Source organism: Beta vulgaris, chromosome 9 (genome assembly GCF_026745355.1).
Source record: "Beta vulgaris subsp. vulgaris cultivar EL10 chromosome 9, EL10.2, whole genome shotgun sequence".
Classification (NCBI taxonomy): Eukaryota; Viridiplantae; Streptophyta; class Magnoliopsida; order Caryophyllales; family Amaranthaceae; genus Beta; species Beta vulgaris.
The window spans coordinates 2,877,524-3,019,539 of NC_079210.1; the positions used below are offsets into that span (position 1 = coordinate 2,877,524).

Below are 142,016 nucleotides of genomic sequence, written 5' to 3' on the forward strand. Positions count from 1 at the left end.
TTTTCTAATTTGAGGTGTCTAACTAAAATTATCTACACCATTTATTTATGGTAACATTTTTGTCTAAAGTGGGGACCCACAGTTACATAGCAACAATTCTTTCTCTAAAAAGTATTTCACTCTTATTAAAATACGCCCTCCGTATTTTTTAGTTTGCATGTTTAACTGTGCGTCTTTGCCAATGTATTTTTTTGACCTTGAATTTCATTTATTACATATAATAATAATTATAATGATTGAAAATTAATAAATTACTCGTCGAGACGAATTAAACAAAAACGCATATGACTATATTTTCTCTTAAACATTGAGAATAATTTAGAAGATTCTCTCTGACTGCGAATAATGTCAAGATTATAGGTGAGCAAACTAAAAAAAGACATGGAGAGAATATTTGGCAACATATAATATACTAAAGCAAAAATGAAAGAGGACACTTGTCACATCCTACTTAAATTTTTTTCCGCCTAAATCATATATAAAGCATCAATCCCCCTAACGGACGCCTCGGGGCGCTAGATAAGAAATATATTTTTCTACTTAATTACTCGTATTTATATAAAATAATAGAATGATATATAATTCCAATACAAAACATTTAATGTTTCTCAATAGAAAAGGAAAAAACATTTAATTCCAATGCAAAACATTTAAATGTATTACATTGGAATTATACATTATTATATTATTTTATATAAATATGAGTAATTAGGTAGAACAATATATTTCTTATCTAGCGCCCCCGGGGGGTCCGTTAGCTTTTGCCATAAAACATTATGAGAAATAATGTTAAGAAACATACTATCTTCTTAATGAATTTTTTTAGATAATATCATAATTTTTTTACAAATATACTATCTCTATTGTATGAGGGGATACACTAAAAAGAAAAATTAAGCACAAAATACCAACAAACTAACTTTTTTTTTTGAGGGGGAAAGAAAGTAGTGCAGTCCATCAAAACATACGGAGCCACTTCACGAGGACAATGGTTCTCCCAACATTGTTCAACTCCAAAAGGCACTACTCTAGCAAGATGATGGGCTACAGCATTCCCATCTCTCTTAACATGAAGAAATTTAACTGATTCAAACGCATTACATAAAGAAAGAACATCTCCTAGAATATTATCCAAATCTGCAAAATAGAGGGTCTCATTTGACAGTCTATTAGTCACCACCTGAGAATCAGACTCAATAATAACATCCACTAGACCATGAGCCTTAGCCATCCTAGCCGCCATGTAAATAGCTTTGCACTCCGCGATAGCCGCAGGCCAGCAGGCCCTGGTGCGACGCACAGCCGAAAAACATACTTTCCCTTGAAAATCACGAGCTACTAGGCCCAATCCAATCCATCCTTCTTCCCCAAGACAAGCATCTGTGTTGAGCTTAATCGTGCCCCTAGGAGACGCACACCATTTCGCCGAACTCACACAACTTCCCCTTTTCGGACCTCCATAGATTCGAGTAGTATAAGAATTGAACTCATCACATTGCCTACCCACACGCTGGACTATGACAGGCACCGGTTGCCTTTGGCCTTCAAATACCATCTTATTTCGTTCGGTCCAAACATTCCACGCAAAAAAGCTTCCTCTTTGCACCATTTTAGCATCTAGCTCACTCCATCGCACCACCATCTCACACATCGTCTCACCCTCCACACCATCGACCATAGCCTGACATCCTAATTCCCCCCACACCGATCTCCAGCGAGCACATGTGAACAAAGAGTGATGAATCGTTTCCGCTCCATTCAGACACCATGGGCACTCGTCTTGGTCAACGAGATGGCAGGCCCTAAGTACAGCACGTACCGGCAGTGAATTGGTACAAACTCTCCAAAGAAAGTGGCGAACTTTTGGGGATACCTCTAAGCTCCATAAAATACCCCATGCCTTATGAACATCATCCAAATTACCACCCTTCCCAAGCATATAGGCCGTTTTCACCGAATAGGTCCCATCTTTAGAGTAGGCCCATGTTAATTCATCCTGCAAGCATCTTGAACTCAACGGGATTGCTAGAATGCATTTTTGATCACGTTCCTCAAAAAGATTTTCAATCACATCCATTTTCCACTCTTTTCGGTCATCATCTATTAAATCTCCCACCAACTCCACTCCTTCAACTCTATTGCTCAAAACAAACCGGCCATCCTCATCACTAAGCCACGGATCAGACCACAGATTTATCGATTTCCCATCTCCCACCTTCCAGATCAAACCTTCCTTCACCAAGCTTTTCGCACTCCATATACTACTCCAGGAATAGCTATTTGAGTATCCTAACCTTGCTTGAAATATATCTCCGTGGGGATAATATTTTGCACTCATTATACGGCTCAAAAGGGAGGATTTATAATGTAATAGTCGCCAAACTTGCCTGCCAAGTAAAGCATCATTGAACACCCCAAGATCTTTAAATCTCATGCCCCCCATACACTTCGGTTTGCACATCTTTTCCCAACTTAACCAATGCATCTTCCTTGCCACACCTTTGCCACCCCACCAAAACCGCGCCATAGCTGAATGAATCTCTTTTATAATTGCCGTTGGGATCTTATGAACCCCCATCAGATAGGTAGGGAGAGCCTGTATCACAGCCTTGATCAGAACTTCCTTTCCAGCCCTTGACAACAATTTTTCCTTCCAACCCCGCAATTTCTTCCACATTCTATCTAAGAGTTCCCGAAACACCATTTTCTTTGACCTCCCAGTGATCGTAGGAATGCCAAGATATTTCTGGTGCTTGTCAACTTGCCTCATTAGGAGAGTAGATATTATCACTTCCTTTTGCCCACAGCTTACACCTTTACTAAAAGAAACCTCCGACTTTTCATAGTTAATTTTCTGCCCGGATGCTGCTTCATATTTGTTGAGAATATCAACTATTATCAAGCATTCCTGACGGGTGGCTCTTGTAAAGAGAAGACTGTCATTTGCAAATAGAAGGTGTGAAATTTCCGGTCCGTTTCGGCTAGCTTTTGCACCATGAAGTTCTTTTGCATTCACTTTTTGCTGAATCATCTGAGAAAAGGTATCAACAACCAATATAAATAGAAAGGGAGAAAGAGGATCACCCTGTCGTAGCCCTCTGGAAGGAGATACAGAACCACATACTCTTCTATTGATCAGAAAAGAGTAAGTGACAGATGAAATGCAGCTCATCACCAGATTAACCCAACGTCCATCAAATCCCATAGTCAACAAAAGTTTTCGTAGGAAGCCCCATTCAACCCTATCATAAGCTTTACTCATGTCAAGCTTCACTGCCATCAAGCCTTTCCTGCTGTTATTTCTCTTTTTCATAGAGTGAAAAATTTCCAGAGCAATAAGGGAATTGTCTGAAATCATTCTCCCTGGTACAAAGGCACTCTGGTTCTCCGATACGATAGCAGGGAGAAAAGTTTTAAGCCGCATAACTATAGCCTTCGAAGCTATTTTGTACAAAACATTACAGAGACTAATAGGCCTAAACTCAGATACAACAGTAGGAGATTTTACTTTTGGGATGAGAGCAATATTAGTACAGTTTACATTCCCAGGACAAGCAAAGTTATGTAAAATATTACTCACAAATAAAAATACCTCATCACCAATAATGTGCCAAAACCTCTGATAAAATATTGCATGCATACCGTCCGGCCCCGGGGCTTTGCAGGGATGCATCTGGCTCAATGCAGAATAAATCTCCTCTTTTGTGTAAGGCTTTAACAAAAAATCATTAAATTCCTGCGTCACTGAAGGGCTCACAAACTTCAAAACTTCCTGCATACTATCATCAGAAGGGTGTAATGACGTAAAAATAGTTCGAAAGTACCGAACCACTTCCTCCTCAATATCATCAGCCTCCGTTTGCCACACACCCTCACTACTACGGATCCCCTGAATGTAGTTTCTCTGCTTTCGCTGAGATGCTTTGTGATGGAAATAGGAAGTGTTCCTATCTCCATCTTTCACTTCCGCTACCCTGGATCGTAAGTACCAATAAGCTTCATTTTTTGCATGTAAATTATCGAGCTCAAGTTCAATCTCCGCACATTTCTCACAAGAAGCAGCACTGATAGGCTCCTGCTGGGCCTCATGGAGGCGTTTCTCCATTTTCTCTATCTTTTTCTTCAAGTCTCCAAACCCCACCTTGCTCCACCCTTGAAGACTCCTCGCTACCGCCCTCAACCGATCCTGAATCACCGCCCAATCCGTTGCGTTCCATGCCCCTCGCACCACCTCTTCGCACCCTTCATCAAGAAGCCAACACGTTTCAAACTTGAAACCTCTCCCACTCGGTTGTCTAGGCCCCTCCCTCATTGCACTCTTCATAAAGATGGCTGCATGGTCCGAGCTATATCGGACCAGATGTTCCACATAAGCTCCAGGGTAAAAATTACGCCACTCCTCATTAACTACCACCCGATCAAGCCGTTCTCTGATGCGTGTCTCTGGACTATTGCCCCTCTCCCATGTATACCATTGCCCAGTAAATCGCAACTCCCCCAACCTGCACTCATCCAGCACTTGCCGGAAACCATCCATACTCCTCCTCTCCCTATTCGCTCCTCCTTCCTTCTCATTGTAACTCAAATTCTCATTGAAATCTCCACCGAACATAATGGGTCCCTCATATTCGTCGCAAAGTGATCTTATCAAATTCCAAGTCTTATGCTTATTTTCCTCTTCTGGCCACCCATAAACACCCACAAATCGCCACTGTAAACCCCCATTATCCACAACATCAGCACACATATGATTTTGGGAGAATGAAACGAGAGTTAGAGAAACTTTTTCATCCTTCCAGAACAAACACAAACCTCCTGACCTTCCAATACTCGAAATACCAACTGAACTAGAAAAACCAAGACGATCTTTTATTTTTTCCACAATTTCTTTAGTAACCTTTGTTTCCGATACAAAAAATATATCGGGGGTATGTGAAGAACAAAGTCTCCTCATTTGACGAACTGTCCAAGGGTTACCCATTCCCTGATAGTTCCAGCACAACACATTCATTGGACCGGGCGGGGTTGGTGGTCTCCAACCTCCGCCTCGACAATGTTAACATCACTGCCACTGTATATAGGATCATTAAGTTTCACCTTCTTAGCACCCAAGTCACACTGTTCCTCAACCCCATCAATAAGCATAACATCCAAAATTTTCCTTTTTTCTCCCACCCCATTATCATGAATTAAAATATTTGGTGGGTCCCCGTGTACCTTAATCTCATGTTTTTGCACTTTTTGTTTAACCTTCACTTTTTAAAATTTGGTGGCAGTACCACCATTTCCAGCAACAAATAAAGTAGGAGGAAGAATATTATCACCTGGTACGTTGGGTACCCGCATGCAGGGGGTCTCAGCTTGACCTCCCTCACCACCTGCATGAACGCCCCGAGCCTTCACCACGTCCCCAGCTTGACAGGTCCTCCGTTCCTCTTCCATACCACTAGCGTCGGGAGAAAGGCGCTGCTCCTGCAACCCGTGGCTACCATTTTCAAAAGTAATACTCCTAGCCCCCTTCAAAAATTCTTTTGCTTCATCTTCAAGCTTCTGTCGCCCTTTCCTTGGCGAGGCTCTAATCCATGATCCCCATTGTTTCTCACCATCTTTGTCTTCCACTATATTTGATAAACAATCCCTTTCGATATGACCGATTACACCACACATGTAACAAAATGTAGGTAGTCGTTCATACTTCAACTCCACCAACACCGACCCCCCGCTTTTCACCGCTATTCTTTGGACTCGTTTAAAGGGTTTAGTAACATCAAGAAGAATCCTCAGTCGCGCCGACTTATCCCAGCCAATGTCATCCATGTCGACTTCTAACACTTGTCCAATACTCCCTCCTATCATGCGAATGTGGCTCTCGGATCGACTGCGCATAGGAAGGTTGTACAGTCGAACCCAAATCGGACATTGCTTCAACACAATCTCCGAAGGCTGAATATCATCTTCTATTTCTTGTAACATAACCAGATTTTGATCAAAGGTCCATGGCCTCCCTGCCATGACCTTGTCTTTGTCCCTCTTAGATGCGAATCTAACCACAAACAAGCCGTTTTCGATTGAGCGAAATAGGGCTGCTTTGGATATGGCCCAGATTTGGTTAAGAGTTTTCTTCATTGCGTCGAAATTGTAGGTTCGAATCGTGAGAACTTTCCCTACCAATGTCAACTCGAAATCGTCGGTTTCAGAATTAGGGTTATCAAGAAACTCAACAACGGTATCCTCCTCTGCAGTTATTTTGAGGCTCGAAACCCTAGAAACTATGTCATCCGCCATAATCAACTACGTCAATCCCAAGAAGGATCAGCAATCTCGAACAATCGAGCAACGAAAATGGAGTCCCAATACTGACACTCAAACCCTAGTCTTGGCTAGAGAGAGACTTGATTATAACACTATTTATCTCAAAGGCACCAACAAACTAACTAATTTATTAAAAAATAAAGAAAACCCAACAACACACAACATAGAACTTCAACAAATATTTAATTATTTTTTTTAAAAAATGTATATGCTCCACGGCTGCAATGCATTTTTTTCTTCTATTGTTACACTACCTACCATTAATGATCATTTAAGGTTATTAGATGTGATTATTATACGATTAACGTAACTTTGAATGATCCTTCCAAAAAAAAAATCTAACTTTGAATAATCTTATTAGACGAAAATCTCTCACATGTCATCCAACTTAGTTATACAAGTTAATGCTGATAATAGGGGATATATGGGAATCTCTAATTTCAAGCACAAACGGGCACTGAGGTTCAAACTTATAACCTAAGTGAGTTCACCACCAGTCCACCACCAGTCCACCACCTCCACCACCTCCACCTCCACCAAGCAACATTGATTTATGTAACTTTCTATATACGCTTTTACATGCATCGCATGTATATAATTATGGCTAGTAGAAACATAATCAAACATAAACCGTATGCGGAAGTGCCCAACTATTTTCATGCCAAAATCTAGTTACACGCGCAAGATTTACAAATCTCTATTATACTCCTAACCTTTTGGTATCAACCCTCTTTACTCAAAATACCCCTAATAACCAAACAAAATCATTAATTGCATTCTCTCTTTTTTTTAAGAAAAAAGGATCCCTATAAATACAAAGTAATTACATCTTACATCTGCATCAGTAAAAATATAAAGTAAAACAATATTACTTAAACGACAATTAAATTAAAAACTTTCACGAAATCACCTGCACACGATATCTTGCACGCGATGCGTGCAACAAATACTAGTTTTGTGGAAAGCAGACGCCACTCAAAAGAATTAGTACAGGTCTTTCGATATATTTGACTTGATACGCAAAGTTCATTTCCCTCCAATATTACCCGCCAAAAACGAGGAAACAATATCTATAATTTGATACCTCTTTCTCAAAACCCCCAAATAATAATAGCAACATCCTAAATCATAAATCACAAATCACAAATTTCTCAAATTAAGCAACCAACAATGGCCGACGCCGGCGGTGGCGCCGCTCCAACGGGATGCTTCAAGTGCGGTCGACCTGGTCATTGGTCTCGCGACTGTCCTACTTCAAACACTAACCCTAACCCTAACCCTAATTTCAATTCCAGTTCTAACAATTTGTCAACAAAGATCGGAAATGGTGGTAGCAACACCAATAGTAGCTACCAATTGAAACCCAATGTTTCGGGTCCGAAGCCGAAAAAGGCTCCAAAAACTCGGCCTAAGCTTACCTCTGAGTTGTTGCTTTCCGATGAAGGTCTTGGTTACATTCTCCGGTACTTTCCTCGTAATTTCAAGTACAGAGGACGTGGCTCTGAGGTAAAATACTATATCTGTCTGAGTTTTTATATTGCTTGAATTTCGGCGTCTTTGTTTTTCTTCATTGTTTATTTTGTAAGGGGGATGATATTCGGCGAAATTGCATTGTTTGTGCATCAATGATGTTGGAATGATGCGTGTTAATGAGTCTAGCTAGCTCGTGAACTACATGAACCGATGCGATTTGTTAATTGCAATACTAGCTATTATCTCTATTAACCTATTGTTTGGAAGTTAAAGAGAATGTATGATGTGAATTATCTAGAACTCAATTTATGAGGATGTTTGAAATTGCTCGAGTGATTCTTCGCACTCTGAATTCCCAAAAAAGCCCATACTCAGAATAATTTTGGATGGAAATAAGGCCACTGAAAATTAAAGAACTTGGTTTTTGATTATCATTTCTATTAAATGATGATTTAACATGACTATTGTCCATTTCTCTATCCTTTGATCATTGTTCTGGAGTTTTCTTCTACAGGTCAATGATCTGAGAAATCTACTTCTTATGTATGCTGGATGGCATGAACAATTTCTTCCATACTATCCATTTGATCAGTTCATACACAAGGTAGAGGAAGCAGGATCTACAAGACGCGTGAAGGTAGATCTGCTAGCATTCTCAAAAGCTTGTTATTGCCTCTTTATCTATATCGATTTTTCTTTTGTAAAGTTTTTATCTTAGATTTTGAGTTTTTCCAAGTTGAATTCTTATACCTGGTTAGAAGTTACAGTATAGTGAAATATATTCTATTCTCTTTGGTGTTCGTTATTACCGAGCTAACTGCCTTCATCTGCTAGTGATGTTGAGTGATGACTGTATGTATTTCAATGATATGATCGCAACTTCTCTATTGATGATATATTTCAATGGTTAGGACCATTACTTCCGATTAACAAATAGTATATTCAATTTTTCTGCTTTCCACAATGCACACAGGGAGCCTGCATAGGTGATGACACCCTGTTGCCTGTCTTATGTCTCCGTGTTGTAGTCACTTAAATTCTTTCCCTTTTGGCTATAATTGTTTTTTTTATTTTACTTTGTGAACATAAATCGATGTTATCGTTTTGTTAATGGCAATAATTCGGGATACCAGTGTGAATTGCATTTTCTTATCCGTTTTCTGATACTGATCTCCTGGATATGATGTTCCTAGACTTGCGTTGCTGAGTTGAAAGATAGAGTTGCTAATGGAGGGGATCCCACAAAGCTGAAAGAGTCAGTTATTGAGGATGAGATCCCGCATGATAAAGAAGGTAGTCTATTCTTCTATAGACACACCTAGATGAATATACTTGTCCTATATGTTAACTTGTCTCTGTTTTGATGATGACGATTATGGTAAATCTTTTTTCTTAATGCTTAGGAAGAAGAAATATGAAAACTTTAGTGATTAGAATAAAGCTATATGTTGAAGAAAACAATCAAGGGTCTTGATGAGGTTATTGTACGCCAAGAAGTATAGCATTATGTTCTTTCTTTTTTTCTTTCTTTTTCTGCTGTTTTCATATCTTGCCATCTAGTTGCTTTACAAATGCTCTTGATTGGATATTTGACATGATATAATGCTGTATCCCAGTCACTGCTTTTTTATTTTTTATGAGAAGGGAATCTTTCTGACATATCAGATTTGCTTTAGTTATATTGAAATTTGAAGTGTGAATATTATTTGTCAGTCCATCTTATTGGCATATCTTTCTGTATCCCAATCTATATTTGTCCTATTTACCTAACTTTGAATTGGATTGAACTCCTAAAATGAGCCTTTGTATTTTAGCCACAAAAAGTGGTGACCTAGTGATTTAGAAATTCTGAATAATGGATAAACCTTTATATAGTAGACATTGACCTTAGAGCCGGAAGTAGGTTGGGCTGAGCCCTGGGCTGGCCCAACCCAACTCAGAGCCTTCTCGCCAGGCCAGGCCATGCCATGTCTGTGCTGCACTTTGTAATCTCAAATATCCGGAAGAATTGTCTGCTTCTTTAACTGGGACAAAATTAAATTGTTCTCCTTGAGATGTCGCATTCACATGTCTTTTGACATCTCCACAACGAAACGTAACATGGTTGGTGAAATGAAATCATCTACTCAGTGCTATTTCTTATTGAATTGGCAGAGAATAGTTCATTTAATTGTTTACAATACCTATCAAATGAAATGGCTGATAGAGTAGAATACTCTAATGTTGGATGCTCTATCTGTCGCATTCCGAAAGCTTCTCATGCAGTGTGATAAAGAAACACAAGCTTTCAGTTCAAATTCCAAACAGGCAAATAGGAGCCACTGACATGCAAATAGAGCGCGGAGATACACTTAGCTTGAATTGAAACATGAAACTAACGGTTTCCTTTCTTTCTAATTTTTGTTTCTGGTTACCACCAACCAGTACAAATGTTTGTAAAGGTGGTGGGAGGGGATAGTGTAGTAGCCATGATTTTGTCATTTTAGGTAGTTCTGTCCATTCAAAATGGTGTAAAAACTTACTGCATTAGCTAGACTTATTGGCCTCCAAATTATTATGTGAGCTCTTCATGCTAGGATACTATTGCCACTTATAGATCTACTTGGCTCTCATGAAACCAGAGTTGGAAGCTATGATCCTTGCATGATGTTTGTATGTGTTGATAATAGCTAGACAGCTTTCCAGCTTTTTGTCTATCAACACATTAACAGTGTGTTTGGATAGCAATGGTGGAGGGAGGGGAAGTGAGAACTTGGCTTGTATTTCTTCCTCCAAATCTTCCAACTCTGGAAGAACTTAGTTTATAATAAAGGAAGGAAATCGGACTTCCCACATTTTCCTTCCCCTTTCTTCTTCCAACTAATATTTAAACAAAAGGAAGTGAATCCTTCTCTTCAAATTTCTCTCATGCAAACACAGTATAAAGGGTTCTAGCCTAACCTAGATAGTCAGGCGACTGAGTTTCCTCCTGATATGTGACTATTTATGTGAGATATTTGGGAATATGAAGGAGCTTGTGTTACTGAATAGAAGACCCCTTTGCCATGATGTTACACTTTAATTACTTACTTGATTATGCACTGCAACTCTGCAAGAAATGTCAATTCAAAAGCAGTTATTTACAGCAAAAAGAAATTCTGGGCTATACGTTTGTCTCAGCTGAGGCTTGAACATTGAGTTGCCTCAAAAGAAAACCCATTTACTGCTGAAATAATACTTTTAGGATTACATTTTCCTCTAAAGTTTTCTATTGGAAGCAACTAGAGTCTAAAATGCAGCTATATACATGTATGAAGTTGAATTTTCAACTCAGGGAGTCAGGGTCTTCTCTTGGTGGTGATATTTTCATTACATTTGCACTTTTGTTTGAAATTTATATTTGCTAGATAGATTTCAGACATAGTTGTTTTTATTCAATTATGTCAGATGTCATACATGTGGAGGAGCCTACACATAACCAGGAGGATCTGCTTTTCAATGTGAATGATGCTGATGACATGCATGGAGATATGCTCAATGAAATATATGAACAGACTGTTGGAGTAAGTTCCATGCTTTTGCTAGTGTCCCCATTTTGCTTTGTTTTGTTTATAAAGCGTCGAAATTAGCTTTCTTTAGGGTGGAAAACTGTCCAAATGATGGAAAACATTTTTGTTTCTGAACTACACATTTTCTGTTTCCTATTCCGTTCCTTCCTCCTTTTCATCTCCCAACCATCCCTTTCCCTTCCTTCAATATCATCATTCTCTCGCTTAACTTTTCTTGTGAGTGATCAAACAATGGAAGACTAATTAACAATTGTTTTTTTTCCTTGGAAACTGCAGTCATGAACAATTTTTTTTCAATGAAAATGTTTCCATTCCTACCAAGCAAGAGTCTAAATGTTGTCTTAAAAGCATAATTTATGAGGTACCTTACATAGAAAAATATATTACTCAAAACGAGTTATTTGCAAGCTCCATGTGCATAGAAGCTGGAAAAGGAATAGCGTTACATCAAGAAAGGTTCTGTTAATTGGCATGATAAAATTGTCAAAATTATATCTCATAGAAGCAGTAGTATAGGATAATCACTGAGCTCAATAAAGTTAGGCGAGGGCTACTTGCATGAACCATTTTTCTTAATTATATTTACCTAAGCTTGTTTCTTACTATTGCTTGCTGTTTTGCAGCAGGAAACATCCATCTCTAGGCAATCTCACATCATAGGTGCCGATGCGCCACCAAATGACACATCAATGAAACATTCAGATCAACCATTAGGTGTTGGTGAAAGCTCCAATTCTGTTCATATTACAGAAGAACAGAGATCACTAATCGAAGCCAAGAGACTGAAGGCACTTGAAAGAGCTGCAGCCCCAAGTGTCAAGACAGTGAAACATTCAGATCAATCACTAGGTGTTGAAAGTGGAAGCTCCAATCCTACTCAGATTACAGAAGAACAGAAATCACTTATGGAAGCCAAGAGACTGAGGGCACTTGAGAGAGCTGCAGCTCGCAGTCGACTGCTGCCAGCTTCTTGATCTTGTTTTGGGCTACCTTCACAGCTCCTCGTTTTTTCCCCCCTAAGTGAACATCTCTGAGGACATGCGCTTGTGTTCGTCATGGTTTTTTTTATCATCAGCTGCAAAAAGCTAGGAATTATTGCTCCGGGATACGAGCATATAAGCTGTGTGTACTCTGATATGTTTTTGTAAATTTCCTATCTTGCTTCAGTGCTGATAAAATATGAAGTTTAATATACAGGTTTGTAATGTATGAAGGATCACTTCAGTTAGCAGGGTGTCTGATACTCTGATTGATATTAAGAAAAGAAGTTGAATGTTACTATAACAACTATTTGGCTTTTTTAATATGAAACTCGAGAAATTTTCGATTGAATTTTTTGCCTGTTGCAAAGCAAGCTCTATTTTCTGCTTGTTTTTCTTTAAAGTTGGAGCCCACACAAGTACACAACCCATGAAGTTTTTTCTCTCATTGAAAAGCATGCCAACAGCTAATAGAGTTAACAAAAAGATGGGAGTACACTTGAGTCATAAAGTTCAATTAGTCTTTCAAGAGTGAGCTCAAACAAGTGGTAGAATAAATCACAACTTGCTTGTGAGATGTTAATAGTATCAATCTGTTCACATTCTACTAGAGCTCATCAAAAGTTAGGTTAAATGTTGCATGAACTAGCCATAAATTCATATATTATTACCATATCTTCCAAGTCCCACCTATGTGGAAAAATCACTGTGCAATGGTAGTGATAGTTATAGAAAGAGACCTTAATGCCCTATAAGCTAATAAATAAATTATTCAAAGCTTTTTCTTTAATATAAATGCTACAACCATTTGAAGAAACTTCATCCATTCTATGTTATTTAACTTCTAAAGCTAATAATTTTCATTCAATGCACTACTTGTAAGTTTGGAAGACCAGTGCAATACTATCTAAATATCTACCAGTTTATAATACCAATGCAATAACTAAAGGAGCATTTATTAAACTAAACTTGGCTTATGTGTGCTTATTAATACTTATCTTCATAGCTTATTAAACTTTATCTAAGCTTTTATGTTTGTTTCGAATTAAGTCTGCTTAAGACTGTCACAAACGTTGAAGATACACAATAAAGGTATTGCCAAGATCTTCTTTCAACAAAGATAAATTCAATAGAACAGTACCCCAACACATATTTCTCAACTTGCGAGCATAATTGACTATATACTACCTCCAGTCTTTATTAGTTTATCCGTATTTCTTTTTGGGAATGTCCTTTATTAGTTTACCCATTTCTTTTGTTTCTACTTTTAGAATGAGACCACTAACTTTCTATCACACATACATTCAACTCTAATACTACCTCTATTTTTATTTAGTTGCAACAATTTCTACTTTTAGGTGTTTTTTATTAGTTGCAACATTTCCCTTTTTAGGAAAGTTTTTAAGATAATTTGACTATATTACCCTTACTTCACCTACTCTTTTGAACCTGATCAGTACTAATAGAAGGGAGGTAATGTAATTTGACTATATTATCCAACTTTATAAATAAATGTGACACGTTGGCTTGTGTGCACAAATAGTTATGGTAATGTATTTTGCTGCATTGTTGCACCCCTGCGTACGAGATTTCTTTTTTTTAATTAAAAAAATTAAAATTAACCATGGTTAAGTTATGCATAATTTTAGATGCTATATTTAGTCTTTTTTTTTGCTGTATATAACACTTATGAATATATTTCTTCTAAAACTTTATGCAAAAGAAACGGATAAACTACTTCCTCCGTTTCTTTTTACTCGCTACACTTTTCATTATGGGAAGTTTCATATTACTTGCTACACTTCTTTTTTGGGCAATAAACTCTCTCTATCTCTCTCCTCCCACATGGGTTCATTTTCTTTTTACTCTCTACCTCTCTCTTCTCCAAAAATTGCCTAGGAGTCCGTGAAATAAGAAGTGTATCGAGTAAAAAGAAACGGAGGAAGTAATAAATACCAGATGTATTACTATATAAAAACACAAGTAGCATAAAGAAAAATCTAAAAGTACTATAATACTAGTCACACACACCCCTAGGCTCTAGTGCACCCCTCATAGTTCCATTAATAATATTTTTTTTTTAGGTATTGTTTCTTCTTTAGCTTGCAAGTTGCAAAATGGTTGGGGAAGAAGGGAGGAAAAAAGCAAATTGAAAAAGCATGAAAAAACAGTACAAAATCAAAAAGAAAATAATACTACTATATGAACCCAAAAAAACAAAAAAAAAAAAGTGAAGTCCACAATAATTGGCATCAAATGCCTTATTGGGATTCTCACTGTTTACTGAATTCCAAGATCTGCAATTACATTATACTACTACTATATACATTTACCAATACATTACATACAACCAACAAAACCTGAAAAAAATTTGATTTTTTTATAAACAAAAAAAAAAAAAAAACATCTTCTTCTTCTCTTTCTCTCACACCAACGCATACATTCACTCTCTCTCTTCTCCCACCCACCTTTTCGTCTCCCCATTGGAGGATACCTTCTTTCTTTTCTCTCATCTCTTTTTTTTTTCAACACTCATTTCACAATTTTAAGAAAAAGTTAGTGAGAGAAAGTTAGAGAGAGAAACTTAAAGTTTGCAATTACTTGGTGCTGCTTTCTGTTTCTTTTGTGGGTATTTTTTCCCACGCCAATTAAGATTTAGGGCTCCTCTCTAAAAAAAAAAGAGAAGATACACAGATGTTTTTTACTTATCTTTTCTTGCATTTTCTACAGGTATTTTGTTGTATTTCTTAGGGTTTTTGTTGTTGTTGTATTACTTAGTAGTATGATTGAGATATTTTTGGGTTTTTTCTGTTTTTTTTTTTTGGTGTTTGTTTTGTTTTTTCAACTTTTAGTTTGAGTTGTTTCTGGGTTTTTCTGGGAATTTGAAGTTTTCTGGGTCTTCATTTTTTTAAATTTCTTTCCTTTTTTCGTTTTTTTGGGTTATTTGCAGCTAATTTAACTGTTTGATTTATTTTTTTAATGTATATGTAGCAATTTAGAGTTGTATTTGGTATGTAATTGGATGATGTTAATCTATTGTTTGTGCTCTTTTCTGGGATACTAACTATGTGGTGGCTATTGGAGCTTTGAGCTGAATTTCATTTGCACTTTTTGAGATATTTTATATTCCAGACTTTAATTTGCTTTTTATGATGTGTTGCTGTTTCTTTAGGTGTACACTTCACGCAATGTGACAATTTAAAGTACAGTTCTTTTGTGTGCTGAATTTATTTGTAAATTTTGAGGGTGAAGGAAGGTTAGGATGGCAGCCGAGTCGAATACGAGCTTTCACCAGGAAGACACACTAGGGGCTGGTTTGCATAGGCATGCTATATCGTTTCAGTCGGGGGCTGTGAATAGCACGTCGGAGATGATTCCGATTGGTAATTACTATGGGATGAATAGTAGTAATGGGAATTTAATGTTTTGTGACAATTCGAGCATCATTAGTACCAGCAGTCCCTGCACAACTCCTGCTGGCAGCTCATCTGGTTCTCTTCTTTTGGATTCGGTGCCTGGGTTGAAGCACGATGCTGGTCTCGCTGTTGAGTGGACTGAGGACGAACAGTACAAATTGGAGGAAGGCCTTGTCAAGTTAGTACTCTGCTGTTGACACCTTTTTTGTTTGTTGAATCAACACTATGGCATTAGAACTATATCTTTGTGGATTACGATTCCAACTTGAATTGATATGATATTAGTATTCCCAAGATTTAGAAATGTGTGGTAGTGGTAAACTGTGAGAAATAATTCCTTTTTTGCTTCTGGAAAAATGAACAGTTTCTGTTGTCCTGCAACCATAATCTTTTGCTCTAAAAGTTATTAAAAAGAAAATCATTTCTGAAGACTTTTACATAATTTCTGTTCATCATATGTGAGGCTTGTGAACTTCTATCTGAATTATTTGGTACTTCTCACATGGTCTTTCACTCTTTTTGAGAGCCTCAATGTTTTCTTGACCAGTTGTTTGGTGTGTTAGTAGAGTTAGTTTTGTTAGACGAGAACTTGAATTTAAGGGGTCATTTGGTCTTTAACACTTTGTTTGCACGAGGAAATGCAGAGAAAGGGTACGAAAGAAAAGGGAGGGGAACAAGTTCCCTTGTTTGGATAAGGGTTTGGGGGAAAGAGGGAATGATCCATTTTCCCTCCCTCTTTAATAAACATCATCCCTCCCAAATTGGAGAGATTTGGAGGGGAAATGGAGCTCCATCTTCCCCCTCCCTCCCCTTCCTTTCCCTCCTATATTGCTATCCAAATAAAGTGTAGGAGAAGGGAATCTCTGTAGCTCATTCCCCTTGTATGTGTTTCACTATAAATTCTCCTCTGCTATTTATGATGCAAATGCTCAGCAAATTAGCCGTTCCCCATTCGCCAGCCCACCCCGACTTATGAAACCCCAACACCCCCACCTCCACAACGTCTGTATCCCAGCGTCACAAACTTGCCACCATGACCAGATTGGCACTGCCACTGCCACCACCCATCCTAACCCTTTATGAGCATCCTTGTGAACCTTATACAAACATCATACCCGACTACGTTAGAAAAATAAAACACCATCACCGCTGTCTCGTGCCTTAGACAACCACTCAGAATTGTCTCTTTGACACCTTAGCTGCAACACAAGCACCCAACTGCTAAGAACGGATATTTGGGGTGAGGGTACTTTAGGTACTATCTTTATAAATTATGGGTAGCTTCAGAAATTAGTTAGGTAAGAATTCTATAAATAGAGGTAGTAGGGACAGTGCAGGTGATGTTGGAATTAGTGAGAGTTTATGGGTTTTATATTGGGAGGGAACAAGCCTCTCGAAAGCTTGTATTGTCCTTTATTTTTGTTGTTTATAAATAATCAAACTTCATCTTCTTCCCTGAATTTCCACATTTCACTGCTATATTCTGTCCAAGCTAAGTAGATTGTAGCTCCAACTTATTTGAACCTCCTCTAGTTAGCAATTAGTAGACTAAAATTGTAGCACATGGGAGTTAGGAGAGAGGAGGTGGGAGAGAAATGGAGAATAAATCAATAATACCCAACTCACTAGGCTCAGATTCAGATAGAGATGACATCAATCAAGATCTTTTTTGTGTATTGGACAGCACGTGCTTGAACTCAAGTGTCGAGACTCAAATTGAAGCATTGGATTTTCTACTTGAGACCAGATCCAAAGGCATTTACAAGAGGGAGTTACGTATTATGGATTGGGACATCAGGTAGACATTGGAATGAGGTGAACAGTGTTGTGAGGGATTGAAGCATTGACATGACGGTCATGATAATGGGAAAGATTTGAGTGGAAGGAGTAGGTGGTGGGGTGGTGGTGCGATGAAGGTTGGGTTCTGAAAATGATCCAATTTCCATTTTGTGAGAAACCGTACAGTTTGAAAGGAAATAAAATGTCGTCCTATTTGTACCAAATAAAATAATTCATATTCCTTTTTTGAATCTATTTCTCTCAATTCCATTACCTTATTATTGTTCATTTAAAGTACTCCCCTCAGTTCCACTCTTCTATCCCACATGTAATTGAGCATAGATCATGGTTCAGTCTAGAAAAACTAAATGGCAGGAATCAAGACAATGTTAAGTCATCTATTGAGTCAAAGGAAATAAACGTCAGCGTTTCTTTAGGTGACACGATATATGATTTCTGATTTCAATGGTTTTGGTAGTTACTGAGCTTGTGATTGGTAACCTTGTATTCTTTCATTTCTCATTAATGGTTGCTCGTTGAAGTTCTAATGTTAATTGTACCTTTTATATGTAAACCTCAGGTATAAGGAAGAGCCTAGTATTATGCGGTACATTAAGATTGCTGCTCTTTTGCGAGACAAAACTGTACGTGATGTTGCTCTTAGATGTCGGTGGATGACGGTGAGCTGTTGCTTCTTTATTATAATCCATTGTATCCCCATCCTCCCATCTTTCTTAGTTTTCGTGGTAGATGAAATCTGCAATCTTTATCTATTTTGAGCATAGATGATTGTCTTACAAAAATTCCAATTTAAGTATGATTCAGGTTGTCACATTTAAATCCGAGCTTAGAATTGCAGGATTTGTAAACGATATTCATTCTTTTATGGCCTTTTCCTGGAATACATTTGTTCTATCTGAAAGTGGATCATAAGGGAAGTATTGTGGAAAAAAATTTAGAACTAACATTGTCTATTATTCATATTATTGATAGTAGGTCAAGTGCACAAATTTTTGCTCCTGAATATATTAAAAACTGATTGAAGTTTCAAAAGTAGGAATATATAGATGACTCTTGGGTGAAGATTTTCGTGAAATATGTAGTATATACTTGATACATTTGTCGGAGGCTTCTCAAGGGACACCCAAGAAGATCTACCTTGCTCTCTTTTCTGCTAGACAGCCATGTCTCCTGCCTTTTGCATTCCACTGATTTGCCCAGTTTTTGTACTCCTAATAAGTATGAGCATTTGACCATTATCGTAGGTTGTTATACACTAGCTGTCACCAGATCTTCACACTAGTATTTTTCAAAGCATTTTTCTACTGAAATAGCTGCAATAAAATATCAGGAGATGCCTTTTAGGAGCCTGCAGAAGAAGCTAATCTAAATAAAAAAGCTGAGTAGTGGACGAAAGGCAATGCTCCACCTTTATATCTCCTCTATTTAGTCTAGCATATTAAGTTTTCTGGTCCCCTAGTTTGCTTTAACAAGTTTTTTTTATGGCCTTTTCCCATAATAACTCTTATTGTAAGCGTCGATGCGAAACATTATAGGGCCTGGTGAGATGCAGAAAATCATATCAGAGCTATCCCTTTTGCCAAATGAGAAGAATTGTTTTTTGTGTAAGAGATCCACATTCTAAGAAAATCCACTGTTCTAAGGTGGATGGGGATATATAAACCCCATATTATTGTTTTTGATGTTAAGATAACATTTACTACTTATTTGAAAGAATGAGATTTTAGTATTGCCTTATATTCATTTTTGTGGAGGACAATTGTTTCATTAAATATGCCATAGTCGAATTAGATGTAACCTTTGAGTATAATACTAATTCCGGCCATTTTTCCTGTATCAAACCTCGGCGGTAAGTGTTTATCTTAAACTGATGATGCTGATTTAGGTGGAAAAATGGGTTTCCTATCTTCTTTCTCTTTCTGATCTCCCCAAAATTGTATGAATTGGAAGGCTAGTGTCAAGGTGGGCGGCTGGGCGCCATTAGAGTTGTGTTGAGTCTGTTGACCTTAGTCTGACACTCTGACTTAAACATTTTTGTTTTCACTAGGGCTTTTCATCTTCTTTCATAAATTGGAGCAGCTCATGCTTCTTCTTTCTTGAGGTCCTTAACTCTGGCCTGCCATATATAATTGCTGTATACTATGTGTCTTGTATACGAATTGATAGATCAAAACCAATCAATTATGGTTTTGTAATCCAGTTTACTCGTTGAGATATACTCCTTCGTCCCTCAATAAACTTCCCATTTTGTTTTTACGTTTGCCAATGCACATTTTGTATCATTAATATCTTTAATTACATATTAGTAAAAATTATAGAAGTTTTGTTTTCTATGAGTGGTTGTGGGTCATGGGTTTGAGCCATGGAGTGAAGTCGAACATAAACTTAAAGTGCGATTCCTGTCCTGCTTTCTATCAAATCAAAAACAAGCTTTTGAAATTTTTTTCCTATTATGAGAATGTTTTGAAATCACAATCAGTCATTGCTAAAAAGTTGCATATGGGCCTCAGTACTTGGAACAAAGTTTTAGTTGTTGATCTCAGTTGCCATATATATGTCCACTTGCAACATGTTCAATGATTACTGATCGTGGCAGTCTCCTTTTGATGGTGAACTTTTAGGATAATGCGAAACTAACCTTAGGTTTGCAGTCCGGCTTGTTCAGGGAGGACTGGAGTATTTTAGTTACCTCAACCCTGATTGGAAGCTTACATTTTTGAGGTGTAGATGGTACAATTCTAGATTTGTTTAGCTGAATCATTTTATGTAATAAAAGGGAAAATGATGGTTGACACTGGGTTACGCCAGTTCAACTTTTGTACAAGAAGTTGAAACTTTGATCAAATCCTTCAGGTTGATGCAAATGCAGGATATGAAAAGGAGGCTTTTCCTGGAAACTGTGGAGGGATTGAGTTGAGAGATGTAGGCCAGAGAATATGGTCCATAGTACAGAGTCTCTTTTGACAGATTTTTTAGAGCTTCCATCACATTCACAATTAAGGACTTCTTTTTTTTGGCAATGCAATTTGACATCAAAATCTTGATGCTTGGGAAGTCAAAGATTAAGGCTGAACCCTCCACTCCTTTTAGGCCTTATGCTTTGTAGTTGAAGCTGCCAATGCATTATCCTAATAATTGAAGCATCTAATTGAAATTGAATTACATTTCTTTTCTTTTGGTCACATGCTAGCATATTCTGATGTGTGATGGAGGTACAAGGGTTCAAGTTAGAATTTTAGAGAGATACATTTGCTTGTATGGGTTTCAAGTGAGTAGCGCTAGTATAGGTACATGAAATTGAATTCGACTGATGTTTTGGGACGGAGATTAAGAAATAGAAATGGCGAATTTGATTGATAAAAATTGAAATTACAGAGATAAAATGACAACACAAGCATTCAAGAGGCTTGTTCTCTCCCAAACTAAGCTAAAGTAATTATTGATAATATTCAGATTTCCCTTCTCTCTGATTTCCTCTCTTTATAGAGAATCGGACTCTCTCCCTCCCTCCTCTAACTATTTCTGTTCCTTTTTCACAAGCTGCTGCTAACTGAATTACATTGCACTTTTCTACACTGCCCCTCCCCATTAGGCTAGTTCATTGGTAAGGTAAGGATGACATACCTTTACTAGTAGACCTTTTATAGTAGATTAGTAGTTGTAACATCAATTCATCCCACACCGACCTCATCATCAATGAATAAATTAAAGGATTGATGACAAGTTTTTCCGTGGGGCATCCTATAGTCAATGTATATTTCCTAATGGAGGGGAATCTATTAAGTTAGTTATATGAGCACAATACACATTTTATATGACAATGTCATTCTTTCTTCTGATTTTGTGACTAAGAAACTTAGAAATTGAATTTGACAACTTGTGTTCAGCAATTCATTTATAGGGACTTTGAAGCCTTTGTTGAAATAGATGCTTTCGTCGAGGATATAAACAACGCTTGTTAAGTGCTATGATAATTTTAAAATTTATAATATAGTAAATGAAGCCTTGTGCAATTGAAATAGCACGTCTTAGTCACCTAATTACTCAATCTGCATCTATTAAGTTTCTTCTAGGTTCTGAATAAGATATTAGTATGTTGTATAATAGTTTGGCGTTCCCTTTTTGAGGAGGGTTTCTTAAGTGTGTCATTTTTTGCTGTGCGTGCATGTATGTTTAGGCACTTGGCAAATGGGAGTGCGTGCATTTAGAAATTATGAGTGTGGGTGCAGTTTTAAGTACACACGTGTAATCGTGTATATGTATGCACGTGCATATGTATGTGTGTCACAAAAAATTACTATACATAGGTGCTATCTCTTTTGTTTTATTTTATTTTATTTTTTTCAGAAAAAGAAATTTCTTACTCCCAATATCTAAAAAGATAACTAAAGTTTGACTTCTTGAACTAGACGTTGGCCATCATTTATTAGATAGTATAAATTGTACTTGAGGAATTGATAACAGTGTCAGGCTTGTTCGGAAGATAGTTTGATACAACATCTAAACTTTATCTTCTGTTTGCAGTAAATTATGGTCAACATTCAAGCTAAATTTCAGCTTTAGTGCACTCCTCCTCCATTACTACTACCACAACTAATATTATGATGATTATTAAAACGGTAACATATCTATTAATAGATTTATGCTCAGTTGTGCTGGTATCTGTTATATTTTTGTCCACTTCACCTTTGATACTATTCTTTATGTGGGTTTTGTGAAAACTAGCTCTTTGTTACTTCTTCCGTCAATAAAAGCTTGCCCCCACTTTCATTTTTAGTTTGTCCCTGAAAGATGCCCCATTTCCCATCTAGGTGACATGGTCCCGACCATCTCTCTCTACTTTTTCTCCTACCCTACATACTAAAATACATAACTTTCTACCATTCAGCACAATTTTTAAAAAAGTAACAAAAGGAAATGGGGAAATCTTTAAGGGAAGGAGGGAGTAATTTACTATTTAGGTACAGCGGCATATATTTGAATCTCTCAGGACCCTATGTGTGGCAGGTGCTATACTAGGAAGTAAGAATTGATTGTTGTTGATAACAAGCCAGTTGAGCAGAGCTCTACTGCTTTTTCATTCATGAGTCTGATAGAGCTAGGTTCTGGACATGAGCAGTTAAGATGATCCTTTTTGGTTGGTAAAGAGGGCTTTGGGAATGCACTTTCAGCACTTGTGAACTACTGATAACTGTTTGGTCTACTATGTCATTGTTGCCGCCCACTTGGTTGAGGCAATATTGGTTTCAACTTAGAATAAAGAAAGACTATGCTCTTCACTAACGTTATCATTATACGTTTTCTAGATATGCATTTTGTTTTTACAGTTAAAATATGTTGATTATTGAACTTCCACAGAGAAAACGGAGAAAACAAGAGGAATCACACTTGGGAAGGAAGGGAAATTATAGAAAGGTATGGTTGTGGAAGTATGAATGATACTGCATATATTCTCTCTCTCTTTTCTGAATAAATCTCGTATTTATAGTATAATTGTAACATCTATGGGCTAATGTCTTAACATGGCACTTTTATGGGTTCTTTTTCTTTCCAAGTTGCAATTAATGTTCTATTATCAAAGTGTTTTCTAAACTGTCAGCAGCCTTGCATTTTTTTTCCTTTTCTTTTTCCAAGTTTTCTTATGTAAGAATTCTTGTATCTTAAATGTCATGTAATGTCTTTGTTGGTGCAAAAGTGCTGTCCTTTATTTTTTTGTCTGCTGTCCTTCTGAGCCCTGAGGCCCCTCCCCCTCTTGGCGATTATTGAAGCTTGTGAAACCTTATAAATTGACTTTAGGTTTTCATATATTTTTCAACATCTTTCTATCTTTGAAACCAAAAACTGATTGATTCAGTGTCTACTTGTTGTGTAATATTTGTTTCTATGACAATCTCTTTTATCTTTGCTGGTAATTTTCCCTCTAGATTGGAATTAGATTAAAAGGGAGAGTAGTTAGCTAATTATCTTTACTACTCTCACTCTCTCTCCCTTGGGTTGGCCTCCCTCATGCTCAACAAACTCTCTTATATATATTTTTTCTGATTAACTGACATGTGATTGGTGGTTTCTGTTTTCCGAAACTATTTTATACTATTCCCTTCCCTATTTCCCGCAAAACATTTCGGACAGTGTATTAGTCTTGTCCTTAGCATCTAAATATCGTTGATAATTAGTGTACCCTTAAAGATATTCTTTCACCTATCTAATCACATCATCTTCTTTCTCACTCTTCATCTTCGACCTTTGCCTTCTTTCCTCTTATATCTCCCTTCTGTCTCTAATAACAGTTCTTTCTATTGCTAGTGGAATCGCAATGCAGGATAACTATCATTCTTGTTTAATTATTATAATTTTAATTCAATTTGATTTTAATATTGTATTCCCATTTGATTCCACTTGAACTCTGATTTCATCCTAAAGCATTGAAACTGTGAATGAAAAACCTAGTGTCACCACTGGCTTTCCGCAGAGGAGGTTCTTTAGGGGCACTACATAACCTACTGTTAAAATTTAAGACCAAATAGAAAATAGAGTTGGTGCACCTTGTCGAAAAAAAAAAACTCTTTTCTGAATAAATATTACATCTCCAGCTCCCCTCCCCATGGGCCGGTGAGGAAGACGGGATAATCAGTGAAATGGAAGAAGATCGAGCCTCATTTAGCTGAGCCATCTGCATGTCTTGATGTTGTTGCTTGATTTAAGGCCAAGTATGCAGAAAATATAATGTCTGTCTACCTCTACTAATCTTTTAGGAGACAGAATATTTAATATTGGAGAAAATACGCTTCGTAATTTTTTGTAAATTCTCCTATGTTTATGTAATGCTAATAATAGTTTGAAACTAATGTTTATGATTTATTATTCACTGAAATACAATATATTTATCGTAAATTTGCAGGATAAATACGTGGAATCATCGTCAAAATGTAATTTACCATCGGCTTCAATACCTAACATGAACATGGCTCCATATTCTCATCAGCCGAACCAAATGGATCATAATCAGCGTGTAAAATGTCAAGGTGCATCTTTCAACTGTTATTATATTTGGTTTTTCTCATTTATTGTCTAATATGTTAAAAGAAAACTTGTCGTTGTCGATGAATGCTCACCTTTATTTCACCTTCCTTATCTTTTCTTTCATTTACACTACTTTTATTTCTCTTTCTGTTTCCTCCCTCTAATGTCTAGTAGGTTAAAAGAAAGCTTGTCCGTGTCCATTTGTGTTCGACTATATATGTACATATGTTTTTCCCACCAACCTTGTCATTATATAGGTTGATGTCTTATTTGTTGTCAACATGAGGCCTTTGATGCTTTTTAAGATGGTAGCTTTGATTTGTCAGCAGAGTGCATATCACTTGCTGTAATGTAGTTATGTACTTATGTCCACATCATATTCATAGCTTTTATATTACTGTGAGATAGAAATCTAGCTCATTCAGCTTCTTGGAAACTGCTGTACGTCTGAAGGAATCATCTGAAAAGGCTTTTACCTGTTTTCTGTTGCAAAGATGATAATAAATAATAGTTTATATGAATTAAAGTTGAGAACCCCAAATCATTTTGGGTCTAATAAGGCTTTTCTGTTGTTGTTAATGAATTGAAGCTGAGAACAAAAGAAATATTATTCTTATCTGGAAGCCAGTTTGAGCTGATTGTTGAACCCCTTAGTTTTTGGAGCTGCAGCATGTTACATGAAAATTGATTTGACACCCACTTTTAATTAATTGCTGTCCAATTTTCAGTTTGCTTTTGAATTTGAATAGTCTTGGCAATTGATTGAGAGTATGTACTGATTTTAGTCCTTGGCAATTTGCTCTCATTAATAAATTGATGTGACAACTGACAAGTGAATGCAATTGGCAATTTGCTCTCATTAATAAATTGATGTGACAAGTGAATGCAATTGGCAATTTGCTCTCATTAATTCTCTTGTTTGCATTTTTCATTGTTAACAGTGTTGACCAGCAAAGCTAAGCATCTATTGGAGCAGAATGTTCAAGCCTTAAATCAAATTGACAGTAATATGTCATTGCTGAAGGTAAGCTTATCCTTCCTGGAATGAGAAATGTGGGAGATTTTTCGTCTGTGAACTCAACATGTACAAATGAAAGAAATTTCTTCTTTCTATATGAAAATACTAGGTTTGTCTCGTATGGCTGTGAAGCTTTCCTTAATTTCATGTCCCAATATAGCTTTTAAGTTTCTAAGACTATCTGAAAAGTTGAGTAATTTCCCCCTTCCCTTGGCAACCCGGTAGGCAGAGGACCATGGGACCCTTCTTCAAGGCACTAGAATAATGGTACAGACAAACATTTTGGAGAGTTCATTATTGAATCTTACAATGTCAACTGAAATTGTCATGATTTAGTACCGTTCCCCAGATAATGACACTCTAAAAAATTGTTAGTTGCAAATTATGTAATGTTAATCGCTGCATCCCAGAATTAGTTGTATGACTTGTATCTACTAATTTTTTTTAAAAAATTGCACTTCGCTTGTATGGTTCACTCTCCACCTGTCTTTTCTCGTTACCTGCTCTCTTACTTTATCCCGCCACTTTCTTACTTGACCTCTATTTTTTCTCTCTATCCAGTTCAAAATTTTTATTTCACATTAAAGGACTATCTTTATTTCTGTGCCAATAGCTGTCACTCAACCTTTTTTGTGGTGGAGAGAGTATGAATTTTCAAATCCTACAAAATTTGAGTCCCTCTAATTTATATAACCAGTCATTACAAGTAACGGCACAATTGCCTGGTGGGATCACGACATTACATTCACTTATTCAAGTCCTATTTTATCTTTACTCAGCCAAAGCTCAATCATTCTGGATGCCTCTTTTAACCGTCAATGATATTGTATTTTCTGTACTCGTCATCTAGTATTGGTTGCTGCTCTGTATGATGCTCATCACGGTTGTGGGGGTGTGTTTGCTGTTACCCTTCCACTTCGCACGGACACTCATGTGGGTTGGGGGTGTGAGTTGTTATTCTTTGAATCTGAACAGCATACAAACAATATGGTTCTGCACTAAGGTTGAGCTCCTTCATGAGACCAAAATCCCCAGTAACTATATTTTTATGGTTGCTCAACGGTTCTGTGGTTCTGCCCCTTCTGATAATGTTGGTACCTCTTTTTTTAACAAATATATGTGTTCAGTTGCAGGATAACATTGATCTCTTTTGTCGTACAAGAGATAACATTAGTAATATCCATGCCCTCCTGAATGAGTATGTATTATTTACCTTTTTCTCAATTTATGAGAGCTAAAACTTGCCATGTTTTCTGCTGATGTGTTGTAATGGTGTATCCTTGAATAACTGCAGCATGAAAGAGCTTTCAGGAAAAATCGGCCAGATGCAAGAGCTTCCAATATCAATTGATCAGAATCTTGCGAGTAGTATTTTGCCACGTACAACTTCGGTAGCTTCTCATGTCTTTAAAGACTTTAAATTTTGGTATTGCATTTGATACAAATAATTGCATATATAAACCAAGTTCTTCAGGAGAAAGCTATGAAATATTTGCCAAAGTTGGTTGAGATGGATAAAGTCAAGTCAGCAATAGAGATTCACCAATTCTTTTCTCCTCATCCAGTGCGCCAGTCCCTCTTCACTTTTTCTCTCCAGGATTACTACCCTTTATCTCCCCCTTTCGCCGTTTTCTGGTGCCCTTCCCTCCATCTTTCACCACACTCACTGCTCTCATATTACTTCTTAATTTTCACTGCAACTTTCTTCATCATTATATTGAGTTTTCATGTGAGAAAAGTCTGGTTACCGCCTCAGCTTTTGTTGGTCAGTTTGTAATTTTGAAATTAATTAACCTTTTGATTCAATTATCCCTATGTGTTATGTGTGGAAGGGAAAAACTGGTATCTTTCACTTGTAGCAAGATGCTTTATGGATTTCCTACAGTCAATTCGCTTGCCTTCTCACATTGAACTCATTCAATCTTATTTTTCCTCCTCTTGCAACTTGTAAGGGTAAGTTTTGTGTTCATGATCTGAATGCAAACTGACATACTTGTTTATCATTGACGTTTCAGTAGATAATGATGTTTGGCATGCATAACGGATTGCAACCCAAGCTGGAGTCAAGATGTTGATAGAGGAATTTCAGGAGTGTATGGGTGAATATTCTGAACTGCGAGTACAGAAGCTTCTGTTGTAAATTTAGTTAGGACCACTTATGTTGTGTACGATTCAGTTGCATATATTGGGTCTATGTGTAGAGAACACAATTTTGGAACCAGCCAGTTAACATCAAGAGAAATTGGATTTGGAGAATGACATAATAAAACGCAGAGGTTACGGACTGCTATAAGAGCATGTACCTCAGAGCATCTAGCCATCCATTCCCGTCTCTTGATATGGAGCTAAACTATGTATAGGGTGATGTCACTGAAAAGTATGAAGTAAAGAATATAACATGCTAGGGTTCCCATTTACACTTATAACCCTGTTCTTACCCCCAGATAGGCCAGTGTGTTGCTAGTTGTTAGGTCTCAAACAAGGGTGTTTCTGTACCTTTCGTTCGAGTATTTCAGACTCAGCAGCTTTTGTTTTACAAAAAAAAAAAAATATTATTGTTGTGTATTAATTTATGGTGAGTAGAACTAATTGCTTCATCTTTGTATTGCTGGCCTAAACAAGGCATTGTTGTAGAAGTTAATACTGATCTTTGGGTACATTGTAATCTAATTTCTCCACTGAATTGGTTGGAAAGATATCTACTATCAGCTTTTGGTATTAACTGCATGGAATTGGTTTTAGCTCAGACGTGATGATGCTCTTAGCTGCACAGAACATAACTTTCTGAGAGTTGTAGACTTTCCACAAAATTTTGTAGTGTGCTATAAACTGGGGACTTTTATTGTAGATGCTAAAATAAAGCCTGAAACAATTTGTGGATCAACTTGTTCTCAAAACAATGGTCTGTTTTCTCTATCCCTCAACAACTTTCTCTGCCATGCTCCAAAAATATTGTCATAAATTATGACCAAATTTACATTGTCATTCCACTGATGATATGAAAAAAAGAGTGTAATTTTTTTCTCTCTTCCTAATTTTTATGAAAACCTCACAACGTTTATAGTAGAAAATGAAAATATTCGGATGTGTATAAATATACAATAAAATGATATTCATCTGTGGATCTTAAAACTAAAAGGTTATGACTAATGATATAATTTTTTATGTACTTTTTCATGTATTGCAATTTAATTTTCTGAATGAAAAAACAAAAAAAAATTCTGAAAAGTTGTTGCATATGTATTACAGTTCTATTGAGTCAAATTATTCATCACTTTTTTCCTCATCAGTTCACACCGTGAATAAAAACCAATTGGTCATGGTATAGGCCAATTTTGTGATGCATCTGATTTCAATTCGAATCCTATTCAAGTTTGGTTCACTTCGGCGAAAACAATTTTGCTTGTATTGTTTTCGGGTATTTGAATTTTTAGATTAGGTCATTGGATTTCCAGCGACTTAAGAAATATTGCTTTTTCAAAGAAAAATTCAAAAATTCTTAAATGACCTGATATTTTCAGATATTCGATCATGGAAGCGGGTTTTTTAGATATTGATCTCCAAAATTATTTGATTGAATTTTCTTGCTTTAGATATTTTAAGATATCTGAAAATGAAAAATTTCGATCTATATCTGATACAAAATTTTCGGATATTCGTGAACAAAAAAAAAAGGATCAGATATCCAATTTACTTGATCAGATCGATCGAATCAACCATATCGATGCATACCCCTTAATAAGACTGTAATATTTGTGAACTTAAGTGATAAAAAAGCGCCACAAAATAATTCGACTATAAAAAATCTGAACCCAAATCAAATTTTAAAAAATTAAGTCTAAATAAAAGTGGATCAAATATAAATTTCATAAACTTTAATCAGATCCAACCAATTCTCATTTCTATCCATATTGAAAAGACAAAAGAGTACTACCTCCATTTTTTATTATATACAATGATTTGGCATAAAATTGAGAGGAAAAATATCTAATCGTTGCAAATAATAGAAAATGGAAGTAGTATATTTCTTGAGAAGATAGGCCTTGGATCTACAAACTTCAAGTGCAGCATACAGTAAAATTTTACAAAAGAGAGACTTAGGGGCTTATCCATTTTCTTTATCTTCTCTCTCTTCGTCCTTGAGTTGAAACCATGGCTACCACCTCCCCAAACTTGCATTCTCTCTCATCTTCTTTCTCTCTCACAAACCATTCCTCTAATGTCTCTGCAACTTCTTTCACTTTCCAAATTCCAAAGAAAACACCACAAATTTCCTGTTTTTCCTCCAAAAAGACAGTTTTTGTACACCCAACTGAGCTTCATGGCATGAGCTATGGTTTCTCAAATGTGGGTACCATTGCTTCTGCTCATACCCAAAACAGTTTCAATTTTCATGGTATGTATCTGCTTTACAAGCTGGAATTTCTATGATTCTTTCTTTTGTTTAAGTGCTTTCTTTTTATGTACATTAGAAATAGTATGAGCCTTATTTGATGTATGATTGTTTTTTTTTGTGTCGTTTAATTGATGGGTTGGTATTGTTGTGACAGAAACAATTAGCGAAACAAAGAATTAATGAAACATTGACACGAGGATTTAACGTGGTTCACTAACAAGATGTTAGCTAGGCCTACACACAGCAGGGAAAACTGATTTTATTTGGTTTAGGAGAGATAACATATTACAGAATTGTGAAAAAACACCAGAGGCTGAGAATAATAATAATAATGAGGGTTTATATATACCCTTGTTTGGTTAATCCTAGCGCCAGATAATTCAAGGCATATTTCAACGGGTAGAAACTGATTAATTTTGCATCTTGTTGTTACTAAATTGAATTGTTGTGAGTGGCAAGTAAGAAGTTTTTAGGATTTTATTAGCTTGACAAATTCAGAGAGTGAATTTGTAGGAGAGGTGATGAATTGTTGTACTTGAGTTGGGAATCTTTACCAACGTGGCTAGAGATTCACTGACTAATTGCTTCAAAATGAAGGCTCCGTTTGGTTGTATAGAGAACATTTTTCGATCTATGGCAACATTTTCCAAGGGAAATACGGTTGTAAATTAGCATTGGTTAGTTTGAGATAAGGAGAATTGGGAATGAAGGAGAGATGGGGAGAGGATGGATAGGAGAAGAGAAAGAGGGAGGTAAGGAATATGGGGTATATCTTCCTTTAGAAAGAAAATTGGTTCTATCCTTGGGAGAACTATTTCCACTTCTACAGACTGAACAAGGAAGATTAGGAGAACTACTTTCCAAGAAAAAAAAAGTTTTTCTCCGAACCAAATACTCTTGAAAACGGATTATAGTCCCACATTCTAGAGCCAAAATGGGCAGTGCGTATAAGCGATTATTGGAATACTTGAAGAAAGTTATCGTTGTTTATGGGATGCATTATTATAGATGCTCGAGGAAGTCTTTTGCATACTTGATGATGCATCCGATTCAAGGCTGCCCATCGTTCCGTTCTCTTTTCTTTAGTACCTCAAAAGAAAGAATATAATAGAATGTGAAGCTTTTGATTTTTTAAAATCGAAGTATAACATTCTTGGGGATGATGGGCTGCATCATTGTGATTCAAAAGATCTGCCTTAGTTGTGTAATTATCTGATGGAGTAAATCTTTTTAGCCTTGGAATTGTTTTTCTACAATATTGGCATTTTAAATTCCATAACCTGTTTGAAGCTTCTGTTCCGGCCTTGTACCATTCCCAGGTATTCACTTAATTAAAGTGTAAGATATACTTGTTTTTTTCATGGCTGACTGTGTGGATTGTGGAACCTGAAGAAGGGACTGGAGAAGGTAGGTATGAGTTTAAATATTTGCTCTTTGATATATGTATATAAGTTGGATGTGTTTTGGAAAATGATTTGTCATAGAAGTATCCTAGATAAATTAAGTGTGGCTCCTGCTGCAAAATTTTGGAGCTAGTGTGAGAAGTGAGAACAGATGAGATTGCCTGTTACTAGGCAAGTGACTCATGCATGAAGTTCAGTAGGGAGATTGGCAATTCCCATTGTCCCTGCATAATGGTACTCTTAAGTTATTTCTACTTATCTGCTGAAAGATTGGTGGTATGGCAGCTTTGAAGAAATTTAGGACAAGTTTATCCTGTGCATTAGGTTCCTTTTACTCATGTTTTCTTTCCATTTTCTGGCTTTGGCAATATGTTGCAAATGAAGTTTAGTATTAGTGAAACCAACGGCGCCTTCTCCCTTGAAATTTTAGATTTTGTAGCATGGCGTTTGGAGATCAAATTAGATTTGCATTATTGTATAGTTGGAGACCTAGAAGAGGATAAACAAGCATACCTCACAACCATGATTGTAGGAACTTTTGCTCTTCTATACTATTTGGTCTTAAAAATCAGTTTTGCACGCTTACAATCTTTCTTAAGCCTATAATTCTTTAGGAATTGTACCATTTAGTGGAGAGTATTAGGAATTCAGTAAATATATAGCTTATGGTTAAAATGCAATTTTTTGCGCTTCTAAATAGTCAAAGTATGCCACATACTAGTGATTCTCTTTTCCTATAGCATTGTGCCATGTGTAAATGACTGTGCAATGCTTTCCTGCACTATTATTCGGTGCTAGAAACTTATAATCTATTTATTATTTCTTGTCCAAGATACTTCTTTTTTCTTCAGGAGGTTAAAGGGACACCTGTGTAAAATTTGAATACTTTATATTGTCTTTAAATTTTATGCCCTTTTCTTGACAGTTTTGATATTTCTACAGCTCTTAGTTTGTTACACTCAACTTTGACCTTCTTGGAACTGTTACCTTATAGTGATTTTAAAAAATAGGGTTTGTTTGTGTGCTAGCTGCTAAACAACTCCTAGGTGCTCAGGGTGTGTATGAGTATTATGCATTTAAGTCAGCCATCAGGTTGTTTTACTGATGCATCAAAGTTTCTAAGATCAACCATCTTTTATTTTTGTTTGTGTTTGTGTTTGTAAGATGAGGCTCAGTAGGGTACTCCTGCTAGTATGCATTAGTCCTGAGGACTCATAATGTACTTCCTTAACAATCAAGGAACTACTAATGTATCCTGAATTTAAAGGTGTCAATAGTGGCTTTACCATATTTATATCTCTTTTCACTCCCTTTATTAACGGAACTGAGTTGTGTGGTCCCATCTACTGATCATATCTGTCTTATCTGAATTTTCATACGTAAGCTTATTTCTCCATGATATGAAAGAATTGAAGCTTCAAGAGATATCAATTAGTGTGCGTTCTCTTCACCTTAGAAAAGTAAGTTTCAGGGTTGCTTGGGGGCTAACACAAGGTGAAATTAGGGTTGACAGGTTCAGTCAGGTCTAATAAATTCAGTTTAGACAAGTTCAGGTGAAGAGAACACACCCTTAGTCTGTTTGAATAGTGCTTCTAGGATGCCAGATATGTAAAGTAGAGACTTTGATTCTGGCATTTACTGAATCAAGTACATTATTGTGAATCGATTTAACAAAATAGTACATGCAGATGCAGTTTCTTCCATGAAGAGGCCTGGCTTGGGTAGGGATCTCATGGTTGCTCAGGCTACTGAAGCAGTTGCAACAACCACAGAGGCGCCTGCTGCTTCTCAATCCAAATCCACTAAAAAGCGTGAAAAAATCAAGTACCCTCGGAGAGTACTTGATGTATATCAGATCCTTCAGGTCCCCATCATAACTGAGGCTGCAATTAAGAGTATCGGTGATGAGAACACCCTCCTCTTCACTGTTGATGTTCGTGCTGATAAAAAGATGATTAGGGATGCCATCAGTAACTTTTTTGGTGTTAAAGTTCGAAAAGTAAATACTTTGATCAGGTGAATACTGGAAAACACTTTTTTGGATATCAAGAATTTTGTTTTTTTGGTTTTTCTCGCAAATGATTACAAACAGGCCTTTGATTATTGATTTTATGTTGTGTTTGCAGGCCTGATGGAACAAAGAAAGCATATATTATGTTGAGCAAAGAGTACAATGCTTCAGATCTTGCGAAGAAGATAGGAATTTTTCCTAACAGTAACTGAGTTGAATGATTTTAGATGTATAGCTGTGGCCTTCTTTCTCCTTTCTTGACGAATACAGCTATTTTTGAAGCCTCATTTCGAGGTAGGAGTTAGCTGCTGTAAGATGAATGTTTGTTTCTATAGTGCATCTCTCAAGTGCGTAACTCATTCCTGTTGTGCAGTGTTCACACACTTAAGTTGGTGCATTTCGATTTACACATCTGTATTTTATGTATGCGGTTGTGGTGTTAAGCTTCAAGCTGGTTCAAAATGGTCTTAGTTTGGGCTAATGGTTGCGTAGAAAGAGTTTGCAGCAAGTGTTTAGAGTTGAAGCAAGAAGCAACAGTTTCTTTCCTATCAGTTTGTTTTTGATCAAAATTTTTATATGTAACTACCTTCCAAATGAATTTAGTTCCAGCTCTACTTCATGAATTATCAGCACCATGGTAAACATCGCGAATTTATGTTTTGCTACATTTTCTTGTATATTTTTGATACAGAAAAGAAAACTAGGATAAGGCTCCTAATATGGGGCCAGCTTAAAACATCCTTGCGGATGATATATGGCTCAATATCACTTTTCTGAATTGATAATGTATGGTAATGCAAGTTTGTAAAGGTATGATTTATTTTAAGGGCTGATAATGACATGTGATTTCTTTTACAAATTAAACTAAGCATCTACTAAATGGGTTGTTAGAGTATGTTTAATATAGTCCTAGTTTTTTCCTCCTAAAGATCTTTTTATTTGACACTTGTTAATGGTTCACACATGTTTATACCTCATAATCTTTCAATATAGAATCAACAATTGAGTTCTTCGCATTTCTAAAGGATTATACCTATTAGTTAGTTTCTTTTAAGTACTAATACTCTCGGAATTTCTAATCATACTATTAATACTCTTTTATGCATGTTTACTCTTCGAATGTGTGTCTCGAAAAGTATTATCTCTTGATCTATGACTTACTATTAGCAAATTTAATTAAAGAATTAATCAGATAGCAAATGTTAACAATATGAACCTAATCAATTAGAGATTTTCAATAATTAATGAACACGTTACAAGGTTCATAGGATAATGTATAGATTTTCAAATCCATTGAACAAAGATATAAAAAATTTAGATATAAGAAGGAAACTTTCTGCATTTTTTTTGTTGTTTAAATTCATGTTATTCTGAAATTAATTTTGATATTTTTTTCTAAAATTCTACTCAAAGTTAAACTTAAAATATATTAAACTTTAATCAAGCTATCTGAATCATGATATAAGATAAATTAACATGATTACTAAATTAACTCTCTATTTTCCTTAAACTTTTTTTCCTACTTTATTTCTTATTTTCGCCGATTTAACTCTATTTTTTCCCAACTAAACTTCATCTTCCATGAAATGAATTAAACTTTACTTTAACTTAATTCAATTCAACTCAACTCCATTAAATTCAATTCTCCAGTGACGAATACATATAAAATACAAAGAAAGAAAGGAGAATTTAAACCGATGATCTATCATTTACAACACCTCAATTTTAACCATTAGGCCAAGACTTTAACGCCATACCAATTTTTTCTCAATTTCGAGTTGGTTAAAAGTCAAAACCAAGAGGCAAGAGCTACCATTTTCTTTTCCAATGGGAAGAAGAGAGACAAATACTATGTCTAAAATTCTAAACCTTTGGTCCTCTCTAATTTAAAATCCCATTCAAAAACCCCTAACAAGTACTATAACCAACACTTCCTCCACTCTCTTTCTCTCTCATTCTCTCTTTCCGCCGCCACCACAAAAATGACCTCCGCCATGAACTTCACCGTCAAACCTCATTCCCCTTTTCTCTCCACCACAATCCGCCATTCTCAACACTCCTCTTTCTCTCTCCTCTCTTTCCCCCGCTCTTCTCCTTCCTCCATCCGCATGTCTCTCCGCGACGACGGTCCTTCCATCGCCGTCGTCGGCGTCACCGGCGCCGTTGGTCAAGAATTCCTCTCCGTACTCTCCGACCGCGACTTTCCTTACCGTTCTATCAAGCTTCTCGCAAGCAAACGCTCCGCCGGAAAACAGATGTCGTTCGAAGGAAAAAATTACGTCGTTGAAGAACTCGACGCTAATAGCTTTGATGGCGTCGACATTGCGCTTTTTAGCGCCGGTGGATCGATTAGTAAACAGTTTGGACCTTTGGCTGTTGAAAAAGGAACTATTGTTGTTGATAATAGTTCTGCTTTTAGAATGGTGGAGGATGTTCCTCTTGTTATTCCTGAGGTTAATCCTGAGGCTATGGCGCATATTAAGGTTTCTAATCGAAAAGGAGCTTTGATTGCTAATCCTAATTGTTCTACTATTATTTGCTTGATGGCTGCTACTCCTCTTCATCGTCGTGCTAAGGTTTGTTGTTCTTTTTCATTGTTGAAGTTTTTGTGTTTTTCGTTTGTGTTGAAAGTCGATTTTATGGTAGAGATAGTTGTGATTATGACTTCCGATGTGTAAATGTTAAGCTCAAGAAATTTAGATTGAAGTTGAAGTTGAAGTTGAAGTTATGATATAATGCTGTTGAATCATTATTATTAGAACTTAGAAGGAAGAAAATGAGACTGCTCTTTTTTTGTCTTTCTCCTTAAGTTGAAAATCGATTTTATGGTATAGACGCTTATGATTATGACCTTCAAATGTGCAAATGATAAGCTTAAAGAATTTATATTGAAGTTGAAAAGGATATAATGCTGTTGAATCATTTTTTGTTGAGTTATTTCAGCTGAATGTAGGGTGAATTGATGAATAATGATATTGTAGTGCTTTAACTTAAATAATGAGGCAGAGTTGCTTCTGTTATGTATAAGGGAGGTAAATTTTATTAGACAGTGCATGTGGTAAATTTTACAGGTTACGCGTATGGTTGTCAGCACATATCAGGCAGCTAGTGGTGCTGGTGCTGCTGCGATGGAAGAACTTGAGTTGCAAACGCGTGAGGTTTATCAAAATCCTTTTATATTTTGATTTCTCATTTGTGCTTTGTAGGGTTTCTAGTAGAAATGGAAGCATTGTTGCTTTTGATTGATGTATTGATCTATATTGCATTGGTTGATGTGAAGGTTTTGGAAGGCAAGCCTCCAACTTGTAACATTTTTAATCAGCAGGTATTTTTAAGTCTTAAATATTTTGCATGATGATGCTTTTTCAACCCTTTTCAACATTTAATTTGTCTCCTAATATTTTTTTCGTGCAGTATGCTTTTAATTTGTTCTCCCACAATGCACCAATAGTTTCAAATGGATACAATGAAGAGGAAATGAAATTAGTAAAGGAAACCAGGAAAATTTGGGTAAGCAATTGAATTTGTTTCCATTGCTAAGCTATCATACATTGTTCAGGGTTTTTAGTTGTGGCTTTGGTTTATCACTTTATTGCTTGTTAGTTTACATGGATGTTTTTGAGTAGTTGGCAATAACTTTTCCTCATTTCTCTTGTAGAATGATATTAATGTCAGAGTTACCGCTACATGTATAAGGGTTCCTGTTATGCGTGCACATGCTGAGAGTGTAAACCTTCAATTTGAGAATCCCCTTGATGAGGTACCTGCTTCAACTTTTCGATAATCTGATGTACATATTTCTTTTGCTGTCAGTTTCATATGTTTTATAAGAAGTTTCCATGAGATTATGAAACGCAAAAGCAGCAAAGATCATTGTTGCTCGTAAATAATCTTGTAGTAAAGACAAGGTTATTTCAGAGCTGATTCATTGATGTAACAACTTTTGCAAGGAAAACTTGTCTGAGCAAATAGGTCTAATCTACAATTAGGCCCTACCATTTACATTACTCTTTTCCATATATTGAGGATTCAAAGTGCTCTTTGCACCAAAAGAAAGCAAATTGGTGACGTTGTGGCTCATAGTTAATGGCTATGATTGCTATACTAGCACCATGTTTTATTTACATTGGTTGATTTTCAGGCGAGTCATTACCTGCAGTAATGAATGAACCAATTTATTAATCACTTGGAAATTGGAATAGGTTGATCCTTTATTTTTTTGGCTGTCTAAGATCAGCTTGCCATTGTGACTCTGAGGTAGCAAAGATGCGCTTGTTGAGATGGATATGCGGGAACACATTAAAAGATGGAATTCGGAACAAAGACATGCGAAAGAGGGTTAAAATTGTAGAAGATAAGATAAGAAAGAACTGATTAAAATGTTTTGGGCTACATAAAACATGACTAGATATGACGCACTGGTTATCCCCTCGAAGAAAAAAAGATATGACGCACTGGTTAGGGCAGCGGAAAGTTGACAATTGGAGATTTTGTAAGTCAGAAAGGCTAAAGATGACTTGGATAGAGGGTGTTAAAATGATAGAGGAAAATTAGGTTTGCAGGAGCTTATAATGTTTGAAGAGATTGGTGGCAATGATCGATGTGCGCGAGTACTAGAGATAAAATCTTGACTTGTGGTGTTGACCTCATTTGTTGGGAATTTGGGATCAAGGCTCTGACATTGTTATTGTTATAGAAAATGGATCCCATAAGAGAATATGCATAACTATCTGTCTAGATAAGTTCCCTTGGCCGTTAAGGTGCAGTTTACTTCCTGTCTTTCTCTAACCAAGTTACTGTGCAAAATAGCTTATGCTCAGTGGCTATATCCTCTCTTAAGTTTTTAGTTGATTTTCCTCCATTTTATATTGTGTTGATTATGCCCTATAGATTAGGTTAACTTGAAATACCATATTAGATGATCACATGGTGGGTTGTTCTCACTACCTCCAAGGCTTAGCTAATGTATTATGTATCACTTGCTTTCTGTATATGATGCACAATTTAATACATAGTTTTAGTTAATCAAGTTTTTTTTTTCATATATGTAATGCAAATATTTCATGTTTTGGACATCGACAAGCTACCATCCCGAATGTGTTAAATTGTGCATCATTTGCCTTCTCTATACCTCCTCTTTGCATATCATTACAACACCACCTCATCCCTTTTAAAAGACCTCCTAAACTCAATTATATTCTCATTATTTTTTCATCATTACCCCTCTTGAGGTTATCCCCAGTCCGAATATTCCCTAAGAGAGTACCACTCCGTGCAAATTCTTTGTGATAGGACACTGCAAGAGAGATCTTGGAGAATGCTCCTGGTGTGGTGGTAATAGATGATCGTGCATCAAATATCTTTCCGACCCCCTTGCAAGTATCCAACAAGGACGATGTTGCTGTTGGCAGGATAAGGCGTGATGTCTCTCAAGATGGAGATACTGGGTATGAGCCTCTCATGCCATTCTACCCTCCACTTTCTTCTATTTGTCAGTTTTAGAATAGTAACGACTCAAATTGGTTATCTTTGCAGGTTGGATATTTTTGTTTGTGGTGATCAAATACGCAAGGGAGCAGCACTTAATGCCGTCCAGATTGCCGAGATGCTGCTATAGATTTGTTTCTGATGGCTGATCTTGTATTTTTGGTGCTGGGGTGTACGTGGTGTATAACAGCAGCTTATATTCCCCCCCCTCTTTTTTCTGGAAAGAGTTTTGTGATTTAGCAATCTGTATCATGCTGATCTGTACAATCGAGTGGTAATTTTGTTTTTCGAGGTGAAATAAGGTGTCTGTATTCATTTTTGTTTTGCAGTGTATCTGGGGGACTGGTAACATCACACATGAAATTGCCATGGGTTCATGTTGAAATCTGTTGCCTGTGAAGTGCCCTCCCCCTCCTTTCGTAACACGCATATACTGATATACTAAAGAAAGTTGCAAAGTTTTAGAGGTATGGCAAAAGTTTTACTGACTCCCTCAGTTTTGTTGTCCTATGCTCATCATTTGGTACTTAATAATAGCAAAATATATGGCGCACGCAGTATTACTAAGTATTATACTCTCACTTGAAGTTCATCAATGTCACCGAGGTTCAAATTGAATAATATCCATGACTGATATACTCTCAAACCACAAACGTGACATATTTGACCCAAAATTTCTATCAATTCATGTTCATCAAAATGAACTTACAAATAAAATAGTGTTGGTATGTGACAAGCTTACAACTACAATTTATGTGGCATACTGATAAACCTTTAATTGATTAATGGTCAGTCTATAATTATAAAGTACTGTTGATGAAAGAGTCATTTTTCATTAACTAATAATCCCTCTTAAATGAAAAGCAAGTTGAAGTAAGCTAATAGGTTTATCAATGTGGGTTGTTCGCGGGCATCAGTTTCAATTTTGGCATGAGCTTGGTATGTGCCTGACACGACACGATTTTTCCTTGTCATGTTTCAGGCTCAGCATCGCCCTACCCGTGCTCAGCTCTTCATATACCTATCGTAAATTAAAAATACTAACTACTTTGTGAAAGAAATTTGAGCCCTTAAGGAATTGTTTCTGACATTTAAACTTGTAGCTATCTAATCTCCTTATTCATTTCCTAGAAAAAGAAAATTGAAAGTTGTGGTTGCCAAAAAAATCTAAGCGAACTTAATCTTACGTTTGAGGAAGCTCAGAGTTTTGATTTGGATGAGGTTGTTTAGAGCAATTGATGCTATTAAACAAAGATATTACTACATTAGTTCGTTAATTGGAGTTTATCATTATACTTCCTCCATTTTGTTTTAAATGCAATAAAGGAATATCTTATGTCTCAATAAAAAAATACCCCTTTGTTGTATTTAAGGCTCCGTTTGGTATGGCGTAAAACGTTTTCCCGGAAAACTGTTTTCCTCTATTTTCAGTTTTACATTGTTTGGTTGGCAAAAGAGTGTAAAACCATTTTCCCTTGGGGTAAAATTACTCTCCCAATGATGGAAAACCATTTTCCTTTCAAAATGAAGGGAAAACTATTTTCCTTATCTCTCTTGTACACTTCTCTCACTACCTCCTTACTTTCCCTTTCATTTTTCTTTCATTTCATCATTTTTCTTACATCGAACCAAACAACGGAAAACTAATTTTGGAATTATGTTTTCCATTGTAAATTGTTTTCCATGAAAATCATTTTACACTGAAAATATTTTACGCCCTACCAAACGGAGCCTAAAACGAAACGGAAGAACTATATACGATTTGTATGGAAAATTAAAAAAGGTAGTACACTGTACATGTGTGTGACTATAGAAACCTTCCCTCCCTGAAGCTACAAACTTATTCTTTTCTGGTGCGCCATTCTTTTGTCATGAATATTCTGTATTTACACGTGCTAAAAAACTGGGACAAAGAAAAACAACCAAAATGAATAAACTCCATGCACAAGCAAGGAATAGATTATCATGAGGGTATACTATTTTCCCTACATTCTACTGTTTACGATCGTTTCTCATGGTATAAATACCTCCATTTGCATCTTCCTACATAGCTGCAACTCGATTTCTCGTCCCTTTCACCAAAAAAATTTGATTTACAGTTTAAGAAAAGCCCCCAACAGTGAGGGAATAGTACATTGTAGTAGGAAAGAAAGTAACACCATGGGAGCAGAACTATCAACTGCAATTCAAGATAAGATAATAGAGCTTGAGAAACAAGTTACGTCCATGAAGATCGAGGTGTCGTCTACAAATGCCAGTTTAGATGCGTCGAAAAAGGAGGCAGAAGAGCTCAAAGAACAGCTATTGAGTTGCGAAAAGGCCCAACAAGACATGGAAATGAAACTGCAGAAGGTATGTGATCAACTCTGTTCTACTGAGTCTGAATTAGAATCTAATAAGCTTGAGTTAGAAATTTCTAAGAAAGAATTCAACAAGCTTCAAGATCAACTTTCCATATATAACAATCATAGTCAGAATATTGAAATGGAACTACGTAGAGTACAAGATCAACTTTTTGCAACTACTTGTGAGTTGCAATGTGCAACTGATCAATTAGAGGCTTCGAAGAAGAGGGTAATGGAGCTTGAGGAAGAGATTTGCAGTTGTAAGAAGGAAACTAAAGAAGTGGAAACGAAATATCAAAATGTGCAGATTCAGATTTCGGAATATGAATCCGAGTTAGTATCTACTAAGAACGAATTGAATTCCTCGAATGAGAAGGTAAAAGAGCTAGAGATTCAGCTTGTGTCTTGTAAGAATGAAAACGAAGATATGGTAATCGAAATCAGAAGGATACAAGATGCAATTTCTAGTATGAAACTTGAGTTAGAATTAGCTAGAAATCAACTAGAATCCTCCAATAAAATGGTAATAGAACTTGAGGAACAAGTTTTCAATGGTAAAAGAGATGGTAAAGTTGTGGAAGAAGAGTTACAAAAGGTACAAGATCAACTTTCTGTAACCAATAATGAATTACATTCAACCAAGATGTTGTTGGAGTCTTCTGAAAAAGATGCACAAGACTTGAAGCGTCAATATAATATTTGCAAGACAAAAGTTGAGCATATGGAAGTAGAGATAAAAGATGTATCTGATCATCTTGGTTTGAAGAATAATCCCAAGGTGAAGTCCACTGATAAAAAATCAGAAGTTTCTATATTACAAAATGAGATTGGTCTTGGTCATGTGTTGGAGTTTAAAGATCAATTCGACATTTCGAGTTGGGTTCTTCCGGACACTCGTGAAATTCATAATAATAAGCACAATGATGGACCAATGTTCATATCAATTGACCATGAAGATGAGTAATTTACTCAATGAGATTTATCATGTACTTTTTAGTTTTATGACTTCGTTTTTAATAAATAACTTTGATGCAGTGTTAAGAAGATAGACATGTCAGTAGCATAGATCTTATAGCATCTTCATCAATGAAAATTATCGCTTAATTACTATTCTATATTATAAGTATCTATATTTATATATTCTTCTAAATAAATTTAGTATAGATCATGATTGTAAGCATCAATGATTAGATCCACTACCTCAATAGAGCAAACCCCCATCGTTCGTTATTAATTACTAGTTTCACTTTCACTTTCAATTTACGTTAGACAATGCAAACTCTTAATCATTAATATCGTCAACTATTAACCAACAAACAACATAAACGACAACATACGATAGTAGATGATAATGAGCATGAGAAGCTCGCGAGCAGCTCGGGTTCAGCTCGGTCAAAGCTCAGCTCGAGCTCGGGCTCGGCTAGGAACTTCAAAACGAGCCGAGCCGAGCTAGGCAAAGCTCGACTCGTAAAGCTCGTGAACAGCTCGATTAATTATTTTATACTAAAAAAAATATTTTATATTTAAAAATTATTTGTATATATTAAAAATTATCTATATATATTAAAAATTATATTAAGTCAAGCCTGAACCTAATCGAGTTCATGAGCCGAGCCTAAACGAGATCACGAGTCGAGCCTAAATGAGCTCACGAGCCGAGCTCGAGCCGCAAATTCTAATCACGAGCACGAACCGAGCTTGGCTCCCCCAAGTTCGAGGAGCTCATAAAAAGTTTAACGAGCTCGAGCCGACTGCCGAGCCCAGTTATATTCGGGCTCGGCTCGGCTCGCTCGATAAGCACCCCTAGTCTAGACAACGATCATGTTTTGGCTTTAGCATAAGGAGTTCTTTGTTTACTAGGTATCCATGACCTTAACAGCATATGGGGCACTCTCATCAAGAGTGGTTGTATAATCGACAACATGTTTATATTGAACCATATATGTAATTGAAAATGTTGTCAAAAGTTGTTCAATTCATAGTAGTTGTGAATTAGGCACAACTGAACCTTATTATTTATAATATTGAGAATATGGGTGGCTAAGTGCCAACCCTTCTAGTCTTACAGCTAAAAGCAAGGATGGATATAAAACTCTATGTATCCCGACTTTTCAACCGTATCAAACGACCACAGATCACTACTGCGGTACCAAGATATGGAAGATCGGAAAACTACTCATATTCCTACCATCCCACCATCATCACCTCATGTTGTCATCTTCCCTTTACCAATCCAAGGTCCAGTCAACTGCATGCTCAAACTAGCTGATCTTATTCTTAAGTTAAGCGATGCTACCATATCTGTCACCTTCCTCACCACCGAGTTCATCCACAGCCGCCTTCTTCTCCACTCAACTGCGGCGGCCCGGCTTTCGGACACCTCTCCTCACTTCCGTTTCGAGACCGTGCCCGATGGGCTCGGACACAACGAGAACCCCCGGGGAACCTATCAGCTTGTTGACTTGACCATGACCCTAGAGGGTCAGGCTCAAGCCAAAGGTAGCCAGCTAAGAGAAGTGCTGGCTTATGGCTCGGTTGAACCAGAACTTAAGAAAGTAGTGACATGTATTATAGCTGATGGATTTTTTGGGTGTATGGTGGATGTTGCTAAAGAGTTGAAGGTGCCGCTTGTTTATTTTGAAACTATTAGTCCTTGTGGACTTTGGACTTATCTTTGTGTTCCTAACATGATTCGAGCTAGTGACCTCCCTTTCCAAGGTTAGTCTTCCATCTAATATTATTTCCTACTGTGCTAGCTATCAATGATATATATTTAGCAATTTCTAATATTGATAGTAGCGAGTGATAGCCTAGTGGTGTTTAATTAGTGCCAGATTATGTACCAAATATAATGTATATTATTGCTCTATGTGGAACATTGGGGTTTGGCCATCGATCAACTTAAATGAGGTTTCCACCCAAAACCCAATTTCTCGCTTTTGTTCTCCTTTATGAGATACTCTATGTGAATGTGTAAACTGTTAATTAATGGGGTTTGTCCATAATTTTTGAGTTTAATGTGAATCTCATCGAACTCTGGTTGTATATATATGATTAATTGTTAACCATGATACTATGATTGAGCTAAGAGGAGGAAGAGTTGGGTATACAAGATCATACAGGTTAATATTTGTAGATTCATTGCTGACTGCTGAGCACTTTGGGTCCTAATTAATGAGTAAACATATCTCCCATCTAGGATTTTGAAATCTAAATCAAGGTAGTAATATTATATGGGCATGATTGCACTTTGCAGTTTGCATGCTCTGGCTGATGTCAATTTTTAATCTAACAAAAACAAGCAGCTAGTAATTTAGTGAGACTTGTTTCTCCTATATCAACAACATAAATTAGAAGTGTTTTTTTTTCACTTTCAAGTACTAAAACGTTTTCAAGTCACATGTAGGAGAGGAGGACTTAGATGCAGCAGTAACCAGTGTGCCAGGGATGGAAACCTACTTGAGGCGCCGGGATCTCCCGAGCTTCTGTCGTGCTTTCAACCCGAACAGCCCTCGCATCCAGCTTGTACTCAAGGAAGCACAAACTTTTTCAAGAGCTCAAGGACACATATTGAACACCTTTGATAAGCTTGAAGGTGAATTCTTTACTCACATGCAAGCTTTATGTCCTAATTTGTACAACATTGGACCTCTCCACTTGAACCTCGAATGTAGGATAAAACAAGAATCCGCCAAGTCATTTTCAAACAGTTTATGGCAAGAAGATAGAAGCTGCTTGGTGTGGCTTGATGCTCAACCCCAAAAATCAGTCCTCTTCGTGAGCATTGGAAGTCTTGCGGTCATGACAAAGGATCAGCTCATGGAGATTTGGTGTGGTTTGATAAATAGTAAGACGAGGTTTCTGTGGGTTAGAAGGCCAGACTCGATAATCAAGTCGAACAATGAGGAGGCTGATCAAAGCCAGTATTCGGAGGTTCCCTCTGAAGTTATAGAAGGCACAAAAGATAGAGGTTGTATTGTTAGATGGGCACCACAAGAAGAGGTCTTAGCGCATAAAGCAATTGGCGGGTTTTTGACTCATAGTGGTTGGAACTCGACTTTAGAGAGTATAGTTGCAGGTGTTCCAATGATTTGTTGGCCATTCTTCGTCGATCAACAAGTGAATAGCAGGGTTGTAAGTGAGGTTTGGAAGATTGGATTAGACATGAAAGACAATTGTAATAGAGTTGTGATTGAAAAGATGATCAAAGATCTTATGGGAACTCGAAAAGACGAGTTCTTAGCAAGGGCTGATGAAATGGCTAAGTTAGCCGCTCAAGCTGTGGCGGAAGATGGATCTTCCTATAACAGTTTGAATCGTTTAATCGACGATATTATGTTCATGAGATTTCCTATACAAGATAACGTTCTCTTGGACTAAATAACAGAACTGCATTAACAAATAGTAGGAAGTAATCTAGCTAGAAGTTGCCTTCAACTTTGCTCATAATCTAAACAATTTTATATGCTTAGTATTTCAATCTTTCTTTGAGTGTTTATGTACGTCGTCCTCTAAAGTTAACACAAGTTCTTATATGAGATGGGTGTATAGTGATTTACGCTACAATAGAGGTAAAATTTTGTCCGAAATAGTTAAATACCAAGACTATATTCACCAGTATATATACTTGACCTCATTATCGAGATAGTTAATCTGCTTTGTATGTTGCTCAAAATCCAGTGTTTTAAGCGTACTAAATACGTAGAGACTAACCGTCATGTTGATAGTACTTAAAAATTTTAAAATTTAATATTGGAATTGAAAAAAATAATTATTTTTCATTTAGTAGATATTAAAAAAATACAAATTCCTAATCTACTTAAGATACATGATTACAGCATGAATACAATATGTTAGTAGGATTGGAATGAGAAACCAAACATGAAACGGAGCCATTGTAATAAGGAGAATTTATCATCATAAATTCCAAGTTTGAGTGATCTTCCTATATTAATCCCAAATTTGATTTATGTAACTAATCCCAAATTTAGTGATACTCTTTTCCATGGCTGCAAACACATGGGGAGATGATGGCCTTTGAAGACATTTAGTGGTTGAACGAAAAATATAAAAAACAATAAGCAGTATAAGGCTTTTAAAGTCAATGGAGAGGGTCTCACCAATCACCACAGAGTCAATTTAAGTAATCTCAACCGCATATAAACCAAAATCGGGTTCCAAAAAGTACTGAAACACTCCAAAAATAACCAGATTTGAAGGCTATAATACACGCTTTTATACATAGCGGGAGCCTATACAATACAAGTATACAACAGACCTTGTGGAATATATTCTAAAGTCATAAGAGAACATATCCATGACTAAGGGGGCGTTTGGTTAGGGGGTTACAGGAAAGGGAAAGGGAAATAAGTTGATTCAATTCCCTAAAATCTTGTTTGGATTGGAGTTTTGTTTCTCATTTCCGCTTCATTACCCCAACTTTCTCTATTTTGATTACCCACTACCCCCTCCACTTAGAAATGGGGAATGAAAAATCCTTGACCATCACCTTTGACCACCCAACCCTATCAACAACCACCTCCACCACCCCACTTCTATGACGCCAACCCACCTCTGTCAACCCAACTCTACCCCCACCTACACCACCGCAGCCCCCGCAACCACTGGCACGACAACCACCAAACCACCTCCAATACCCATAAAACCACCAATATAACCCAAACTCGCCTAGAGCCCATATACCCCATAAACCAAACCACCCAAATTCGCCCAGAGGCCACCCCAAGTGCTCGGAAACCACCTAGCCCCTCCCCAATAACCACCCGCAACCCATAGAAATCCACCCAAAAACCCCCGAAACCAACCCCTTCCCACTAGAAACGCACCCTAGCCTGCCGATGTCCCACCCCAGCCATTCGATAACCCACCCTAGACCCACGGAAAATAACCCACGACTACACCATAGATCTGTTTCGTTGCCGGAGACATAGAGGGAGGTGACACAGAGAGTAGCCCGCGAGAAAAGGAATGAGTGCCGAAAAAGAAGTCACCGGAGAAGAGAGTTGGTTGCCAAAAGAACAAGAGAGGGGAGGGTTTTTTTTCAAACCCTTTCTCTTGTTTTTACTACCAAACATGTATTTTAATTGAGGGGTTTTTGATTCATTTCCCCTCCTAACCTATACTTGATTCATTTCCCTTTCCCCTCTTCTAACCAAATGCCCCCTAAATTTGGACATACAGTGACCTTTGTTTCTATTACGAATATCAAGAGAAATATATAAAACACATTGTATAAGACACTTTAAGTCAATGTGGATAGTTTCAACAACCTTAGTGTCAAGCCAAGGTAGCCCAAAGACCGTTTAGAATATCCTTGATTAAAAAAACACCTAGATCGAAAAGCTCCCAAAATATATTTTTATGGCTCACATGCTTTTGCCTAATCTCATGGCCAGGAAAGCAAATCTCATGGGATACATCTTGGGATCATAGGACACCATTTGAAAGGATGTCCTTGACTAAGAATGACTAAGAATGGGCCAATGGTGGCCTTTGAAGCCATTTCGTGGTTGAATGGAATATGTTAAAAAAACTTATAGGACTTTTTTTAAGTTACGTAAATCATCTAGATTACCAATTAGTAGATCCTGAACCAAGGTGTAGGATGAGCATCCTACACCAGCTCCAAAACGCAAGGCTAGAAGAATGAAACGCACCATTCAACATGCAAAAAAGTAATTGATTTGACAGCTAATGTACATTCTCATTACATCCAGTGTACATGTCGAAAATTCAAAAAGTAATTGATTTGACAGTTACTATTCACCATTTAATAACTGATTTGATGTCAACCATCATCATTTTCCCCCATATACTGTTCACCACTTCTCTCTTTTCCACACTCAACCTCCTTGTACATTCTTGGCTTCGTGGTTGTTAATTCACAAAATAAAAATGTACAATGACAACCCCTCAGCTGAAAGTAACCCAATTCCTGAAGCTGATGTCAAGTGAGTAATTTGCAATCTTTGTACACTGGGTGTGTTGATGTTTGTTCACTAATGAAATTCAATATGTACAATTACAGTCTCATACCGAAATTCACCACTTCTCTCTTTTCCACACTCAACCTCCTTGTACATTCTTGGCTTCGTGGTTGTTCATTAATAAAATCAAAATGTACAATGACAACCCCCAGCTGAAAGTAACCCAATTCCTGAAACTGATGTCAAGTGAGTAATTTGCAATCTTTGTACACTGGGTGTGTTGATGTTTGTTCACTAATGAAATTCAATATGTACAATTACAGTCCCATTACTGAAATATGTCAAGTGAGTAATTTCCAATCTTTGTACACTGGTGTATTTGATGTTTGTTCACTAATGAAATTCAATATGTACAGCTACAGTCTCATACCAAAATTCAATAAAATCACAATGTACACTGATGGTAATTGCTTTGATCACTGAAAATCCCCAAATGTACACTCGTATATTATTGTACACCAAACCATATGCATTTGTACATTAAAAAAATTATTTCACGTGATGAGAGAGAAAAAGCTGACCCACTTTCAAAAATACTGCCAAAAGCCAGCCACATGGGCAAGGTGTAGGATGCTCATCCTACACCTCGGTGTAGGATCTAATTTGCGCTAGATTACCACATAGCCATCCCAAGTAATCACATAAGCCCTCCGAAGGGTCCGACAAATAAACATTGTCAACTACGAAAGAGTCTTGTAACACCCCAGAATAGCAAAGTTTGAAGGCTTTTGGACATTGCAGAAGGTTGGGATAGATACATCAAGAAATGTATCTTAAGTTTAGAAGAGATCATTGGAAATCATATACTTTCTCTTGTTTCGTTTTAAATGTAATAAAGGGGTATTATTTGTTAGATATAAAATATTTCTTTGTTGTATTTAAAACGAAACGGAGGAAGTATGTGTTTTAAGATGGACATATCTTAAGCATTTCGGGACCTTTGGAATATCCCAGATAAAATATACCTGGTTAATTAGAAAAAGTCCTGAATTCCTCTAAAAGTCAATACACAATGTTTAGATATTTTTGGGTCCGAATACACTAGTGGAGAGAAACACAAGGGTTGCGGTCAAAACATGCTGCGTTTTTGGCCAGCAACCCTTGTTGTAGCAGTCCTTCACTAAAAGTGAAGAGCTGCAGTTCTAAAACAAAGCCCTTCTTTGTACAAAGAGTTGCGGTTTTGACCATAATCGCAGTTCTTTTTGTATTTTTTTACTCCTAAATATATCAAGAAATTTACAACATAAACTAGTAATATTGAAAAGCCGAAAACATCACAGTCGACTTTGGAATAAACGCAAATAATATATCGAGAAATTACTTACAGTTGAAAAACGCAAAAAAATCCTAGATTAACAGTCACTAACGCTTAACAAAAAAACATGATAAATCCTAAAATTTCGACCAAACCCTAGATCTGGATGTTGTGTGATGGTGTTCGTTGTTGGTGTGTGCGACGAGAGATTTCGGATATGGATGCAGCGACGACAAAGAAGATTCCGGCAACGTTGGATTGAGAGAACGAAATGACGAGGGGTGTAGTGGCCGTTAGAGGAAGATTGCCTTTGATTTTGGCACGGTCGAAGAAGATCCCGGCGACGTTGTTGGTTTCGTCGACTTTGGAAGAGGTGTGATTGTAGACAGAGATCGGGAAACCTTTTTTGGCGATGTTTAAGGCGAGGTTTTGGCCCATTACTACAAGAAGTGGGGAGAGAGAAAAGATTTGCATTCACCATTGTTGTTGAGGAGAGAGAAACTGTAACACCTTGAAATTTTGCTCCTAAGTTTTTCCGCGTTATTTTTCGTTTCCTTAACTGTTATTTTGCCATTAAAATTAGAATATGTTATCCTTAAAACTTTTATAACGTATAAATATGTATCTTTTTGTTAACTTTATAGTACATTATTTTTTTAAAATTATTTGATTAGAAATTATATATTTTATAGTAGCTAAACTACGTGGTTAAGCTCCGTTTTATATTTTAGCAACTAGCGTTTTGGACCATTTATGTCCCGAGAAAGGTTCGACTTTCTATGTACCCAAGTCTGCTGGTGAAAAATGCTTAGTAATGAAGGGTTATTTTCATAATAGTTGAAGAGTTTATAACCCTCTTGTAATCCCCCCACTTTAATTCCCTTATTTTGATTTTTGTAACCCCCCTCTCATCATCTCTTCTTATCCTTCTTTGGAGATGTTATAACAACATAATTTATTGTCCATAACCCCGTATCAGCCGGCCAAAGTGAAGAGAAAAGAGGAAAAAGAAACTGTTTGGAGCCTCCTATCTTCTCTCTTTTTTGCATTTTCGGCTATTTCAGCACACTCCTTTTGTTAGCATCGTATCTCTTTCGTTTCTTATCGGAATTGGGCGTGTGAGTAGTCGAAATTTATCTACTCGAAAAGATCTTGCTCGTTGTGTGATTTATTTTTGAAGAAAGTGAAAACATGACTGCATTTTTCGTTTCAAACAGACTAGTCCACCGGTTTTTCATGGAGTTTTCAGGAGCGCGTTATTCTCTTCTTTCTCTGTCATTCTAATATTGCTTTCCACCTAAAATCAAGGTAACTAATGGTTTTCCTAGATCGATTAGTATTCGTATAGGGATTATGCTAGTTTTAATAGTTAGGTTAGGTTGTTTTATTGATAGTCTTCATGCTCTTGTTTGAGTTATGTTCATGATTAGTTTAGTTAGGTTAGGAATTTTTTTAATGTATTGTATGAACTAGTATCATGTTAGAGTTTTGGTGGTTATTTAATTTCTTGTTATATGATGGTTCTAGTTATTGTCTTTTGTTTAGCTACTATATATGATCAGGGATTGGTGGTTGTTGGTTTTATGGCTTTTTTTCTGCTTTATTTGACCCTTAATACTGCTATATTCTTGGTTGTTTTGCGGGTTGAGTTTTTGGATTGTTATGGTGCTGAACTGTGTGTAGTTTTAGTACTGTTTGGACTGCCTTTTGCTGCCATAATTAGACTATATTGAGGGCTGTTTGGGCTGTTCAATTGTTGCTCGTGGATGGCTAGGGGAACAGTATTTTGATATTATTTTGTTGTTGTTGTGCATAGGTGAGGTTGTAGCATTAATTTTAAGTAAACTTATGAGCTTTGCTTTACAGTTTCTAGTGTATTAATTACTAGCATGATAAGGTTAAGTGTTTTATTAGTTTGGTCTTTCTCATGTTGATTATGGCTTGTTGTAGTTTTGTGGGGAAAAGGTGGCTTGGATTTATTTTATCTATGATCATTCATAGTATTTTCAAGTGTTTGAAACATTGCACCTATTTTCAGTTTGTGATGAGATTAAATTATATTTTTGGAGTTATTATAATGATTACTATTATCAATATTATTAATTATTATTATTTTGAGAAGAATATTAATTTTAATTGAAATTCTTGGATTGCGATTCTAGGTTTCTGTTGATTTGGTGTAAGGCCTTATTAAGGGCATCCGTGTGATTTGATAATTGAGCAATATTTTATTGTATTTTTTTGTTTGAGAGCAAGATTATCCGGAGGGACATAATCCCAAGGTGAAGAACATGCAAACCATATAGGACGTAATCCTAGGTATACCTTGGTTTTATTGTCGTCCGAGAGGTCGGTGGGGACGTAATCCTAGGAGTATGACCATTCTTAGACACAGGCAGTAGGGAACGTAATCCATAGGCTGTCCTGGAGGTTGCAATCTGACATTACCATAGGAATTGGGTTGTCGACTAGGGTTCAGTTCTCTCTCAAACTATTATCTATATATATTTTTTCGACTTATTGATTTATTTGGTCTCTTGTTTTGTTCCTTAATTCATATATATATATATATATATATATATTTATACATTTTGTTATTTCTTTGTCAACCGTGTTATATTATGCTTTTCTTAAGTGATTTATCTTTTTTTATCCGTGTTTGTTCTTGAATGGTTGTTTTCATAACTTATCTATTAAGTCTCTTATAACTCTTATATGGATCCTAATTGGGTATGGCAGAGCTGTTAGTTACTCCCCACTAATTGTGGATGTTGTTGTTATATTATGCAGGTAAAGATGAAAAGTAGCCCTTTTTGGTTGTGGGTTGTGAGATAAAGATTTATTAGGCTTAAGACATCTTTTTATTTCTTATTTTTGTTAGTTTCGATTTATGAGATTGTTTTGCCTCCTTTTGGATTTTTGTTCTAAACAAATTTGGGATTTGAATTTCAAGTTTGATTAGTATATTATGAACGATAGAGTGACATATTGTAACACCCCGATAATCTCCCTTTTGCTCACAGAATTCTAGATAAATGCACCTTGTGCCCACAAAGAAGATCCATATGCACGGTGCATCCCTCGTTCATCCATATGTCCAAGCCTCATATGCCAAAGCTTGGTCATATCCTCCTAAAATGAACCTCAGATGATGGAACAGCAGTGGAACCTGGCACAGTAGAACCTTGTAGAAGATAAGGTACCATTTTTAATACCTTTAAAAACCACCTTCGAACCCTTGCAGACATTCATAACTCCACCTTCACCTTGGAAACTAAACCCTTATTGTCGAGAAGACTTTAAGATATCAGATTCTTTGTCATCAGTGGAACATACATGTCTAACTTCGTTCAAGGTGTAGAATGTACCATCATGAGTCATCAACCTGATAGAGCCTATTTCAACTACTTTGCAAGCAACATTGTTGACCGACATAGAACTATTACCCCCGTTTATTTACCCATAAGTTGAAAACCACTCCCTGAATGGACTAATATGATATGCTGCCCCATAATCAAAAGCCCACACATCCCTATAATGTGACTACTGGTTGTTAGCAATTAGGACCATATCTTCCTCAGAGTTACCATCAGTTTCTGCCAACGCAACATATGCTTCATTTTTTTCGTGTTGCTTCTTTTTCTTAGGACATTCATGTTTCCAATGCACTTTCTCCTTACAATAATTACAAACACCATTAGTTTATGGACCGTTAGAATTCGAATTTTTATGGTTTAATTTATTTTTACCATATTTTCTGTCCTTTTATACTAGTAACAACTAATCCTGATGCCTGGTTTTATGTACCAGATGTATACCTGGGTATGGGTCGGGCTTGGGATAATGGTAGGTCGGGCCTGAAATTTCTAGATTTTAACCACGGGTCGGGCCGAGCCTGCGGGCTAGGCTCGTACCTCCTGCATGGCTGGCCCGTGTTTATTACTTTTTCTTAGCAGTTTTAGACTAAAAAATAAAGAGAAGAGGCGTTCATCCCACAGGCCATATAGGCGGCTCGTGCAGGGTCGAGCATGGAATAAAATTTCATGACAGTGGCAGGCCCAAAGCCCATGTAGCGAACAATGAGTCGAGTCGTGCATCAAGCGGGCTGGCCTGCGTGTCGGCCCGGCCCATGCCCACCTCTAACTGGATGTCTTATGATGGAACTCTCTAGTATGAAGAGCATATCTTACTTCTTCCAGACACAGACTATCTTTTCCAACAATAAAAGAATCCACAAAATTCTCATATGATAAAGGCAAAGATACTAACAAAATTAACTAACAAATCCGGCTCTAATACGAGTTTGTTGTGACAGATGCAATTAACGAAGCAAAAATAATGAACAATTAATACACAAGGAATTAGTGGTTCACTAACAATGTGTTAGGTACGTCCATAGACAGAGGAAAAACGATTTATTAGGTTTAGGACAGGGTTTATATAATACCCTACTAATTAACCTAACATATAGGCATAAACCCGAAACTAAAACAGACTCGATGTATTAAATAACATATACCAAAAAGTTCGGGAGCGTAAATCCTAAGCGCTAGATATTTAATTTTAGACATAGTTCAACAATAACAAATGAAATTTCAAGCCTAGTAATAAGCACTATTTAGCACTTTCTAAGTGAAAAATGGAATTCCTCCAACAAAATGAAGTTGAGAAAAGGAGTAGAACAAATTCAGCAAACTAAAGTCTAAACTTTACTTTTAATCGCATATTCCTCCCAACAGCAAAAAGTTGATTCCAAAATACATATAGTTGGACCTTTGGACAAAAAATTATTATAGATTTCATACATGCATATAGTTTTGCACAAATTATAGCACTTTTGGGCGGGCATCAAAGTTAAGCAAAGAGGATGGCAATAGTTCCATAGGAGACATGCAACTTAAAAAAGCAAAGCAATAGTGGGACAATCTCTCACTCTCGAGTTTCCTTTTGTAATCATATGTCCACATCAAGTCTTAACAAGTCACACACCCCTCTCTTTTTTTTTTGTCTTGGAAAATTAAAACCACTCACACACACACACATATGTATCTTCATATCATCTTCTTTTTTTAGGTCCATAGATTAGCACCCTTTTCTTACAAAAAAAAATAAATATTTACTACGACCCGTCAACCTAGACGACCAGACCCATCCTTGTCAACTCAGCAATTCCTTCTCTGTGTGTCATTTCGTCATTGATATTCTATGGCCACAGTACGTACGTGACTAGCGCAGCTAACAATAAACATTGTATTGTCCTTCTGCAATTTAGGGCAACTAGAGAAATCATTTTTTAGCCAAACAAATGTATCGATATGAGGTGTTTCATGTTTGGCATGTAAATGGTTGTTGGTTGTTTGCTATTTTACCTGGTTATTCATTTGACCGTCTGTTGGTAAAAACTTAAATGAATCGAGTTTACAATAATTTATTGTTCAACGGACTCTATATGATATTTTAGTTTTCATTTGACATAGTTATTTTTTCGTTTTATATAGTCATTTTTGTATAATATTCAATTTTCTGATATAGTCAGTTTTTGTATCATATTAGATGTAGATGTATACCTGGGCATGGGTCAGGATTTGAAAGTATGTTGATAGCGGTTGGTCATTCTGTGCAAAATAAGTTTAGAAAAAAATAAAGATAAAAACAACAAAATATGCATGCATGTTAGGTAATACTCCCTACGTCCCATAATATAGTGCTCATATTCCTTTTTTGGTGTTCCAAAATATTGGGCCTATTTCTTTTTTTATCAATTTGTTTGGATCAAATCATCCTCACTTACTAGTTACTACACAAACTTTTCAAAATACCCCTACTTTTCTCTCAAAGCATGTGACCCCATTTATTGCTTTACATTAAGGAACATTTTTTATCAAAGGAAAAAGAAAATAAAGACCTAATTTAAAAAAGCACTTCACTAAATACATTCTTTTGGAAATCCTACTACTCATTCTATTTTTCTTAATTCTCGTGAAAAATGAGAAGTGAACATTATATTATGGGACGGATCGGAGTGAGTAATTATTAGCTTTTCATCTAACACTTGAGGGGTAGTCGATTAGCCTAAACTAACACTTAACAACATATGCATGCATGGACTAGCTAGTAGAGTTCATGTTTATCCTTTGTTTGTTGTGTTGGGATTCAAAGAAAAGGGGAGGAGGGATTTAAACCTGTGACCTATCGTTCACAACACTTCAATCTTAAATCACTATGTCAAACCATCCTTGATATAGTTTCCTTTATAGTTAATAAGTGTAGTATGCACTTTGTGAAATAAAAGTCCATCTGATTATTCGTCTTTCTTAGCAGAAAAATTACCTCTTATTATCTGTTGTTTTAACTTCTACACTTCGTATGTTTTTGTCTATCTCAATTCTCAAATCTTAGTAGCCCTTTATTATCATATTAGAATGTTCCTTACATGAGAAATGAGAATCAATCTCAACCACATAATTGAATTAGTTACAACACTTGTTCATTAGAGTTACATCACTTATTCATAAGAGTTATAGCGCGTAAAGTTCATTTTCATTTCTCATGTAAGTATGCATTTTCATATGAATTCACTTCTATATATATATATATATATATATATATAGGGGTAGGATCCGCTGAAAACAGCTCTTAATCTGAAAACTGAAAACAAGGTAACTTTTAAGCCCTTTGGGGTAACTTTTAACACTTTTAGGGTAACTTTTGTCAGTTTTAGGGTAACTTTATTATATTTGTAGTTCTATATATTTCAAGGGTAACTTTATTTATTATAAGAGTAACTATTACCACTTTTAGGGTAACTTTTACCATTTTTAGGACAACTTTTTAGATTTTAAGGGTAACTTATTTTAACTTTGATTATAGTTAAACCTATGAAGGATTCGAACCTACATCGTTGTGTCTTACACAATGTTTTGCCAATTGAGCTAATAGGTTGTATGAATTTCGCCAAATATATGTTAGTGAGAGGGGGTAACAAAGAGCTTTAATACAGCAACTAATAACAATTTTTGGAAACTAATAAAAACAGAGTATGCTACACCATAATGAACAAGATAAAAATAACAGAGAGAACACCAAAAGTAAAAAGTAGACAATACCACATGAAACGAAAGATTAGGAAAATTAAAATTATCAGTTTTACATCAGAGAAAGCAACAACATCCAAGTAATGTAACCATAAGATTTCATAAACACGCAATATAAAGTTACCCTAAAAGTGCATAAAGTTACCCTTGAAATATATATGAAATTACCCTAAAATTGCTAAAAGTTAGCCTAAAAACGGTAAAAATTATCCTAAAAGTGGTAATATTTAGTCTTATAATAAATAAAGTTATCCTTCAAATATATACAACTACCCTTAATATAATAAAGTTACCCCAAAACTGGCAAAAGTTATCCTAAAAGTGTTAAAAGTTACCCTAAAGGGGTTAAAAGTTACCCTTGTTTTCAGTTTTCAGCCTAAAGATAGTTTTCACGAGATCTCATTCCTATATATAATATATATATATATATATATATATATATATATATATATATATATATATATATATAAACTATCCCAATTGAAATAATGTTCAAATAATAATAAGGTGATCACAATAAAGAAGTAAATATACTCTATACACTATAATATAACATGGTTGAAGTGCATTATAAGGAAATTTTCCATTTTCCCATACCCAGAGAATAACATTCTTGTCTTTAATTCCGTGATATCTTAACATCAATCAACATTACACTATATATCCTTCTATTAAATTCTAAAATAACTTACCCATCAGATCACTTATATACCTAAATTATATCAAACATCACTTACTACAAAAAGATACTGAAATCCATCATTACTACTCCTAAATTAAGTCATCACGTGAATTTCCCACAGTAGATCAAGTAATAATAATATAGTCCATGCAAAAGTACGTTACATACATTAAAGAAACTGATAATATGGAAAAGGATTGTTAGAGTTAATAACCATGCTACTATCTTTATTTTCTCTCTCTTCCTCCCTCTCCTTGTTCATAATTGCAACAACAATGGAGTTTTCATCATCATCTTCATCTTCATCTTCTCTCAATACTGGGAAGAGCTGAAGTGTAGGAGACGACGACGACGACGACAACGACAACGACGATGACACCCGTCTTTCACCGGAGTTAACCTGCTTATCCGGTGACTGGTTAAGGTCTTTAGGTATAATAATGGAGGGCGAGGAGAGAGAAAATGGAAGAATAGAAGGAAGAGGAGGAGAAGGGTAACAACAAGAACAAGATGATGAAGAAGGTTGGACCATAATATTATTATTCTGAGACTGCCACGTGCCATTCCTTTGTCCTGCAAATAATAAGTTTTTTCCACTAGAAATATTATTATTATGATTAGTAATATTATTATTGGTAGTATGATTATGTTGGAATTCTGGAGTTTGATGGAATTGAATCCATCCATTATTATTATTATCTGAAGTAGTTGTCTGATGATCTGCTTTTGTTAGCCCTGCTTCTTCTGATATATGTATTGGAGGATCAGATTCCTGCTCCATCATCAAATCCAAACAGTACATGCAAAAAAACCAATTCAATATTATATATTAATATTATAACAAGATATGAAAACTCATACCATGCATACAATAAGTCAATAAATACTGTATATATAGTACGGCCTTGGTGTTGACATGACATAATATATGCATGTTCACTTTCTTGCAACACGCATTATTCACATACTTTATTTTGACCATATTATTTAAAATCTGTTTGAAATATTTTCGTTAGAGGAAATAATAAGCCGGTCAAATAGGAAGAATGTTAGAAAACGAATGGAGTATCATGTAACATAATATTGAATTTGTTATGATGATCGAAGGTGTGCATTGACGTATATATAAGTGAAGCTGAACTGTTCCATTTTCAGGAAACGGAAGAAGTATTTAACTATTATTGTCCTTGGCAATCTTTGGTCATGTCTCATGTGCTTAAAAATAGAGGGTACATTTGTCTTTTCACTAGGTGAAATAAATCCAAAGACTAGAGAGAATAGAGATATCTTGTTTGTGTTTGTGTGGGTGGAATTGAAATGAGAGTTGAAGAATGAATGAAAGAAAAGAAAAGGCATGCAAAGGTCCCCCGACAGAAAGGAAGGAAGGCAGCTTTTGGATTCTTTTCATTTCCCAACAAATTTTACTTTTTCTTTGCATGTGTATCATCACTGATTTCCCCCTTCTTCCATTACACCCCACAAAATTATTACTCCATTTCCCTGTTTTTCTCACACAACCATATATATACTTTTGATTTTATATGCTCCTATAGTACAAGTTAAATTAATGAATAATTACCTAATCATAATGTCGACCTACTATAGTAGTATGCTCCATAATCGAAGCATATTAATTACATGCAATGTACGTACAAGAATTTACTCTTTGTATGTTATTAGCAACCTATTTTACTTTAATTTTTAACCAGTAATACTTGGTCTAGTGATAAGGAGAGCACCTTGGGGATTCAATCCTCACCAGAGGCACTTTGAGGATAGAGATTTCTCTTACACAAGGTCCGAACAACTTTTTCTTACCAAAAAAAATTACTTTAATTTTTAATGATATTCATAGTGAATTTGTCTCACTATATATTATTAAATTTTATTTTTTGTATTTAATATTAAAATATTCATGACTTAGATTAGATAGTGGTAGAACAATTAATAATTATAAATAAAAGAACTTTTTGGTACTAATTTATGAAAAGTTGTTAATAAAATTTATATCTTTGATAAAATATGCTATATATAAAAGATATTTGTTTAATCTTTTGAGGTGACAAGTGACAACACTTATAGATTCAATAATTTAGAGAGAGAAATATTGTAAAAATGTTACATTTATATATGAAGATTTTCTGTCTGTTTTTTATGAGGATTGTCAACTTAAAAGTTAAACGAATAATTTTCTCTACTACATAATTATGCTTAGTGAGTTAAAGTTTGACTATGCAAAAGACAAAGTATATTCTTCCTTTTTTTAGGAAGAAGAAAAAGAGAATATTCATCAAAAGAAAGAAAAAGCAAAGAATTTAAATTAAGATTCAAACCTTGTTTGTAGACGAGGGTGCCCATTTGTTGCTCTTTTGTTCACCTTCAAAGCCTATTTTATTTCCTCCAATAGCACTTCCTGTTTATGTTTTTAAGAAGAATTATTAATAACTTCGATATATAAAAGTCAAAATGTTGCGACTAAAAAAACAAAGGAAGTACGTACCAGAAGAAGGTGGAGGAGGAAGTTGAAGTTGACGACGACGTTTCTGACGTTCCCTAGCCTTATGATTTTGAAACCAGTAGAAAACATTTTTACCTTCAATCTTACCATAGCTACGAAGTTGAGCAGTTATATGCTGAATTTGCTCGGCGGAGGGCGTTCGTGTCCCTCGCCGATACAACTCCTCTAGTGCCCTCAATTGTTCCGGTGTCGGATTCCACCTCGAACTCACCATCACTTGGTTTGTTCCCACCACTTCCTTACCTTCTTCTACTCCAACTATACGTTTCATCAATACATTACATGAGAACATATTAAAATTTTACTACAATAATACTATTAGTACTAGCAAAAAAAAAGTTACAATGGCTCTATTTGGCATTACTAGCTGAAAATAAACTGAAACTAATAAGTTAACTGAAATTGATAAGATAAAGCTGAAACTCGTAAGGTGCTAGAACTGATAAGGTAATTGATTAGTATATTCCTAGTTAAAATCGCATTTGAAATTAGTTGTTACATTACTAGTTCTAAGAATACTTTATGAACGTGACTAAATAAATTAAAGTTAATAGTTTAAATTACACTATCAACGTGACAACATATAAAGATAGTTTAAATTACATTATTATCAACGTGACTGTAAAAAATGTGGACGGAGAGAGTATATATATATATATAGTCCTTACCAAGGTGGTTCTGGTGGCGAGCGGTGGTGTTCAATGAAAGAAGGTGGTTTGTAGGGTTGTGGAAAGCAGTTAAACAAGCTGCAGTGTTAACATTATTATTATTATTGTGATTTTGAGGAGAAAGATAAGGTCTTGGAGCAAGAGGTCGAAGTTTACGACCTCCTTTAAAAGGATCTACCAAGTTGAGCTGATCTTGGTTAGCAAATTCATTATAACCCATCATTTTATTATATCTTGGGAGTAAATGAAAAATAGATGCAAAAATCCAAGTTGAGTTTTAAAAGAGAGAATTAATAAGAGTTACAAAAATGGCAATACATATATGAATAAATGTAGATAAATATAGGAGTATTTAGAATTGAGAAATGGAAAATTGTGCAAGAGTGAAAGAGATGAGTGAGAGGTAAGTAGAAAAAGATGGATCACTTGAATAGTAGAAAGAGAAGGGAGAATGAAGTAGGAAGGTATGTTATGGGAGTTTTTAGTAAAGGGAAATTATATGGTTTAAGAGAATAAAGACAATATATCCTAGTTGACTGCCAATAAAAATTTATTAAAAAAAATAATACTTTCTCCGATTTTTTTTTACATGTTAGACTTTCTATTTTAGGAAGTTTCAAATTAGATATTACACTTTTATTTTGAGTAATAACTTCTTTATATCTCTCTGCTACTACATATGTTCGCATGGGACCCTTTTGATTTCTTTCTCTCTATCTCTCTCCTCTTTAAAAAAATGTCTAATAGTCCGTGATTTGAAAAGTGTAACATGTAAAAAAACGGAAGAAGTAATAATAATTTTTGTAAATTAAAAAAAAAAAAAGAGAAGGCGTGGAATTCTGAAGTTATTGGGAGAAGGGACAGAAAAGGGACGTGACAAGGAGGAGAAGAGGTTGCTTATGATAAGCCTCATGATTCATATAATGGTCACTTAAAAGCCCATTTAAATTCATTGTTTCGTCTCATGTTTGGTACCTTTCATACTTATTCTATATCCCAACTGCCCCCTCTTCTTGTCTATTTTTACCTTTCTCTCTCCACCTCTAAGACACTCTTTTTATTAGGTTACAAAAAATGTCAATTTTTCAAATTTAAGTTTGTATGTGTACGTAGTGCAACGTAACTTTCCTACTTTTTCATTTGATTTTTCATGCATATATATATACTTGTATTTTCCTTAAGTAAGTTCTTAGATGAGGGTGTTGACATCTTCAGGCTAAGTTAAATTTTGGTATAGATTTTCTTGTATAGTTGTGATGAGATACATTTTGCACTGAATATTATATTTTTACTCATATTAATGGTAATTTTCATTTTAACTTAACTAGTTCTTTTAAAGTGTTTATTGTTTGCTCTAGTAACTGGAGCAACACTTCGCCGGCTTTAGTTTGCAGGTTTGGACTAAAATCAGCCACAAAATCGACTAAAGCTTGCGACTTAATGGTCATCGTCCTTACTTTGTACTTGATTTCATACCTATATACATGTACTAACCATTTGGCCATCCTGTCTGACTACTCTGGCTTATTCATCACATATCTAATTATAGAATAATTAGTTTTTATGCAAATACAGGACAACATTCAAATTATGATTGCAACTTAGTGGATAGCCATAACTAAAGCAAGTACGAGTTTTTCTAGAGAAGTATACATTATCTCAACATCAGACAAAGTTTTACTTACATAATATATGGGGGATTGGGTTCCATCTGATCTTCTTGTACTAAGACGGCGCTTTCAGTTGCATGTGTTACAGCTAGGTTGAGTTACAATGTTGCTTTGGTCTTGGGGTTTTGTCAAGAGAGGTGGTGTAATCTTCTAGGTCTTCACATCTCGGAATACTTCTTCATGTTTTCTTGTCTATTTAAAGGATTTTTTCTTTCTTAGCATGTCATCGAACAACTTGCACATGTCTGAAGATTTGGAAATGAACCTGTTTCATGCAGCAACTTGTCCGATCAACTTTTGCACATCTTTGACGCATCTTGGAGATTGTAGGTTGATAATTTCTTTGATATGCTCTGGACTTGCTTTAGTTCCGCGTTGGATTACGACATATCCGAGGACCTTGCCTGATGAGACACTAATAGAGTACTTGGTGGGATTCAACTTCATTTCATAGGACCTGGGGATTTCAAATGCTTCTTCCAAATGCTTGATTAGGGATGGCAATGATGCGAGTCAGGCTCGAGTTTGACTAAACTCGACTCGAACTCGAAAACTCATACCCAAACTCGAGTCGACTCGAAAACTCTCGAGTATCAAATTTTCAAGCTCAAACTCGAACTCGGAACCTAAACTCGAACTCGTTTCAAGCTCGAACTCGAACTCGATTAAAGATCGAACTCGAACTTTGTTCCAGCTGGAATTCAGTTCCAACTTCCAGCTACCTATTATGCATTCTTTGAAGATTTTGTATGAACAAGAAATACCAAATCTTATCCTTTGATATAGTTCTATTTTTTATAGGAAAAATTCTTCCATCTGCCTTTTGGTCATTTTATATACTTTTTCTCATTTTTTTTAAAGAAAAGTAAAAGTATTTTTATGGAAAAAAAGTTAAAATTTCTTAAAAAAATAAAAAGTATATATATATATATATATATATATATATATATATATTATTTGAGTATCTCACGAGCTTCTCGAGTCGAGTATTGAGTTGCTCGACTCGACTCGTTAACCTGTCGAGTCGAGTTTGAGTTCGAGCTCGAGTCAAGCTCATTCGAGTCAAGCTTTGATCGAGTTGATCGAGTTTTGACCGAGTCGAGTAGCTCGCGAGCTGTATCAAGTCATTGCCATCCCTATGCTTGATGTGGTTGTCAGCTTTTTTCAGACTTTGACTATTTGTTGTTGATGTACACCTCCATGATGTCCCCAATCTATTTTTCAAATATTTTATTTACTAACCTTTGGTAAGTTGCACCGGCGTTTTTAAGGCAAAAAAAATCACTTTGTAGCAATGAATCCCTCGATCAGTTATGAATGTCGTCTTTTCTTGATCTTCAAGGCGCATAAGGATTTGGTTGTACCCACTATAGGCCAGCAATAACTCATGACCTAATGTGACATCTGACATGAAATCAATATGAGGCAAGGGGAACGGTCCTTTAGGGAAGTTGTGTTGAGGTCCATGAAATCTATGCATACTCGCCATTTCTCATTCTTCTTAGGCACTACCACCACTACACATTTGCCAACCAGTCTGGATATTTTGCCTCTCTGATCATGCCAGTTTCCAGGAGGTTTTGCACTTCTTCGTTCATTACTTGATTGCATATTGGTGCAAATTTCCTACACTTTTGCTTGACAGACATGTGGTTAGGATTAACATTAAGTTTATGAGTGGTTATCTTTGGGTAAAGACCACGTCTTCATGCGACCAGGCGAAGCACTCGACATTTTTCCGAAGTCAATTAGGTGTTTTTGCAATTGTCCTTGGATATATGCCCCAATTCAAATTGTTTGCTTAGGTTTTATCGAGTCGAGGATGATTTTGTTAATTGAAAGCTTCGGGTTCCACATATTCCTTGATGGTCCGTCATTGTTATAGATGTTATGTTGGAAACTTGCTTGTCGCATATGGCTTAAAGGCTGCCTTGTAACCTTATGTTGCTAACTTCTGATCTCCTTTTTTATTTCTTGCACTCCCCATTTGGTAAGGAACTTGATGGTTTGTTGGTATAGGTATAGATGGCCCCGCCTTCATGTCGTGTATCCAAAGCCTGCCAGAATGACATTATAAGAGGATAAACAATCAATGACTAGAAATTTTACCTGGATATTGACACATTCGGCATATATAGGCAATATGATCTCGCCCATGTGTGTTCTTTGCCTCGTCGCTGAATCTCACGAGGATTGTGGACTTCTTGGTGATGTATCTTTCACTTACGACCCATTTGGTTATTGGTCATAAATAGTTGTAATGGTAAGAAAATTTAGTGTAAATGTGTAAAGAAGTTCTCATGCCAATGACCTTGGGAACGAAACTTTATCATAAAACATGGATTTCCCTTTATAAATTTTCATTACCACCAAAAACCACACTCTCAAGTGGTGATGGATAGTAATGAGTTTTTAGGAAGAAAATGAATATCTTGGGATGAAGTAGCATTACCGTAGGTATTGACAATGGATTTGTAGTATATATTTACACTATGACGCATTACGATTCCTACCATTTATGGCCTCTTACCAAACGGGTCGTTAAGCTCATATCCTTGAGCACATCTAACATGAGGATGTTTCTTGAGCTGCCGTTGTCGATAAATATTTTACTCAAGAGGCAATTCCCAATCGTGAGAGATATCAATAAATTGTCGTGGTGTGGATCTGCCAAGTCAGCGGCATCTGCTTCATCGAAAGATATGGGCAATCAATCTGATTTTGCTTTTCTGCTAGTGGCAATTGGTTTTTCCATTGAACTCTCTTTTGCATGGCGTTTTGCGGCTGAATATGTAAGGCCACATACATCTAACCTCCAAATATAAGATTGATTACCCTAATTAGCTGTGGTGGAGCTGACTGCCTTTTTAATGTTGTTGCCTCGCGCTGGATTGTTGCCTTCACCTTGTTAGTCATGAGATCTTTCACGAACCTTTTCCTTAGAAAGTGCGCTACTTTTTTCTTAACGCGATGCATTCTTATGTTGTGTGCCCGATATCTTCAAAAAAAATTTAAGGAGAAGTGCCATACTCGATTGGAACCTCGCACGGATTAATCTGATTGACCCATCTACACAAGCAAGGCCCTTTGGAGGTTGGGGGAAGGTAAACGAAACCTACCCCTAAAGTGCCTCTAGTAGAGTTTGACCGAGGTTGTGGGATACAACACTTAAACGGAAATAATAATTGTTACGTTTAATAGTTGTTTGGTATCCTAGTGGAATGGAAACAATTGAGAGGTTTATGATTGAAGAAGGAAACGTGGTTTCCACTAGTTTGATAAGGGTAACAAATGAAGGGATTGTAGGAGACGATATGTTTGTTTAACACTCATACCAAACAATTAGAAATGAAAACCCTTTTTTGATACCATTTCCTATATCAAATTTTTCTGTACTAAACACCCTCTTAAAAAGTAACCCAAGACAATGTATCTTTTGGAACACTGATAGTAAATTGTTAATCTATCTCTGAATCGTGTGACTTGAATTGGGCACGTATTTCTCGTTCTTAACAATTAATGTTCAAACGGTTAAAGTTTAGGTGAAAATTTTCGCCTTCAAGCTACTATATAGTATGTAAATAGAGGTGATTTGACTAATAGAATTTTCATTGTTGCTACCTTATGGTCCGTTGTTTAGACTAGTGATGTAATTTTCAAACCTTCGTTACTGGCTTGACAAAAAGTTTGAAACAAATGATGATTCAGTAGTACCGGGGGGGAATCGAATGAGCAAGTGAAAAGTCTCCCAGGGAAATTCAAATTTAAAAGTTTCCGAAATTATTTAGGACTGCTAACTTTCCATAATCACATACCTAAGAGCATTACTGTTGGTTCCTTGTAGTTTGTGGTCATTAATTATTTTATTACTTCCTCACTCTTCCACCTACCCCACCATATTTTCTCTCTCTTCCATTCCTTTTTTGCTCCTCTTTTTCTTGATCCATCGACCATCATGAAAGTTGGACATCAATTTTTTGGCCAAATTTTTTCTCTCTCCTAATAAACTAATATTACTTTTATACTCTCTCTCCTCATAACTTAAGGGTGCTTATCTAGCGCAGGGGCGGTTCTTGGCCCATGCTGTTTAGGCGACGGAATAGGGCCCCAAAAATAGAGGGGCCCCGAAATATATTATATGTATTGAATGTTTGAAAGAAAAATAAAAGGAAAGCATTTGGATCAGTGGTAAAGTAATAAGGGATGGTCGGATGGGGCAAAGGGGCGCGAGTTCAATTCTACTTCGACTCGTGAGCTCGCCGAGCTCGGCTCGAGCTCGTGATTAGAATTTGCGGCTCGAGCTCCGCTCGTGAACTCGTTTAGGCTCAGCTCGTGTGCTCTAGGCTAAGCTAGTGAGCTTGTTTAGGCTCGACTCGTGAGCTCAATTAGACTCAGGTTCGGCTCGTGAGCTCGTTTACCTTTTCTTTTTATCTTTCTTCTATTATATACCTTAGTTAATATCTTAAAGAAAGACTTAATATAATTTTCAATATATATAAACAATATTTCAATATAAAATATTTTTTTAATATAAAATAATAATCGAGCTGTTGACGAGCTTTACGAGACGAGCTTTACGAGCCGAGCTTTGCCTAGCTAGGCTCGGCTCTTACGTCTCGAGTCGAGCCCGAGCTTCAAATAGCCGAGCTTTGACGGAACTTTGATCGAGCCGAGCCCGAACTGCTCGCGAGCTTGTCAGGCTCATTATCAGCCCTACATAACCAACAAGGAAGGCAACGACTAGGAGTACTCCAAGAATCCTCCACAGGAAATAGAAATCCAACCACTCTTAAGCTTGTGGCACTGAAATTGTACACTTTCTGTACTTAAAGAGCATGATCAACTTTGTTTCTAGTTTCTACACTAAACAACCTCTCAAGAGAACAAGAAAACCAATAGTAACGGCCAATACGGTTAAACAGATTCCTACCTTCAGTCATCAAAACACAAATATAAAATGCTAAGAACACGTTCGTTACCATTTTCTGTTTTTAGTTTTCAGTTTTTTTAGGACTAAAAACAAACAAAAAAAAAAAAAAAAAAAAAAAAAAAAAAACTAAAAAAAAGGTAATTTTCACTTTTTAGTTATCAATTTTCATAATTATCATATTTCTATTAACTTTAACTAACTTTTTATCCATTATACGACATATATCATATGGCTTTCAAATGCAGAAAATTAAAAACCTGAAAATCACAGTGATAGCGAACGATCCCTAAGTTGCTAACACTCTTGCTTTCACAAAATTATAGAATGTTAAACACTCTTGCCTACAAAACCGAAACATAATGGGCTACAATGCGATTCGATATCAAAAACTGAAACAAAAATATTGAGGAGTTTACATTCCCAAACTTGAATCAACTAAAACGCAGAATTAGATAGCAAAGAAAATAAAAGCTCTTGGATATATCTTATTTACTATATGATTGCAACGGACAAAATCAAGTTCCAAGGGTAGTTTGTCTAAAGCATTAAGAAAAATAGGTTGCGCGCCCTACTCTAACATGTTATATAATACAAACAAGGTTGTTACGTTCATAAAACTATATTTTCCACCAAGAACACTTGTATGATATTCCATCATGACTTCAATTCCAGAAGAAACAAACAACGGTCTTGCTTAATTTATGCACACAGCATAACTAATTGTTCCAGTATAGCTCCTATCAAATCCTCGCCTGCAGCTGCAAATCGATCAAAGTCAACCAAATTTCAGTATTTTAACAACCCGGATTTCAGTATGAAAATTTCAGAATTTAACAACCCGAATTTTAGAATCTTATTATGTATGTATGATTCGACTCCATCTCGATAGAAAACAGCAACTAAGGTTTTTTTTCTAATCTACTATATCCACTTAAGTTGGATCCACGTTTCAGAATCTATTGGCTTTAGACATGAAAATGAGCAAACCATCACTCGTCATTACCTGAATGAACTCACAACGGATTGACCTTTAGAAACAAACTAGTATCATGGGGAACAACTGGGCACTTGGATGGAATGTGACCCGGTTGAACCACACGTATAGGAACTTGAAAGCGAGGTGAGAGCCACCCTACTGGCTTCAGGTAGCCAGCAGACTTGCTAACCCACCTCCACGCGCGTAAAAAGTCCCCCAAGTCTAATCCAGGTAAACCCAAATCCAATCCAGCAACCAATAGGTTTGGGATTCCTGGCAGAGGTACAAGGTATTATTAGACTTGGACACGCAGATGCCACATGGAGCAGCAGTACAAATAATCGAAGTATAATCGTGCACATATTCAGTAAGATGTCATGCCCAAAAGAAAAAACAATATTCACATAACATGGAAGAAATATACCACCTACCTGCTTATAAATCCTTCCCCTAGCCAAAGAGGCTTACTTCTTAAAAGAAACTGTCACCAAAGCTGCCAAACCGATTTGAATTAGTATTACCACTCTTCTGATTCCCGCTCTGACGGCCTGAACCGAAGTTGCCAAAACCACCAGATCTGTCACTCCTCCCAGAGTCACCAAATCCACCACCAGAGGATCGACCAAAACCAGAGCCACTGGAACCCTCATAACCGCCACCCGATCTAGAAGAAGAGCCACCATAAGAGCCAAAACCACCAGATCCAGAATCCCTGGATCCGCCACGACCAGAGTTCATGTTCCCATAACCACCAGAACGTCCAGAATAGGAATCCCCACCATAACGCCCAGAACTTGAATTTCCATATCCTCCTGAACGACTGAAACCAGAGTTCCCAAATCGACCGCCACCACCCATGCCCATATCCATCTCGGCACCATCAGAAGCAATTGGAGGAAGCTGATAAGAGAACAATGAGTCAATAATTAATTAGATGCACCAGTCTATTGGTTTCGTGTGACAAAATCATTGCAAAAGTTAGGATATACCCTCCAATCATTCTTTAAATTGCTACACTTTCCTTTTTGAACCATTCTTTTTTAATGATTACACTCCTACTTTTTCCTGTTTCACATTATACATTCTCTCTTTTGCTTTTCCACTTCCTCACCTACTTTTTTACATTTTTTTCACCTACTTTTTACATTCTGTTTCTTGCTTTCCCATTTCCTCTTACATACTTTTTCCATATGCCTTGGTTATCCCAAAGAGGGAAGTTTAACAATTAAAGAACTGAGGGAGTATTCAAAATCAGAGAGAACCAACTATTAGACATCTTGGTCCCAATGAAAGTAAAGTGAGTAAATTATTATGAAACAGGGAAGTATATAGGAAGTGCAGGGAATTTAATTTGTTGCACAATAAGGATACAACCATGAAACATATCTAAACAGCATAAGCAGATAACAACGGATAGAAATTAACCTCTTTGAATCTGCATCCAACATCACGCTCAATAACTTTAACAGCCCTTGATTCATCCGTTGTATAAATAACAATTGCAGTTCCTTTTTTTCCAGCACGACCAGTTCGACCGGACCGATGAACAAAGCTCTCGGAAGTTGAAGGGAGTTCATAATGTAAAATCTAGGAAAACAAAGCAGTCATAAAGTTATATTAATCAACAAGTCAAGCAAGCAAAATCAAGTTCTGGTTCTAGTATCACTCAACACATTAAGAGGGAGCAAAGAGGAGGAACTGGAACAGCATGTAGCAGAGAAAACATAATCAAGTTGACTATCAACATCCACATGCATGAGACACTGACACCGAGAATTCAGACACTGATGGCTAGAAAAACTAGATTCAGCCACTAAAAGAATATCTTAGCCCACCACTACGATACCTAACTTAAGGGCTAGCACATACAGAAATAGAAATAAAATTTACTAAACATGTAAATTGAAAAAAAAAAAAACAAGAAACAGAAAATAAACAGAGGAAGTAGGCAAGTGAACAAGGAGCAAGGACACCAAGAGCAACCACTATTTCTATCATGTGCAAAATAAATGCATGCAACCAGGAATATATATAACCATAATCATCAACTACAATTTTCTTCACTTGACATGTTTCACATGCCCAAAGAGCAACACAAATCAGCACTACAAAAACTTTCAATGTTAAGATGTAGAGAAGTAACTACCAGATCAACATTTGGTACGTCCAGACCACGAGCAGCCACATCAGTAGCGACCAAAATGTTGATTTCCCCGTCTCTAAACCGTTTAAGTGTTCTTTCCCTTTGACCTTGAGCAATATCCCCATGCAAGGGCTCACATTTGTAGTTTTTCCTTGCCAATGCAGAAGATAGGTTATCAGCATCACGTTTTGTCTGAGTGAAAACAATGCATTTCCCTCCATGTGCATATTCCTGAGAGGAACACAGAACACAGAACATAGATTGACACAAAGATCAGTAAGGACAGAGTATACAGATACAAACAACTCTGGCAAGATATTCCAGAAATATACCGTGAAAAGAGGTCCAATAACACCTGCTTTTGCACGACGATCCACTACAACTGAACATAAAGAGATTCCTTCTGCCAGCTTCTGATCTGAGTCCCCAACCTACAAGCGAAATGCACTCTTTACGTTATTTCATTCTCCATTACATCAGCAAATTTAACCCCTAGTCCTCTTTTTATCTTTTACCCACCTAGTTGGGATGAAAGGTGAAAAAAACATTTGAAAAAGTAATAGATTTAAAGATATGGCCTATAATCCAAGAAAATCATCTATTAGGGGAAAAAAAAGCCAGTTCTATTTAGCAAAGCATAATCAATTAACTAAATTACTACTTTCAATCTTACAAGATCAATCATCAAAGGATCCTTCAAGTATTTTTTAGTAAGCTTCATGATCCAATTCGGCATGGTGGCAGAGAACATCATAGTTTGGCGATTTTTTGGCAGCTTCTCTAATATAACCTCCACATCTTCCTCAAATCCAACATTAAGCATTTGATCAGCTTCATCCAGAACAACAAACTGAACACGAGACAGATCCAAAGCTCCTCTCTTTATCAGATCAATTACCCGGCCAGGTGTCCCAGCAACCACATCAACACCACGGCTAAGCGCACTCATTTGACGAGCAATTGGTGTACCCCCATATACGCACAAAGTGTCTAGCTTTGAAGACTCATAAAATTCCTTCTCAACCTGTCGAGCAAGTTCTCTTGTCGGAGCCAAAACCAAAGCCAAAGGATCCCTCCCTACCCTGCAAGTGTATCATAAGATCAGATTTGGCAGCGATCTAAATGAACTCAAGTATAGCAACTAATCAGTAGTACAGAAACAAAATCTACATTAATGAAAAACTTTAGAGTTCCATCCACAGGATAAACTAAGAGTGTATATTCCCTGGATCTAAAGTAGAAAAGTATGAATACCCGTTCTTCTCATTCTGGCGTGTAATCTTATCCATGATTGGTATCCCAAAAGCAAGTGTCTTCCCTGTCCCAGTTCTGGCACGACCAATCATGTCACGACCCTGAAATGCAGGTTCAAGAACAGCTTTCTGCACCAAATAAAACAATTCAGTATTTGTTCTTTGCTTCGGAACCTACTTTAAACTAACCAATAATTATCTAACATGGTACTACTAGTCTCATTTTTCACCCTTAACAAAGGGAACCACTGCAAAACAGTTTAACGAAAGAGCACAACTTAAAAAAAACAAGGGTAGTGCATAAGATAGAATAAAAAGCTCCCCTTGTCTACTCGCTACCTGGATCCTAAAAACAGTTAAATACACCAACCCTACTAATAACAGTTTCTCAAACCACTTTGTTGAGTAAAAAAAATCCCGGACTGTGACTTTATCATTATAAGAGGGCAACAATCACTTCGCATGTTGTTGATCGCATGACAATTTCAGAAGAGCAATAAGCTAGAATGCTAGATAGGACATAGGACCACACATGGTGTCGGTATTTCAGGCAAAAAAAAAACTACCATTAGCTAATAAACAACACAAGATACAAATACACAATACCCCACAATTTTTCTGCTCATATAACACTTCAGTTCACTCATTGCACATCATCTTACAGAAGCAGAACCGAACCTGGAGCGTTTTTCACACACTTCATCTGCTATAGTTAAGTTAAATACTGAACCTAGAGCAATTAAACTAAGATTATAATCCACCCAACAAAATTCCTTGATCTCTTCGCCAAATATAACCCAAAAGTTCAACAATTCATTTTATATTGAAAGCAAAGCTATAACATACAAAATAAACCCTATATGTACAACTTTCATAAGCATATAAAAAACAGAAAGCAGCAATAAATTGAAAACAAAAAAAAAATTGACCTGAATCGGGAATAGCTTAGTGATTCCTTTCTTAGACAAACAAGAAACAATGTCGTCATGAATATTAAGCTTCGAAATATCAAGACCTTCATCTCCTCTAGTTTTATCGTCATCCGAGTAATCAGCAACAGCAAAACCAGCAGCTTGCGACGCAAAAGAAGCTCGGAAACTTAATCGCGACTGTATATTCTTCGCACTTTCGAAGCACGATTTGGATTTAACGACTGATTCATTGTTACTTCCCAGAAATCCGCCATTTATGACCGTTGTTGAAGATGATGATAGTGGTTGGGTGGAGTGGAAGAAGGAAGTGAAAGCGGCGAGTGCGCGCCTTGATGATGGTGTTAATGAAGGTGATAATTGTCTTCTGAGTAGAAGAGCAGTCGCCATTTTTGTGGATGAGATTGAGAGGAGAAAACCCTAAAAATTGGGGGAAATTAGGGTTTTAGGAAATGGGGGAAAGAAGAAAGGAGTGGTGTGGGTGTTTTGGGGGCTGAGTTAAAACTTAAAACCCTTGATGAGGGTTTAAAGGACTCCCGCATGTGAAGATATTTTCTCTCTCTTCTTTCTTTTTTCTCTTATTTTTTTAAGTTTGACTCATTGTCTCATTTGAGTGATTAGGTCTTAAACCTAAAACTTGGGACTTGCCCAATTGAGATGTGATATGATTGCATCGTGATGTCTTAAGAACACGATTTAATAGGTCGTTGTATCGAGTAGTTGGATCATAATCTCTTACCATCATCTTAGCATCTACGTCGAGAATTCAAGTATATGTGAGAAGTTAGAATATTATGTAAGAACTTGGATGGTAGTGAGATTTTGATTATTTTTTATTTAAATGATAAGTAAATTCGGTCAAAAAATATAAATATAGTTAATATTTGATGATATATTTAAACGAGTTTTATTGTTAAGGTGGAGGTTTCAAGTGGCGGAGTTTCGTTAACTATATAAAATAGATATTGAAGATTGTATAACATATATGCATACACGTGCTTTTGTTGATTGAATGATTTTTTTATATAATGTATTTTTCTATGTTATGTCCATGTATTTGTTGAAAATATACATTTTACCCTTATTTTATAAAAGTCATCATAGTATTCCTATGATTTTCGAAGTAAGTCAATTCCCAACTGTTATATATCTTAGATAATAGTAAATTTTATGAGACAAAATCTTAGTTCTCAAGCAAAAGACTCACATGCCCCAACCAGAAAATTGAGAACAAAATTAACTCTAAAAATCTTCATTTAGAAAACTATGATCTTTACGTCGACAATTCACATACTTCATGGCGATATTTCCAAGTTGGATCCTTCGATCTTTCTTCTCTAATGAAAAGTTTGACTGAAATGAAGGAAATATTGAGTTGCATAATCCTTGATTGTGGTAAGAGAGAGTGAGTATATAGAATGTGATTGTGAGATAATATTAATAAAAATAATTCTCTATCTTAATATGGTATCAAGATCAAGTTGAGATATTGGGTTGAAGTTTATAATACTAGTCTTACATGCACGCAATGCGTGCGATAACGTATGATAACAAATGAAGTAGTAAATAAAATTAATTGGGTAGAAAAAATGTCTTTATATTTTATTTTCTCAAAAAACTGATGTTCAGTTTAAATGTCTACTTTCCCCCCCTTTTCAAATGAAAGAGTTAGTTATCTCTTTTTTTTTTCTTTTTTTCCTTTTTTTCTATTTTTTGGTGTCCCCCATGTGTTGCCTTATATAATAGAGATTAGGGGGCGTTTGGTTTGGGGTTTTCAGGAAAGGGTAAGAGAATCAACTAGCTCAATTCATGGACTTGTTGTTTGTTAAGACATATCAATCATTCCCTTTACCCTCTCCTTTCCCCCAAACTCCTCTACTTTCATTCCCCACCCACCCCCAAGGTTTCACTTACCTTTTCTTTCTTCTACCCCTTGGTGGCTTTGACCAATCATTGACCATTACCCCAACCACCAACCCAGCCATACAACCACCACATCCACCACTGAACCCACCACCCCAACAACTGAACCACCAGTCTAAGCCCCCTAACCACCTTGACCACCACTGAAACCACCATGACCGCCACTAAACCACCATGACCGCCACCTAAACCACCATTACTGCCAATAAAACCACCACGTTAATCACCACCGCAACTCCACAAGCACCCTAACCATCACCTAAAGCCACCGCACGCACCCTAGTTACCCCCCTCCCGTCAAAAACCCTCATAACCCAATCGAAAAAAAAAAACCACCCCCGTAAATATCCACCACGCACTAAGGATGGGGAAAGCTTCAGGGAAGGCAGAATGGTGGAGGAATGGTAAAATTCGACCATGAAAACTTCAGATTTGAAGATTTTATGGTCGAATTCGACCATTTAAACCTCGAATTTCACTTTTTGAAGGTGGTGAGATAACAGAGAAGAAATAGTGAGAAAGGGGTGACGACATAGGGGCTGGGGACGGACCATTCGCGGGGATGGGGAAGCAACGATAGTGTTGGAGTGATGTGGCGGTGACGGTGCCGGCGGAGGTGACGGTGCCGGCGTGAGGAAGGGTAGCGGCAGCCGGCAAAGCTTCAGGGAAGGCAGAAATGGTGGAGGAATGGTGAGAGGAGGAAGAAAGGTGGAAGAAATATTATAGCAACCAAACAACCTTTTTAATCAAAGGGTTTTTGTTTCCTTTCCCCTTGTACCCCTTTCTTGATTCCATTCCCTTTACCCTGTTGAAACCAAACGCCCCCTTATTTCTATCTATTAGTGGGTTTAAGTTTTAAACCCATTGGACGAATTTTTCACTCAAAGTTGAGAATTTTTCCCCTCGAGTATATAGGGTTCGTTATTTTGTTGTATCTGATTGCAATGATGTTCCTTGATTAAGATTGATATTTTCAAATTTAATACACGAGAAAACCTATAATATTTGCGGAGATAAGTTTGGGCCAGCAATTAATTTGGTATATGCGCTGTAAAATGTTAATACCAAATCTATACTAATATATTAAAAGGCGTGCGTAAACGAGGAACGGTGTCACGTGGCGCTCTCCCCAGGGGTTTTAGTTCATGTAATCCATGTAAAATAAAAAAATTAGAAATTGCATAATATAGGTTTTGATCCCTTGACCTCACGTTCATGTACTAAAGTTTTAACCACTAGACCAAGTTTTATTTAGTGTTATCATATCAAAGTAGAATATTAATAAATGAAAATTTTTCTTACCCAGGGCATAGCCCGAGCCCAATAACTAGTTATCTTCTTTAAATATAGAAACTACTAAGGTTATTTGAATCTGCAAATTGCAATTCATAATTCACTTTTCATGTTCAGCGCTTCAGCCAACAAAGTATTAGATGTTCCAAATTTGGAAACCATGTAGAGTTACTACATTTCTTTTGAAGTCACAAATAACTAATTCAGATGTACACTTTATTATTCCTATAATTCATAACCATCGAAATTTAATTTATAATTATCAGTTGGAGAAGTTTTAAAAAAGCAAAGATAATTTTCTAGTGATGGATGATATGCCCATAGAGGTTTGATATGATAAGTTCTTGCAAGTATTTGATTGTTTGAAAAATTACCATATTTTAGGATACGAGCATTACTATACTGACAATTAATCTTATGGGCATGTTCTCCCTAGCTTATTTTCAGTTCAGTTCAGTTCAGTTGTGGACAAAACTTTTACTCTCACATATCACTATTCATTTCAATTCAGTTCAGTTCAGTTCAATTCAGTTTAATTCAATTCGGTTCAGTTCAATTCAGTTCAGTTCAACTGTTTTATATCGAAGAGAACAGACCTAAGAGTAGAGCTGTGAAAAAGAGACATGCCTATTGCCTGCGTTAGGTAAGGTGAAAGATGATGCAGCCTTTGTATAGTATTTCGGTTTCTCCACAAATATTAAGTCATGAGTCAATTAAGAAAACTACAAAGTACTTTGTAATCATCAAGGCTAGTGTATGAATGCCTAAAAACAACTAACGGCCCGTTTGGTAGTCGTTAATAAATTGTGGTAATGGGAATAAATTTTAAGTGTAATTTTATTAGGGAAGCACCCTTAAAATTCCATGGGGAGACATTTTTTCTCCATAAGCAAGCAATCTCACCCATAAACTTTTGTTTTTGTCTCCAAGGGGAAGCAATTTTCATTACCACCTACAAGGTGGTATTGGATGGGAATGAAAATTCAAGAAGGAAAGTGGACATTTTAGGATAAATTAGCATTACCATGGGAATGGACATTGATATTCTTCACAAATTTACCCACAAATTCATTCCCATTACCATCATTTATGACCAACTACCAATCGGGCCGTAAGTGCACATTTAGTTCATTATTTTTGGGTTTTAAAATAGAATCAATTACAATTTTCCTTTTTAAATTTCTTGTTTGGTTAAAACCTTATTAATCCATTATCATTACTTGATGGTAATGGATTTCTCCAATTTGTTACGTTCTCTTGACCTTCAAATAACAAAATCAATTATTTGGTGGTAATGGTACCATTCATTTTCATTCCTTGGCTTCAACCAAACACTCAATAAAGATAATCAATTTTGTTACCAATCTCCTCCTCTATTTGTGTCAATTCTATTTCATATCTTGAACCAAATGATCCCTAAAACAAAACTAGAGATCTAACGAACACCAAAAAACTTGGTATTAAGGGGACTCGGTTATAAAATATTAACGTAAATTTGTGTACCTTAAAACCACCAAACCAAAAATAAAGCATTTGAAAACCATTTAAGTTTTTGATATAGTGAAACTAATTTATTCTAAGAGAATAAAAATTTCAAACAATTGATGAAAAGGAAACTAATAATAAAATTTCTTCACCTTTAAATAATCCAACAAACGAATTGTAATCACTAGTTATAGGCAGACATATAAACAAAATGAATAAAGATAATATTTGGGGTGTGAAACAGGAACGTCAAGAGTTGACGACTTTCAATGGAATAGTAAGACTTACGTCTACTGGAGTTGGCGGTCAAATAGTTTCCGTAAGCCTGCACAAGTAACAAAGATGACTGATCTGGAAGGCTATCGAGGAAACTCACTCCGATGCCTAAGTCTGACAAGGTTGACAAGATAAAATTTAGGTAAGGTAAAAATGGGTAAGAAAGTGAGTACATCGAGTATAGTGTTGGGGTCTACGTATAGTCTATGTAGGTCGGTTCATTGTTGTACGATCTCGTCCGTACACGTGTACAATATATGCGTATCTACGTGCCTATACTACCACGATAGTCGACATCTATTATTGAACATGGGAGCAATCATGTCAATGTGTTGTCATGTTACCCAACATCTAAGGGTGAACATGGTTGTCATCATGCGAAGGGTTTGTACATGTTGTATCAGGACCTAGTACCACTGTGTCGGGACCTTGGCGGTCTGACATGTTTTCTCCTTTATTTCTCATTACGTTTTCCTGCTCATGACGTAAGGTGCCGCTAACAATGGTGATGGTGGCCCCGACCTTGGTTGTCAATAACACTTTGGATCCTTCAATTGCAAGACACCAAGATTGGTTGATGCCGACCATTGGTATGCCGACAAGGCACGCAGACCATCGTGGTGGTCGGTTTGTTGGCAACTCCCTTACAGAGAATGTTGGCACTTAGGGGTCTTTTGATTCACTAATTTCGGGTTCCAAGAAATAGAATCGATTGGCAATATTCTTTCTTCTTATTTAGTTCAATCCCTATATAATCAATCCATTGTTATTACTTAATGGTAATAGATTCAATTTGTTAACTTCACCTCGCCATCAAGTAACAAAATTCATGATTTGGTGGTAATGATTATCGTTCAATTTTTTCCGTTTAAACCAAAAAATTAATAAAGGTAACCATTTTTGTTATCATTCTTCATCTTTATTTATATTTATTCCCTTTCCATTCCATATGTTGAACTAAATAATCCCTTAAAACGTGAGATGATTGAGGTGGGGGAATCGAGAACAATTAATGGGTATTATTGTGAGTTTTTTTTTTTTTTTTTTTTTTTTTTTTCTGTGTGGAAAAGAGTATGTTATTAAGTATTGTATCATAGTAGCATATTTAACTAATAGGTATTATTATACATATCAATCTCGTTTGGCCACATCAAGGCGTGATCAATTTATTAGTAGTACTTGCACTTAATACAATCTTTTAGTGTCTATGCACCATTGTATGTGTGAAACAAGAAGCAATGACATCTACTGCGAAGCAAATATAACATCATACTAGATAGCAAATGTAGGATACCTTATAATTTCTTCTAAGTACTTGTAATAGCTTACAACTCCCGTCGATTACTCAAAGCGATAAATTAGGTGCTTCCCTCGAGAGGAAGGCCTCCTAATTGTATTCCTTTTCTTATATATTGAAAAAAAAAGAAGCAATAATATCACACTCTTATTTAATATCGTCCTTTTTTTTTTGTTATTGTGATATAAATAATGAGAGAATATGACTCATTTTTTACCGTTGTTATCTTTAAATAGGTATTAGTAATTTTTTTTACAAAATATTTCTTAGTATCTGAAAAGAACATTGGAACGGTTCCAACAAAATCTCACACAATTATATCTTTCCATATATACTCTTGACATAATATGCAATAATTTGTGTTCTGGTAGGGACGAATACATGTATGTGTGAAACAGTACTATTTTCGTTCCACTGTTTTGCAACGCTTGCAATTTTACTCTTTCAATGCACTATTGTAATCATTAATATTCACTTTCTCAATAAAACATGCTTTAACCAAATACAAAAATGTTTTAAACTGAAACACATTGCACACAAGACACTTTAACTATGTAATTGCAAAGATCATGAAGATTTGATATTTGAAAACTATATATTAAAATAAATCTAACAAGTAACAAGATTCCATATAATCATTTTTTTCCCGATATGATAGTGATAGGGACGGAAGATCACGGGGGACTAATAGGAGCCTGGACCCCGGCCAACTATTGAATCTTCATAAAAATTAAGATTGAAAATGTAAAATTTTCAAATAAAACAGGTTAATTTCACATTTGACCCCATTAAAAAATACAAATTTTATTTTTATCCCTTGTAAAATAATGATATCAAAATGTATAAGAGTTGGCCTTAAAGAGATACTTTATGTTTTTTTTTTTTATCTTTCTCACTTTCATATGTACATCTCCCAATGCACATATTTGAACTTAAATATCTTTCATTATATATTAGTAAAAATTATAACGATTGAATATTAATAATGTACTAATTGAGACGAATCAAACAAGACCCCACATGACTATATTTTTTCTTATAAATTGAAAAAATTTGAGAAGATTCTCTCTAAATATGAATAGTGTCAAGATTCTAACAGCACCATTACTCATGATTGGAAAAAAAGATCATCCCACTCTCTTTCTAACTTTCTCTCTCTAAAAAATTACATCCCACAATCTTTTCCCACTCATCTCCTTAACCATGAACCATTTTTCAATCATCCCAACTACTTTTTCCTCTCTCTCTTACTTTTTGACCCCACCCAACTACTTTTCCATCTCATCACCCAACTACCATCATACAATATTTTTATTATTTACTTTTTAATGATATGAAATATTAATTACTAATTGAATTTATTATTAATTAATTAAAAAAATAAAATTAAAATTTTAATTATCATTTTAATAATTAAGTTATCTATCTTTTTTATTAATACATAGCATAATGATATTTGTGTTTCATTAAGTAATTAAATACGTAATTAGTTAGCGTTTTTAATGATATGAGACACAATTAACATTTTTAATATAATTTTAAGAACGAAATACATAAAATGCTACATTGTGCGACAATTACAAACTTAATTAAGAAAAAAAGTGCATAAAACTTAACTAAGAACGAAAAACATAAAACTTAATTAAGAAAGAAATACATAAAATGCTCTTAATTAGCATTGCCACCAACTTTATGCCATATATTGGCAATCAAATCACGTTTCAAGGAATGATGCACATGTTGATCTTCAATTGCATCTCTATTGGCCATGTACTGGTTGATATCTACGATTCGATCATGATAATATTCAAATTCGTCCTCATTATTACTTGTGTTGGTAGTGAATTCGGTAGTATCTGCGTAGTGTGCATATGTATCTCGTTCATCTTCCACAATCATGTTGTGCATGATAATGCAAGACAACATGATGTCATTGAGAATTTCCTCATCCCATGCGAGGGATGGTCTACGAATATAGCAAACCGAGATTGCAGCACCCCAAATGCTCTCTCTACATCTTTTCGAGCTCCTTCTTGGTGTTGAGCAAATAACTTGTCCTTGAGATTTGAGGACATGTAACTGATTGAATGAATGTTGCCCAATTCGGATATATACCATCAGTGAGATAATAACCCTTATCATATTGGTTACCATTCACCGTAAACTGCACGGGTGGTGCTCGACCTTCTAAAACATCCCTAAACACAGGAGATCGGTGAAGAACATTTAGGTCATTGCACGAACCTGGTATCCCGAAGAAAGAATGCCATATCCATAAGTCACGATCAGCAACACTTCAAGAACTAAACTAGCAACACCACTCTTCCTTGAAATTGTCCTTTCCATGCAGTGGGCAATTTTTCCATTCCCAATGCATACAATCTATGCTGCCAACCATGCCCGGAAATCCACGTTCTTCACCGAATCTGAGTAGTCTAGCCAAATCGTTTGGAGTAGGCCGTCTCAAGTACTCCCCACCAAATTTCGTGATGACCCCCTTTGTAAATTTCATCAATGCTATTCGAGCTGTACTTTCACTAATTCGCACATACTCGTCAAGCGAATCTGAGATGGTTGACGAAATTTTGATTGATTTTGAGAAGGTTGGCGATAATTTGACGGATTTTGAGAGCTAATTAAACGATTTTGTTGCCTAGGCATTTGGTTTTTTGAGCGATTTTGGGGTTGATTTCTTATATAATTAGGATGATTAGGATCCATAATTATAAGAATTTGAAAAAAAAAAAAGAGCAATGGAAGAAGAGTTAGAACAAATAGAAGAAATTAGTGAAGAGGGAGAAAATTAAGTGTGTCCAAAATATAGCAAAATGGGTCTCTATTAATAGATCTCGAAAAAATAGAGCCGTTGGTATTTTTTTTTTTTTTTTGATTTATATTTTTTAAAATATAACCGTTGTAAAATTTACAACGGTTATATTTTTAAAACCAATAATAAGCTGACAAGTGGCGGGGTGCGTGACAAATGTCACGCTGCAACTGGCGCTGACACGCGTGTCAGCTGCCAGCTGCAGCGTCAGATTCCTAAATTTTTTTTGGCTGAACTCAACGCAAAACGCTGCGTTTTGCGTTGAGTTCAGCCAAAAAAAATTTAGGAATTGATGATCTGGCTGTGGGTCCCAACCCCACGGCTGATCATCAATTCAATCACTCCATGCCATTTTTTTCCCCCACTCACCTTCAATCACTCCTCAATCTTTATTTCACTCATGGTTAAGAGCCATTTTTTTTCAATCACCTCCACAATCTTAAATTCTACTCATGGTTAAGGATGTTCTAAGTGCGAACGATAAAAAAAAAAAACAGAAGGAGTAAGTGTTAGTATGTTACATAAAATTACAGTACATAAATATGGTAAAAAAAATTCACCTTGACAATAGTACTAAGATAAGAGAAGTACTAGAATAGTTAAACTGACTTGTATAGTTTGGTGTTGAATAGTGAAGAAAGTAGGAGTTTGCTAAGAGCCAGGTCAGCAGACGCCGCAAAAAACCCAACAAAAACCTTTCTTCTTCACTTGTGTTGGATTTCAGTTTCAGTTTAAAGCCAAAAAAAACAACATCAAATTATTTCATCAGAAATTCAGAAACAATAAAGAAGAAAATGTCAAATCTGTCGAAAGTAAAGCTGCAAGAAGAACAACTCCGGCGCAAAAAATTGGAGGAAGCCCTCGAAGTCAAATCCCTTCGACGAATTATTAGCGCTTATCTTAAGTATTTCTCTCTCCTTTTATCTTACTATATGTATAAAAAATTTGCATTATCTTAAGTATTAGTGCTTGTCTTCAAATTTGCATTATTACAAGTTTTAATATCATCCAAGTATAATCAATCATGAATCAATCAGTTTTGTTGTTGAAAAGTATATGAATTTAAGAGCTTAGAATAAATTAGGAGTATATGATGTTTTTGAAGCAGGATAAATTGAAGCCACTATTATTGAAAGAATTAATGGACTAGTGGGAAATTGGGAATGTGAGCATTGAATTTTGATGTGGAAACTTACTTCCTCCGTGATAAAATAGATGTTACACTTTGAAAATTGCATTATTCACCTACTACATTTGACTATGTATTTTTTAGTTTTAAATAAAATCAACCGTTGCTATATGATATGTTGTTGGATTCAACTCAATGCACGCTTTTGTAATATTAACTTCTTATACTATCTCCGTTTTCTATTATTTGCAACGATTAGACATTTTTCCTCTCTACTTTATGTCAAATCGTTGCACATAATAAAAAACGGAGGTAGTACTTTTTTTTATTACTAAAATACACAATTAAGGTTATTAATGGTCAAAGTACTACATCGACAAGTGTGAAAATCAAAGTGTAATATATATTTTGCTACGGAGGAAGTAGTATTCATTTAAGTGTCGAATTCGTTGTGTGAAAAAAGGTGGAGAAAGAGCCGAGTACCCAAAGTTGAAATGTTATACGATTGACAGGCTGAGTAGATTTCTTTTTATGGTGGTGTTTGGTTGGACAGAAAACTATCTCCTACGGAAAGTGGTTTTCGATGAGAACCATTTTCCAGATGAAAACTCAATTCTAGATTGATTTTCCTTTGTTTAGCTGGAAGGAAATTAACTTCCGTTTGAAGCCAGTGAGGGAATGTGTGGCTTCCTTTGCCTCACTAGGGAAAGCCATTTTCCACCCTTGAAAAATGAAGTTCAACCCATATTTTCCCTTTCCCCTCTTTGATTCGATCCAAATCAAACAGATGAAAGTGCTGAAAATAGTTTTCCTAGAAAACAATTTCCTCCCAGCCAAACACACGCTTAGAGTTTTATGCTCTTTTGCTATATTTTTCAAGAGGTTTGCTGGGGGAAGGGAATATTTATAGGCTTATCTTTGTTCAGTAAATTGTAGTAATAAGTTTGCTTATATTGTACATTTTCAATGTAGTCCAAGATTTCCCTTCTTTTTAACTTGTGGATTGTATTGGACGATGTTGCATATTACTTCCTCCGTTCTTTAATAAGTGACACAGAGAAAGTGGGGGAATCTGATCGCCTCTACCATTGCACCATTGCGAGGGATAAGACTGCACTCATTTGTCCCTACCACAGGCAGTAGCCTTTTTAGATGTAATGAGTAATGTTGATGTTCATGTGTCATTTTCTGTATAAACATAACGGCAGTGACCACAATTGTGACCATATCGGGGGTTGCTGAGTTTTCTGTCATTGTATAAGGATTACATTAAGTTGGCTGTTTGTTTGAATAAATAGTGGCTCCTTTATCTATGCCTTGCTTTTGCCTATTGTTTTCCTTTTTGTGCTTCCTTCTCCCAGATTTAGCAGATAGTGTCTTCTGATTTGGCTTAATTTCCTGCTAAAACCTTTACACAGCTATCCAGATGCAGCTGAAGATGATGTCAGACGTTATGAGAGTTCTTTTAGAAAGCTTCCACCAGCACACAAGGTAATCTATTTACCTAACTACCAAGCTAACCTTGGCCTAGTGAAAAAGAGAGCACCTTCCAGCCTCAAGGTTTGGGGTTCAATCCCTACTAGGTGCACTTTGAGAGAGGGGATCCTCTTATGTTCTTATCCTCCCCCCCTCCTCCACTCCCAAAGTGTCTAGCCCGCTAACCGGGCTGGGTTGAACCCCGAGAGGTTATGGCATGGTAGGGCCCTTCATCTTACCTACCTAAAAAGAAAATATCTATTTACCAGATGTGATGTGCTTAATTATCAGGTTATGTGTCAAATGTGTGTGATTCTTTGTTTTCAGATTCTTAATATTACTACCTAGTAGCACTTTTAATTATTTATGTTAAATTTTATTCCCCAAAAGAACCTTTATCCATATGCCTTTCTAGGATGAATGACAGTATGGAGTTAGGATAATAATCATATACTCGTATATCCAGGATTGGTGCATCAATCATTCACCTACAACTTTGTTCTTTATTTTATGTCTAATAACGACTAACGAGCAAGAATAACTAAGTCAACTAACCTTTTTACATTCTTGATTAACTAATTTATTCGTATCGTAGTTTGTTGCTGTGATTTCTAATAGAACACAGTTTGTTACTTTGATTTCTTATAGAACATTCTGATAGAATTCTATATTCTGGTTGATTATATGCTTATTGCAGTTGCCTATTAAAGCTAAAATTGGAGAGTGACAATCCTCTGAACTAGATTAGCATGAAAACCTGCCAATGATTTCAGTTAAACACACATTATGAGCAGACACATGCGAGAGAAGGCAGTTAGGCTTAATAATATATGGTTTAACCAATGGTCTAGCTTCTATATAGTGCAAACTAGCAATACAATTCATTACAAGGCTGTCTTCCTTTATACTACCTCTGTATTTTTTTAGTTGCACCATTTGCTTTTTTACAATTGGCGAGACGATTCTTTGAACGTTAATATCTCTTATTGGGTGTAAGTAAAAATTATAAAAATTTGATATTTGGACTCCTTGCATTGAGACGAATCTAACAAGACCCCTCTGAACTATGTTTTTTCTTATATAATAATGCGAGATAGTTTAACAAAGTTGGTTGATGAATAGTGCCGCGAAACCAAATGGTGCAACTAAAAAAATACGGAGGTAGTATTTGAGTAGAATCTTTACTTGGAAAGCTAAAGAGGAGAAATGTTTTGATGGGACAACCATTTGACCCATTACCCTCTGGTCCAGACATCCTATAATCCTTTCCTTCCCCCCCCCCCCCCCCCTTTGTTTTTTTACGCATGCTGTAGAAGAGGTAAGTAGACTTTAAAAGCTACAAGATAGTGTTGTTGGAGGTTAATCATTTTCCTTTCTCGTCACCTTCATAATGTATGCAATCATTGTTTTTGTCAAAAAGTTAAGTATTTGAATTTGAAGAGAGTAATTTATGTAGTTCCTTTTAGTTTTAGATTATGTCTGGCTTTAACCTTGCTAACTTTCTATACTTTTGCAGTCTCTTCTTTCCCACTTGCCATCAAAATACCACAGTTTGAGAAGGTAATGATTCTTATTTTCGCTTCCAGCATCCATGTGTGTCAATTCAAAAAATGACAAATTAGGACATTCGTTCGAACCGGACAAGCAGCCCTGGTTTATGAGGATTCTGCTAATTATGATCTTAGTTCCTTAAGTTTCAGAAGCAAACTTATGTTTGGTTCGTTACCCTAGTTCACCCCATCTCTCTTTTGTCTGAAAAAGAAGAAAGCTTTTGTCACCATATAGTCCATATATTAACCAGCTTTGTTTATGCTGAAAGTCGTCAGCGAGTAAACTGATATTTTGGTCTGAGGAATATTTGCTTTTGCCTTTGATTTGTGTGTCATTAGTTTATTAAGTACTTGATTGCATTGCTTATATCAACCAGCTTTCTTGCAAATCTTCTTCTGGTCTCTTTATATACTTGATAAGCAGTGCATGTCTACAATGTATAAAAATTGACGAATTGTCCATCACAAAGACATATTTAGTTGGTGTTAATGATATGAGCCAAGTTGGAGTATCACTAAGCTTAAGTAAAATCACCTTTAAAAGCTTAATGAGTTAGAATATCCTTGCTTAAAATTCATGAAGATTGACTTGCCTCAAGTGGGCTGGTTCTGTGCGCATAATCTGAAGATAATAGCAACCAAGACGGCTCAAGCTAAGAGTTTTCTCCCTCTTTTTCAATTTCTTTGCACGTGTTTGACATTTTAGGATCTTCAAGCCTAAACTTTTAGTGTTATTCTGACTATTATATGATTGTACAATTAGTTGAAATACTGCAAATTGTACAATTCATTTTGAGATAAATCCCGACAAGAGTGTTTAATGCATCAAGTAGATGTAATTATTAATGATGGTCAGGGTTAACTAATTTTGAGTAACTTTGACTGCCAGAAGTTGAAATATCAATTTATTTTGGTTGGAAGGTGCAACTCCAAAGGAAAAGAAAGGAGCATGTTTTTAATACACTAGAGTACAGTATGGTAAGCTTCAAGCCATTGAGTCTAAGTGGAGCTTGTGTAGCTCGCAAGGTGGCTTGACTCATTTACACCCTTAGTTCTCGCATATGCTGTTGTACATATTGGGGGGGAAGTAAAAGCTCCGGCTTCAAATAGGTACATTATTGGCGTTGCATTAAACACTCTAGCAGTAGCTTGCCATGTCAGGACATGTTATCCTCTGGCCATTTTTTTTCCTCTTGCAATTTTGCTTAATGAAAATCTCGAAGTTTATTGCATTTGCATCAGTCATTACATTCATTTGCATTGTTGCAGGTGTATATCAGTGAATACATTTTTTATCTTAAACATGCTTCAGGTAATGTGCATATTATCTCATTTTGTCCCTTGTTTGATATTGTTTCAGCACTTCCTTTTCTTTTTGGGAGTTGTTGATGTTGTGTTTGTGTACTGTAACTTTCTCATTGCAGGCCTTTGAGCCCCCACTTGATATGAGCATAGATGCAGATCTATGTGAAGATCAGCATCTAGAATGTTGCCCAGATGAGCACCATTCCTGTCAACATGGAGGTTTCTTGGACAGCCATCACAGAGCAACAGGGGAGACTATGGTGAGATCAACAAGTGACCCGGTAGTTTGTAATACAGAAGATGATGACATATCTAGATCAGCCAGAGGAACCACAACTACTGAGGTTCTTCTTGTGCCTAGGTTACTTTGTTAATTATGAGAGATGGTTGTGGTTTTGATTTTCTCATTCCGTTTTTTTGTAAAACTTGTTACCCCTAATAATCTAATATGTTATTAGAAATTTGACTTAATGAACAGGATGAGCAAATACCAGCCCTTAGCTGTAAACTAGAGTGCGGGGAAGCAGGTTGCTGTGAAACCGAACCCATTAATGGTCAGAAAAGCGAAAGACAACTTCAACCAGTTGATTCAAATGGGCATGTAAGTTTACTCAATTACATCTTCCATAAGTTGTTTTGGTTTTTTTGTCTTGTCAGTCTGTTGTTGCTGAAGTCTCTGTTAACCTTGTGTTGCTGCAAAAGGCATTTCATTTTTATCCTTTTTTCCCCTATTGTATGGCCTCTGGTTTTTGTTCTCTTCAATGATCTGCGTAGGGGTTTTATGGTGGCGATGTACACTCCTTTACTATTTCCAACACCACCAGCTTTAGAAGCCGTTATCATTTTCAGCATTGAAATTGTGCACAATATCCTGATTTTAAATTTAAATCATCGCAAACTTTTTAAATCACCCAGCATTCATCAAAAATTAAACAATGTCAAGGGTCTTCTCTTTCACACTGAAATTAATTCCATAACCGTAAGATATATTCCATGATCTCCTTCAATCGGACCTTCTTTCTGGCAACACACTGGAGCATTAATCTACACTCTCTAGTTTGAAAGTCTAATAAGTCAATAGACTGCAACTCTTTATACTATGTTGCTCTTACATTTTGGCTAGCTAAGTAAAGTTTAATAAGTCAATAGACTGCAACTCTTTATACTATGTTGCTCTTACATTTTGGCTAGCTAAGTAGCACAAAGATTGATGGGAACTGCAGTTCCATTCTTTTTCATAGGTGTCAGGAATAGAAGCACTGAACGACATATACAAAAATTTCCTTAAATGTTTCTGGGATGTCAATGAATAGTTGGACAGAAAAGAAAGCCTTATTAGACAAGTGTGGAAGCATAGGTGGTTGGCATAATGTTGTGTCTGCAGGGGTGGTTGTAGCTGCACTCTATCCTTCTTTCTCCATTCCGCTGGTTTTATCCGTTTCCTTCTTTTTATTTTCACATGTGTAACTCTGTCTCCCATTCCAACATATATGGCCATAATGTTTTGTCTGTAATCTGTATATGCTTCTGTATTGTACTTTATTCTTGTTCCTCTCATTCTTCCACTTCAAGAGTTCAACTCATCACACTCAGCTCTTGATTGAAGTGAAGATGTGTTCATAAAGGCTTTCTCAGTGACTGTGTTATGGCAGTTCCCTGCCTCCTCTTTGACTGAAATTTTCAAGGTCTAACATTTTCTTTTCGTGAAGTAGTTTTGGATCAGAGAGGAGAGAGCATATTGTTGGTGAGTCATTATTTCCTTCCTTTTGTGGAAGGACAGAGGACCTTATAGAAACGAGAAAAACACGAGAACACAATATGTTAGAAAATAATATAAATTTAGATTAAAAAAGGTATGATAAAGCCTTCAAGCCTTGTTGAGTGTTTGTCGTGGTTAATTCTTTTGACACATGTTGTCAGCTAAAGTCCGAACTGAGTAAACCCAGATCACTATATTGCATACTGCAGTGATCTATTTGCTGTTAAGCACAAAATTGAAGCTTCTATGGCATATACATTGGGATGACAAAAAGAACACATATTCAAGAAACTTATTGCAATTTCTGTGTCTTTCTACCCAAACTTCTGGAATTTTACGGAACAGCGAATGAGAGGTTGAGTTCTTTGATAGCAACCAGTCTGCTAAAGGCATGCCATAAAGGTGTGAACTTCTGTTGTTGTCCTCTTCCCAGAAAGTAAAAGATGCCACTATGTCAGGATATCTTATCTCTCTCAGGAGTCAGAATATGGAGCTCTTTTTTTCAATTTTCTATCTCTTCACTCAGACAGTGCATGAGTTTTGGTTAAGGGTGAAATACCATTCGAACCCATAGCTAGCTAGTTTTCCCCAAAATGTATTGAGGCACAACAGTTTTGGTGCGGGCTGGGAGAGCATACCAAATTGAGCTAAACTCTTGAGCTCTATACTTGAAGAGTGCACAGTATGTCAAATAACAATATGCAGAAAGGAGATGCTCACTATTTCCCCCCTATTAGCGTAGCACATATATATCAATAATATGCTGATCATCTGTCACTGGGTCTCAATATTTATATTATTCTTTTCTTTTTTTACTTTATAAAGGCACCTTGCTAGCCCTGCTTCTGCAATTGACGGTGTCTCAATCCAAGCTTTGCTTTTAGTTCTCTATTTTCTGCATTTCTGTCTTGCATTAAAATGATGGTGACAATTCTTATACTTCCATTTTTCTGCAGGCATCGTCATCTTCTTGTGATTGGTTGGATCCATCGTTGCAATTAAATGTACCACTAGTTGATGTCGACAAGGTAAATATTTTAGTAAGGCCAAAACCTAGTGGCTTGTCGAGAGATAAGTTGGTTAGTGATTATCTGTTCAAGGTGCGCTAAATCTGAAGCGTTAATTGGTCAAGTATATAACATAAATGGTGGACGACCATGTAGAGTATATAAGTGATTGAGGGAGTGAATGGGGTTAAGTAGCTTGAAGAGCGAGCGTTTCTGTTTCCTCTCTTACTTTAGGAACACTTCTTTTTAGTTCCCGATTTCAGTGCTAACCTAGCTCTTGGTGATAATTTTTTTTTTTTTAATCTCTGAAATATTAGTATGCGAAAATTGCTTCCATCTATAATCTTTCTCCTGTAGGCCAACACGATAGGGCTATGAAAGAAGACTTGTGCAGGTTTTAACCTTTCTTATGTTATGAGGAAGTAACAGAGTTTTAAATGTAAAACTATATCTTCTCTTTTGTCTTTTTAGTTGACTCGTTTTAACATATGACAGTCAACTTTTACTATCTTTTGTGATTTATACTTAATTAAAAAGTAGTAATGTGGGATGTGGTTAGATTCTTCTCATTGTATAGTTTCAAAATATCAACTTTTTGTAATTTTTGCTTATGAATAATCAAAGATCTTAATAAGTGAAGTTACGCATTGGGAAATGTGATAAAAGAAACGAGTCAACTAAAAAGAGGAATTATAAGATTTTATATTTAGTCTCTGTTGCTTATGTATGGGAAGCTCATAGTCAAGGTTTTTAACAGTGGAATTTGATAAAGGACAAGGCTAGTTATTTGGTCAGATATTACATGCTTAATACTTCATCCTGATGAAAGTTTCATTCTACCACTGCAGGCCTTAGGCCGCCGGCATCTTAACAGCAACCCCCATTCCCAACCCTGCCTTATGCTAAAGGCATGGTATGGTGTGTCCTCAATGAAGATGATATTTCTAACTTTCAACCCAAAAATAAATTCTAAGGGAGCTATGTATATCCGAGACTTGTCAGTCTTTAGCCCTAGTTGGTACTCATGTATCTGAGGATTGAGTTTCAACTTTCATATAGGCTTGATGTAGGTTTGTGCTACTGAAACTAGCACTTGATGTATGCAGATGTAGCTGATGCTAAAAGTTGGATGAGGTGGCAAATTCTGTATCACGAGGAGAAGATTTATGTTTGTCAATGACTTAATGGAAATAGTTTTAATGGGTGATAGGAAGCAATTATATTTAATTACTTTTTGGTTGTGCTAGAGGCTTTGGATGAAAAAGGATTTATGTTTGCCCCGATTAAAGTAGTTGCTAAGTCGTTTGTCATATCTGGATTGTAGGATCTTACCATTTTATGATCCAGATAGCAATCAAATGACATTGGGGATTGAATGGAAAATGAAGCTTAGAGGGTGGAAGCTTAGCCTCTTGGTCAAAGTTCGCTCTGCCTACTGACCACTAGGTTGGAGGCTGCCAAGAAGATCCCCTTCTTTTTGTTAGGATTTTCGCGGAATTGACTAATGAGTGTCTGTCTATAGTGGAATTCTGTTGCTGCTGGAGATTGTTTTTTTTTTGTTTGATTGTCTTTTATTTCTGTACTCATACAATAATTTTTTGAATCATATTTCTACAATGCTATTGCAAATCAATTTCCCCCTCCCACTCATTCTTATCACCAATGTCAGGTGATTATATTTTGAATTTTTTGAGTTGTTTCTTATGAACGTCATTTTCAAACTTCAAGGTTCGCTGCATAATAAGGAATATAGTTAGAGATTGGGCATCTGAGGTTTGTTCTCCTTCCTTGTTTCTGCAACTGTGTCTTCTTTGTTTCTTTCGTAAATGCTTCACTTTGTATTCTCACTTGTAATGTGCAACAGGGGCAAGTGGAGCGCGATCAATGCTATCTGCCCATTCTTGAGGAGCTTGAGAGATGCTTTCCCAAACGGAGTACTGAGAGGTAAAATTTTCTTACAGCGGTTATACATTAATTATGTTTTTCGTGTGCCATTATATGTGAAATTGCTGTATTTTGCATGTCCTTCTTGCTTATATATAAGTTTGAGCTTATGGGCATTTTATTCTTTTGTGACCTGCTCACAGTCCTCCTTGCTGCTTGGTTCCTGGTGCTGGGCTTGGGAGGTTGGCTTTGGAGATTTCACGTCTTGGTGTGCAGTTATCCTAAAGTTACCCAAATATATATGATGTGAACTAGTCACTGACATTATTGGATGAAAATGTAACAGGTTTCGTGTGCCAGGGTAATGAATTTTCATACTACATGATGATATGCTCCAGCTTTATCCTCAACAAGTAAGTTTCCATTTTAGTTTCAGTATGCTGATCTGTACTATCTGGAACAGGTTTACATTTTGTTTCACATATTTGATGTGTTTATTTCATTTCAGCACTCAATCTGTTGGTGAATGGACTATACACCCTTGGATTCACAGCAATTGCAATTCTCTTTCAGATAAGGACCAACTTCGTCCTGTTCCTATTCCAGACATTCTTCCTGCTAGGTAGGTGGTTTAGATTATGGATGGCAATTCTTAGAGATACCCTTAACTCTCTTATCCTGCAGCTTGAGGTGACTTAATAATATTTCAAATATTAGTACTTTCTGCATCTTGACTATTTATGTCGACTGTTCTAATGTATTGCCATTGTATCTTATAAAATAGAGTATTGTCTCAGATGTCTTCTACTATGCCAACAATGTGATTCGAAAATTATTAAAAGAAGTCCAGCAATCAAATGATTGAAACCATTACCAAAAAGAACAAGGTACATCAAAGATAAGAAGTTAAGAACTTCCAATCAAACCAATAGAGAGAACTCGCGAGTTAGAAGTTTAAATTCATCAGTATGCCTACTTGCCTAGATCCCAACTTCTGGGAAGGGTTGAAGAAGGCACTCTTCATCTGCAGATTCCTAATAGAACAAGCTACTCTTGTTTGTAAATTAGCTCTACAAGTAACTTTAAAAACAATGTCTTTAAAGACTACACTCTCAGGTTCACTATCATTTCATTTCTTTGAATCTAGATAGTGTATACTGCTTTGCCAAATGAATCAGAAGTGGCTTATTTCACTCTTGCCACCCTGAGGATTTGAGCAAGTTCATAATAATCTAAGAGACACGCTGTTCTTTGCCAACCCAGGAGCCTAAAAATCCTGTGTCAAATTTGAGCTAGATACAGACACTGGAATAATAATTGCTGCAGATTCTCAGATTGTGTATTACACTAAACACAACTGGACAACAATCTATGAGAGGAATGAATGCATTTCACTTTTAATTTCCCAATATTACAACCCATATATAACACTGGTTTTATTTTTATGTTTGGGACCCCTTCCAGCCTGGGCCCTAGGCGGTCGCACTCCCTGGATAATAAAAGTGAATCTATTCGGCTCAATTTTTTGTGAAGTTCCCAACAACCCAAAGGATTTATCTGAAAAAGCAATTTTCCATTGTCAGATTATATAGAACTCTGATCACCAGAATGCTGAGGACCGGACTGCAAATTATGTTTTGCATAACAATTTTCTGTCCAAATAAAGCTTTTGTGAATCTGAATGATATTTGATGGAGGGCCTGACTTGAAAGATAAAAAGATTGAACTCTAAAATACCTAAGTGAAACCCATGACTGCTTTAAGTAGCTGAATTATCTGGTCTGGGACACACAGCAGCTAGAGGTTACTGAATTAGTTGATTTTTTCCACCTCTTTCCTCTTTGCATGTGTGGATACATGGCTATATATTATCATATATCTTTAATAGCCCTTTTGATAGATGGTAATAAATGGTGGTAGTAGTAGTAATGGTTTTCTATTTGTAGTTTTGCATAAAAAGTATGATATTAATGTTATATGGTAATGCTTCTCCACCCGAAACCTATGATTTTCTTCATAAAATTCCATTACCACTTTAGAGTTGGTATCGAGTGGGATTGAGAATCTGTAAAAAAAATTACATGTTCGACGACATATGGTTTCATTATCATTACCGCCATTTAGTAGTACCTACCAAACGAGGCGTAATGGGTTTACACAGCTATGACAGTGTGGATGAGCAAGACCAGGTACCTGTTCAAAATATCCAGAACCAGTTAAAACTGGTTCCTAGAATTTGGGTCATAGCTATGAAGAACCGGACGCTAAACCGATAAGTGCAGATTCCAGCTTACTTGCCAATCTTTTGGTACATTGATTTTTGAAGTGGAAAAAGTTACGCCCTCCGTCCCAATTTAGTTGCTACATATGCTTTTTCACAGTTTACGAGATGCAACTTCAAACACCAATATCTTGAGTTACATATATGAAAAATTTATAAAAATTATATATTTGGAAAATACAAATTGGGAAGAATCAAACAAGATCCAACATGACTATGTTTTTTCTTATGTATATAGAGTAAAAGATAGTCAAAGTTATGACGTGAATAGTGCCTACGGTCAAAATGTAGCAACTAAATTGGACGGAGGGAGTAGTTGTTAATAATTTTTTGTTAGTACTTTTTCCTTATGTCTCCATGATCATTTATATACAAATTTCCACGATTTCACTATTATTAGGGCCGGGTACCCAATTTCATAAGGAATCTACCGGGTACCCGGTTCCAGAATTGGTTCCAATGGGCACTCAATTCCAGAATCAGTTCCAAATTCCAATGGGTACCCAGTGGGTACTGGGTCTGAAAAATTGATAGCCATAACTGGTTTTACAACAAGGTCCGACTTTTTGGGACTGAAACCAGTCGTAATGCTACCGGTTTGAGTCCCCGATACTGCAGGTATTGATCGGTTACACGGCCGGATGGTACCTTCAGTTTTTGAGTCCAAGATCATATAAGGTGGTTAAAGTATATTTATCTAATAAATTTCATTTTGTCTGGTTGAAGCTGAACTTCAGAGTTGAGGGTATCCTGATTTTTGTTGTCCAAACTTATTTGTTGGTTGCAAATGTCTTGTTCTAATATGGTTGCCGAAGGAAGATAACAAATGTATCTCTCTTTTGTATTCCTTTTCCTTTTTTTACGTCAAGCAGCATGAGAAGTCTGCCATGGAAAATATTTTGAAGATTCTCAATATCGTGTTGTTGTGTCATATGTGGTTCACCTTATTTTATGAGATTGTTCCGCTGTTCTACTTTTATACACAAAAAGTTGCCTATGTTGCATCTAGTGAATGCTGCATCCTGGCTAAAATGTTGTGCTTGACTTTTGCGTGAACAGCTCAGGAATAACTGAAGGTTTTTCCATGTGTGGCGGGGATTTTGTGGAAGTGTATAATGATCCAGAGCAAGAAGGTAATAGAATATATTGATGGAGTATGGCTTCTGTGTACTAGCTCTGTTTCAAAATTATTGGCCATATCTGACTTCTTTGGTCAGACCTTGTTATTTTTGACCAATTGACTATTAAATTTTGTAGAATTTAGAAAAAGATAACTTACGAATTTACGCTGTAAATTAAACCTAAAAATAATACATCAACATTATAACTCTGTAGATATTTGATGGACTTGGTTAGTGATCATTGCCTCCAGAGTCAAATGTGGCCTTATTTATTTTTTCTTTGTTTAAAATGGAAAATTTTCTCTTGCTAATAAGATAACATCAATGACAATACTATGTCTATTGTTTCTAGTTATGTGGGAAGAGCTAAGCATTTCAGACTAACTCTTAGAAACATAGGGAAAATAAATTGCTAAATAAATATAGGGAAAGCTGATTTCTTTTTGGTGAGTGGTGACTAATAGCTATGAAGGGTTTCTTCAACTTACCTAGTAGGACATGATAACTGTGTCATGAGGTTCTCTATTCTTGATTTTTCCCCAAATCTCAAACAAAATAAACACCCTCTTGCTTGTACTGAAGCTGCAGTTTTGGGAATACATGTATTATGATTTGGGCACATGCTCAATCAGCGAAGTATGAGCTAGTTACTAAATCTTCATTAGCAAAGTTATGAATATAATCTTCGCATTTTTTATAGAGGGGCCAAATTATTGATCTAAGTTTTATGGAAATATGAGACAGCTTTTCAGAAAGTGTTCCCCAACACCTTGAGGGTTTTTTTGAGGCAGCAGCTTTGGAAATATGTCATGTATAGTACTTGGGAACGAGGTTCTCCACTTTTCCCTATTTGGTTGAGTGAAGCTAAGTAGTTTTCTTAGTATCAGTTTGGGCTTTCGCTAACAAACTTTTTCCCGTTAGCTTCTTTTTTCTTCTTTTGCGAGTTTATATTTGTGGGCAAGGGGGTCTTAAAGTAAGAAATTGTATTAATGAAGCACATGGACTGGGATTGGCCACTTCGAGCAAAAAATCCTCTTTTACTGCAAAACACCATAACCAAAGGCTAGGTGCCCTCAAGCTAAGCTCAGAAGAGCTTTGTAGGCCTAGCCCGAACCTATGTCATAGGGGAGTGCCAATCCAAATGCAAATTTACAATATCTCCAAATCTAGGAAAAATGGTATACTTCTCAACGTAAAAGCACCTTTGTGCCAGCACTAGTCAACATTATTACTCATGCCCTATATAATTCGTCAAAGTTACAACCTGTCAGACCACATCCTATCACTTAAGAAGCTTCCTTAGAAATTATACTCCTTAACTCGACCTAATATTGTTGACTTGATTCACTCAGTTTCGGACTCTACAGTCTGCACTCTTTGTGTCCACAGCTTTATTTCTGCTCTTCTAGACAGAATAGACACGATATGCTATTGCAGCAAGCCTGATGTCCTTTCTGAACCTTGCACCCTCTGTAGAATGATTTTATTATGTATTCATGTTACTTGGATTCGGTTACTTGTGCTGTTGTGCCAGATAAGAGTACATGTCAAAATGCCAAAATTGGCTATCTTATGAATGAATCTCATGTGTTTGATACAAGATGAAGTGGCAAATGTCCTTACCCATGTCAGGGTGTCTAGGATCCAACCCTACTTGAGGTGAAATGAAGAGTCCGAATGGCATACTTATGTGATAATCTATTTGATGGATTTGCTGTTGGATGCCTTGGAGGTGTGATGTACTCAAAAGTTCTATCTTATTGCACTATATAGTCCACATAGACTCAGGTTCGATCTTTTTGCAGTTCTGGTGTGAAGCATTAGATAAAAACTTCTCCAAATCATTCATCTTTAATGCTTAGCTTTCTCTCACAGAAGCATTTAATGTTATGATAAATATCATGTATTAGGATTAGTCTGAATCTGAGTGTACAAAGAATCTAAGCCTATATTGGCAATATCATCTATCATATTGTGTATATTGACTGTTGATTGTTTGCTTTCTTTCAGGAATTTGGGATGCCGTAGTTACATGCTTCTTTATTGATACAGCTCATAACATTGTAGAGTACATCGAAATTATATGGAAAATCCTCAAAGATGGAGGAGTAAGACTCGAGCTGTTTCGTTTTCAATTAAGTGTACTTTTTTTGTTCTTATAAAGTTTTCATAATATCAAGTTAATGCTGATATAGGTATGGATAAATCTTGGACCACTGCTTTATCACTTTGCGGATACATATGGGAATAATGTGAGTTTTGACGTATACCCATGTTTGAATATGTACCGTCGCTCACGCAAATATGCTTATCTAAATGGACAGATAAGTTACCATTTTCTCTTTGGCTTTTACCTCTTGTCCAGGAGATGTCTGTAGAATTGAGTTTAGAAGATGTGAAGAAAGTGGCTTCACATTACGGATTTACGTTAGAGGTCAGTTATAAAAGTCACATTTGCTATACATGCATTTATATCTTGCATTATTTTGACTTTGTTAAAAATGTACAGAGAGAAAGTACCATCGCAACAACATATACTACAAACTCTCAGTCTATGATGCAGGTAAGACTTACAATGTGATGTATTAAACTTTCATTACTTGCTTAACTATTAGGCAACTAATGGTGCAGTCTCTTCACCCGAACCTATCTGAATAGAATATTGGACTTGATTGGACCTCTGAACAGCCTTGCTTTTACCTTATGTTTACACATGATTAAATCTCACCAACCCTAAAACTTATTTTCTAAGGTGAAGAGAACATAACAAGTTTCGACAGATGGGGTAAAGTTTTAACGGTGCCATTCCGTCCCCTTATATAACTATATAACTAGTTTGGCAGATAGACCTTTATCATTATTTTCTCAGCTCCTCCTTGAGGGTATTTTTTGGTGCATTGCATTACTGTGAAGGGCACAAATCCATGGCATTGAACTGATCAGATCTTAAATGTCGGCAGAACCGATATTATGCAGCATTCTGGACCATGACAAAGAAATCTGGAACCAAGTCGACAGAAGAACATGACTCAGTCTAACGCGAATGGTTAGAAATATCTGCACGTAGTCCCTCCGCAAGCAGGTCATTTTTTCCCTCATGGCAGAAGAACTTTTGCTGAATATTTTCTGCTACTTTTTACTAGTGAGAAATGCTTGTCTCAATCGTCTGTGCATCGAGGGATCCACATTGTTGAGCTCTATGGCCCAGAGTTTTAAATCTTATGGGCCCTTCTTTTTTTTATAGGGGAGTCTAATTATTTTGGATAGAGAGTGTATTCTCTTGCAACTTGCTGAATCAAAATGAATTATAGTGTGTGCTAAAGTGTACTAGTTTCTTATTGCAACTTATGTTACCTGCCTACCTCCATAATGGTTGTTTTCATCTGTAATTTGTAGAGTTTTCAATGGATACCTTTAGTTATTAATTCATCCAGTATAATATTAAATGATAATAAAAAAATATACTTTGAAAATACATATTGAGACGAATCTAAAAAGACCACACATGATTATAATTTCTTAGTATGGATGAGAAACATGGTAATAAGCCGACTCGAGTAAGGGTAGTTTGACTATTTTTAGGCTCAACTTGACTCATAACTTAATACAAACTCGAACTCATTGAACCTAGAATTTTATAGGCTTAATTTGATTTGTAATATCCTTTCTATAAAATGTTAACTACCATGGATGATAATAAGCCGAGACGAATCTACTAAAACTCGAATGAAGCTTGTTGATATCGGAAGTTTATGCTCAACTCCACTTCTAACTTAACTCAATTTCGAGTTCTCAAAATGAGCTTGAGGTAGTTGAGCTTGTGCTAAAAACTCCCAATTCATTATATCTATTAAAGAATTTTGTTTTGAACCTTTTGTTGATACTTTGAGTTTCGTTAGGCCCATTCGTGTTGAGATCCTCTAGAGTTTCAAAAATAACTCTACATGGTAGAGTTTGTTAAATATCAGTCGTTGATTAAGAAATCAAAGGCTTGCATTTTCTTTCCCAAACCCCCCTATTTCCCCCCTGATTATCTTGTCCATATCTTTTCCTTTCCCACTAATCATGAGCCCTTGATTTTATAATATATGGTCAGGATTCAACTCTATTTTGTAGAGTTTTCATAAAACTCTAGAGGATCCGGACCCGGCTGATTCTATATCACCTCTGTTTATTTCCCTTTTGAGTATTTATCTACCTTTACTTTAAGTGCTAAAATCATAGGAAGATACATAAACGAGTGCCTTAATTTTCTCGCTCTTTATTCCGTACCTACATGGCTCAATATACAAAACAAAATTACTAGCAAACTGGATAGTTGACTTCAAATTGGATTGAGATTAATTTAATTGTTGGCATTGAGGTGTTATGGTTGCGGGAGGGAGGGGAGATGATATTTTATTATTTCAACTTGGATATCCATGTCATTAATTTTCTGATTCTATGTGCTAGCTAGATATGAGCAGTAGATGAAAATCTAGTGGTGTTAGTGATATATTAACTTGAGGAGAGAGAGTACAGAATACAGAGTTTATGGCGACGAATATGTAATTAACCTAAACGAAATAGGCCAAATAGGGCCAATAATAGAAAAAGAGAATACCGAGACGGCGAGAGCCTCATGTTGGGTTGTGCCAAATTACAAATTTCAAGGCATTCAACACATGAATGTTTACATAAGTTAATGCACAACTTTGAATATCTTCAATTATTTATTAGTAAACATAAATAAAGGTCGTTGATACTTTATATATATACATTGAGACAAACTAAATAGGAGTAATATTTAACCTCATACTCCCTATGTCTCATTATATAGTGCTTATTTCTTTCTTTGTACGAGAATTAAGGAGAATGGAGAGAGTAGAAGGATTCTCAAATTTTTTTTTTTAATGAAGTTATTTTTGTGTTGGAACTACTTCTCTATTTTCTTTTGCCTTAAGAAATCAAAAAGCAATAACTTTTTCTTTGAATTGTGCAAAACAATAATAATTTGAAAGAAAGATAGGAATATTTTAGAAAGTTTATGTAAAAATTAAGGATAATTTAGTCAAACCAAAATGATAAAAAGTGTAAGCGCTATAGTCTATATTATGAAACGTAGGGAGTACGATTATAATCAAAGTTTATTGTCCCTATCCGAGCCTATTAGTTTTTTGTGGCTTAATTATAACTTGATTGCATCCAACATTTTAGTTACTTTTTTCTATATTTGAGTTTGACTTTCTTATATTCTTTTATTTGGTAGGATAGTTGATTTACCAATAGTCTAATGAACAATTACGTAAATTTATAGGGAACACCATACCTCCTCCCTTCTCTTATACAATAGAGATTCGAGTATTGGACACACTCATTCCAGCCAGCTGTGCCTGTGAGGTGCATGCTAGTACTATTACACTATAATAATTTATTTCGCAAACATCAAAAATTTGGTGTTCATGAAAATATACAGTACCTTTGTTTTTTTAGATTAACATTTGATTATTTCAATTTATTTTCTGTGGAAAGACAAATGTTACATTTAAAAAGACAGAAGAAGTATTTTATATTACATCATACATCTTTTTCGCTACTTACCTCTCTCTCCTTTCAATCCACTAGTCCGTAATGGTTAATTAATTAGAGCATGTTTGTTGATAATTTGTAATACTTCCTCTGTTTTTTTTAGATGTTACACTTTCCTTAAATTGCATGTTTCTAAATAGATGTTACACTTTTTTTTATTTCCTAAATTGGAAAGTTTTATGCTGTAAAATTACTCACTTACCCTTACTTATAAAGATTAATCAAAATTAAACTAACCTAATTTAACCTTATTATAACTAATCCAAATTTAATTAAACCTCCCCCCCTTCTCTTCCACCACCCTTCCCACACCACCTCAGCTGCCCCATCCCTTCCCCCACCTCGCAACCTCCTTACCCACCACCATAGAAGCCCGGCGAATTCCGACCACCACCCCACCACCCACCCGAAAATCCCACCCAGCCACCCAAAACCCCACCCCACCCACCTGAAAACAAGACCCCCACCCACGAAAACCTTCCCCACCTACCGAAATCACCACCCCCACCTACCGAAAACCACGCAGTAGGTGCTTCTTGCTCGCCTCGCAAGCCTGCAAGCAATTCATCCGTTTTAGTTAGTATCTATTTTCTCCGCGCAAAACTCTATGCGCTACAAATCTGTAGGATTGAGGGTTTGTAATACTTCGGTAGGATTGCAGAACCCTGAACAGAAGCATTAGGTTTCTCCATGGATTCCTTAAGGTGCGGTTTTCTCTGCGCAAACCCTCAATTTTCTTCGCGCAAAACTCTCAATTTTCTTCGCGCAGAACCACGGCCTCCATTTTCGGCGGTAGAGGTGGGGTTTTCGAGGATGGGGTGGAATTTTGCGGCGGTAGAGGTGGGGTTTCGCGAGGCTGGGGTGGGTTTTCGGGTGGGTGGGTGGGGATTTCGGCGATGGGGTGGGGTTTTCGGGTGGGTGGGTAGGGATTTCGGCGGGTGGGGTGGGCTTTTCGGTGGCTGAGTGGGGTTTTCGGGTGGGTGGGGTGGGGTTTTGGGTGGCTGGGTGGGTGGTGGGGTGGTGGTGGGGAACTCAAGTTGGGATCCTCTTTTCTCTCTCCTCCCTTCCCTTAAACCCCATGTTAATTATCTCTTAATTACTCCTCCAATTTTTGCCTAGGGAACCACAATTTTTGAAAGTGTAACATCTAGAAAAAAACGGAGGAAGTAGTTAAATTGATCAACTATGAATAAGGATCAATTTGATAAGTAAAAGAAGTGACCCCCTTAGATATACTGAACTTCTATTCATTGTCCTAAAAATACTTAAAATCGTCTTAAAAAAATTGAAATTACATCTCTAACCTTTTTTTTTTATATAAATAAATCACCTTTCGAATTAACCCTTTAATTCAAGTTATCACAAAACTTGAGATTATTTATAGATAAATCATATTTCATATTAATATGAGAAGACATCACAAATATGGACATATAAGGTTCACGCATTTTTTTCGAATTTACTTTCCTACTAATTCTTTTATATAGCTTTTATATTATATTATTTCCGTTTCTTTCTAATCTACACACTTTTTTTTTTGTCTTTCTTTTTAATCATTACACTGTTGCTTTTTCTATTTTTGGTAATATGTCACATCTACTTTCTCCTCTTTAAACCTTGACAACTTGGGGTAATAAAGAAAATCCCAACTTGCCAAGGGTGAGAATCGATTCCAAGACCTCCTAAAACCGGGAAGAAAGCTCTAACCGCTTGACTATCCCTCACTCTCAATAGACGTAGTATATGACATACAAATTTACACCATAAGATGTATCGTAAAAAATACTTTCATAAACATAAATCATAATGTTGTTTCTTATAATTTTATATTAATATGTACATAATCATAAAGAGCAAGGGAGGCAGTAATGCATTAATATTGTTACTGATTAACTTTACTCTTGAGGGTTCACTCTGCATGTATTGTGGTTGAATCTGCAGGTCTTCTCTGCTGTTTATGTGATATCCATTTATGCATGGAAACCACATTTATTGCAGTAATTTTGGTGGGAAGCTGGTGAATTAATTAAATTATTATGATGTTCAGAAATTCAAACATGTCATTTGTAATAAAGAGGGATGGTTCCATCTCATCTATGAGAGTTCAATACAGTAGGCACGATTTGCTTGGATTCATTTATTACATTATTGTTTATTCATGTCACTTTTTTACGTGATTTATTGCATGTCTGTTTTGTTGAGTCAAGAGTCAAGGAGAAATCAGTTTTTACCTTCTCCTGTTACTAGGACTTGGGATATATTTGTCTTTGCTCTTTATTCAGACTCTCATACACGTTTTTGCTGAAATCATCGACCGCAACAGTTGTCAAAATTTTTATATGATACAATTATCTTCATTTTTCATCATTCAAAACTTCTATTAAAAACATATTTACATTGTTCCTTTTAAGCCAATATCCAAAAATATAAATATATAAATATATATATATATATATATATATATATAATTATATATATATATATATATATATATATATATATATATATATATATATATTGCTCTTTATAAATTGAGATTAAAAAGTTCACATAAGTTCTGCAAATACAAATTTTATCATACAACTCGGTATAGGGTGTACTGTGAACCTGGTATACTCAAGGCTTTTTTTTTTTTTTTTTTTTGCTAATTGTTCATTTAAAATCATCCAAATGAGCAAAATGTACTAAAAAAGAGTTCCAAATGAGTAAAAATTAATCTTGAATGTACTATACATATAGTATTAGTACACCTGGATTTATGATGAATGAACTCCTTTCACTGTACGAATTAAATACTTCCTCCGTTTCAAAATATATGCTACATTGTTGACTGAAACGCTTGTCGAGGCACTACTTTGACTACTAATATCTTTAATTATGTATTAGAGTAAAGTATAAAATTTTGATTTTCTGAAAATATACATTAAGACAAATCCAACAACATATTACATTATAACATTTGATTTTACCTAATAGTAAATAATGCATGGTCAAACCTCATTCATGAATAGTGGAAAAGTCAACAATGTAGCATCTATTTTGAAACGGAGGAAGTATCAATAATGACTATGATTCATGAGATGTTCTTTGTCCTCATAGTTTTGTTTTAGAGAGGATCTTCTCAATATATAAAGAGAAAAGTGGGGTATTACTTGATTCGTCTAAACTAGCACTTTATTAATATTCAATCGTTGTAATTTTTACTAATACTCCCTCCGTCCCATAATATAGTGCTTGTTTCTTTTTTACACGGTCTCCAAGACATAACTTTGACCTTTAATATCTTTAATTTCGTATTAATAAAAAATATAAAAAGTTGATATTATGAAACTACACATTGAGACGAATCTAACAAGATCCCACATGAATATGTTTTTTATATATACAAATGAGAATATTCGGTCAAAGATTTTAAAGTTTGACCCACCAAAAATAAAGTAGGCACTATATTATAGGACGGAGGAGTATATAATAAAAAATATTTAAGTTATAAGACGTGCATTAATATAGGAGGTACCCACAGGAAAAGCATAATAATAGAAAACAAAGGAAGTATCTTTTTGTATAAGTAAGATTTTGTCTTAGATATCACTCACTTAAGGTTTGATTAATCAGTACTACATAATTGTCCCATTTAATTAACCCATATGTCAAAACACAATTTTGGCTATTAATATTTCAATATTTCTATTTACTATCTATTAAAATATACAAAACATTTTATTTTAAAATCATGCACTGACATAAATCTTATAACATACTACTACAACATTATACTAACATTTAATTCTATTTATTAGTATCAAAAATATGGTTAATTAAGTGATGTGAGTGAATAGTGCATGTGAAAGTTAAATAGCTAAAAAGGAGATATTTATCATACACTCGGGTGTACTAACATGGTACACTCAAAACTTAGTACTTTTTTTTTTTTACACGAAAGCTTATTATTATTTTTTGAAACCTTCAAATGAGCATAAATACATAAATGTAAAACTTTAATTGAGCAAAAAATAGTCTTAGGTTTACAACGCACTTGGTACACCCGAGTATATATGAATGCACTCACCTACAAGAATAGAGGATGGGGGAGTTCGTAGAATGGTGATCTTTTCAAATATATTCGTCTTGATTTTCAAGATAAAAATGTGTATTGTGAAAATTTGAGTACCCATAGCAAATGATACCGAACTACCAATCAAAAATAATCAACAAAAATACAAAATGAATATATAGTTATAGGAAATCAAGATCGAGCACAAAACTAAAGCCATGCATTTCATTGAAACAATAAACTGATCATAGTGCTACAACAAATCTCTCATAAGTTACTCATAGCAAACTTCCAATGTCTAACAAATCAACAAAACAAACACATAATCACTCATTAAAACTATGAAAATTTAAACCTGACATATTTTTTAGATACTAGTAATAAAGTATAGCATTTGATTTGATTAATAAACTAGCTAGCTAGCAATTAATTAAGGTTTAGAATAAGTAGTTGCAGGCTTGAGCTTCTTCTCATTAGCAAGTTTGAAGAGCTTGGCTTGCGCCGCGGCGATCCTATCGGAGGTAAGGGACGCAAGGAAGGCATCCTTAACTTGCTTGGTGGACAAAGAGAATTCCTTGGTGGCCATAGAGTTAAGGAAAGAGGCAGTGCCTTCCCGGTAAAGGGAACCATACCCATCATTTCTAGGGTTGTTAAGCATTTCTTCAAGACTAGTAGCTGAGTTTAGTCCTGGCAATGTTGTTACACCAAATATTCCGCCTACGGTTGCCCACCATCCTAACACCCCAAATATCAACCCTGGGTGACTTCCCCAGTAACTGCATCCACATATCAATGTAACACACAACAAGCTAAGCGTCAATTATGTAATTAAAGATATCAACGGACAATGTTCAACACTTGGACACTAGAAATTATTTAAATATCCGGTCCCACATTTTGTATACCATTTGTGGTGCCACTTATTTTTATTGGTTGATTATGACATGTTTTGAAATTAAATTTGATGGATCATAATGATATTACTAATCAATATAGTATGAAGTGGCGTAATAGTAATATGCATTCAAAAAGTGTGACAGAAGATTTTATATAAAAAGGCATAATTAGAAACAAATAAAGAGAGAAATTGTAAATTTTAGTAAATTAGATACTTTATACCCCATATGAATATTTGTATGGCCTTGACATATATCAATATCACAACTTTTCTTACCAGTAATATCCAATAAAATATATAACATACTTTCTCCATTTTGAAATAAATGAAGCACTTTTATCTTTTATGTGAGAATTTTTTGCGTTTCATTTATTTTAGAACAGAGTACCAGTAGCTAAAATTAAATATATATAGGGGGAGGTGGGAGACTTACGTGCATGGGAAAGGGGGTGTTGTAGGATCAAAAGGCGTAGGAGTACGAGGAACAAGAGGAGGAGATGGAACAAGAGGAATGAAAGGAGGTGAAGGCACCAAAGGTACACTTGGTGGAGTAACTATAGGAGTAGGAGTCAATGGAGTTGGAGGATAATACCCGCCGCCACCACCGCTCGAAGGCGGTGGTGAAAGGCATGGGCAACCACCACTACTACCACCACCACCACCAATAGGAGGGTTTTTGGGTGTATGTTTAGGTGAACCATGATGCCCTCCCCCGCCTCCTCGACTAGGAGGGGTGGGGGTGGGCGAAGGATAGTAGTGTCCACTACCACCACTAGGTGTAGGAGGGGTATGCGTAGGATCAGGTGAAGGGTAGTAGCCTCCACTGCCACCACTTGGTGTAGGAGGAGACCCACAGTTGCTTTGACTACCGGAGGATCCATGGTGTGTGGGTGTGTGAGAAGGACTGCTATGAGCACCTGCATTAATATTGTTAACCATGTAAGTATTATACAAAATATTAGAATGCAGCATTATATATTTTCTCATAGTAATCATGCAAGAAAATTTGATAATACACAAACAACTTTATATACAAAATCAAAAGATCAACACAAGTAGTAACAGTAGTCCTAAAAAGTTTAGAATGCAGCTCAATGATTTATGAACCAGACCCTACATAGTAATACAAAAACGTAGTACAATCAAAGCAACTCATATCAATTAACCTAGTAAAAGTTGAGGATCCATTCGTTATTTTTTTTTCCTCAGTTCAGTTTTTCTTAAAACTAAAAACCAAAAACAGAAAACCATAAAATAGTGGTTTTCACTTTTTAGTTCTCAGTTTTCAAAATCATCATGTTCCCAATAAATTTGATTAATTTTTTATTCATTATAGGACATTATATCATAACTTTGAAAATCAAAAAACCAAAAAAAGAAACCACACTAATACCGAACGGGCTCTGAACTTTCGAATTTCTTTTCTTGCTGCATGTGAAGGGATTTGTACTTCGTATTAGAAGGAAAATAGAAAAATTTATAATACTTGCAGTCCAATTTAGTTGTCACAATACTAATTTTAATTATAATAGTACATTAGTACTAATACGAACAGAGTAAAATAAAAACAATCAGATACAATAATCAAATAAATAAATAAGAGACTAGACAGCTAGCTTTGATAAAAAGCAAGCTAAATTTTTTAAAAGACATATTTAAGATCATATTTTATTCCATGAACTGCATGGATTAATTATCCATCTCTATCAAACATAAAATAATGTAACATCAACAACACCACCTCAAAAAATATGTAACATCAACAGATAGAATTAATAGTTACTAATTAATATAAATATATATATAAAGAAGTGATTACCTGAAGAAGGGTTTGGAACATGTGGGTCATGAGAATAGTAGTTCTTTTGAGTCCCAAAGTTGGTGGAAGTAGTAGAAACAACTGGAAGGACTAAGTTATTAGTGGAAAGCATTAGCAAAACCATCCATAAAAACAGACTTCTACTACTATTTTTAGTAAAAGAGGCAAAAGCCCCTTTGTTCCTCCCCATTATTTTTTCTGTTTTATTCAACCCAAAAACACAAGAGAAAAAGAAAGGGTTTGATAATTTTGTGAGTTATAGAAGATGGAATGAAAGAAATGAGTTTCTCAAGATTATAAAGGAAAAGTAGTGAGCTAGGCTAGGGTTATGGTAAATAAATACAAGCAGGTAGAGTAGTATGTATGGTTAGTTGATATGTTGCAGGTTGCATTTATATTTATCATTTATTGATCTCGTTTACTACCCTCGTTCATCTTCGCATGCATATTTGTCTACCTTCATGTATATCTTTTCTTTTTTTTCAGTCATGATAACCTCATTTCTTAGATGGGTAAAAGAGTCCATCCATAGTTGACAAATTATGATGAAATGTAAATTATGTCTTGTGTATTATTGATGATGTTGTGCATATACATGATATGTTTTGATGATGAAAATTAATATAATATGTTATAGTATGAAAGTATGTAACAGTTGCAACAGATGCATGAAGAAAGGAATTAATAAATGAAGACTTTGAAGAAAAGAAGAATCAAGATTGAAGTCAAGTTTATATGTTCCTTAGAATAGTTACTTTGGATTTTATTGTAATATGCTCAAACTTGGTGATATGCTATGTGCTAAATATAGAAATATAAAATTAGTATAATTATTATATTCTTAGAGTTAAGAAAATAAATAATTGTATTAAAATTATATATCTATATAGAAAGGAAATTAGTTTTCGAAATAAGAAATAAAAAGAATTTAGGAAAACGTGTTTTTAGAAAAAGATTTATAAAACCGTGTTTATAAAAGAATTTGATAAAAACGAGTTTTTGAAAAAGATTTTAATATAAATTGTGTTTTGATAAAAACGTGTTTTTAAATAAAAGATTTTTATAAAATAGAATTTTACTAAAACGTGTTTTCAGATTTTCTAAAAAGATTTGGAAAATATTTTTTAGATAAAAACAGATTTTGAATTGAAAAGAAAATCTAATATGGAAAACTTATCTTTTTAAGTTTAAAGATAAAGATAGAAAAAGATATAGATAAAAACAGATTTTGAATTGAAAAGAAAATCTAATATGGAAAACTTATCTTTTTAAGTTTAAAGATAAAGATAGAAAAAGATAAAGTTTGTTTTTCTAAAAGGAGAGTTTTATCCCTTAAATCAAGGATTAAAAGATAAAGATATTTTTGAAGGATTTTCATCCAAACCAAGTCCTATAAAAGGGATTCATAATTCACTTTTAGATCTCACGTTTTCAGAGACAAAAACCGAAAATATTAAGAGCTGAAAATTAAACTGTTTCCTCCGGCACTGAGCATAGCACTGAGCGAGTCAGATTTAAGTTACTATTTCACAATTGTAATTGTCCTCTATTTGCTTGACTAAGAAGCACATCATTGAGGATCGTTCTTTTCTTGTAACTTTTACATTATAGAGAGTGTCAACACTTAGAGTTAAGTGTTGGGAGTCATTACTAGGGTTAGTAGTGAGGGGAATCGTATTGTATCAAGAGTTTGATATTTTAGGATTCAAAGAAATAAAAGAGTTTTTGTTTCTTGTGGACGTAGATCTCAGAGGTGAGATTGAACCACGTTATATCTTGTGTCAAATCTAATATCTTTTAAGTTTATTATTCGCAAAAACTCAAATCAGCGATTTACGAGTGTTCGACTCAGTGCCAGGCACTGAGCCACAAAAGGATTTTTGCGAAAAACGATTAGATTTCACCACTCAATTCAACCCCCCCTTCTTGAGTGTCACCTTGTGTTCCAACAGATGAGAAACATTATATTTATAGTACAAGGACAATGCCTAATTATGTGCCAAAGATTATTAGTAGATGGTATTGGAGGCAGGTGTGCATTGTCAAGGAAAAGCTGAAGGAGTATGTATTACACTCAGGCCCTAGTTCAGCAAATGTCTCATTACTCTATTACCGAGGTTTACAAGAAACTCTCTGGTGATTATAAGAAGATCCAATGGAGTACTGTTGTCTGGGTCAGACTGGGAGTGCCAAAATATCAATTTCGTAGTTGGCTGGCTATCCAAGGAAGATTACAGACTAGAGCTAAACTTCATAGCTGGGGGGTGAGTGATAATGACAAATGCCTGGTTTGTGAATCTCATGTGGAGGATCATAGGCACCTGTTTTTTAATTGTGAATTCAGTAGGACATGCCTTAATACAATCAAGCAATGGTGTGGCATTAATACTCGAAGTCGACATACAACAATTATTCCATTGGCTGGCTAGCAGGAGGAGAGGCACAAAGATCAGAAGGATGGTGCAAGCTGCTGCACTAGAAGCTGTCATTTACTTTATTTGGCAAGCTAGAAATTTGGCTTTTTGGGAAGGAAAAGTCAGCGATATAGATTACACTGTAACGAGAATACAAGGAAATGTGAAATATAGATCGATGTCTTAGTGTTATTCCTAAGAAGATCAGTCATAGAGATAGATGCTGGTTGGAATCTTTGTAATTAGTTTGTTGGTGGTCCTTGGTTTAGCTAGGTTATTCAAGGAAAATTAGGGTGTAAATTATTTCGTTTTTGATAATCACAACTCACAACTTACCTATCCGAAAAAAAAGGACAAAGCCTAAACCAAGTTGAAAGATAGATTCTAATCTAAGTAGATAACTAAATCCTAATCATAAACAAATTAAGTTGTTGAGACTCCTAGATATGATATATTCCTAACACCCCCCAAGTTGGGGGCATGGAAAGGATCAAGAATGTCTAACAAGGACAAAGCCATAGAACGATACTCGGCCTCAAAGAAAGAGCGAGAAACCGTTTGTTGTTTCTTGGTTTTCCAGAAAACAGGAGTATGACCTAAGAAGATAATCCAACCACTCAATGAGCGTCTAGTAATGGGACAAGCAACCCAATTAAAATTACACCATCCTTGTAGAGATAGATTACTATCAGCTCAAAGTGAGATACCCTGATCCGAGGTGCCCTTCAAATATCGAACAGTTCACAAAGCAGCCTCCCAATGTTCTTGGCGAGGAGCCTGCATAAACTGAGAGAGAATATGAACTGGATAAGCAAGATCAGGATGGGTAACTGCCAAATAAATTAAGCGACCAACAAGGCGTCAGTATATATATGTCGCGGCATCATGAAGAAGATCGCCTGTAGCTTGAGCCAGATGATGGTTTTGTTCGATGGGAAAACTGCTAGGCTTGGCGCCTAATAATCCAACTTCAGAGATAATGTCAAGAGTGTATTTGCGTTGACAAAGAAAGAGGCCCCTGGCACTCCTGGCCACTTCTATGCCTAAGAAACATTTGAGGGAACCCAGATCTTTCATTTTGAAGCAAGAGCTCAAGTATGTTTTGAAAGTGTGTAATGCAGCGGAATCATTCCCAGAAATGATCAAATCATCAACATATACTAGGACATTGATTTGCACATTTTTGTGAGTATATGTGAGTAAAGAGTAGTCAGAATAAGATGGAAGGAAACCATAGTCCTTGAGAGTTGTGGCAAGTTTGGCAAACCAACAGTGGGGAGCCTGTTTGAGGCCATATAAAGATTTCTGTAGCCGACAGACAAGATTGGAGTTAGTGCCTGAAAAACCTGGAGGAAGTTTCATATAAACTTCTTCTAAATCGCCATGCAAAAAGGCATTATGAACATCCATCTAGTAACCTCCCAATTTTTGAAAGCAGCAATAGCAATAAAGGCTCGAACAGTGGTCATTTTAGCAACAGGAGTAAATGTCTCATTATAGTCAATACACGCTTCCTGATGATTACCAAAAACCACGAGGCGAGATTTTGAAACGTTCGACCTCACCATTATGATCACCGTCGCCTGCCATGGGGATGTCGCAAAGAAAACATCGTGCTTTTATGTGAAAAAAAAATTGTTTAGTTTTAGGTTTGCTCTGATACCATGACAAATTATGGTGAAGTGTAAATTATGTCTTGTGTATTATTGATGAGAAACATTGTATTTATAGTACAAGGACAAAGCCTAAACCAAGCAGAAAGATAAATACTAATCTAAGTAGATAAGTAAATCCTAATCATAAACAAATTAGGTTGTTGAGAGTCTTACATATGATATATTCCTAACATTTTTTTTCCTAATTAAGAATACCTCTTACTCGATGAAGAAAATCCCACAATGCTTATATCCATGCTAGAAATATAGAGAAGGGTCCATAATGTTATTGATTTATTCATATTCGAGTGAATCCCACAATGTTATTGATTTATTCATATTCGAGTGAATCAAAATACTTTTTTCATGTACTGCAACTCGTTTATATATGTTATTTAATTTTTATGTATTACCTTCATTTTATGAAATTCTACCTATATGTGGCTAAAGTTATAAAACTTTGATGTATTTCTTAATCAATAATTATCTATTAATTATCATGTGCATCGTATTTGATACATTCAAATGTGAAATTTTGAATTAATTTTTTGTATTATATTTTTGACTATTACATAATTAAAGATAATCAAGGTTAAATGCATTTCTCTTATTTGAGGTTAAATGCATTTTTCTTATGTAAAGTTACACACATTCATCATTTGAGGCAGTATTTTAAATTTTGGTGGAGAGTGGCGGATTTGTAATGTTGAAATATTAACTAATACTCCCTCCGTTTCATTTTAATCTACATACTTTGATATATTACACTACTCACAAATTTCATTTTGACCATCATTTGTGATTTATACGTGGATGAAAATATAGTCATGTGAGATCTTGTTAGATTCATCATAACATGTATTTTATTAATATGTACTTTTTATAATTTTTACAAATACAAAACTAAAGATATATTTTCTCCAAGTTTTGCATTGACATGCATGAAAAATATAAGTGTGTAGATTAAAATGAAACCGTGAGAGTACAAAACAACAATGCATCTTCTTATGACAAGTCTCACACACAAATGATGATGGTGCAACATAATCATGATCATATTAATCAACTAAATCTCATTATGTCTGCATTATTAATAATACTCCCTCTGTCCCAAAATATAGTTCCCCATTTTAATTTGAGAGTCAAATTATAAAAACTTTAACCAAATATTCTTACTAATGTATACAAAAAAACATATTCATGAAAGGTCTTGTTAGAGCACCATTACTCATGAGTGAAAATTAAGAATCATACAATGATTGAGAAAAAAGTGCTATTAATCACAATTGAAAAAAAGACCATGAGGTGAATGAGAGTGATTGGGGAAAAAAAATGGGTTGGGGTGAGTGAAATGATGATCAGGCGTGGGAGTGGGACCCACTGCCTGATCTAACTAAAGTCAATTTTTTTTGGCTTGGGGAAAGCCAAAAAAAATAGACTTCAGTCAGATTTCTGACGCGTGCGTCAGAATTTGACAAGACAGGTGAGAGAAGTAATACAATTATAAATATTAAAAATGCAATATCTTAAAACATAGAAAACAAAAAAAAAATAAAAAAATACCAATGGCTCTATTTTTCATAGATCTACAATTAGAGACCCATTTTGTAATATTTTGGATAAATTTTTTTTTTAGCTATTTACTAATTTTCTATAATTTTGCTTATTTTATATGAAATATGTTCCACTTTTACACTTTTTTTAAAAAAATAAACAATATTTTTGTACGTTTAATTTAGTTAATGCTAAAAACGCTAATTATGTATTTATAAATTAATTTTTTTTATCAATTAGTAATGAATATTTAAGAATTTTTTCCTTGAATAATGCAAAAGTGGGTTTTAATTCCTAAAATATGCCCAAAAAAAAAAAAAATTCCCTGCGTACTGTCCACGTAGGCGGCACGCGAGAAACTTATTTTTTTGTTCGTTTTTGCCCACAGAAACCGCTACTCGGAGTAGCGGTTTATAAAAGTAGCGGTTTATAAATATAAACCGCTACTTTGAGTAGCGGTTTACATGGGCAAAATATTGCAAGCACAAATCAAACTCTGCTACTTAAGTAATGAACCACTACTTGAAGTAGCGGTTTATACAACACACACAAAAAGAATTTTTTTTTTTTTTTTTGTAAACCGCTACTTCAAGTAGCGGTTTTGCTTAAGTTGATAAAAAAAAAAAATTATCGCGTGCTGTCCTACGTGGACGGTACGCAGGGAATTTTTTTTTTGGGCATATTTTGGGAATTAAATAAACCAACTTTTGCATTATGTAAGGAAAAATGGGGTGATGAGAGAGAAAAAATAGTTGGGTGGGGTAAAAAAGTAGTTGAGTGGGTAAAAGTATTTGGGATGATTGAAAAATAATTCATGGTTAAGGAGATGAGTGGGAAAAGATTGTGGAATGTTATTTTTTAGAGAGATAAAGTTAGAAAGAGAGTGGGATGATTGAGTTTGTCACTCATGAGTAATGGTGCTCTTAGATTCATCTCATTGTATAAATTCGTAATATAAACTTTTTATGTTTTTTTACTAATAAGAAATAAAACATATCATAGGTCAACGGTACGTCTTGGAGACTGTGCAAAATGAAATGAGAATTATATTTTGAGATGGAAGGAGTAACTAAATCAAAAATGCATTTGAGTTCTCCTAGCTCACAGTGCACCATCAAATAATGATGTGCCATATATGTCACATAATAATTTGAATCAAACGAATGATAGAGATATGATACTATATAGACAGAATTTTGATTCACAATTCCTTTGCTGAGAGATGATTTGAAGTATTATGGGACACTTCACACATTTGGATTATTAGTTACTACTACTAAGTACTACTATACATGTTAAGGGGGATAAAAAACGTATACTGCGTACTTGTACTGCTGGTGTTGCTGCATATGCATTGACTCATTATAGAAGATGGGTACAGCTTTCATGTTGCCTCTTCTTCGGACTTTCGTCAAATTCTTTAATGATACAGACTGTGTTTGCAGTATGATTTCCAAATCTCATCAGTAGACACTAGACAGTATGGTATATATTTTTCTTTATTTTGTAAAATGTTGCGATTTCCCTCAGTTAATTGATTGATTTTATACTACAAATCTACAATCTATACTTATAATTGAAGTGCATTGTTAATATATGTGACCTCAAAGGCTCAAATTGTCAAACATGACAACATATCTACTATTCCCATACAGCATTGCTCTTCTTGTCAAACTAAAATGATGATATATGTACGATGTAATGAGGGGAGAAAATCATATCCATCTTGATCATTTACCTCATTGTCTGTCCGTTTTCACCATCTATCATAATTCCCTAATCAAGTACGCCCTCCGTCTTTTATTAGTTTTTCCACTATGACTTATAAGTTATAACACTATTTCTTTTTATTACCTTTCGGCTTTGATCGTCATTTGTACTTTATATGTAGGTAAGGAAAAATATAATTATGTGGGATATCGTTTGGTTCGTCTCAATATGTTGTTTTGGAAGATCAAATTCTTATAATTTTTACAAATATACAATTAAAGATATTGAGTTTTACATCGATAAATGTGAAAAGTTACGGGTAAATTAATAGGATGGAGGGAGTATTATCTAACATACCAGTTCCATCAGTTGACTAGATTTTGTATCTATCGCCACTTTAAATTAGACTATTAATCACACAAATAAAACTGAATGTAAAGGTTGTTTTAACAAATCCAAAACAAAGAAACAATATGTTAACTTGTCTACAAGCAATAGGAGGATAAAAATCTTATTATTAGGTTTTTGAGAAAAAGAGTACAAAATTCTGTATAAGGAGGTGTAAAACTGAACACGCACACTAGTTGATTGTAGACTATGAAATAGCTATACAATTCAAAATTAAGATGAGTTTATGTAACTAAGAGCTAAACTAATTACAAAATTAAAGATGACAAACTATGATAACTATGATAGTTGAAACTCTTAGATTGAGCATTACCACTAATATGAACAGATCAGAATATAACTCACATACCAGTTACTCAATTATAGTTTAGGTGAGATTGTCATTCCTTCATAACTCAATAATAAAGCATAGATGCGAAGCAAAACTAAATCCTTAGTCATACCTCAATACCTAAAGCTCACTTTTGTGATAAAAAAAAGCATAACAAACATGTATATCTCCTATTTTTATAGCTTGCAGACACAGTTAATAGAAGCATTAAGAACCAATGTCAAACAATTTCCAATTAGTCCTAATTCTCACCTTATTTTAATAGGAGAATTCAAGTCAATGACAAGATTATATAAATTAAGACCCAACTTTTATTGATTAACTCAATTGATAAAATTACAATCAAGCAACAAATAAATCCTAATATATATCAACTCAAACTTTCATTGATAATATAAAGTTACGGCTAAAAGAGGATGCAAAATTGACTACAAAAACAATCTTATCAAACCCTAGGCACATAATTCAATAACACGAAACTTACAACAAATTCATACGATCAATTCGTACTAGGACTAAACTCAATCTTAGATAAAAGACTATTCAATAATCATAGCAATAAAAAAATAAATTTAATTGACAAAAGTAATTAAACTCAATAAAGAGAAGCCAAATAATAAAACCTGATTAGCAATGCCTGAATGGCAAAGTCTTGATTGAAGACACAATCTTGAATCTCCAAAATGCAATAGAAAACAAACTAGGGCTAATATGGAATATCTAGATAGAGCAAACCTAAAGAACCAATTATGTCTATTTCAATAATGAAAACATATCCTAACCGAGTTAAAAACCTTTAATATAAATATGTATCTCCAAATACTAGTAGGAAAGTAAATTACAAGATAAGAAAAATCAAATTAATTACTAATTGAGCGGGATTAACTAATCCGCGCACACGTAGCAGGCTTCAACAAAACAGTGCGAACTTAAAGCCCATATCTTCTAGAATATAACTTTTCTTGGACCGTGCAATAACCTATCATTGGAAAGATTTTATTCAAGTTTAGTTTCTAATGTTGCCCGAATCATTCAATTACAATTATCGTACCAAGAGTTATGTACCAAAGAGTAGAATGACTCAATTTTCACATTTCTTTTATTAGATTTCGAATTCGTTCTGGCTGCAATTCACACTCAAAGATATGCATAAGGATCCTTATCAATGTAGCGTCCTTCCAATTGCTCCTAAATACTCAAACTTGTCCAATAATACTCCAAATATGTTCTTAACACCTTATATTCCACAAAGAACATCACAAACACACAAAAGATATAATATTTCACAACTAAAATAATTATATGTAATTATAAGTGACAATGCACATATAAATGCTTCTAAAATAAAACCCGAATGCACCTAAAAACTATATCAAAATATGATACATTATGGTGAAGTGAGAGAATATAAGCGAGTTTGAAAATTAAACCAAGCGTATTGACATATCTATAATGTTTATAATATTATTTGATAATCTTGTGTTAGCACAAATTATTAGAATAAGCAATCTAATTTTGACATAAAATTAGACAAACTCAATCTCTACATTATCCTAGAGTCTAAACAAGCCATTTCATTTTCATTCTAACCCAACACTATTCCTAGACATCGCGCACCAACCTACTCGTCTTTTTTCTCCTCCTTCCTTTATTATCCTATGATTCTCGAAATACAATAAATATATAATTTTAAACAAATTGGCAGTCTTACCAAATGGATTAAACTAGTCACTAAATTGAATAAAAAATATGATTATAAAATGCATTAAAATGATCACTAAATATATTAAACTGGTCACTAAATAAATTAAACTAGTCACTCTTGTTGGGTATACATACCAAGTCCCACATCAGAGAGATAAGGAGGATTTACCTAGTTTATAAGAGTTCATCACCTATAATTCTATATTAGTATGAGGCCTTTTGGGAAGGAGCCCAAAAACAAATTATGCAGGCTAGGCCCAAAGCAAATAATATCATACTAATGGTGGAGCATTAGGTGGACTCGCGGGCCCAACAAATGGTATTAGAACCGACGGTTCGGCTGGAAGAACGCGCATACGAAGCTGGACCCATGGTTGGCTTGTTGGAGCACGTAGGTGCAGAGCAGTGTAGCTCTAGGGTGTGGGTGCAAGAATTATGGTCGTATTCTATATGGTTATCGAAGATGGGTGACTCAGTTAATGTATGAACATGCGATTGTAGAACAAGAATATGTTAGAGTAGGGTACAACTTGGAAGCATGGAGCGGAAACATGTTGGTTGCAGACATAGCTTAGAGGCATGGTGCTTGAAATCTAAGGAGATGTGGAGGATCTAAGTTCGACCTCGCAATGAGGAGATGTGGAGGCTCTTAGCGTGACCTCGCAATGAGAAATCTGTGCTTAGCTTGGTGCTTTGTGTCGAAAGTCTTCCTGATATTGTGGTGGCCAGGAGGCGTGTTCCCGGACCCATGGTTAGCTTGTTGGAGCACGTAGGTGCAGAGCAGTGTAGCTCTAGGGTGTGGGTGCAAGAATTATGGTCGTATTCTATATGGTTGTCGAAGATGGGTGACTCAGTTAATGTATGAACATGCGATTGTAGAACAAGAATATGTTAGAGTAGGGTACAACTTGGAAGCATGGAGCGGAAACATGTTGATTGCAGACATAGCTTAGAGGCATGGTGCTTGAAATCTAAGGAGATGTGGAGGATCTAAGTTCGACCTCGCAATGAGGAGATGTGGAGGCTCTTAGCGTGACCTCGCAATGAGAAATCTGTGCTTAGCTTGGTGCTTTGTGTCGAAAGTCTTCCTGATATTGTGGTGGCCAGGAGGCGTGTTCCGCGGGTTGGCGATGGTACACGATGTGAGATGAATTATTGCTGGAGGGGAGGCTTGTGGTCTTTGGTCTGAGGGGTGGATCGTTGGGTATATATATCGAGTCCCACATAAGAGAGATAAGGAGGAGTTACCTAGTCTATAAGACTTCATCACCTACATTAGTTATAGGCCTTTTGGGAAGGATCCCAAAAATAAATCCGTACAGGCTAGACCCAAAGCGGACAATTCACTAGTGGAAAAATAAGGAAGGGCTGCGCTAAAAAAGGCCCTTAGGGCTGCGCTTTTTGACAGCAGCCCTTTCAAGCGCAGCCCTTCACTTTTTAAGTAGGCTGCGCTTTTTAGGTAAAAGCGCAGCCCTTCCTACCAAAAAAAAAAATTTTTTTTTTTTGACATTTTTTTACTCATATATTAATCTCACATTTTCTGAATTTTAACATTTGCATTAAACCTTAAAGGTAAACCATCCAAATCCAAAAGAGAAATAGGGAATATGGTCAGGAAAATTAAAGCTAAAACAGAAAATCAAAAAATGTTATCACATAATTGGAGAACGAAAATGAAAAAACAAAGGAACAAAAACTAAAACTAAAATACAGAAGAACGAAAATGAAAAAAAAGGAACAAAAACTAAAACTAAATTACAAAAGAACGAAAATGAAAAAAAAGGAACAAAAACTAAAATATCACAATGGCAGGAATGAAAAACCCCTTCATTGGTGGTGAACTCGGCGAGTACAAACCCCTTCATTCTTCTGTTAATGCTAAACTTGAGGCTATTTGTGAGAGTTTGGCTAAACAAGGGAATGAAAAACAACAGGGGGAGTCTGGAAAGTCGAAGAAAACCCAGGGTGTTACTGTTACCTCATCGTCTTCTTCATCATCTTGTTCTTCTTCTCTTGTTACGGCTGCCTCGTCTTCGAACGATGATCAGCCGCAGCAGCAGCAGATGTCTGATGTTGTTAAAGCCGAATGCGCCTCCGATAGCGAGGTGGGATCCGGTGGATCTTTGACGTTGTCGGATTTGACGTTTGGTGACGCTGATGATATTTTTGCGCTTTTGCACATAATAATCTCTCACTTCCACTTTCCAACTCACAATTTAGAAAAAGTTAAAATGGTCATCACATCATATTCCCAAACGACATGAATTCAAACCAAAACAAAATGATAAAAAAGGGAAAACAATTACTCATAGAAAATCTTCTGACCATAACGAAGTTTAGGAATAACGAAAGCGTCGATAATACGCAAATGATCCTTTGAAGCAGAAACTTCATCAACATCAAGTAGAGTAGAAATCACTCGATTCAAGGTTTCCTTGTCCAAATACGACGATTTCACTGCCAAAATACACAAAAAAATAAAAAAATTACAGAAATGAAGAAGTTGTTTTCCAAAATTGTTCAGAATACTAAAAACTTAATGAGAAATTTACGAGGCTATTGATCGAGAAGGTCGAGAAGAAGATCCAAAGCTTCGTGAGGATCATCAAATTCATGGCGATTAACGAAAGAAAGCACCTCTTGAAACGCAGCAGCTTGAAGAGTATAGCGCCGAAGCCTGAACTGCTTGCTCACTTCTTGTCTCGTTATCACTCCCATTTTCTCTCTCTGCAATTCAACGGATTAGGGTGGATTAGGGTTTAATTATGTGAGGAGAAGAGAGAGAAGAGAGAGAAGAGGGAGGGTGAGAGAGAAGAGGGAGGCGTGAGAGAGAGAGAGAGGAGAGAGTCTAAGTGCGTAATTCTTTTAGGTGAACCCATACGGTGGTACAAGATGTGAGATGTATTATTGCTGGAAGGGAGGCTTGTGGTCTTTGGTCTGAGAGGTGGATTGTTGGGCATATATACGAAGTCCCACATAAGAGAGATAAGGAGGACTTACCTAGTTTATAAGAGGTCATCACCTACATTAGTTATAGGCCTTTTGGGAAGGATCCCTAAATCGTAATGGTAGAGCTGACAATTCCATACTAATGGTAGAGCTTTAGGTGGACCCATGGGCCCAACAACTCTATCAAGAAAGGTGGTATGATTCTCTTCTTAATATTGAATTTGGACTGTGCCTAATATATATAAATCTATTAAAAAGCATTCCTAAACAAGTCTTATGGTGGCATTTTGTATGGTTCTCGAAGATGGGCGGTGATTCAGTTAATGTATGAACATGCGATTGTAGGGCGGGAATATGTCAGAGTCGGGTGCAACTTGGAAGCATGGAGCAGAAACATGTCGGTTGCAGACATAGTTTAGTGGCATAGTGCATGAAATCTAAGGAGATGTGGAGGTTCTAAGTTCGACCTCGCAATGAGAAGATGTGGAGGCTCTTAGTGTGACCTCGCGGTGGGAAATCTGTGCTTGGTGCTTTGTGTCGAAAGTCTTCATGATATTGTGGTGGTCGGTAGGCGTGTTCCACGGGTTGGCGGCTGTACAAGATGTGAGATGGATTATTGCTGGAGGGGTGGCTTGTGGTCTTTGGTATGAGGGGTGGATTGTTGGGTATATATACGAATCCCCAAATAAGAGAGATAAGGAGGACTTACCCAGTTTATAAGCGTTCATCACCTACATTAGTTGATCTTTTCTTTGAGAATTTTAGGTTTGTATTTCTTAAATTTGTGGGACTTTTTTATTTTCGGAGTTTAAAGATTTGAGCAACCGGTTATTATATATATTGTTTTTATGTTTTCTGGGCATTTCTTCAAAATGCATTGGATTGTTTGGTTGTAATTGTTTGGTAATTTGCGATTCAGAAAAATAGGAATTGGGATTTTATGGAACAAGCCGTTGATTTTATGCGATAGTATTACTTTTTTTTTTTATAGTTTCATAAATAAAGAGAAAACAAATTACATACTAAGGCCCATCTTTCTGGTTTGTGTAGCCAAAAAATGTGATTTTTGGAATTTTATCCTTTCTACTTTAGTTACATTAACAGACTCAAATTCCTCGACCACCATTAAAATCTCTAGCAAGATATTGCGGGTTGAGGATGATGAGATCGATAACCCTTCCACCACTTTCTTTGAATCAGTTCAAACTTTTACATTTCTTATTTGTTGTTCCTTGCATTTCTTAAGCCCAAATAGAATGACATAAGTCTCAGTTTGAGTTGCTGAGTCTGCATCAAGAAGTTGGCTACCTTTTGCTTTTTTCGTGTTATTTTCATACATCACCCACCCATACGCAACAACTCTTGGATCATTCTTGTTGTTCTTCCATGCACCGTCAATTATGAGAGTAGTGTGGTTCTTGGCGCCATTCCAGTTTTTCTCCCAAGAACTTTTTTTCCTCATTCCATCCTCTATGAAGCCCTTAGGATGTAGTTCAATTTCAAGGAAGTTTGTATACTTCCACCATCTCCTTTTTCCAGTGATTGAAGATTTTAAAGGCATCTATTGGGTTCATGATGTAATTATTTGTGAAAATAATTTTGTTTCTTAACAACCAAATGCTCCATGAGATCCCTATAAAATCTAATACTCTAACATTCTTGTGTTCCTTCATCGTGCATCAAGTACCATAACCAGTTTCTTGACCATGTAGTTATTGTGAGATTATCTGATAGCTTCGAATTTATCCCTAGGATTGAGCTCTTCCATATTCTAACTGTTACTTCACAGTTTTTGAATACATGAGTATCCGATTCTTCTTCATTCCCACAAACTCTGCAAGGATTCTCGCTTAAGATTTTTCTTTTTCTAAGGGTTACTCCGGTGGCAAGTGCACCATCAGCTAGCTTCCAATAGAAGAACTTCCATTTTGGCTAGAATTTTTGGCTCCAGAATTTGGAGATTTCATCATTTAGTCTGTTGCAACTAGTATTCAACCCGTAACAAGATTTGGTTAAGTAGTTCCCATGGTTTGTTTTTTTCCAGTTGTACTCATCTTCCTTATCTATTGGGGAAAATGGAACACGAGAGAGAAATGAAGGCTGGGAATTTTGGTGTCCTCAGTTAACTGACATAGGAGGGGGGGGGGGGTTTAAGAATAAGATCTTGTGTTTTATTTTCTATCACAATCCAAATGTTCACACAACACAATTTACTAACTTACTTCTATACATTATTTTCAAATATACTAATACTACATATAACTATATTCAATAATCAAGCTCTAAATTACATATTCAAACTCATTTTCAAAAATATAATACTTTAATTACGCTAATAAAATAATTAAACGCGCGTAAGATATTACTTGCTATGTATAAATAAAAGATCGTTAGTAAATATAAAAGTCATATTCCAATTTAAACATGATAAGACTATTTTAATTTATAATTTTGGCTAATAATGATAGTTAAAACACTCTCAAGAATTTGGGTTTTACAATTACCTTCACCATTAAGAACTCCAATAACAACTTTCGAAATAGTGGGACCAACAATATGCCAATAAGTTTGAAACAATAGAGGGCACATACCATCAGGACCAAGGGCTTTAATCTCCTCCATTGTATAAAGGCTTTGCAAAATATCATTCATGGTAGGCGTAACTCGAGGCTCGAACTCCAAGGGTTAACTCAATTTCGGACATACAAGATGAAGTAAGCATCTCCTTAAAATAATTAAGAACCACCACTCGAGCTATATCCTCTTTTTCAGTCTGTTCAACCCCATCATCATCTTTAATACATGCAATGTTATTCTTACGCTTTCTGCTTGAAGTGCGCTGATGAAAAACTTTGTAGTTATGTCCCCTTCACGGAGCCAAATCACCCGCGATCTTTGCCTCCAGTATAACTCCTATATTATTCACACCATCCCTGCAATCTCTTTCACTAAATTTCTCCTTTGCTCCATCTGACTAACCGTGATCCCTCCCTCATTGAGATTACTAAGTTGTTTTTTCTTTTAACTCCTTGAAAGCCTTACCAAACTTCGACCCACCCCACACCTTTAACTTTCCTGCACACACATTCAACTTTGTTGTGAGATCATGCCCATCCAACTCCCAAGCCGAAGCCACCACCTTCTCGCAGCTATCTTCTCCTGCCTATATTTATTGGAATCTGAACGACCTTTCTCCAAACCCCACATAGCCTTCTCTACTTGTGAACACCACTTTGAGAGGGGAGTGATCCGACCACTCTTGATCAAGATTAAACAAGTGAGCTAAAGGAAAGCAATCAAACCAATTATTATCTGCCAATGCTGGATCGAGTCTATTTTGAACATTATCTTCCTCACACCTTTCATTATCATAAGTGAATTCGTACCCCAACCAAGGAACCTCCCTAAAGCCACATTTATTCATTGCTTCTCTAAAAAATTTCATTTGCCAATCCGCTCTAACACCCCTCCCCAACATCTCATGAGCATATAAAATTTTATTAAAATCACCTAAGCACAACCACGACATCTCAAAATGTAATTTGAGTTCACATAATAATTTCCAAGAAAAATGCCGATTAGTCACCTCAGGCCACCCATAGAACCCTGTCAACCTCCACTCAACATCATCGGTACCCGTTTTCACAGCTACATCGATATGATGAATCGACATAGACATTAACTCAATATCAATATCTTTTTTCCATAACAAGGCAATACCACCAGACCTCCCTACATAATCAACAGCAAGGCCATTGAAGTCACCAAACTTACTCTTAATTCGTGCGAATTAACTCACACTCTACTTAGCCTTAAATTAAAAGACCAAAGATAGGGCCTCTTTTCGGAACAAATCTCAAAGTCCTGAAACTGCAGAAGGGTTGCCCAACTCTCTGCAATTTAAGCTCAAGCAATTCATTGGGCCTGGTGAGGATGGGATTCACCAACCTCCGCCACCATGCCAACAGGATCAAGTAAGTTTTGGGACAAGTTTTTTTTTTTTAATGTGATGGCTTGTCCCCCACATCATCCACTACATCCGCTCTCTCATGTTTTCCCAACAAAGTATTAAAGCTCACCTTTCCTTTATCTTTTTTTATCAATCTCCCACGCCAATTTATTTCATGTTCGAGTGGCATGTTTTGCATCATTCTTCCCTTCTTATTAATCAAGCTCATATGCCTACTTTAACATATTAACTCTTAAGCCAATCATGCTCCATTTCTACACTTCCATCAGTCACTTCCACCTCCACACTACCCATGCTTACTCCCCTATTTGCACCCCTCCACTTCTCCCCCTTCTTCCAAAATAGCAGCCTTCTTTAATTCACACGTCGTTTGACCCCTAGTCAATAAAAGCTTTTCCACATTCCTTCCCCCACATTCATCTCTTTCATGTTCCACCCCATGAGTCTCATTCATCATAGAATTTATTTGATTAAACCCCTTCTTCCCCCCTTACATCTCCTACCCCAGTAATCTTTCGAGCCCTATTTTCTTCAGCTTGTTGTATACCTCCATCTTTTTATGGTGCATGGGTATACAAAATATCTTCCTCCCCATCCTGATCCTTAGTCAGAAACAACGCCCGTATACTCGCCTTTATCATTGCAACATCTTTGAACATCCTTTGTCTCCGTTTACGAGGAGAAGCTTCAACCATAGCCCCCACCCTATACTCACTTCTTGTCCCTATAATGACATTTTGCTAGATTTTTGGTCAATTTTTTGACTGTATTTAGTACATTTGCTTTCACCGTGTTTTTCCGTGCTCTAGTTGCAAGTATGACCTTTTTCGAGGCCAAGAGTTAGGAGATACAGTGTAATGAAGGAGTTTGAGAAGTCGAGGAGGGACCTATATGCGCTCGCACCATTCTATAGGTGCCCACACATATTGGTGCACTCACACCATCCTAGAACTTAGAAGTCCAGAGATCAGGAACTTTAGCACGCCCTGATATTTCACATTTATTATAGTTTTTAGATGCATTTTGATTGCATTTAGACTCCCTTTAGAGCATTTAGGTGCATAATGGCATGAATTACGTAAGTTATGCTCTACTACTCCCCGTTTGCATGTTTTGATGATTTTCAAGTTACTTTGATGCAAATTGATTATGATTATCTAATATCGAGCCTTTTAATTATTGAAGATGAATATAGCTTGCACAAGGATCATAATGCATCCGTTCGGGACAATTTCGAGTTAGAATGAAGCAAAGAGTTAGTGAAAGAAGTGCCAAAACTGACACCTGTTCACTATTTTGATCATAACTTTTTATAGAAAATTGATATCAATAAATTCCAGTTGTGTTGGAAACTAGACTTCAAGGAATTTCCAATGATAGGTCATACGCCCCAATCCGACTTCTAGTTTGAGAGATACAACCTTCGCAAGTTGACGCAAAATCGCAGTTTTCTCACCCGGTCGACCGGGCGGTTTCGCCCGATCGGGTGAAATGAAATTTTCACCAGAATGCAAGACATGTTAGCCCGGTCAACCGGGCGAGAAAGGAGCCAAAATCGATTACGCTCCCGACCGGGCGGATTTGCTGTTTCGTCGTAACTTGTCAATCACCGTCGCCTGACCAGGCGGTTTCTCGGGACGGGTTTTTTCGCCTTTTCTAGTCGGTTTTGTAAAAAGTATAAATAGGTTTTTAGTATTTTCAATTAGACGATCTTATTTTTCTATGTTTTTAGGGCCAAACACTTTGTTTTTCTCTCTCTAGTTTTATATGAACTTTTACATTTTAAGATTATAGAGATTGTTGATTTCCTTTTCATTGTTCTTCAATCATTCGGTATTCCTCTTTACTTTTTTTAATTTAATGAATTCTTTTACTTTGATCATGTTTATTGAGTTTATTATTATTATGTTTATTGAGTTTATTATTATTATGATCATGTATATTTCTAGGGCTTAGAGAGGGAAGCCATGTTTATATCTTTTTTATTGTGGTTTGATGTTCTTCGATAATTGGATTGAATTAGAATAACTGATTGATTGTTATGCTTGTTTAATTCATGTAATTGCGCAATATCATGAGTTATGTTTAGCTAATAAGAATTAGAATCGAAAGATCATATTCATTAGAGGCTTGTTACAATACGTAGATTTGATTATGTTGAGCGACCGTACTGGCATATGTTAATTTAAGAGTTGTTAATGCCTGACCAAGGATTAGCGAAATACTCTAGTTATTCGAACCACAATCCAAGTATTATTGAACTATATTGTAGTGATTAGATTGGTATAAGCATGGTGGACCGATCGATTGCCCTAGGTTTTTAATTATTTAATTTGATAAACTTATATCATTTTGTGTTCTAGTTTATTCTAATTTAGTTATTAGATCTTCAATCATTTTCCTTTCTTGAAGTAGTTAGATAATTAAGAATAAATCTATAGAACTCCTCTCCCTGTGGATCGACCCGTATTTGCCAGTTTCTGCTAAACAGACACCGTGCACTTGCGGTATATTTTAAAACACATCACGCCCGCACCAAGCATGTAGTGTGCCCGCACCACTTTGGTGCTCCCGCACCTCTCAGCACCTGATGCTATTTTAAGATCAGAAACTTTGGTGCGCCCGCACCTGATTTTGCTGCGCCCGCACCGTTTAAGTCCGCGAGAAAATCTGTGTTATGCGAATTGTAATAGTGTTTACTGTTTTAATTTTTGAAGACTTATGCTTTATTCTATAGACTATAGAGTATTATTAAGGTTTATATTAGAGAGAAAAACACTTTAATTTTGTTTAAGATTTGAGATTCTTAGATAAAGTTTATGATTTCCAAGGTACTTTTTATTCAATCAATTACAAAGTTACAATTTTTATTCATCCTTTTCATTATTATTCTTTGTTCTTCCATATTATTAGATCTCTTAATTGTGGTTTCATTTTTGCTTATTTTTATCAGATTAATTATCCTTTAATCATGTTTAGCCCTAGATTAGTTATAAATTTCATGTTTTTATGCTTAGAAACCATGATTAGTGAATAGTCTCCTATCCAGGGTTAGGGTGAAAGTATGGATTAGGACTTACATGTATTGTTTATGTGATTATGATGATTTAAAGATGATTATGCATTGATCTTGGTGTTTTGAAGCCTTAGGATATATACTGATCACATTTGTGCTTTGGTATATATTTTGGTTTCAAATGTTCTTAATCAAATGTTAAACTCTTTTATCATCCCCATGAATCAACTTAATTTCTAAGTGACCAATGAACCTTACTGATGCAAGACTCCCTAACTAAGGATACCGGAGCTTGCCTACCCGCGGAAGATTAGTAGTCAAATGATCGATTCATTCCTCAATCGCAGTAGGTAGACCTTCTTACTAATAGATCATTGCAAGCCCTTCTACGCCTATCTTCCCCCTCTGCGCCTTGAACAGAAGCTCAAGTGCACGAAGACCCTCTGACTTAAGCATGTGCTATCAGTTAAGAGAATCTCCGGGTCCCTCTTAAAGACTACCACCTTCTCTTCGAGTATTGGAAGATGAATAAACTCCATATAAGCTGGATGATCCGAGCCTTGATATGGGGTCCTTCATTTGGAACTCCCCTTTTCCTTTCCCCTTTGACCTATGCTAAACTCTATCTTTGCTGTTACTAGGTGGAATAATTCATTCAACCTCGCACCAAGATATTGGGTAGAAATCAAGGGTATCGTTTATTAGGGATTTTCCGAATTCATTGAATCTCTAAATCAATTGACTAAAGAATATTCGAGAGCGGATTTAGTTGATTGATTAAGCAATTGTTCTTGAGAATAACCATTCGAGAGAGGAATCGAGTATTTTTAGAGGAAAACTAAACTTTGCATAATCATCGCCTTTGAATCACAATTGCATTAATGGTCTTTGTCCATTTTGATTAAGAATAGTAACCTTAACTCTAGTGTCTTCCTTATTAGTTTTTTTCATCTCGTGTTATTTGCTAGTTCTTTGATAGTAGCTAGTCGTAGTTGTTACCAAATCATTCAAAAACCCCTAAAAATCCCTCAATTAGGTAATTTAGACTTGATAGACTTGGATTAATTCCATTTTTTCTGTGGATCGACCCTTGACTTGCCTTTACTACGTTCTTAGTAATTATTGCTTGTTAGGTGTTACTACAAATATTGTTTGAAAAGCGATTTCTTGGTGCCTTAACGACACACTTAAAACCTTTTATCACCCTCGCATCCTCATCAGTTCTACAGCTGAAAAGTAAGTTCTTTAACCTAATCCAGAAAGGTGAGAAACTAGGGGAACATCATTGGGTTGTTCGTTACTCGAGACTTTGTTAAGGATTATTACAAGCTTTTGTTCCAAACACCATGCTCTTCCATTCAAAACTTTCTCTTTATCGTTCCAATGAAATTATAGGGCAAAGAGATTCGCACCAGTTACCTTAATAATAATCTTCTTGGGAGTCAGTCCCCAAGATTGAATCATGCATCGTACGCTTAAAAGCTTCAATATTGAATGTCCAATCAGTTAATAAACGTCCCACCAGATTCAATGAAACCCTATCATTGGTCTCTTGTAATTTTGTCTCAGACAAGTCCACAATTGTGAAATCCTCATCATTGATTTTTAGGTTTTTGCATCTTAATGCCCGATCATCAGCCATCACAACTAAAGATCCACCTCGAAAACGAAGGAGATGTAGCCTAACTTAAGAGGGAGAATCACCCTTTCTTTCGAGGGTTTTTTTTAAATCTTCCTATGTATTTTTATCTATTATTAATCTGTTTCCATCGACATAGAAACTTCCCTTGCGACTACTTTAGGTTCGTTTGGGTAAATTTCAACTTTTGTTGGCTCATTAGTTTGACTTTCTTCTATGTGGTTCACAAGTCACAACGAGGTATCTAAGAAGAGTTTTCTTTACTAATCTAACAAGGATGAGAACTAGGCGAGGCTATCATTTGAGTTCCTAGGCAAAGTTGATAAACATTATAGTACTCCCTCCGTCCCATAATATAGTGCTTGTTTCTATTTTACACGGTCTTCAAGACGTAACTTTGACCTTTAATATCTTCAATTTCGTATTAATAAAAAATATAAAAAGTTGATATTATGAAACTACACATTGAGACGAATCTAACAAGATCCCACATGAATATGTTTTTTTATATATACAAATGAGAATATTCGGTCAAAAATTTTAAAGTTTGACCCACCAAAAATGAAATAGGCACTATATTATGGGACGGAGGGAGTATTATACAACTTACAAGTGATGCTTCAAAATTAGGCTACATAATTGACGCTTATACTCAAACGCTAAATTCCAGGAGCGTGAACCGGACAAAAGGAATCCAAGATATAGGGAAGCCGTTGACTTTTGCTTGAATGAGTGCACCAAACACGTCGTGCATTATCTGGCCACATTTGATTATCAGATAAATTCATTCATACATTTTACTAATCTTCACTTTACAATATACATATATCAACTAGTTTAATTAGTATGCAAAATAATCAAAGGCAATACACAAGATATGTGAATGAATATAATTTTGTGTACATATATATATATTGTATATACTTCATCTGCTTTGAAATAACAAGTGAAACAGTTATCAAAAAAATCTTATATAAAAAAGAAAAGTGTTTCATTTATTTCATAACGGAAGAAATATATATCTTTTCGTGAGGTCATATAAACAAAAATAAAAGAATTAAATTTCCCAATTAATTTAATCATGTTAGCAAGTTTTAGGAGAAATTTTGATGGGCATCCCTTGTGAAGGGAATGGAAGAGGATCCATAACAATGGGTTCATTTGGTTGAACCAATGACCAATTATAATAAGTGACAACCAAATGCACGAAGATGAGGATATTGAGCTTAGCCAACTGGTAGCCAACACACACCCTTGGCCCCCCTCCAAATGCAACATATACATATGGTGATATGGGCTCTTCAAATCTGCTTGGATCAAATCTCATGGGGTCTCTGAAATACTCTTCACTCAAATGTGTCCCATAAGCTGTCCATAACACCTGCATTTAAATCAAGAGGAGACTTTAATTTCATGTCCAATCCATACTACCTACTTCATCCGTTCCATAATAAGTGAAACACTTATTATTTTAGAACGTTTCAAAATAAGTGAAACATACCTTAAATGGAAAAAAGAAAGTTATAAAATGACAAGAATACCCATCACAAACTTGTGTGGTTTGCTTTTCTCTCTCCTCCTTTTGATAACGAAAAAGGTATTTTATGACTTTTTGGCTTTTGAAAGTGATGTTTATTAAATCTTATGCCGAATCCCTATGTTTCACTTATTATGGAACGGAGGAAGTATTAAACTTTGTCTAGAGGTTGATTTCAATTTTCAAGTAGAGTAAATTCATGAACAATACGAGTCTAAATTTAAGTATGGATCGATTTAAGGCTGGGGTTTATTCGGGTTGAAGGCATGTTTCTTTTAGTCTTTTACATCAAATTTAGGTTCGACTATTTTCTTCGGGTCTAAGATGCAATAATTATGTTCAAGACCCTAAATGTTCAGTTCAGGTTTTATCAGTCATACTATACACCTATGTTTGTGAAAAAGTCATAATATCCGCGCTCTCTCTCTCATACTATACGAAGTCAAAACTTTGCGTTTTCTAAACTAAAAGAACAAGTTGAAATACAATTGCATTTCATATAGTGTCAGTAAGATTCTCACAATAACATGTATGGGGTATTAGTTAGGTTAAATTTCCAAGTATACAATTGATAACACTTACTCCTTCCGTTTTTTTAGATGTAACATATTGATTTTGGGCATTATTCATCCATTACACTTTGACCACTAATTGTTATTTATACATAAGAAAAAATATAGTCATGTGGGATCTTGTTTGATTCGTCACGGTATACACTTTCCAAAGATATATTTTTTATGATTTTTACTTTTATACAATTGGAGATATTATCGGTCAAAGTTGTGCCTCGGCAAATGTGAAAAATCCAATGTTACATCTAAAAAAAACGGAGGGGGTATATAACATGGGTACTTCTTCTCGGTCACGTATTCGTACCCGTACTCGATACGATACGTACTCTCTATGGATACGCATACCCTTTCCTAAAACTTCAAAATCTTGTCGTTTTCTGTTCCCGCACCCGAATCCGCACCCGTACCCGTACCTGTATCCGTCTATGTGCAACCTAGGATAACTCTACTCCAATAATTTTTGTATGATAAATTGATAATGCTCTACCACCGATCTTATGATACAAAAATAACATAATAATTTCTGCATAACCTTCTAAACTGATTTTAAAATTTCATATTGAGTAGAAAGGACAAACCTTCCATCCTTTAGGAATGGTGAACCCATCAAACTTGATATCACATATGGCTCTTCTAAATGACCCAAAAATTGGAGGACAAAGTCTTATACTTTCACGAGCTACTTGCCATGTATATTTCATCCTCATAACATCCTCCATTGTCAGATTCTCTGCTTCCTTTGTTTTGTTAGCTTTAATGTCGTTATGTTCTGCATAAACAGCACAATTAACAATAAATATAAACTAATTTTGGTAAGATCAGAGAATTTTACTTGGATTGCTAGAATTACCAACCAATATGAGTAAATTTACGTAATGCAAATCTTCAACACCAATATCTTTAATTACGTATTAGTAATAAAAATTAATTGAAAAGATCAAACAAGTTGCCACGTGAATGCGTGATAGTCTTTGTTTACCTATAGTCTATATCACTAAAGAAATCAAAGTTTTTCGTATTTTGACCATGTCAATAGTAAAGAAAAACAATATAAAAAAATTACAGTTTTAGTTTAAGGGTAATACTACTATTTCCTCCATCCCATAATATAGTGTTGGTTTCTTTTTCATACAGTCTCCGAGACGTAACTTTGACCTTTAATATCATGTATTAATAAAAAAATATAAAAAGTTGATATTATGAAACTACACATTGAGACGAATCTAACAAGATCCCACATGAATATATATTTTTATATATACAAATGAGAATATTCGGTCAAAGATTTTAAAGTTTAACCCACCAAAAATGAAGTAGGCACTATATTATGCGACGGAGGGGATAGTATCATACCTTGAAGCAACAAAGAGTAGCAATGCGGGTTATGAGCTAACATCTTAAATGTCATAGCAACGGCAAAAGAAGTAGTATCATGAGCTGCAAAGATGAGCAAAACCACATTATCAACCACTTCAACCTCAGTAATTTCACCTCTAATCAACGCACCAACAAGCCTCGACAACAATGACGACAATGTTTCACTTTCACTTTCATCTCCTAATTCTTGTTGTTTTTCCTCCATATCTTTCCTCTTATTCCTCACCACATTAACCAACACCTTCTCAATCTTCGCCCTGGCTCGCTTAGCCCTCCAAAAACTCGTTCCTGGTACGTTCACAAGCGGGGCGAAAACGCCTTCTAGTACCCTCTCGAAGCACTCGAACAACTCCTCTTTCGCTTCCATCTCCAACAAACACTCACAAATCACTTTGAAAGTCAAGAATTTCGCGGTTTTATACAAGGGAATGATCTTTTCTTCTTCTTCATTGATAATACTATTGTTGTTACCACCCCAATTCTTGAGCAAATGAGCCTTGATCACCTCACAAACCTTAGGAACCAAAGCTTCTAGACCTGCGTTTCCAAGACATGGAGCCAAGATTGATCGAATTAGCCGATGTTTTTCTCCAGTCTTCTCCATGATAGAGTTTTTTCCCATCAATTGAACTGAAGAAGAAGGCCAAGAGCTAACCACAAGCTTGAACTCGTTCGATAGGAAGAATCGATTAGCTTCGGCTCCATTTACCACAATCGTTGGGCACCCAATCAGCCTTGTCTTGAAGGTCTTGCCGTGTTTTTGTATCCTTGGAGCAATGAAATCCTCGAACAACCTTGGTTTATAACAAAAACAAAACAATAGTGGTACATGTAACTTTTGAAACTTAAACTATACACAAAAGGATGATCCATTTTCTCAATCAATGATTGAGAATGCATGAAATGAAAATGACGTTTTTCTATAGAAAATAAATGAAGAGGATTCTAATACAATACACAAGTTCATATATATATACTACCTCCGTTTCCTAAAGATCTTCCTTGTTACTGTTCCTACAAATATCAAGAAAGATCCATTGTGTGAGGTGTGGGATGGGTAAAGTAGGAGAGAAAGGGGTTAAGATAAGTAAACAAATAAAAAGGGTTAAAGTAGGAGAAAGGGAGTAAAATTGAATTAATACTATTGTGGTAGATCATATGATAGGGACATGAGAGGGTAAAAAGGGGAAAAAATTCTAAAGTAAAAGAGAGAAGATTTCTTGTAAATGCACTTAAATGAAAAGAGGGAAAATCTTTAAGAAACGGAGGGAGTATATACATGTGGTTTTTGTTTTGTTAAATTAAAGAAACAAGAGTTGGTATAACCCTAATATTTCAAACAAATTAAGTACCTGTTCTTCTGCAAGGCTTTGTAGAACTCAATTGTCTCGCCGATCCAGGGGAGTCCTAGCTCCCCTGGAGGCACAATTTCGTCGTCGCCGTCGTTGTTGTACAACCATCGGAATTTCTTCCTACAATGTAGTACTAATAACACAATAATACTGATCAATGAAGGTAGAAGAGCATGCATAAGAAATGTGAAGGCTAAGTTCATAAAGTTAGCCATTGGTGTTAGATGATAAGTAAACATGAAGGAACTGTTTATTACATGCTATACTACCAAGTCTAACTCAGGATAAAATTATACAGCTAGATAACTGAGATCTGGCATTTATATATAGCTTTGGGAGAATCAAAACTTTATTAAGAATTCAATGAGAGTTGCAACTAGCTTAGCTAAATTCAACAAACGGAATCAAAGCTGGAAAATAGTATTGGAGACGTAATAATTTTTATTATTATATTTGTTTGATTCTTAAAAGTTGTATGTTATGATTGAAAAATAGTCAATCTCAATTACATCCCTAAATTGCCAAAACAAAAACAAAAAATTCTTTCCCTAATTAGAATAATTGACTTGTCAAAATGAGTCTGTTTTTGGAGAGACGGTCTCACGTTAGTGTTAACGTGAGACCGCTGATGTCATGCTGACATCACGCACGTGTATCAAACCAACAGTAGAATTAGTTAAGCGCTTGCACCTATTAGTTATGCTAGCCTTAAATTGATTCTGGATGAATCAGTTAAGTATTGAAGTATATTAGTTAGTCGCTGGAGTATATTAATTAGTCGCTGGAGTATATTAGTTAATCGCTGGAGTATATTAGTTAATCGCTGGAGTATATTAGTTAAACGCTGAAGAATATTAGTTAAGCGCTGAATTATATATTAGTTATATCATAAAAATCAAATTATAATGCATTTTATTGGTCATAACTTCAATATCATGCATACATAATTATGTCTTTCTCAAAAAACCTAATGCACTAATTCTATCATAAATCCTCCAAACAAACGCATCATGCTCTTCTTCAATAAGTCAGACAACAAAGAATTGCAATAAACCAAACTAGGGCAAAACTCACCAGATCTTTAACACACAAAAACACGTTAGCAGCTTCAATCAAAAAATCCTTTTTATTAAAAACATTGATCACTATATCAAAGAAGAACAACCAAAATTGAGAAAGAAAACAAATATTGATGAATGTGACCAGTTGAAGAAACCTAGAAGTTTAGTTGGATCAAAAAACTGATTATGATGAAGAACAAATTGAATAATATATGGGTTTAACTATCTAGTGATGTTTGAAGAACCCATTAAAATTTCCCAGTTGTTGTGTTTGAGAAGTGTTGAAATTTCTTCAACATTTTCGGCATTGGAGAGATTCAAGGTGGTGAAATTGTAGGAGATAATCTGAGTTTTGTGTGTTTTTTGTGTAAAAAACAATAATAACTAAATACCCAAATATCATAATTATGTATCAGAAAATAGTAACTAATAGCCAGAATCACAATTATCAACCATAAAACCATAAATGAAGGTCGAGGCTAAGAATTGGAGGAAAAACAGACTCGTCTCACGTTAGTGTTAACGTTAGTGTTTGTTATGATTGAAAAATAGTCAATCTGAATTACTTCCCTAAATTGCCAAAACAAAAACAAAAAATTCTTTCCCTAATTAGAATAATTGACTTGTCAAAATTTTCATATGCATTGTTTAAACTTTAACCATTCACGATAAGTGAAACACTTTCCTTATTTGTTGGCATATTCACAATAAGTGAAACTAAGCTCTGATTAGTAAAAATAATTCACTCTCATTACAAATATGCCACCAAAAGGCAAGAGGGGACTACAACCTATTTGTTTAATCACTCTACTTTATTATTTGTGGTCCCAATTTTTTCTCTCTACAAATCCTTGGTATGTGTGTACTTTCTCTATGTTTCACTTATTGTGAAACGGAGGAAGTATATAGTAGCTTCATAGCCATATTTCGCAAGTTACATATTATACAATACACTAACAAAAAAGAATATTGTATACAAATATATACTCCCTTTATTTCCTAAAGTCTTAATTTTCGTTTTAGTCTGTTTCTTACCTTAAAGATCTTCTGAGTTCCATTTTATTCTTTGTTTGGTAAAGATTTCTTCCTTCTCCATACAATCTTATCCCATTTGTTAGACCCGTACAACTAGATTGGCAATTGGGCGGGGCGGGTGTAGAGGATGGTACCCCCACACCCGCACCCGCATTAAATTCTCATCCCCATTCCCGCCCCACCATCCATTGCGGGGGAAGATTCCATCCCCATCCCCGCCCCACCACCCATTGCGGGGGGAATTCTAGACCCAACCCCGCACCCGCGTCGTACCCGCGTCATACCCACTTCATCCCCGCAAAAAATCCACCAAAAAATTTGCCATAAGCCCATTATAGTTGTCTACTTCACAAAATCACAATATAATATAGTAAAAGAAAAGTTAAAATACATTAACAAAGGCAAATGTTTTATTACATTTCAAAAGAATCTTTAAATACATTAGTAATATATGTATATAAATAGAATTTTAATAATAAATATGCGGGGCGGGGGTGGGGTGGGGCGGGTATAACATAAAATCCACACCCGCTCCACCACCCATTGCGGGTACAATTTTAATCCCCATCCCCGCCCTATCCCCGCCCCAATTGAGCGGGGATGGGGCAGGTCTCCTACTTAATCCGCCCCACTGCCATCCCTACGTACAACTATACACTTTATATAGAATAACAACAAAAGGACCTAGCTAGTTTCACAATCTTTTCCCTCATTGCCTTGGTTTATACTTTATGTTACTATAATAAATATAGGAAGATCTTAAAAAAAAAATGGAGGTAGCATATAGAAAAGGACTACTATCATTAAGGAGAAGAACATAATTTCTAGATTCAAGACAATGTGTAAGTGTAACATTGAAATGGAAAGATAATAGCGCGCAGGTAAAGTTAAGCCACAAATCAGGATTATGCTTTCAACAAGTGCAATTCAAAGATCATATACTAATTCACGAGGGTTGACAATTCTACGGATTAGCCAAACGTTTTCCACGATGTAATCATTCATTTGGAAATTTAAATCAATGAATAACTACTATGTGCATATGAAGAATTTGATAATATTTAATTAAATTTTTGATTTGTAATGTGAATTAGCATACAGTTTACATCACATAGGAACAGTCCATACTATCGTTTTACATACAATATTACTCTAATAGTTGTGTTCACGAAGATGGTTCATTTTGGAGGAATGTTTTGAAGATAGGCACGATTGGGGTTTGGTAGTACATTAAACTCATGAAGAGGCGTCGAAAGCTTGTGAAAGATGGGGAGCAGACACACGATTGTGTTCAATTCCACGGATATGTACTCTATTGCAATTGAAAACTCTTTCCAACGTGGGCTTTTAGGCCCCGTGAAGTTTATCACATATATTAAAAGTGAGAGTAAGAGAATTCTCTTGCAAAAAGGGGGAGAAATATAATATCTTTTTTACAAGAGATGAGAATTGAACTCCCGTCACAGAGTTAGAAGAAGACCCTTACAACTATTAAGCCAACCTTGATCTTCTTTCGGGATTCTATATAAGTAAAGGTAGATCTATCTAGAGTAGGTCTCGTAAAACAACTAAATATACTCATGAACATCTACATAAATTGAAGATCCTTTCTACAAGGGATGAGAATTAAACTCTGATGTGAAAGAAGAGCCTTATAAATATTAGGCCAACGTTAATCTTCTTCGGGATTTCTATATTACTAAAGGTAGATCTATCTAGAGTAGGTCTCGTAACACAACTAAACATACTCATGAACATCTGCATAAATTGAAGATCCTTTCTAAAAAGGATGAGAATTGAACTTCGATGTGAAAGAAGAGCCTTATAACTATTAGGCCAACGTTAATCTTCTTGGGGATTCCTATATTACTAAAGATAGATTTGTCTAGAGTAGGTCTCGTAACACAACTAAACATACTCATGAACATCTGCATAAATTGAAGATCCTTTCTACGTACAAAGGATGAGAATTGAACTCCGATGTAAAAGAATAGCCTTATAAATAATAGGCCTACGTTAATCTTCTTCGGGATTTCTATATTACTAAAGATAGATCTATCTATAGTAGGTTTCGTAACCCAACTAAACGTAGTCATGAACATCTGCATAATTTGATGAATTATATGAGTACTCCGTAACATACGGCAGGCTTGGAGTTATCTCGTCCGTAATCACATGCTGAAGATGGGATCCCACTTTTTTGTCCCTCTCTTCCCTCGCAACTAGTCAATTTAGTAATTTCGAAGTTAGTTGATTATGGTCGTTGGATTAACGGTTTTCCGGAAACATTAGCAATAATAATCCAAAGCACATTTTCCCTCCTTTCTTTAAATTCCTTAAAATTGAAGGGATGATAGTTGACTTGTGAGCCGGAATGATACATAATCTATAATTCCTTCATTCGTGGGCGACCACACATTGTGTTAATAACATTTTTAAATGTCTTGGATCATTAAAACAATTAATTATGCTAAAACATTGAGATGTTCGTTTCCTCCCCCCTCCCCAATTATTAATTTTTTTAAATTCCTTTTCAAGAATATTGTAGGTATGTTATGTGGAGAAAAAAGTTCCTACATTGATTGCAAACTTTGATAGACCATCACGTCTTGAACTTGGTTCACATTTAATTTGCTTAAGATATTTTTGAACAAATTAACAAATAGTCTCAGTTGGTATTCTAAACCATCGGAATGGCCGGAGATGGATGATAGGCTAAAATGCTTAATAGTAGGTAATATATCTTGTTGAACACTAGTTTTGATGCTGACAAAAGAACAAAGAAACAAACTAAGTATTAGACTAACAAGTTGTTAAGTGAATGACTTTTACAAGGTAACAATGAAAGGAGCAAAGAGAATACTAAGTCAAAGAAAAAATCAAGTTTGGATTTTGAAGACTAAGTGAAGATACTCAAGAAATTGGTACTAGAGAAGACCAAAGCAAGGCTTTATATTTCTAGTTTCAATGTAAAGGAACGAGCAAGAATTAGCAAGAATTGGTAAGGAACTGTGGCAATTTGAAAAGAGAATGAATGTCCGTTTCTTTGTAAGGAACAGACGATCTGTCACTGTCATGATAAGTTAAAGGAACTAACTTTCAAAAGGAACTAGACAAAGGTTGAAGTAGTACAACGGTTAAAATATGATGCTTGAATGTTTTATGTCTAGATAATAGGTAACCTTTTTTTAATTAGTAAAAATCTGATTTTAAGGAAATAATTTTATTTTTATAAGATAATAACCTTTTCGGTTTTAAGCAAATTATTTTTAAAGATAATATCATGGTAAAAAGATTTTATTTCTTTTTAATTAATTAAAATACTTTGTAGTTAAATCAGATATTTGATTTACTGCTTTAGTGGTTGCTAAATTAAGAAAGCAGTAACATTCCCATCACCCATGTTTAACAGAGATTGCGGAGATCATTGGTTTAAAAAAGGAACGTGTGTTCCTCAAGTTGAGGAACATCATGGGATGGTGTTTTTACCATTAACTCATGTTTTAATCCCACGTTCTAAGTAATCACGCACTGCTATAAATACTAATGTCTAATTAAGTTCCAATTTGTATCTGACCAAGTGATTTATGAGTTTAACTAAGTAAAGTGTTGGTGCCTTCATTTTCTCATAAAATTCATTTGTTCTTTACCTTCTTACTCTAATTCTACTAATTTTATTGATTATTGTATTTTGGTTTTGGGGTAAGGAGATTTTGATTGAAGTCTTGTAAGAGAGAAAGCTTTGAGTGAAGCGAGTTAAACTGAGAAAATTTCAAGAGAAGTTAAGAGGAAACTGTTAAGGAAACATTTATTCAGAAACTTGAGTTTAGGAACTCAAGATGTGGCCCGTGAATAGAACTAGGTTATAACAAAGTTGTTTGGCCTAATTAGTTAAAATGTTTTGTTTAAAAATCTCTAGTGTCGAGGTTGTTTCTTCTTGTTGGGCCCAAGAAGTTTTTCCTCGTAAAAGTCCCTTGTGTTCTTTTAGCTTATTTCTTTGTTCAAGTTTTATAATTCTGCAAAAAGTTATGTTTATTTCTACAAATACAATTAACCCCACCCCTTGTATTGTTCGTAGTGAAATATCATATCTTAAATAAGCTTGGACAAGCAAGATTTTTATTCGCAGGATATTCTTACTACATAAAAGTCCAATGTAGTTCCGTCCTCAAGCTAATTATCAATAGGTTGACTAGTCCACTAATCTTATACGTTCTTATCCTCCATCTTTTTTTTCGACGGGAAAATTAGTCATCATTCATCTGTGATCTATGGAGTTTTTCGCTTAACAATAGGAGAACTACTAAAGATACCCTTGGGCTTTGCGATCCAAAGAGATCTTCAAATTAAATACTCTATAAATGTTGAGTTTTGATGATGAAAAATATAAACTATATTTTCCATCATGTGTTCTTTTATATATTCTTGTGATGCAATGTTAGCTTTGGGAAAGTCAGATCTTCAAGTTTGACGAAAAAGAAGATTGAAGAATAGTTAGATTTTTCTATATAGAAAACTATGGAATAGTTTTTAACTAAATTTAAATGTTGTATATGGGATACAACCAAACTATTGATTAAAATATGATTCTTATAATTATTCATGACTATTAGAGTTAGTAGTATAAATGACTAGAATGAACATGCATGTTTTTAAATAATAAATGTTATATAAAATAATAATATTTGAAAGGAGAAATATTTTAATTAAGTAAAATATTATCTTGATAAAAATATATGACACTACCCATCAACCCAATCCCTTTTTTGTTAATATCTTGTAAAATAATACCTTTTTAGGGTTAAAAGAGACACATTCTATGATACATTATTGTATTATACTACCTCAATTTCTCAATACATATGACATCTATTTTTGGCACGAATCTAAGGAGGAGGAGAAAGTGTTTTATTTTTACTTTATTACACACCCATGTGATTAGTTGTGTTGGTTATCATAAGTTAAAGTATATAAGTCATTTAATGCTTAAAAATTTACCAAACCGTGAAATATTGCATGTATTGTGAAATATCCAAAAGAGAAAAATGTTGCATTTATTGAGAAATGAAAGTAGTCATTAGTACTTCCTCCCTTCTGTTTAAATTTAACATAGGGAATTTTTTTCTTTGAGGGGAAACATAAGAGACTAGCACAAGTATTTAGAAGAGGAGATAGATGGAGAGAAAGAAAAAGAAGAACCCATGTGATGAGTAGAAAGATATAGAGAAGTAAATACCAAATGTACGAGAATATATAACCCCTTGACGGATGATCGACATATACATGCCGGCTCACAATACATGTCGGTGGTCATCTGTTTATTCCTGTGACGACCCAATAGTCATAACAGTACGGGCGGACAAGATCATACTTGTCGGCCACCAAACATGCTCCGCCAAATGCTACAATTACGAAAATAGGCGTCGTCAGCAACAAGTGCTTATCAGTACAATGCTTATGTGTATGGATTGATATTATGACGTACATGTACGAATAGGATTCCATATAAAGAATTCACTACCTATAGATAGACCCTACACTGTTCCAAAAGTACATTTATTGGGACCCTACTTACTTTATCTGCGCATTACTTTGTTAAACCTTGTCTTACTGAAGCATCAGAGTGAGTCTACTCAACAACCCCTAAAGGTCAGTCATCCTTGTTCCTTGTGCAGGTACACGAAACTTCTTACACCGACATACTGAAGTCGCAAAACTTTATCATCCTTTCAATGGTTATCAACACTTGACGTCCACTGTTTCATACCTCGAAACACCAAATAAATATTATTTTATATATTTTGAAATGATTTAAAATACTTTAAATGTTTTATTTATTTTAGAATGGAGAAAAGTACGTGATGTTGTATAGCAAGATTATAATTTGTAAAGGAAGGAAAATGACAACAGAGATTAATTTTTATTTTGGGATTTCCCCCTCAAATGTCCTCAATCCTCATCCGATATCCATATCCATATAAATCCATAACCCATTCAAGATGTGGAAGGGCTAAAATGTCAACAAGAAATAATCATGGTATTGTCCTGTTACAGGTGTAACTAAGTAAGTGAATCACGGGGGCTGATGTTGATTGTTGATTGTTGATAGAAATGGATCTATGTTTCATCTAATACCGGACAGAATATGTTTGTCTTTTCCCTACTTATTGCTGATTGAGCTGTCAGGTTTATTATTAATTTATTATATTGTTGATTCTTAATTACTGGGGATGAAAAGACCATCAAGATAATACTTTATTCCTTAACTATGCGGCGAAAAAGGCCTAATTCTCTCTAAATTGTTGTTTTCAATTTAAACAAAATATATTACTGAAAAGGACTTGGATACAGGTGAACTACTGCAATTAAAACAGATGGCAGTTTCAACTGCTGGTTGCGTTGTTGACTTGTAGGAAGAACACATAAAAACGAGAGTTTATTTTGTA

General features: G+C 35.6%; 14 protein-coding genes across 23 annotated transcripts; 8 read left to right on the forward strand and 6 right to left on the reverse strand.

Annotated features, from left to right (window-relative positions):
- Positions 1-843: 843 nt before the first annotated feature.
- Positions 844-4,981, reverse strand: LOC104902764 (uncharacterized). The gene is made up of 3 exons (XM_010690668.2): positions 2,995-4,981; positions 969-2,814; positions 844-880 (listed from the first exon to the last, which is right to left on the reverse strand). The coding sequence occupies exons 1-3, from the start codon at positions 4,979-4,981 to the stop codon at positions 844-846; spliced, it is 3,870 nt and encodes a 1,289-aa protein (XP_010688970.2).
- Positions 4,982-5,259: 278 nt separating this feature from the next.
- Positions 5,260-6,285, reverse strand: LOC104902765 (uncharacterized). The gene has a single exon (XM_010690669.2). The coding sequence runs from the start codon at positions 6,283-6,285 to the stop codon at positions 5,260-5,262; it is 1,026 nt and encodes a 341-aa protein (XP_010688971.2).
- A 1,027-nt stretch (positions 6,286-7,312) lies between these two features.
- Positions 7,313-12,665, forward strand: LOC104902688 (uncharacterized). Of its 2 annotated transcripts, none has more exons than XM_010690558.3 (5): positions 7,313-7,818; positions 8,300-8,422; positions 8,979-9,078; positions 11,212-11,327; positions 11,960-12,665. In XM_010690558.3, the coding sequence occupies exons 1-5, from the start codon at positions 7,483-7,485 to the stop codon at positions 12,305-12,307; spliced, it is 1,023 nt and encodes a 340-aa protein (XP_010688860.1). In that variant the 5' UTR covers positions 7,313-7,482; the 3' UTR covers positions 12,308-12,665. The 2 variants fall into 2 exon arrangements, with proteins under 2 accessions (XP_010688860.1, XP_010688859.1); XM_010690557.4 differs by having other exon boundaries at positions 7,316-7,818; positions 11,957-12,665.
- A 1,827-nt stretch (positions 12,666-14,492) lies between these two features.
- LOC104902689 (uncharacterized) lies at positions 14,493-28,289 on the forward strand. 4 transcript variants are annotated; one of them, XM_010690560.4, is made up of 9 exons: positions 14,493-15,043; positions 15,566-15,907; positions 18,089-18,188; positions 22,888-22,944; positions 24,428-24,551; positions 25,491-25,573; positions 26,695-26,765; positions 26,862-26,958; positions 27,586-28,289. In XM_010690560.4, exons 2-9 carry the CDS (start codon positions 15,576-15,578, stop codon positions 27,640-27,642), a joined length of 921 nt encoding a protein of 306 aa, XP_010688862.2. In that variant the 5' UTR covers positions 14,493-15,043; positions 15,566-15,575; the 3' UTR covers positions 27,643-28,289. The 4 variants fall into 4 exon arrangements, with proteins under 4 accessions (XP_010688862.2, XP_010688863.2, XP_010688861.2 ...); XM_010690561.4 differs by having other exon boundaries at positions 14,494-15,043; positions 15,486-15,907; positions 26,862-26,947; positions 27,583-28,289; XM_010690559.4 differs by having other exon boundaries at positions 14,495-15,043; positions 15,486-15,907.
- Positions 28,290-29,610: 1,321 nt separating this feature from the next.
- Positions 29,611-34,042, forward strand: LOC104902691 (50S ribosomal protein L23, chloroplastic). Of its 2 annotated transcripts, XR_008967602.1 has the most exons (4): positions 29,611-29,963; positions 33,055-33,382; positions 33,493-33,671; positions 33,751-34,042. XR_008967602.1 is itself a non-coding variant. In XM_010690563.4 (3 exons), the coding sequence occupies exons 1-3, from the start codon at positions 29,720-29,722 to the stop codon at positions 33,587-33,589; spliced, it is 669 nt and encodes a 222-aa protein (XP_010688865.1). In that variant the 5' UTR covers positions 29,611-29,719; the 3' UTR covers positions 33,590-34,042. The 2 variants fall into 2 exon arrangements, 1 of the variants encoding a protein (XP_010688865.1); XM_010690563.4 differs by having other exon boundaries at positions 33,493-34,042.
- A 1,157-nt stretch (positions 34,043-35,199) lies between these two features.
- On the forward strand, positions 35,200-39,183 carry LOC104902692 (uncharacterized). The gene is made up of 7 exons (XM_010690564.4): positions 35,200-35,953; positions 36,449-36,535; positions 36,658-36,702; positions 36,792-36,887; positions 37,036-37,137; positions 38,670-38,824; positions 38,913-39,183. Exons 1-7 carry the CDS (start codon positions 35,360-35,362, stop codon positions 38,992-38,994), a joined length of 1,161 nt encoding a protein of 386 aa, XP_010688866.1. The 5' UTR covers positions 35,200-35,359; the 3' UTR covers positions 38,995-39,183.
- Positions 39,184-39,242: 59 nt separating this feature from the next.
- On the forward strand, positions 39,243-42,418 carry LOC104902695 (uncharacterized). Its single transcript, XM_010690567.3, has 2 exons — positions 39,243-39,331; positions 40,964-42,418. The coding sequence occupies exon 2, from the start codon at positions 41,025-41,027 to the stop codon at positions 42,171-42,173; it is 1,149 nt and encodes a 382-aa protein (XP_010688869.2). The 5' UTR covers positions 39,243-39,331; positions 40,964-41,024; the 3' UTR covers positions 42,174-42,418.
- Positions 42,419-43,278: 860 nt separating this feature from the next.
- LOC104902694 (7-deoxyloganetic acid glucosyltransferase) lies at positions 43,279-45,831 on the forward strand. Its single transcript, XM_010690566.4, has 2 exons — positions 43,279-43,927; positions 44,616-45,831. Exons 1-2 carry the CDS (start codon positions 43,306-43,308, stop codon positions 45,587-45,589), a joined length of 1,596 nt encoding a protein of 531 aa, XP_010688868.2. The 5' UTR covers positions 43,279-43,305; the 3' UTR covers positions 45,590-45,831.
- Positions 45,832-57,109: 11,278 nt separating this feature from the next.
- Positions 57,110-61,465, reverse strand: LOC104902696 (WUSCHEL-related homeobox 1). Its single transcript, XM_010690568.3, has 4 exons — positions 60,434-61,465; positions 59,748-60,023; positions 59,581-59,660; positions 57,110-58,019 (listed from the first exon to the last, which is right to left on the reverse strand). The coding sequence occupies exons 1-4, from the start codon at positions 60,654-60,656 to the stop codon at positions 57,417-57,419; spliced, it is 1,182 nt and encodes a 393-aa protein (XP_010688870.2). The 5' UTR covers positions 60,657-61,465; the 3' UTR covers positions 57,110-57,416.
- A 6,028-nt stretch (positions 61,466-67,493) lies between these two features.
- LOC104902697 (DEAD-box ATP-dependent RNA helicase 53, mitochondrial) lies at positions 67,494-72,854 on the reverse strand. 2 transcript variants are annotated; one of them, XR_791388.3, is made up of 9 exons: positions 72,335-72,854; positions 71,407-71,534; positions 70,826-71,234; positions 70,485-70,583; positions 70,156-70,383; positions 69,435-69,596; positions 68,441-68,909; positions 68,037-68,282; positions 67,494-67,791 (listed from the first exon to the last, which is right to left on the reverse strand). XR_791388.3 is itself a non-coding variant. In XM_010690569.3 (8 exons), exons 1-7 carry the CDS (start codon positions 72,722-72,724, stop codon positions 68,481-68,483), a joined length of 1,845 nt encoding a protein of 614 aa, XP_010688871.2. In that variant the 5' UTR covers positions 72,725-72,853; the 3' UTR covers positions 67,494-67,791; positions 68,441-68,480. The 2 variants fall into 2 exon arrangements, 1 of the variants encoding a protein (XP_010688871.2); XM_010690569.3 differs by lacking the exon at positions 68,037-68,282 and having other exon boundaries at positions 72,335-72,853.
- A 9,209-nt stretch (positions 72,855-82,063) lies between these two features.
- Positions 82,064-98,308, forward strand: LOC104902698 (uncharacterized). Of its 4 annotated transcripts, none has more exons than XM_048635786.2 (18): positions 82,064-82,339; positions 83,983-84,055; positions 85,557-85,600; positions 86,860-86,902; positions 87,015-87,155; positions 87,374-87,496; positions 89,611-89,682; positions 91,390-91,434; positions 91,526-91,605; positions 91,749-91,813; positions 91,892-91,958; positions 92,054-92,167; positions 94,886-94,959; positions 96,958-97,055; positions 97,143-97,199; positions 97,313-97,381; positions 97,457-97,510; positions 97,908-98,308. In XM_048635786.2, exons 1-18 carry the CDS (start codon positions 82,230-82,232, stop codon positions 97,983-97,985), a joined length of 1,407 nt encoding a protein of 468 aa, XP_048491743.1. In that variant the 5' UTR covers positions 82,064-82,229; the 3' UTR covers positions 97,986-98,308. The 4 variants fall into 4 exon arrangements, with proteins under 4 accessions (XP_048491743.1, XP_048491742.1, XP_048491745.1 ...); XM_048635785.2 differs by having other exon boundaries at positions 82,067-82,339; positions 87,015-87,239; XM_048635788.1 differs by lacking the exons at positions 82,064-82,339; positions 86,860-86,902 and having other exon boundaries at positions 83,977-84,055; positions 87,015-87,239.
- Positions 98,309-104,769: 6,461 nt separating this feature from the next.
- Positions 104,770-107,586, reverse strand: LOC104884964 (protodermal factor 1). Its single transcript, XM_010669670.4, has 3 exons — positions 107,287-107,586; positions 105,901-106,384; positions 104,770-105,345 (listed from the first exon to the last, which is right to left on the reverse strand). Exons 1-3 carry the CDS (start codon positions 107,474-107,476, stop codon positions 105,000-105,002), a joined length of 1,020 nt encoding a protein of 339 aa, XP_010667972.2. The 5' UTR covers positions 107,477-107,586; the 3' UTR covers positions 104,770-104,999.
- Positions 107,587-118,867: 11,281 nt separating this feature from the next.
- LOC104884965 (ethylene-responsive transcription factor RAP2-4) lies at positions 118,868-119,326 on the forward strand. The gene has a single exon (XM_010669672.1). The coding sequence runs from the start codon at positions 118,868-118,870 to the stop codon at positions 119,324-119,326; it is 459 nt and encodes a 152-aa protein (XP_010667974.1).
- A 10,255-nt stretch (positions 119,327-129,581) lies between these two features.
- Positions 129,582-133,741, reverse strand: LOC104884963 (taxadiene 5-alpha hydroxylase). The gene is made up of 4 exons (XM_010669669.3): positions 133,475-133,741; positions 132,099-132,916; positions 131,324-131,514; positions 129,582-130,017 (listed from the first exon to the last, which is right to left on the reverse strand). Exons 1-4 carry the CDS (start codon positions 133,711-133,713, stop codon positions 129,721-129,723), a joined length of 1,545 nt encoding a protein of 514 aa, XP_010667971.2. The 5' UTR covers positions 133,714-133,741; the 3' UTR covers positions 129,582-129,720.
- Between the last annotated feature and the right edge of the window lie 8,275 nt (positions 133,742-142,016).

What these genes read in the sequence shown, in the direction of transcription:
- LOC104902764 (XM_010690668.2), bottom strand. Translation starts at nt 4,981, where the DNA reads ATGGGTAACCCTTGGACAGTTCGTCAAATGAGGAGACTTTGTTCTTCA. An exon ending in GAATGCAAAAGAACTTCATG is followed by an intron (nt 2,815 to 2,994) that starts GTGCAAAAGCTA and finishes CTTTTAGTAAAG; the next exon opens with GTGTAAGCTGTGGGCAAAAG. An exon ending in TGTCCTCGTGAAGTGGCTCC is followed by an intron (nt 881 to 968) that starts GTATGTTTTGAT and finishes TTTTCTTTTTAG; the next exon opens with TGTATCCCCTCATACAATAG.
- LOC104902765 (XM_010690669.2), bottom strand. Translation starts at nt 6,285, where the DNA reads ATGGCGGATGACATAGTTTCTAGGGTTTCGAGCCTCAAAATAACTGCA.
- LOC104902688 (XM_010690557.4), top strand. Translation starts at nt 7,483, where the DNA reads ATGGCCGACGCCGGCGGTGGCGCCGCTCCAACGGGATGCTTCAAGTGC. An exon ending in GATCTACAAGACGCGTGAAG is followed by an intron (nt 8,423 to 8,978) that starts GTAGATCTGCTA and finishes TGATGTTCCTAG; the next exon opens with ACTTGCGTTGCTGAGTTGAA. An exon ending in GATCCCGCATGATAAAGAAG is followed by an intron (nt 9,079 to 11,211) that starts GTAGTCTATTCT and finishes CAATTATGTCAG; the next exon opens with ATGTCATACATGTGGAGGAG.
- LOC104902689 (XM_010690560.4), top strand. Translation starts at nt 15,576, where the DNA reads ATGGCAGCCGAGTCGAATACGAGCTTTCACCAGGAAGACACACTAGGG. An exon ending in TTAGATGTCGGTGGATGACG is followed by an intron (nt 18,189 to 22,887) that starts GTGAGCTGTTGC and finishes GAACTTCCACAG; the next exon opens with AGAAAACGGAGAAAACAAGA. An exon ending in TTTTGCCACGTACAACTTCG is followed by an intron (nt 26,959 to 27,585) that starts GTAGCTTCTCAT and finishes ACGTTTCAGTAG; the next exon opens with ATAATGATGTTTGGCATGCA.
- LOC104902691 (XM_010690563.4), top strand. Translation starts at nt 29,720, where the DNA reads ATGGCTACCACCTCCCCAAACTTGCATTCTCTCTCATCTTCTTTCTCT. An exon ending in AAACAGTTTCAATTTTCATG is followed by an intron (nt 29,964 to 33,054) that starts GTATGTATCTGC and finishes TAGTACATGCAG; the next exon opens with ATGCAGTTTCTTCCATGAAG. An exon ending in AAAGTAAATACTTTGATCAG is followed by an intron (nt 33,383 to 33,492) that starts GTGAATACTGGA and finishes TTGTGTTTGCAG; the next exon opens with GCCTGATGGAACAAAGAAAG.
- LOC104902692 (XM_010690564.4), top strand. Translation starts at nt 35,360, where the DNA reads ATGACCTCCGCCATGAACTTCACCGTCAAACCTCATTCCCCTTTTCTC. An exon ending in TTGAGAATCCCCTTGATGAG is followed by an intron (nt 37,138 to 38,669) that starts GTACCTGCTTCA and finishes TCTTTGTGATAG; the next exon opens with GACACTGCAAGAGAGATCTT. An exon ending in TCTCAAGATGGAGATACTGG is followed by an intron (nt 38,825 to 38,912) that starts GTATGAGCCTCT and finishes TTATCTTTGCAG; the next exon opens with GTTGGATATTTTTGTTTGTG.
- LOC104902695 (XM_010690567.3), top strand. Translation starts at nt 41,025, where the DNA reads ATGGGAGCAGAACTATCAACTGCAATTCAAGATAAGATAATAGAGCTT.
- LOC104902694 (XM_010690566.4), top strand. Translation starts at nt 43,306, where the DNA reads ATGTATCCCGACTTTTCAACCGTATCAAACGACCACAGATCACTACTG. An exon ending in TAGTGACCTCCCTTTCCAAG is followed by an intron (nt 43,928 to 44,615) that starts GTTAGTCTTCCA and finishes AGTCACATGTAG; the next exon opens with GAGAGGAGGACTTAGATGCA.
- LOC104902696 (XM_010690568.3), bottom strand. Translation starts at nt 60,656, where the DNA reads ATGATGGGTTATAATGAATTTGCTAACCAAGATCAGCTCAACTTGGTA. An exon ending in TCGCCACCAGAACCACCTTG is followed by an intron (nt 60,024 to 60,433) that starts GTAAGGACTATA and finishes TGAAACGTATAG; the next exon opens with TTGGAGTAGAAGAAGGTAAG. An exon ending in TCCTCCTCCACCTTCTTCTG is followed by an intron (nt 59,661 to 59,747) that starts GTACGTACTTCC and finishes AAACATAAACAG; the next exon opens with GAAGTGCTATTGGAGGAAAT.
- LOC104902697 (XM_010690569.3), bottom strand. Translation starts at nt 72,724, where the DNA reads ATGGCGACTGCTCTTCTACTCAGAAGACAATTATCACCTTCATTAACA. An exon ending in CTAAGCTATTCCCGATTCAG is followed by an intron (nt 71,535 to 72,334) that starts GTCAATTTTTTT and finishes TATTTGGTGCAG; the next exon opens with AAAGCTGTTCTTGAACCTGC. An exon ending in ACGTACCAAATGTTGATCTG is followed by an intron (nt 69,597 to 70,155) that starts GTAGTTACTTCT and finishes TTGTTTTCCTAG; the next exon opens with ATTTTACATTATGAACTCCC.
- LOC104902698 (XM_048635785.2), top strand. Translation starts at nt 82,230, where the DNA reads ATGTCAAATCTGTCGAAAGTAAAGCTGCAAGAAGAACAACTCCGGCGC. An exon ending in AGCTTCCACCAGCACACAAG is followed by an intron (nt 84,056 to 85,556) that starts GTAATCTATTTA and finishes ATACTTTTGCAG; the next exon opens with TCTCTTCTTTCCCACTTGCC. An exon ending in CCCAAACGGAGTACTGAGAG is followed by an intron (nt 91,606 to 91,748) that starts GTAAAATTTTCT and finishes ACCTGCTCACAG; the next exon opens with TCCTCCTTGCTGCTTGGTTC.
- LOC104884964 (XM_010669670.4), bottom strand. Translation starts at nt 107,476, where the DNA reads ATGGGGAGGAACAAAGGGGCTTTTGCCTCTTTTACTAAAAATAGTAGT. An exon ending in TGTTCCAAACCCTTCTTCAG is followed by an intron (nt 106,385 to 107,286) that starts GTAATCACTTCT and finishes ATATTAATGCAG; the next exon opens with GTGCTCATAGCAGTCCTTCT. An exon ending in ACACCCCCTTTCCCATGCAC is followed by an intron (nt 105,346 to 105,900) that starts GTAAGTCTCCCA and finishes ATGTGGATGCAG; the next exon opens with TTACTGGGGAAGTCACCCAG.
- LOC104884965 (XM_010669672.1), top strand. Translation starts at nt 118,868, where the DNA reads ATGGCAGGAATGAAAAACCCCTTCATTGGTGGTGAACTCGGCGAGTAC.
- LOC104884963 (XM_010669669.3), bottom strand. Translation starts at nt 133,713, where the DNA reads ATGTTTACTTATCATCTAACACCAATGGCTAACTTTATGAACTTAGCC. An exon ending in CTACTCTTTGTTGCTTCAAG is followed by an intron (nt 131,515 to 132,098) that starts GTATGATACTAT and finishes CTGTTTATGCAG; the next exon opens with AACATAACGACATTAAAGCT. An exon ending in CCATTCCTAAAGGATGGAAG is followed by an intron (nt 130,018 to 131,323) that starts GTTTGTCCTTTC and finishes ATTTAAATGCAG; the next exon opens with GTGTTATGGACAGCTTATGG.